The sequence below is a fragment of the Carassius carassius genome, chromosome 24 (assembly GCF_963082965.1).
Source record: "Carassius carassius chromosome 24, fCarCar2.1, whole genome shotgun sequence".
Taxonomy (NCBI): Eukaryota; Metazoa; Chordata; class Actinopteri; order Cypriniformes; family Cyprinidae; genus Carassius; species Carassius carassius.
Genome location: NC_081778.1, coordinates 18,864,055 through 19,008,233, shown reverse-complemented (window position 1 = coordinate 19,008,233; position 144,179 = coordinate 18,864,055). Strand labels below are relative to the sequence as shown.

At 37.2% G+C, this 144,179-nt stretch overlaps 5 protein-coding genes, 1 non-coding gene and 1 pseudogene across 13 annotated transcripts; 3 read left to right on the top strand and 4 right to left on the bottom strand.

The window, feature by feature from the left end:
- Positions 1–6,480: 6,480 nt before the first annotated feature.
- Positions 6,481–18,372, bottom strand: LOC132103094 (uncharacterized). Its single transcript, XM_059507915.1, has 12 exons — positions 18,278–18,372; positions 17,939–17,987; positions 15,872–15,902; positions 14,976–15,056; positions 13,835–13,974; positions 13,598–13,723; positions 13,459–13,504; positions 10,966–11,040; positions 10,465–10,859; positions 10,263–10,367; positions 8,582–8,672; positions 6,481–6,821 (listed from the first exon to the last, which is right to left on the bottom strand). The coding sequence occupies exons 2-12, from the start codon at positions 17,984–17,986 to the stop codon at positions 6,799–6,801; spliced, it is 1,161 nt and encodes a 386-aa protein (XP_059363898.1). The 5' UTR covers position 17,987; positions 18,278–18,372; the 3' UTR covers positions 6,481–6,798.
- Positions 18,373–23,877: 5,505 nt separating this feature from the next.
- LOC132103504 (testis-expressed protein 10 homolog) lies at positions 23,878–37,259 on the top strand (annotated as a pseudogene).
- A 5-nt stretch (positions 37,260–37,264) lies between these two features.
- Positions 37,265–65,534, bottom strand: invs (inversin). Of its 3 annotated transcripts, XR_009423336.1 has the most exons (19): positions 65,336–65,534; positions 64,223–64,334; positions 56,255–56,339; positions 53,898–54,064; positions 51,686–51,859; positions 48,477–48,644; positions 48,209–48,389; positions 47,982–48,091; positions 47,190–47,361; positions 46,752–46,907; positions 45,883–46,112; positions 45,654–45,760; positions 44,885–45,094; positions 43,717–43,946; positions 42,193–42,898; positions 39,869–40,071; positions 38,425–38,529; positions 38,125–38,345; positions 37,265–37,992 (listed from the first exon to the last, which is right to left on the bottom strand). XR_009423336.1 is itself a non-coding variant. In XM_059507913.1 (18 exons), the coding sequence occupies exons 2-18, from the start codon at positions 64,223–64,225 to the stop codon at positions 38,227–38,229; spliced, it is 3,126 nt and encodes a 1,041-aa protein (XP_059363896.1). In that variant the 5' UTR covers positions 64,226–64,334; positions 65,336–65,534; the 3' UTR covers positions 37,265–38,226. The 3 variants fall into 3 exon arrangements, 2 of the variants coding, with proteins under 2 accessions (XP_059363896.1, XP_059363897.1); XM_059507913.1 differs by having other exon boundaries at positions 37,265–38,345; XM_059507914.1 differs by lacking the exons at positions 53,898–54,064; positions 56,255–56,339; positions 64,223–64,334; positions 65,336–65,534 and adding an exon at positions 51,264–51,426 and having other exon boundaries at positions 37,265–38,345; positions 51,686–51,824.
- On the top strand, positions 59,175–59,247 carry trnat-ugu (transfer RNA threonine (anticodon UGU)). The gene has a single exon. It is a non-coding gene; the product is annotated as a tRNA-Thr (tRNA).
- Positions 65,535–65,688: 154 nt separating the features above from the next.
- Positions 65,689–86,954, top strand: LOC132103091 (endoplasmic reticulum resident protein 44-like). Of its 2 annotated transcripts, none has more exons than XM_059507911.1 (11): positions 65,689–65,838; positions 75,255–75,327; positions 75,496–75,535; positions 76,276–76,391; positions 78,264–78,448; positions 78,522–78,637; positions 79,456–79,630; positions 80,133–80,244; positions 83,362–83,503; positions 84,111–84,213; positions 86,116–86,954. In XM_059507911.1, the coding sequence occupies exons 1-11, from the start codon at positions 65,782–65,784 to the stop codon at positions 86,221–86,223; spliced, it is 1,227 nt and encodes a 408-aa protein (XP_059363894.1). In that variant the 5' UTR covers positions 65,689–65,781; the 3' UTR covers positions 86,224–86,954. The 2 variants fall into 2 exon arrangements, with proteins under 2 accessions (XP_059363894.1, XP_059363895.1); XM_059507912.1 differs by having other exon boundaries at positions 65,690–65,838; positions 86,119–86,954.
- Positions 86,955–90,980: 4,026 nt separating this feature from the next.
- Positions 90,981–102,353, bottom strand: LOC132103090 (syntaxin-17-like). 2 transcript variants are annotated; one of them, XM_059507909.1, is made up of 8 exons: positions 102,241–102,353; positions 101,428–101,621; positions 101,017–101,082; positions 97,867–98,089; positions 97,663–97,772; positions 97,523–97,573; positions 93,531–93,617; positions 90,981–91,615 (listed from the first exon to the last, which is right to left on the bottom strand). In XM_059507909.1, the coding sequence occupies exons 2-8, from the start codon at positions 101,548–101,550 to the stop codon at positions 91,379–91,381; spliced, it is 897 nt and encodes a 298-aa protein (XP_059363892.1). In that variant the 5' UTR covers positions 101,551–101,621; positions 102,241–102,353; the 3' UTR covers positions 90,981–91,378. The 2 variants fall into 2 exon arrangements, with proteins under 2 accessions (XP_059363892.1, XP_059363893.1); XM_059507910.1 differs by having other exon boundaries at positions 97,867–98,086.
- A 12,348-nt stretch (positions 102,354–114,701) lies between these two features.
- On the bottom strand, positions 114,702–139,035 carry LOC132103089 (probable nuclear hormone receptor HR38). 4 transcript variants are annotated; one of them, XM_059507904.1, is made up of 9 exons: positions 138,631–139,035; positions 135,668–135,820; positions 134,753–134,834; positions 131,054–131,892; positions 125,785–125,914; positions 124,806–124,969; positions 124,263–124,459; positions 118,190–118,368; positions 114,702–115,315 (listed from the first exon to the last, which is right to left on the bottom strand). In XM_059507904.1, exons 3-9 carry the CDS (start codon positions 134,814–134,816, stop codon positions 115,044–115,046), a joined length of 1,845 nt encoding a protein of 614 aa, XP_059363887.1. In that variant the 5' UTR covers positions 134,817–134,834; positions 135,668–135,820; positions 138,631–139,035; the 3' UTR covers positions 114,702–115,043. The 4 variants fall into 4 exon arrangements, with proteins under 4 accessions (XP_059363887.1, XP_059363888.1, XP_059363891.1 ...); XM_059507905.1 differs by having other exon boundaries at positions 131,054–131,889; positions 138,631–139,034; XM_059507908.1 differs by lacking the exon at positions 134,753–134,834 and having other exon boundaries at positions 138,631–139,034.
- Between the last annotated feature and the right edge of the window lie 5,144 nt (positions 139,036–144,179).

The following is a 144,179-nucleotide window of genomic DNA, read 5'->3' as shown; positions in this document are numbered from 1 at the left end:
TTTTGTATTCTGCATACAAATCCGAAACTCCGAGGTTCAATGGAATAGGCGGCGATAACTGAGCTTGTGCGACATGTATCGGCGGTGCTCGTGCTACGGCCTCTTCGCCCTCCATGCCTGCTCTGTCAGTCCTTCAGATCTAGATGTCTTTTCCAGCAACAATTGAACGGCAATCCTGATCGTTCTTTATGTATTTATCCTCGTCGCCATTTTATGTTCTGTCGTTTGTCTCAATAACCAGTCTCTTTGGCTGTTATCTACTTTTTTATTAACACATACTCAACTACATGACCATTCTCTCGAGTCACTCAACTCTCGCGATCACACCCCCTCTCTGTTCTCGCGATATCACTACACTACAACTCCCATTATGTATGGGAAAACTTATTTTTTCCTTTCTGCAGAAGCCTGATTTGTTCACGTTTGTGTAGCTGCACTAACCAATGGCGCTTTAGTCCACCAAAACCTGCTATATAAGTCGGCCCGTAGTGCCGTTCATCAGATTATTCTCCTTCAGCAACGAGGATCATCTCTTCACTGACACTTCTGCAAGAAGAAGCAGTAGAAGAAGCTTCAGCTCTGCTTACCTCCGTGGAAGAAACCGAAGCAGCGAACACAAGCTTCACTGCAGGTATCCGGCATCTGAGCAAAGAGCAATTTCTAAAAAGCAAGTTTCCAGCGCACATTGTTCTAAATGTCGCGCCCCTTGGTTTGTGCAAGGGGCTCTTGCACGATGGAGATGGGCACAACGAGTACGCCACCTGCCTCGGCCGTGCCTGGGCTGAGGACTCATTCTGCGTGTCCGAGGAGGACATCATCGTCGATGATGTCACCGCAGATGACTCTCTGTCCTCTCTGCGGCATCAGAAACAGAGGAATAGGGTGATTCCGGCGAGGAGCCTGAAGTAGCCCCGCCCCCTCAGGTGCCGAGGCCGAAGCCAGACGCCAAGCTAATCCACTTCCTCGCAAAGGCCCTGAAGGATCTGGGCCTAGAGTGGTCGGCTCCGGATGAACCCGCCCATGGTTTACTGGACAAATGTTTCCTGCCAGAGACCCGCCAGATCCTCCCACCAGCACCCAGCCCCGTTCTTGCCAGCCGTCCATGACGAGCTTACCACGACGTGACGAGCCCCCTACTCAGCACAGGTAAACCCCTCTACAGCAGCAGCTCTCACCACCGTTGACGGTGCTGACGAAAAGGGATACACCTAACTTCATCCCCTAAGAAAACGATCACCGCACATCTGTGCCTGCCCTCTGCCATTGGCTTAAAGGGCCATGAAGCGCATCCATCTAAGCCCTGCAGGACCACATCAGCTATCGCCAAAAGGGCTTACGCAGCAGCCAGACAGGCCGGCTCAGGGTTGCACACAATGGCAATCCTTCAAGTGCTTCACAGGAGTTATTTACAGAAATGGCCTCAGGTCAAAAAATAAATTTCTGTAAATAACTCCTGTAATTGTGTTAATATTGTAAATGTTGTGTTATCGTTTTGCTGACTTGATATGATATATGTAACACACTTTTGTGGTACCCCTTATGCATCTACATTCTTGCTCATCTATCACGACTGCCTACAGTGGTAGAGACATTTTTAAAAAACTTTCTAGGCTATGCTTTAAGCACTGCAGGCATTCTCTTAGCCACTTAATATATTTTTGTATTACAAATGTCGGTATATATATATATGTTTTTTATCTGTTTTCCTGATTTAATTGCAATTTAACTTGATTGGTCATGTGATTAATCATGGATGTATGTGATCATGCATGGCTGTATATATGGAGGTGTGTCTCTCTCCCCACTTGTTTTCATGTCTGATGAAGGGCTTGGGCCCGAAACGTTACACGTGGTGAGCAATCATTAAAATTGCTAAGGAGCATTTTCTGGTGTGCGGACTCATTGTTTACCTTTGCAACTACTTGTCTGCCCAGCACCCAGTTTTATTGTTTTGGATGTGCGTGCTGTACCTTTGAATTCTACTGCTTACTGACACACACACACACAAACACACACACATATCGGAAATCGCGCAGCTCACACATCCAGGAGAAAATAAACTTGTCAACGCTGCCCCACGACTTTTATTAAATACAGTTTGAATACTGAATCGCTACATTATATTTTCCAGCGACGAGAGGATACAATCGCTGTTTTTTAGTAAACTCACAATAAAAGATAAACGAACGGATGCGAATACACGCAACTTCCATCTCTCTCTCTCTCTCTCTCTCTCTCTCGAATAGGCAATATTTGAGAAAATGGTGTAGCGATTTCTAATTATTGGGGGGATTAGCCCCCATCAATGTTTATGGCGGTTATCACCCTGATCAGACATATGCTGTGGCACTATCATGCAGTCTGTAATGATATGATGTTAGCAAATATTAGCGATTTTTTGCAAACATTTCTTTGAGTAACATGACCATTAATATGAACTCACAATTGACTGTAACATAAAACAAATGATTACTTTTCGTTAAAATCTTTATTTATGCCAAAAAAGCTTACATTTATGTGTCTTTTTGTTCGCTGTAGCAGCCATGTTGCTGAGATAATTCATACCCCTTCATTTGAAGTGTGGTCCCGAAAAATCTTCGTTTGAAGGGCTATCTGGCCCTTCCCCTTACCCCTTACCCCTTCCCCTCCAACCAAAAGAGAATCGAGACCAAAGATTATAGAAGCCCAAGAGGCGAAACTCTGTTGTGTTATGGGTAACAGTCTGTAGATGGCGCTGCGGAGGCGCGGCTGCCATTATGGACTGAAAGCTGCTGAAATCGTTAGCGCCAGTTTGAGTGTAGATGTTTTGCTGTTCATTTTTAGAAATCTATAAAAAACTTGAACTGGCTAGTAGCTGGCTAACAAGTAGCTGGCTAGTAGTACACTAGTTTCCGAAAGATGGTCAGAGTTCTTTTTTGTTCATGTGTGCATTTGCTAGATTATACAGTCGTGGCCAAAAGTTTTGAGAATTACATAAATATTAGTTTTCAAAAAGTTTGCTGCTAAACTGCTTTTAGATCTTTGTTTCAGTTGTTTCTGTGATGTACTGAAATAGAATTACAAGCACTTCATACGTTTCAAAGGCTTTTATCGACAAAACATGACATTTATGCAAAGAGTCAGTATTTGCAGTGTTGGCCCTTCTTTTTCAGGACCTCTACAATTCGACTGGGCATGCTCTCAATCAACTTCTGGGCCAAATCCTGACTGATAGCAACCCATTCTTTCATAATCACTTCTTGGAGTTTGTCAGAATTAGTGGGTTTTTGTTTGTCCACCCGCCTCTTGAGGATCGACCACAAGTTCTCAACGGGATTAAGATCTGGGGAGTTTCCAGGCCATGGACCCAAAATTTCAACATTCTGGTCCCCGAGCCACTTAGTTATCACTTTTGCCTTATGGCACGGTGCTCCATCTTGCTGGAAAATGCATTGTTCTTCACCAAACTGTTGTTGGATTGTTGGAAGAAGTTGCTGTTGGAGGGTGTTTTGGTACCATTCTTTATTCATCGCTGTGTTTTTGGGCAGAATTGTGAGTGAGCCCACTCCCTTGGATGAGAAGCAACCCCACACATGAATGGTGTCAGGATGCTTTACTGTTGGCATGACACAGGACTGATGGTAGCGCTCACCTTTTCTTCTCTGGACAAGCCTTTTTCCAGATGCCCCAAACAATTGGAAAGGGGCTTCATCGGAGAATATGACTTTGCCCCAGTCCTCTGCAGTCCATTCACTATACTTTCTGCAGAAGATCAATCTGTCCCTGATGTTTTTTTTTGGAGAGAAGTGGCTTCTTTGTTGCCCTTCTTGACACCAGGCCATCTTCCAAAAGTCTTCTCCTCACTGTGCGTGCAGATGCGCTCACACCTGCCTGCTGCCATTCCTGAGCAAGCTCTGCACTGGTGGCACTCCGATCCCGCAGCTGAATCCTCTTTAGGAGACGATCCTGGTGCTTGCTGGACTTTCTTGGATGCCCTAAAGCCTTCTTTACAAGAATTGAACCTCTTTCCCTTGAAGTTCTTGATGATCCTATACATTGTTGATTTAGGTGCAATCTTAGTAGCCACAATATTCTTGCCTGTGAAGCCATTTTTATGCAACGCAATGATGGCTGCATGCGTTTCTGCAGGTCACCATGGTTAACAATGGAAGAACAATGATTTCAAGCATCACCCTCCTTTTAACATGTCAAGTCTGCCATTCTAACCCAATCAGCCTGATCTCCAGCCTTGTGCTCGTCAACATTCTCACCTGAGTTAACAAGACGATTACTGAAATGATCTCAGCAGGTCCTTTAATGACAGCAATGAAATGCAGTGGAAAGGTTTTTTTGGGATTAAGTTAATTTTCATGGCAAAGAAGGACTATGCAATTCATCTGATCACTCTTCATAACATTCTGGAGTATATGCAAATTGCTATTATAAAAACTTAAGCAGCAACTTTTCCAATTTCCAATATTTATGTAATTCTCAAAACTTTTGGCCACGACTGTACACCTTTTTGACTAATGCTTCCATTCTATGTCAATGCCTCTTCTCTCACACAGAAAAAAAATACAAACAAACTTCTCATACACAAATGCACACAAAATAGATGGTGGTGTCCGATTAATTACCGAGATCTTATGGCACCACTTCCATTTTAGTACTGTTTATAGTTCATGTGTGCACTTGCTAGATTGCACATCTTTGTTTTGTACCTTTCCGCCTGTAATAGGACATTCACAGATTGTTTTTGTTCTTGCCATTGAAACGTTCACTGTGTGCACTTTCACTGAAGATGTTGAAAAACAAGTTGTTCATATTTTTGTGATATTCTTGTTAAAGGTGAACTGTCTTTAGAAATGCTCATTTATAATTTTATTTATTTTTCCAAATCATATATATGGTGATGGTGATGTTCACTAATGTCAAAATCAACATTTGAATAAATCTCATTACTGTGTGTCTGCCTCTATATATTATTTCATGAATTTATGTTATTCATATAACAAGGAAAATGCATAATAGAACATAAATATTGATAGATTAAAGGTTTGCAATAATTTTATAATTGTATCTTTGCTAACCGTAAGTGGTAGGCTAATGAAGCCGATTCGGTGGGGGACATACCCTTACAAAAAAGTGCTATAGGAATCTTATATAGGAATCAAAATATTATAGTAATCTAATAGGAATACTAGGCCTAGTAATCTGGGACATACTACAGAAGTACGATAAGACTACTATAGAAATACTATAGCAGCTTTAAAATATTATAGAGGTATTACAGAACATCACAGAAGTATTTTATGTTCTGTAATACCTCTATAATATCCTAGAGCCACTATAGTATTTCTATAGTAGTCTTATAGTACTTCCATAGTAATATTTTGTCCCAAAATACTATTTTCCTAAGGGTAATTAGGCCATGCATAACCAACACATAGACATATATTTTGTCATTTAACATCGGTCATCCTCATTAATGTATTTTAAATTGTTTTCATATTTAGATATGACGGCCAGAAAAAAATTAAGTTCTGTTAAGTATTTGTTATGTTAAGTTTTTCAGTGCCATTGACTCCCATTATTTCTCGGCGTTTTCCTTCAGTTTTCAGTCCATAATGGCGGCCGTGACGTCACGTCATGGGGGCAACTGTTGCTATGGAGCATTCTATTGAGTTTCGCCTCTTGGGCTTCTATACTCTTTGTCGAGACAGGGGAAGGGCTAAGCGGTAGAATTGGGATTGGGCCTTAAGGTGTACCTAAGGTATACTTGCAATAATTCCACTTATACTTTATATTTTTATTTGCACAAGTGCATTAAGTACAAAATTGAAAATTGTTCCAATTTAGCAGACTTTAAGTATACCAGATTAGTGCAGGGTATTTTTATTAAGTACATAAATATGTAAATGTATTTCTAGTATACTTAGCATGAAATGAAATGAAATAAATATTTTCCCCACTGTATAGAGCCGCCGTGGATCCAGGGTTCCACTTCTTCAAAAGAACTGCTTATGAAATCCATATGATCAACAGCAGCATACCATTGTTTTTCTTAAATAAATTTCTTAATGAATAAAGCTATAATGAGAGCAGTCAAGGCCGAGGCAGAATAACACTGAATTACTATCATTTGTGCAGATGGTACTGCACTAATTCATGGGCAGTTTGTTGGGAGAATGAAAAGTGCCCTACATGAGTATTCAAGTAGAACCCCAATTAAATTAAAATATTGAGCATGCTTCTTTTGATCAATATTGTTAGATCAGCGTCACTGTGCAAATCTCCCAGTGTGAGTAAGCTATGAATATCAGGAGTTCATTGAAGAGCAAATGAATAGCCTAAATTCTACTGGAGAACAGTGAGCTTTGTAAGACAATGCAGATGCTAAAAGATAAGGAGATGTTTTGTACAAACTTTCAATCTGGTTAAAGTATGGACATGTTCAAGGATATAGAAACTGTACCCACAAATCATACATGAGAAAAAAACTTCTGTAAGGAACGATGAATTTATTTTTAACATTATGTCATAATACCTTTAGAAACAAGCAGTCACATTGCGGATTTCACTGACTTCGCTTAAAGACTGTTTAATCACTCACTAAAATAGTGCTGCTTCAAATCTGTTTCTTCAGTCAAAAGAGAAAGGGAAAAAACAAAACATTTAAAATAAGTCTACCTATGTATATACTGTAAAAAAACAACAACAAAAAAAAGCAGCCAAAAAAACTAAATGAAGTCAAAGCCATATGAAAAACAGGCAAAGCAGTTTGCTTCCAAGTCTTGACTGAATCCATCAGATGAATGATCAGTTGTAGAATCTTGACGGACCTGTCAAGGTAGTGCAGTCTAATTAAAAATGAACTTTAAGCATTCACAATTCACAATATGACAAATTGTTTAAATGGGAACATAAATGTTGCTTATTTCTGCTAATTTGTTACCAGCCTCTATGCTCATCTCTATTTCTAGAAGAGAAGGGTTGAAACGATCACCAGCATTAGAACAAATAAATGTTCCCCAATAAAAGCATATTTTTGTCTTACTGCGGCCATCTTTTGCATGGCAGTGTCCACCAAAGCATTTTTAAGCCCTGTTTCTACTTTTGCCTGGCTCTGCATCAGGAGCCACCACTGACTGCACGCACACCTCCCAATTGGACGAGGCACTTATACTTGTAGCATTTGCAGCTTTATTCTTTCACTTAGACATTAAAAAACCTAAATGTTCTGAGTAAAACACTGAAACTAAAACACTTTTTTTCCACCCCTTCTTGGACAACCAGCCATTCATAGTCTTCAAGATTGAAGTTTTTGTATTTTCCTTGCTTAGAGTTGCTCTCAGATTGGTCCTGAAGACTCCTACGTAGAAATTAAGCTAAATTAGGAGCTTTCTGAGAGGATTCTTAGAAGTTTTAAGAATACAGGCCCTGGTCTTCATTCATCATACCCGGTCCTTGGGTTTTAACTGTAAATTTTCCTACACCAGGATTTAGTCAGCCGAAAATGCAAGGCGCTTTGCTGAAAATTCTGTGAGCGCTTGATGTGACTGTTGAATTTGTCCTGTTCATCCTCCACTGTGATTGGATGGCTGACTACTAAAGTTGAACATTCTTCAGCTCTCGGATCAAAACGCTTTGGTGGACTCAAGGCCTAAGAGGCAGATTTAGAATCAATGGCCTCGGTTCTGTTTTCACACTGCTTAAAGTCAAAATTCTCCAAATCTAAACTTATTTTGCCCTTATATTTTGGGCAGAGTAAGCATTAAAAAAAAACACGGCAACATCTGTCTTGTAATAGAGGCGATACCAAATGTTCCAGATGATAGTTGGATATGAAAAGATTCAGAAGCAGGTGTGGGCAGCTTAACTAAGCACAATGAGTAATTTAATATTACATTAATAGTCATGATACTGGAAATTCCACACAAATATTATATAACATGTAATAATGCATATTTCTGGTGTTCCAGCAAAGCAAATGCTTTACAAGTAAGTAGGGATGGGACGATAACCGGTTTTATTGATAACCATGATAAAATGTGCTGAAGGTTAGTAATATCGTTTAAAAATGAATTATCATTAAAACCGTGTTTGATTATCGCGGTTTTAATAACTCACTATTAAATCATGTCCAGTCAGCAACAGTCTGACGCAAGCGCAGCGCACAATGTTTTTTTTGTTTTTTTTTCGAGAAGGAATGGCGAAAGTCAGTGACTTTTCTATGCTTTTCTATGCTTCTACACTTTTCATTGTAAGGAAGGAAATGCCACAGAATTTAATCTTTCTTTAAATTAAGTGCATAGAGTTGCTTGTTTTATTAGTTGTTTGTTGATTATTAAATATAAAACTTGCTAAAATGTTTTCAGTGTGAGCATCAACTATTTTTGAAGACTTTCATCTCGTTTCAACAAAACCGTGATAATATTGATAATCGTGATAATTTTAGTCACTATAATCGTGATATTAAATTTTCATACCGTCCCATCCCTACAAATAAGAGGTACTTATTTAATTTGGTCCATTTATCACACCATTTACTAGCAATAGTAGAGTCAAACTAACAAAAAAAATCATCTCAAGTGTGCAATACCTGGCATGCTGCTTGAGAATCTGTCCTTAGAGTTGGGTTGAAGACATGAGGATGAGTAGTTCATGGGGGGCAGGGGCTTCACACTGGGCACCTAAAAACAATTCAAATTCAAAACTAAATCAAGCCTGTAAAAAATAATTCGGAGACACTGCTAGTCATGTGACACATAGCTTTTATACTTTTGCCACTAGAAATTATTTATACAACCTTATTTTTAGAAGTAACCTAGTGAAACATGTTTGAGATTGCTGAAGCCTTCAATAAAAACCTCACCATAGGAAGTAAATAAAGCATATAATCCACTTCCTGTGTTAGAAATGTTTGCAGAAAACAAATCTGCAATCAGTTTCCTTGACTCCTTATTGTTTATACTAGTCATGGGCCAGTATTCAGGTTGATTCATTCACGCTAATTAACATGCACTATATTGTTATCGTGGGCACGTCAAAATACAGTGAATAATTATTTATTACAAATGATGCCGATTTTTTGGATGCATTTTAAGAATACTTTTCCAATCAGCTGGTTTAAATGCACAACACCACTGTATGCTGCGTAAAAGAGGGCCATGCACTGATGTAAACAAACCCAACACAGATAAGAAGTGCATGGAGGAATGTGTGAAGGAGACTCACTGAATGAAAATGCACATTAACTCTGACAGCAGAGCATGGTAAGAAGAGCAGAAATGCAGCCATAACCCCGTAAAAAAAACAGCAGTGCTACTTTGTTTCTGAACAGTATTTAATTCAATTAAAACAGTCATTCAGATTTTTGTATTCACTATGGTGTCACTATTTGATTCTTTATTGTTTGGTCACACTTTACATTAAGGCTCCATTAGTTAGTTAAACTGCCAATGAAAGATTATTCTAGCATTTATTAATCTTAGTTAATTTAAACATTTAATAGCACGTAATTAAAATCTAAAGCTGTAACTTTATTATTTAATGGATCAGAGCTAACATGAACTAACAGTTTTTTTAAACAAAGAATAATAACTTCTGCAACAAATGTATCTATTGCTCACTGTTAATATTAATTTATTAACTAAGGTTAATAACCTAAACTTAATGAGACCTTATTGTAAAGTGTTGCCTATTGATCTTTATAATTACTTTGCACTTGAATCTGTTTAAAACGTTTGTTTACATGATACAAACGATACAAACTAAAAGTACAAAATTTAAATTGTGTTTTGGCTCTAATAATAGGGATGTTCATATTTACAGTTTAACCGTTAACCAAAAGAAAAAAAAATTACATTAATACTATCAGTTTTTAGTTTTTTTTAATACACAAACATTCATCCATTCAGTTCTTATTTAATAATAATATATTGTTCTAATCTTATCAGTTAAGGGTTAATGTTCGGATAACAAGTAATGGTTGTCGGTTGGGAAAATTAACAGAAAATGTCCATCCCTATCTTGTGAATCTAATACAGAAATACAGGCTAATCGTATGTTTCTATTACATGGCACTCTGGAACAACTGATATTCTACAATCACATATTTTCATATATTGAACAGGATTGTGTGGCATTAATAATTAGTTGCATTTAAAATTCCAATTAAATTCTTGAGTTTGATCTGAGCTAGTAAATATGATTTAATATATAGCAATAATAATAAAAATTAAATATAACAATAAATGTAGAGTATAAATGAGAGCCTTTACCGCTGAAATACTTCTGAGGCGATACTCCATCAGAACATCTGTGAGCTTCTGTGTGACCTTCAAGACAATCTGAGCATCGTCCTCGTTTTCAATACGAAAAGAGTCCTAATAATGAAACAGAAACACACAAATTCCAAATGGCTGATAATATAAACACATGAAGTGCTTCAACAAGCACTGTTATTCAAAAAGAGAGTAGTACCAGATATTTGAGCAGGGTTGCAGGGAGGCTATTGTTCTCCGGGCCTTTAGGGCCATGTCCTAACAATTGGTCACTACTGCTGTTCATGGACATGTCATTAGGGAAAGGTCTGCCCCTGCCCTCATTACGCTGGCGAGGCCCAAAGCCATCTGGGCCCATGCGCATGGGTCCATCGTCAGAGAAATGTTGCATGTTGTCTGTTTCCATCATTCCCCTGTCTGGTCCAGACATGTTGTTGCCATAGCGACCTGGGCTTCTGAACTCTCCCATATCAGAGTAACCTCTCCTCATGGGGGGTTCATCCATACCACCACGCATGCCAGGGGAAAAATCAGGCATCATGCCACCCCGGGGTGTGAAATCCCCCATGTACATGGGACCTCCATATGGACCACCTGAGGATGTGTGAAAAAAGTCAAGCAACTATACATTTCAAATCAGTTACTTTTCTAGATAGTTCACTTCAATTAACACAAACAAATACACTTGTTAGACACTAACCTTGTTTTAACCCTCTGGGAGGTGGCCCAGGAAAACTAGCAGCTCCTGCAAATGCTGGATTGGGTTGTGCGGACTCTAAGAAAAAAAAAAAAAAACATTAGGTAAGTAACTGGCTGGGTAGGGCTGGGCGATTTTTTTAAGAACGTTTGACTTATTCAAGATTTTGAAGTTGTTTTACATTTAACTATTTAACTTAATATAAATACATGTCTGGCTTCCAGTGTCACCCGCTTCTAGCTATTTTTAGCTGTACAAAACAGCTCGTTTTGCTGCTTCATATTGCAAACTGCTGTTTCTTTTAAAGGTGACATTATGCCTATTTTTACATTATGTAATACGTCTCTGTTGTCCCCAGAATGTGTCTTTAAAGTTTCAGCTCAAAATACCCCACAAATAATTTATTATATAATTTTGAAAATACCCATCTTGAAAAAAAAAAACACGTTGTCTCTTTAAATGCAAATGAGCTGCTGCTCTCCACCTTGCTTTTCCAGAATAGAGCAGAGTCATTACAGCTCAGACCTGCTAAAACATCTCTTTTGATTCAGATTATCATGTTTATCACAGTGAAATCATGCGTTTTAAACCATATTAGTTTAAACTTCTGATATGGGGTTTTCTGAGAGCACACATCAGAAGCACATGGAAAAAGCGGCTAACACAGCATGCAAGTACTAAACTAAGTTCTCATTCACACAAGTTTGTTACAAACACATGAGTTACAAAAACATTTGGTTACGTCTGTGAATGTTTTAGATCTATGTGGTAGCAGCAATATACAGTAAATAAATCAATAAATTCAATGCTCTCTTGTCTCCTCTGAGGCTGGGAATCTAAACAGTGTTCTGTGCTCATCTGTGCAGCCAAAAACAGTTAGTATGTTTTGACTGATGGCAGATCAGTCTATTTTGAGATCAGGACTATTTTGACGATGTCTTTCATACCATTCTGGACCTTGACAGTGTAATTTACTTGGTTTAAGTGATTAATGACAAAATGTTTATTTTGGGGTGGAGTATCCCTTTAAAACTAAAGATCAGCTTTTAATTCTAGAAATTTTGTTCATGTTTATGCTAAAGTCATGGAGAACAGATATTAGCCAAATTTCTTATATATTTAGGAGGTCTGAGTCCAGCTTGAAAGTTTGAGTTGGTTCCAGGAACTGGAAGGTCACGGATATTAAACAGCTCTGGGATGCAGATGGAGAGGAATGGGAAGAAATACCAGCTGGAGCTGGTTTGCTTTTGGTTTAGTAGTCTACACTGGGTAAATATGCACTAATATTTTTTTACAATAATTATAAAAACACGTATCTACTTAGTACAGGGGTGTTATTGTAACCAAGATAAGGCCTGAACATAAAGATGTCTTGCTAATGCATTATTTTGACAATTGCATGTGTGTGAGAAAGGTAAGGGTCAGTTGATAACACTGTTATACCAGAGCCGGGCTTTTAGGGTTTTTAGCAACCAGCTTTACTTCCATTAGAAAATGTCTTTCCAAGTGAACCAGGATATTCAATGAGAAAAACTACAAGGTGGGAATTTATTCATGGGGAGTACGGTGGATATCGAAATTAGAGAACAACCTACAATTTCCTAAATTTCAAGGTCAATGCTTAGTCAGTACTATTAGAAATTATCCTAAAAGGAGTAGAAGGGCAGTTTTTTAATCATATTCCATACATTTATTTGTATAAAAACGGCATAAAAAAAAACTAAATAAGATTTTGAAAGATAACACTGATCAAAATTAGAGAAGACTTACAGATACCTCCAAGTTACTGGTGTTAAATAGGCACCTTGAGCTAATTTCATTAATTATATGACAAACCCTGTTTAACTGGCAACACCCCTCTATTTAAGCCCGAGTGCGTAAAGAAGCCAGTGAAAGGTAAAGGAGTAAGTATCTTGGTTTGGTGTTTTGGTGCAGCAGGAGTTGGGCCTCTTAAAGCCTGGGTATACTTTGGCCTTTATACAGCTACATGGCAGGGTCAATGTAAATGTTTATCAGAACCTCCTTCGACATACGGTTCCTTCCCTGCAAGCATCTCCCAATCAGCATGCAATTTTCATGCAAGACAATGCTCCCTCTGCAAAATGGGTAAACCACTTAATTGAAGCTAATAACATTAAAAGGAAATAATGAAATGGACGGCCCAGAGTCCTGATCTAAACTAGGGCTGTCAATTTTCTATCATTTTCATGCTCAATCGTTGTTTAAATTAACAATCAATTAATCATTAACCTTTATACTGCAAAAAGCGTCTACTGCTATTGTAGTCAACATTTGAAGTGGATCAAAAAAAGTTAATCAAAGTTGTCCTAAAACAAAAACACATTTTGGATTTAGGACAACTTTAATGAAAGGTCAAATTTTGAGTGATGAAGATTAACAATATGTCAGAAAAAAAATCAAGTATTTACATATTGGTCTCTAATTTTGATCTCTACTGTAGACTGGATGATTTATGACAGAAGACAACTGACTTACTCATGTCCTGAAATGCCATAACCTCAAATGGCTCCTTTAGGACAGTCTGAAAGTAAAAGAAAAAGACAAGAACATGTTATTAAAAAGTACTAGCGTGAGGCTTAAAATATTTAGAGCACATCAGCATTTAGTCTTTCACCTTGATTTGACCTCTTCCCTCAGCTTTTTCCACTTCAGCAGCAGCAGCTTTAATGGCTTTCCTGATGGATGGATCTTTAAGTGCATCCTCTTCCTCATGGGGAACCTTGTCTTTGTGGTTCTGCTTCTGTATTCCAAAAACAAACCAACACAATATGGTGGCTTTTTTATATCAAAAGCATAGACAGAGATAATCTGTGATATCTATCAGGAATAATTGTGATTTTGAAAATCATACCAAGTATCTGAAGCTGTGCTTCCAGCCAGTGATGTGAGCAGCCATTTCATTCTGCAGCCGTTGAACTTTACACAGTTTACACTGGTAATGGGGTGGAACCGACTTCGATGGGCTTCTATACTCCCATATGTACTGCAGGCCTATGAACACAAAGCACATGTATATTTAAACATAAATCATCTTAAAGCATATAGAAGCTATTTGAGGGAGCAAAATAATTATAAAATTATACAATTTAAAACATCACAAAAACAGAAACAGGGATGAGAGTTTAAACAATTGATGTATTTTCATTAGACAATTTTCAAATAAAATAAAAAGCAGTGATCATCAGCATTTATCGAAACATTGATTTTGGACGTTTGTGAACACTGTTGATTAAAGTGCCCCTATTATAGCATTTTCATGCAGTGTGCACTTTAGCTGTTAATGAATATAAACAATCTGCAAAGTTGTAAAGCCGAAAGTCTCCCAAAAGAAAGAATTTACTCCGAAGTAAATTTGAAGAATTTACAGCCAAATTATTTTATTTATTTATTTCTGTTGAACCACAGCAGTACAACCCCATTCTTTTTTGTGTTCCAGTCATTTTACTGATTCCTGCTTCTTTAATCTCGGCAGTTCAACACGGGATTCACAAAACGCTTTCTTTTGAAAGATGGCTCAGTACACAGTTTCTTTGGACTAGCTGTTTCCACTGAACACAACATGTAATTATGATTAATAATTGATGTTTATATTTTCTATTGAGCATTCAAAATATGGAGCTATTGCAATGGGCATATTGTTTCTGTCGCATGCTGTACGCAGTGGACCAATCACTACGGACTGGGCCATCTGACCAATCAGAGCTGAATGCACTCATGGAAAGGATGGGTTTAGAGAGACTGAACCCTTTAGAACTACTTTGAACAAATCATTGAAAAATTATGTAATATTAAATGCATATTTGAGCTTTTTGACCTTGCATGCATGTAAAGCTATTGTAGAAGACTCCCAAAAAACATTAAGGAACTTAAGGAATTTTAAGCGACTCATATTTTATGTCATTAGAGTAAGGGATCAATAAAAATGTGATGCTTTATTTTAAACCTGTAGCCTACATTTATATAGTGGTAATAAAATATAGATCATTACTCACCAATAACAGCATCAGTGACTGATTTGAGCTTTTTGTTCAGACAGGGTATAGTCTGGATGGATCCATTCTTGGAGGTGAAGACTGATGAAACACACATAAATCAGTAAAATCAAGAAGGACATGGACAAGCATTGTGAACCTGGACTTAAAGCACAGATGACAGCGTTCCCACTCTACTGAAACAGTACCAAGTTGTTACTGGATCCCAAAAACAAAACTAGCAGAGTGCTTCAAGCACCCAGTCATTAGTTACCCCCAGGCCTACATATGGGCAACAGTCACACTTGATGGAAATTTGTGGTCAGACAAGTGAGCCACAACTCTCTGCACTTAAATGCTGAACAACATATACAAACTCAACAGATTTAAATGAATGCAGTGACACCTGCTGTTTTTCTGTCCACAAATCCAGTACGCAGACAAAAGCACACTGGTTGAGATGTCAGCCGATCACACTGCAGCAGTGTAAGTGTTCTAATTGAGTTTGAGCCTAAAGGCACCTTAAATATAACGCATTTCCCGTTTACTTTTCTTTGGCAGCTTGATGCATGCCCTGCACAAGTGGAACAATTAATATGGTTAGATGACCCTAAGCGGAAATACAGGGATAAAAGGTGGGATACCCAACCTCCTAATATACATGGATCTTACCCTGAAGCACATGGCGAGAACAGGTCTCGATTTTTCTAATGTTGCTCGAAGGAGCTCAGCGTTGATGTTTCTAATGTTGTTCAGCACACCACAGTTCAAATAGTGCAAAGCACTGGTCTGAAAAAGGTGCTAGTTTGAGAGCTGTGCTTGTGTGTTGTGTTCAGGGTTAAAGCTCTGAAACACCCAGAAGTGGCACATGGCAATAACATTACCAAGGCCAGGCACAGCTGAAGGGCAGAACTTACCTATGTCACCACTGAAGAGCTGCTGCTTTTTCTATCACAGACGACAAATAAAATCGTTGGTGGGGGAGAGAAACAGAGAGGAATTAGAGAGATATAACAGCACCGGAGCTGAAGAGCAGAGTCCGCTTTCCTCCTCCACTTAAATTCTCCTCTCCACTTCAAAAGTAGAGGGTGAAAGTCCTTGGACACGAAGACACATAGTGTCTCTTCACCAGACACTCTCATGCTAGAAGAACAACTGTTCTTTATTAATCTCCCCAAGAATTAAGTTCTATTAAGCTGAAAAGAGAATATATGGGACGATAGAGTAACATGTTTTGCAAGTTACATTCTGTTTTCAAACAATGTTGTTTTTTTACCTTTAATGTCTTTTACAGGTCAAATGTAGCACTGTGTCAAGTCAGTGACAGACTATGGACATGAAAAAAAGTGTACCTTTCGAAAGTTTGGGGTCGTTTTTTTTTTTTTTTAACCAAAACACAGCATAAACAGTAATATTGTGAAATAAAATCAAAAATAACTTTTCTGTTTTTATATATTTTAAAATGTAATTTATTCTTGTGATGGCAAAGTAAAAATTTTAACAGCTATTACTTCAGTCTTCATTGTCACATGATCCATCAAATTCATTCTAATATGTTGATTGGGTCAAGAAACATTTCTTTTCAATGTTTTGTGCGTGTATAAACAGTGATATTTTCCAGGATTCTCTGATAATTAAATGGTTTAAAAGAACAGCATTTATTCAATGACAAAATCTTTCGTAACATTATAAATGTCTTTAAGGCTATTTCTTTCAAAAAATAAATAAGTGAATAAAAAAGTTTGACCCCTAACTTTTGAAAGTCACTGTACATTTAAGCCATTTTAGGAAAATACACAGGCCTGCTATGAAAACGTGTTGACTTATCTATTTCCCTTAATTAATACTCTAATAGTCATGTAATTATTTTGGTTTCAGATACCACATGATCCTGCAAATACTCTTAACCTTCACAGACATCAGTGGCAGAGATTAATACCATTTTGGTATTAAACTTTTAGAGACTTACTATTTGAGGCATGAGAAATGTGTCAATTCTCCAACACTATGCCAACTACAGTTGGTCACAGAGTGATCACCGATTTATCGGCTCATTTTGCTGGAAGATCTGTATACTAACAGATGATTGATGAAGCTGACTACAATAGGCAAAAAAGGGGGGATCCCTTTACATAAAACTGCAGCCCATCAAACAGACAGTTTGCCGCAGTCAAACTCAGCTTCATGGCATGACAGAGTTATGGGTAAAACAGGTGGGTGAAATCATTCAACCACTAAGTATATCAAAACAATTATAATCAGTTTTAGGTAGAGTACAAATGACCAAAATTCATTATACCCTATATCTACTTTTAATGACCTAAATGAGCTGAAAGTGCATTAGCTAGTTGGCCCAAACAGTTACATATGCTGCCGTAAATATATCAACTGTGTTAATGAACTGAGACAACAAAGTGATTAGAAATAAAGTCGCAATGAAACAGAATTAGCAACAGATATTTTCTTACATTTTGTGTGACGCATATCCAAGTGTTACAGATCATCAAAAAAGAAATAAAGGTGAGGACTTGGTTCTATGCATTAGGTGTTGATTGGATTTTGAAATGTGGGCACTCAATGCAGGTGAATGTAATTTTTTCAGGAACAGAGTTTAAGCGGACTAATTGGAAAAGCCCTGCATATGTGACCAGAGAAAGGTCTGTCATTCGTTTTGCCAACAAATTGAGTTATATTTTGTGGGGTTTTTTTTCTTGATAAACTTAAAATAAAAATTACCAAGTTGAAAAACATTTATTAATCATGGATTAATCGTTTGCAACGAGACCGAATAATGTGCATTTACAATTTCGATAAGGTGGATTTTTATTTCACCCAGAATTTAAATTGACATTTTCATGGACCAGCAGCGGACTGAGTGACCACTGTTTCAGAACTATTGCAAGTCTGTGGTCTACATCCACGTGGAGGCTAGGGACAAAGCTAATGGAGTGGCCCTGATTTGATGTGGTGCTATCTGGGCTCACCTTCCCACCGGCCCTGCCCTTCTTATTAGGATTCAGTTGAGCGTCCATACTGCAAAATACACACAAATATTACATTATTTTGATTATTGCTTGAATAAAATAAAAATAATTCAAAATTAGGGTATGAGTTATTCTTTTGTTACTAATATGCACAGTTTCGACTATGAGAATAAATGATGGCGACTCATTACAAAGATCACTCGCTTTAACGCTTGCATCATGCGCAGTTACATTTAAACTCGCTCGCCTCTACACAAAGCGCGGTCTCTCTATTCACTAAAACGCAACTATTTAAAGTCACGTTACATTATTTACATCTTCACTGTTGTTTTTACTAACCTTGTGTTGAGCAAAGGCTTGTTTTGTTTTGAAAATAGAAACACTACAGTCAAGACCCTAGTCCGTCCGTTTCCCGCTTAATTTCCAAAATAAAGGTCCTATGTATAATTATGAACGTATGCGAATTCATTTTTTTAATAGTTTACTCATACAGTAAATTATATTCAATCATTACTGTCGTTAATATTGTCTAATATTACACAAGTATGAAATTTCTGAAGTTTTTTCAAACTGTAGGGACACATAAGTGAAGAGATCTGGAGTGAAACCACAATGAATCAAAACCTTTATTGTGAAGCGAGCTTTATTCGACTTTCGACAAAGACTGCCGTACAATCTTGATATGTGACCGTAATATGCAGTATCTATATAAATATTTGAATTAAAGTGATATAAGTGTGATACGATATGAGTATTTATTTCGAAAATATTGAATTAATAGAGTTGCTTTGTTAATTTAATCAGGCACGTGTTTAGCCGTACTATTTTCTCAACAGAGGTTGATGGACCCCTAATGGCTCAACAGTTGCTAGAGTGATTACAGAGACAATTTATGGTGATTATGTGTGGTGAGTGAAATAAACTTATCAAAGTATTAGTTCGTATTTGTATTTAAACTGAGTAAATGATTTTGTGCAATGGAGTTAATCGCTGATAATTATGGCTGCGTATAGTCACGATTATGCATATACTGATAATCAAACGTGTTTACAGCCGAGCTTGTATATACATAAGTTAAATAAAACCGATCTGGTGTTGTAAATCATTAAAGGAACTAATTTTTAAAATGATAACGTTACTGATTTGAATGGTCGTGCTTGTGAAGTCTTAGTTAAACGTATAATTGATGATGGAGAAAACTGTCAGGATCAAACATTGCATATTTGTTTGGTGAAATTTGTTTTGCCTCTTTTTTATATCGATTTTATTTTGTGAATAACTTGTGAAAATAAATGAAGATTATGTTTTATTATATATTCTAAAGTGTACATTTGAATTTAATAATATGATATGTGAAATCCATATGACTGACTGTTCTGTTGTTTTTGTTCCAGGTCTTTATTTTCCAAATCTTTTTTTTTGACAATTGAAGAATGACAGCAAAAAAGACAAGATGATTTCCAGAAAATTCAGCTCAAAATTGGCAAAAAGAAGCCAAAAGCAGGCAATGCAACAATCGTCAGCTTCAGATCATAAGCTATCCATTTACCAGAATAGCTTAAGCATGCGGATTCAGGGCCAAACAACACACAGACAGCTTGACATTAAGGTACATAAAACACACGATGTCACAATTTCAACTGACCCTCATCCTTCTATGGTTCATTGTAGGGGTGTAAATATACTGGTACATAAATATTGAGCAATGCATCAATCAAATGACTAACACTGTGCTATATTAATGCAACATAATATTGTTAACATGCATCTTTATGTTGACACATTTATGTTAGCCACATCTGCATTGTTAGTTCCACAACTGGAGTAGCTGGTTACAAAATTATCAATTTTCAGAGAGTTGGATTAAGTATTAATGTTACATTTGTGAATTAAAAATGTAATGTTGTATAAAAAAGGCACATATAGTAAATTTTGTATTTTTTTTTTTTAAATCACCCCTCCATTCTCTCACTCTCTTAGGATCTGTAGTCCAAGCTACACCACTTCAACAGTAACATAAAGCAGGCAGCTCTGGTGGGTTTGCGGGAGTTGCTGTCAGCTCAACCTTCTATGATTGAGCTGCATGCATCAGCGGTACTTTCTGAGGTGGCGGCACTCTTCACTGACAAAGACGGTTTTGTGCGAGCAGCTGCAGTGCGTCTGCTGCGTTTCATCACTCAGTGTATCCCCGCAGAACGGGTGGCTCCCTTCTTCCCCCTGCTCAGCACTCACCTCGCTTGTGCCATGGCCCACATCTCAGAAGCCATTAGGGCTGCACGATATTGGGAAAAAATGACATTGCGATATTTTATTTTTCTGCGATATATATTTCGATATGAAATCTAATCTAATTTTTTCTTACAAACAAAAATGGGGTGAGCAGATTTACATTCTCATTTTAAATGATTTAAACATCGACCCCATCGTGTCAATTGATTAATATGCGCGAGGGAGAGAGAGCAAGACAGCGCTCGTGTTGTTTGAAGCGCTCTCTCTCCCTCTTGTGCTCTCTCCCTCTCGTGCACGCTCTCTCTCTCTCGTGCTCTCTCTCCCTCTCGCGCGCTCTCTCTCTCGCTCTCTCTCGCGCTCTCTCCCTCTCTAAAAGATCAAAAAGATCCGGTTACATCGAATGATTCGTTCACGAACCGGATATCACAAACTGCTTTGTTTTGAACTCTCTCACAACAGACACGGAAGAGAAGACAATGCTGAATAAAGTCGTAGTTTCTGCTATTTTTGGACCAAAATGTATTTTCAATGGTTCAAAAAATTCTAACTGACCCTCTGGTGTCACATGGACTACTTTGATGATGTTTTTCTTACCTTTCTGGACATGGACAGTAGACCGTACACACAGCTTCAATGGAGGGACTTAGAGCTCTCGGACTAAATCTAAAATATCTTAAACTGTGTTCCGAAGATAAACGGAGGTCTTACGGGTTTTGAACAACATGAGGGTGAGTTATTAATGGCATAATTTTACTATTTGGGTGAACTATCCATTTAAAGTTATTTGTTTATATCAGTAGTGCCAAAGCTAGGGCCCGATGACATTTGATTTGGCTTGCTGTGCAGTAAAAATTAATTTCTAATGTATCAATTTCTAATTAATATTTCTGTTTTAGCATTTAATCATTTTATTTTTGCATTGTAAATGTAAAGAATACGTAAAATTTCAATGCTCTTTGAGATGCTACTCTTCACTCTTAATGAACAGAAAATAACGGCAAGGTTTAGGCTGTGGTACACCAACAAGCATAGTGTACAGTCGTGGCCAAAAGTTTTGAGAATTACATAAATATTAGTTTTCAAAAAGTTTGCTGCTAAACTGCTTTTAGATCGTTGTTTTAGTTGTTTCTGTGATGTACTGAAATATAATTACAAGCACTTCATACGTTTCAAAGGCTTTTATCGACAAAACATGACATTTATGCAAAGAGTCAGTATTTGCAGTGTTGGCCCTTCTTTTTCAGGACCTCTGCAATTCGACTGGGCATGCTCTCAATCAACTTCTGGGCCAAATCCTGACTGATAGCAACCCATTCTTTCATAATCACTTCTTGGAGTTTGTCAGAATTAGTGGGTTTTTGTTTGTCCACCCACCTCTTGAGGATTGACCACAAGTTCTCAATGGGATTAAGATCTGGGGAGTTTCCAGGCCATGGACCCAAAATTTCAACATTCTGGTCCCTGAGCCACTTAGTTATCACTTTTGCCTTACGGCACGGTGCGCCATCACCAAACTGTTGTTGGATTGTTGGAAGACGTTGCTGTTGGAGGGTGTTTTGGTACCATTCTTTATTCATGGCTGTGTTTTCGGGCAGAATTGTGAGTGAGCCCACTCCCTTGGATGAGAAGCAACCCCACACATGAATGGTGTCAGGATGCTTTACTGTTGGCATGACACTGGACTGATGGTAGCGCTCACCTTTTCTTCTCCGGACAAGCCTTTTTCCAGAAGCCCCAAACAATCGGAAAGGGGCTTCATCGGAGAATATGACTTTGCCCCAATCCTCAGCAGTCCATTCACTATACTTTCTGCAGAAGATCAACCTGTCCCTGATGTTTTTTTTTGGAGAGAAGTGGCTTCTTTGCTGCCCTTCTTGACACCAGGCCATCTTCCAAAAGTCTTCTCCTCACTGTGCGTGCAGATGCGCTCACACCTGCCTGCTGCCATTCCTGAGCAAGCTCTGCACTGGTGGCACTCCGATCCCGCAGCTGAATCCTCTTTAGGAGACGATCCTGGCGCTTGCTGGACTTTCTTGGACGCCCTGAAGCCTTCTGTACAAGAATTGAACCTCTTTCCTTGAAGTTCTTGATGATCCTATAAATTGTTGAATTAGGTGCAATCTTAGTAGCCACAATATCCTTGCCTGTGAAGCCATTTTTATGCAACGCAATGATGGCTGCATGCGTTTCTTTGCAGGTCACCATGGTTAACAATGGAAGAACAATGATTTCAAGCATCACCCTCCTTTTAACATGTCAAGTCTGCCATTCTAACCCAATCAGCCTGACATAATGATCTCCAGCCTTGTGCTCGTCAACATTCTCACCTGAGTTAACAAGACGATTACTGAAATGATCTCAGCAGGTCCTTTAATGACAGCAATGAAATGCAGTGGAAAGGTTTTTTTGGGATTAAGTTAATTTTCATGGCAAAGAAGGAATATGCAATTCATCTGATCACTCTTCATAACAATCTGGAGTATATGCAAATTGCTATTATAAAAACTTAAGCAGCAACTTTTCCAATTTCCAATATTTATGTAATTCTCAAAACTTTTGGCCACGACTGTATACTGCAAAGTAAGTTTTTAATATTATATTTAAATAATAAATGAAATGAACCAGGGTTAACCATTTTCTCCTAACCCCTTATAGTTAAAGGTTTGATGTCATGAAACGATTTTTGGCCAATGGCCCTCAGTCCAGATTGATTTTGACTTTTCGTAGTGAAAAGTTTGGGTACCTCTGGTTTATATAGTTAAGTAAGAACCTCTATAGCTAGCTGTATGTGTGTGTGTTTTTTTTTTTTTTTTTTTTTATAGAAAAGGGCTGGTTCAATACCAAAGGTTTGTCTTCAGTACAATACCAGCATCTGATAACATTAAACTGATAATTTGGCAACAATTAAACAGTCTTATGTGAAAAGTGAAATTAAACTAGAGCAGACAGTAGATTCTCATTAAACTAATTTATAATTAATCTCATAATATTTTTGTATTTAATGGGTTAATATTGGTGATGAATGGTTCCCAATTTATTTAAAATCAGACACAACAGAAAAATGACTTGTGATTCAAACAGAGAATGTATTGTGGCCTCAGGTTGATAGACATTAAACTGCATGCTAACTGATGAAACCACATTTGCTCACAAAAATATTGTTCAAAGTTCAAATATATATATATATAAAATTAATTAATTAATTAATTAATAATATTATAATTTATTTATTTATTTATTAATTTAATCACATCTGCAATAATTTAGCAAATAACATTGACATTTATCCATTTAGTAAATACTTTTATCCAAAGTGGCGTATATTGCATTCAGGATATGCCAATGTTTTTGTTTGTGCTTTGCTCTGTTGTTTGAAACTAATGTAACAGCTACACTTTGCTTACATTTGCAACACAGGATTTTGTTCATCATCCATCATCATCATCATCAAAGTTTTCTATTTCAAATATGATTTTGAAATGTTTTGAATATGAAAATGCTATGTAACATTTTAACAGCTAATTGTCTCTGCATATTAAGCTGGGTAAAAAGTATTTTAAAAAGTGTATATATAGTCTTTTTTATTTATTAGTCTTTTTTTTTTTTCTTAGTTTTAGCAGTTTTGTCTGAGTTTGTGTGTGAAATCGATTAAAGACTTCCCCAGACTCTTTCTATTATTTGAATCTAGAAATGCACATTGTGTCTAGGAAATGTCTGAAGCCTCCCTCTCTTTCAGGAGCAGGGTTCTGGCCCACTGGCTGGCGTCACTGCCAGTGAAGTTGGTTCAGCTTGGCAGCAGGAATCTTTAGCTCTCAGCACAACTGCTAGAGACGATCCATCCAGCTGCCGCGAGGGGCAATCAAGACCTTCTGCAGTCTTCAGAAAAATGCCTGCAGTATTTATGGTAATAATATATACTCATATACACCAACATCTGTTTAGCATACTCTCTCAATACTATAATGTGTGTGTGCTTGGGAGAGGCTTGTGTAAGGGATCGGGCGGAAGTGAGGGTGAACATTAGAGTGGTGACATCTCCGGTTCTGAGTGTCATATAAGCTCTCTGTCTGTAGTTTTGTGTTTCGGGAACACAGTGCTCCCTTTGTGTGTGTTAGCGCTCATGACATCAGCAACATGCGTCAGCAGCTAATAATGTCTGTCTGTCTGTGATCATTGACAGGACAAACCTATTACTCCTGTTCTCACAGACATTCATTCATTTCTACACTGTTGAGCTTTAGCAGCTACATAAATCTGTCACTAGGGGGAGCTCTTTCCTCTCTCTAGTTTCACATTCAGCTCTATTACCGGTATATTAACATTTCTCTGTTTATTTTTCATCTATGTGACACTTTTTTCCTGTTTAATACTGTAAAGCTGCTCTGACACAGTCTGTATTGTATAAAGCATTATATAAATAAGTGACTTTATATATATTTTATGCATTTCTCACGTTGCAGATGCACTGGAGGGCTATGTGGTGGTGTTGCCTGCGGAGTCCCAGAAGAGGCTGGTGCAGATTCTCTATTTCCTGCAACACTGGGAGAGATGTCGGCTAGCCTGGCCACCCTGCTAATACGCACCATACACCTGAGGTATGAGGGTTATGACACCTCATCGTGCACTAATGCAATCCTGAAGTCTGCTGCCAGTGTTCCACTCTGGGGCATCAGAGATCTAGTTTCTCAGGGGTAAAAAGCCAGGGGGAAAAGAACAGTGTGTGGTATTGTTATGAAACATGAACTTGTAAGCTGTTTCATTGTCTACAAGGGCAGCAATCTTCAAAGGCAACATCCTAACAAAATGGGAAACTAGTAAATTACAGTTTCTCAAACTTATTTTGTATCGCTGAATACATAATATTTTTAATTAAAGTAGCACCTATATACCATCCTCCACACACACTCCCATTTTTATGTAGTTCTCATGAGTCAAGCGCTACTAAACATAATACTTGCTAAAATAGAAAAATATGTGCATCAGTGTATGTTTGACTGAGCCTGGTAATGCGTGTGCAGCTCGGCCCCGGGAGAGGAGGATCTGTCTGCATCTGACTGATATGTTTAAATGTGACTCTACGACTGCCGAGAGGAGACAGCAGTCTCAGAGTTTTCACTGCTAATAGAATCAAACAATTGAACCAATCAGAGACAGCCAAGCGCTGTGCGGCATGATCAGAGGATGTCCAATTCTCCCACTTAACTCTGATTGGCCGTGACCGCTAGTCATTAATCGTGATTGGCCATAATGAGGTGGAACAGAGCCACGAGTCACTGCGCAGTGATGCAGAGGTCATTCTGCAGTAAGTTCAGTATATTCAGACTTATCTCTGATTTTAGTATGCTCAACACTTCTTTTTGTTAGGTTTTTGTTTAGTTTGCACAGTTTTTTGTCAAGAAGGTTTTCAAAGATGTTGTTTATAGTGAGAGTGCTTTTAGGAAAGGATAAGGGATGGGCATTTTGAGTAGTGTTGTTGTTGTTGAATACTATTAACTAAGTAATTGATTTAATTGAAAAAGTTAGAAAGGCAATGAATGTGCAAAATGTAAAACATAAAACAAATGAATAACAAATCTATAGTGTTTTCTTCAGAAACGTTGCATCAAGTTTCAGCTTTATATATTCTTTTATGTAATTAATAATATGCTTTAAAAAAACACTTACAAAAAGTAAAGTTATTGTTAATGATTAAAATTCAGTAATTGAAATAAAGCTGGAATAAAATATTAGATTTAAAAAAAAAAAAAAAGTAAAAAAAAAAATAGAAATGTTGCCTTGGCCACTAACTGAAATAAAATGAAAGAACTAACAATGCTAATGCACAAATTGGAATAAAAATAGATAAAAAAAATTAATTTTAATGACAACAGTACATAACAAAATGTCAAACTTAAAATTAAAATAGTCAAAATAAAGCGGCTAATACAAAATATTAATAAATAATACTATAATAGAATATAGATTGAATTTAAATTAAATTTATGCATTTAGCAGACGCTTTTATCCAAAGCGACTTACATTGCATTCAGGCTATCAATTATTACTTATTGTGTTCCTGGGGATTCGAACCCCCAACCTTGCGCTTGGAAGTGCAGTGCTCTACCAATTGAGCTAAAAAAACAAATGGTAAAAATTTTTGAAAATGTTTTTTGTTCCTTGTTTGTTGGAGGATGAGTAATATACAGTCTGGTACTTGTTCATGGATGACTGACAGAATATTATTTTGTGAATTCCTCTGCATGCTGAGGGCCTTAGGGTGTGTGTCTGCGTGTGTGTCTTTGTGACATGCTGTGTCCCCATTGCTTTTCTTATAGTCACTAGCCTAAAGCCACTCTTTTATTTGTGATTTCTCCTCAAATCCTAATGGGAGCAATGTTTGAGAACACACTGAGTGTGTGACTTTGAGTCCCCACGTGATGTGTGTGAGTGTATTTCAGATGCACTACCTTTCCTCTGTTTGCTCACAAGAGCAAGACCTTATTAAATGTGCTTGAACACCTACAGAGGGCAGTATTACTCTTTTGATGAGACATTGAACAATCATCAAGTACAGAATCACACCAAATTTCCAAAACAAATGCTACGGCAAGTGAATTCACACAGACTGCACTTTTGAAAAATCTGGGCCTGCGACAGGATTCCTTTGTGATAAGTGAAGCATCAACTAAGGCTGCTTTTGTTCATGGTTGAACTGCGTGACATGCTGTTAACAGAGCTAATCCTTAGAACAACATGAACTGAACATTCTGTCGTTCACAAGAATTAAGCTTTGATATTCACATCAGCGAAACGACTAACTGAATGGTGGCTTCAGAAAGTGTTGCTAAACTTAGACAAGAATGGCTAATAATATGGTGTGTGTGTGTGTGGTTGGCACACAATGAACAGTAGCATTTTTTTCCCTTTGTGCATCTTTCTGTATGTGTGTGTGTGTGTCTGTCTGTCTGGCTTCTTTTTACTAATGGGCTGATGGGAAATGAGCCAATCAGTATGTATTAAGGAAGTCCAGCACATGCTCATTCCACAATCACAAGATAAATTAAATCAAAACAAGTAAAAGATCAGATATTCATTCACTTTATTGGCCTCGAGACTGATCCACATCTATAAGAGAGAATCATAAGACTGCGTGGATTGTCCTTGAATAGTTTTAACACAGGCACACACTGGTTCTTTCTGATTTCCTTCTCAGAAAAGTGTGAGTATAAAATGGTCACTTCTGACAGTATCTTGCCATCAAGTTCCCACTGAAGCCTTTAACACGCATAAAGAAGCAATCAAGAAACATTTCTTCTTATTAATGATAATAGGTGCACTACTTATTTCTGATAGCTGTGCTTAAAAAAGTGATGTATTTTTGTTAACAATTAGAAAGAACACAATTTATTTAAAATAAAAATATATTTAACAATGTCAACATCTTTACTAACGCTTTTAGTCAATTTAATGCATCTTTGCAGAATAAAATTATTTTGAATAAAAATTGCTGAATATTAATGTCAATGTTTTTCTGGATGCTAAGCATGCACCAGTATTAATATTTTAGCTAGTTCATAACTGATAAATAGTGGATATTTAAAAGCTGTTATTTTGTCAAAAAAAAGTGGAGTTTGATTCAATAGGTGGAGTTTTAAGATGTTAAAGGTGGAGTTATCTTAAAGGTGGAATGTCTTAAAATCTTCTTAAGGAACAGTAAGTGTTGTCTGTCATATTGTGAGGATGACCCCAGTGTTTCTTTAATACTGTGAGTGTTCTCATTCGCTGAAGGTGAGTGTGTTTGCAGTGGGTGTTTGATTTCAAAGGAAATGAAGGAGCTCAGATGGCCAGTATTTTTAGACTGACATTTTCACCACACACACACACACACACACACACACACACACACACACACACTCAGGTACAGTGTGAGATGTGTAACAAGAGAGCGGATCAGTGCCGGACCACTGCACAGTAATGCGAGTGTGCTTCCTCGCAGGTCTCCTCTGAGTGGCTGGTCGAGTAGTTCACAGGATGTGCTGGTGAAGGATGTAGATAACCTCAGTTTCTTTTTCACCACACTAACAGGTCCGCACACACACATAAAATTCAATGATATGATTACCGACAGCATACTTGATATTGATGAAGTGGTGTTCCCATGATCCCATGCTTCAGGTTTCTCCTTTGAGATGCTGCAGGCCCTTCAGGACACAGATGAAGACGGCCTGATGCTCTCCTCCTCACTCTCGCCCCTCAGTGTATTTGCTACACCACTGGGATATAGTGGAGGTATTTCTCTCTCTCTCTTTTATCTGCCAGTCCTTTTCTCCACCTCAGTCGCTCCAACAATTGTGTTATGTCAGTTGTTCTGCTGTCAATCGCTGGCTTATGTTTCTAATCCTGTTGTCATCTGCTCTGTCCCCTTTGAGCGTCTCTCTTATCTGCCCTGTCAGTTAGTCTGGCTTGTGTCAATCATTTGGTTGCTTTAGTGTCAGACCGTTTGTCTGTTTTCTGTTAGTTAGATGCATTTTCATTGCACATTGTTTTCACCAGGCACAAAACTACATTTTATAGCATGAAAAAAAAATTCTGTTACAGTTACACATATGAATGTTTTCTGAGAAAAGAGCCCAAATTAGAACATGAAGAAATATAATTCAAAGACATCACATTATTTTAGAAGATAAAATCATTGAAATATTGTTTTATTTAGTTTTTTTTTTAGTTTTTTTTTTGTAAGAGGCTGTCAGTGTTATTTAATTTCCTAAATGAATTGAACTTGAATGTTTCCCAAAACCATTGCATTTGTTCCATTCTCTTGCAAAAACGTGTAACTTAAAGCTTAGAGCCAAGAATTTGTGTAATTTGCATACCAGGCAGATGGCATGGTAAAATGCATTGATATTTGTGTTTTATTTATATTTAATCACACTAAATTAATGTGTTAAAATTACAAAGTACAACTCTAATAGCACAAATGCTTTAAAGTGACATTTTCAGGAGGAAAAACTGACTTTTGGAAAAAAAAAAATGTTAAAATTTTTTATACACATGTGAAAGCTAGATGAACATTAACAGGAAACAGCAATGCAGTGTTTTTCTGCTGAATTTTTTTGTTCGCACAATTTTTTTCCCCCACATATAGAGAAATTTCTTGCAAATGCATCAAAATTTTCTTGCGTGCACATGAAATTTCTTTTTTTTTTGCAAGTATAGAATAAAAACCAAGCAATGTTGTTGCATGTTGTGAAAGAGATATGAATCAGTCATGCTGTTCACCTGAATCACACCCATGGTGTTTTATGCCAACCATGTGCATTTTTGAACTTCTACCAAGAAGCAGGTGTTCGCTTGATTCGCTGCAGGACCACTTGGGTTGTTATTCAAAATACAAGTATGTTTTAGTTTCCCCCCTGGAGACCGCCAGTTCATTGAGCAAGGGGAGGTTTATCGCATCGTACCGGTGCATGTGTCTCCATATTTCAATAAGGGCTGGTTATCAGAGTGCTCCTGGCTAAAGCAAATGCTAATGCCAGCCAGCGGACACCATCACCGCCTGACATTTTACACAGAAATTAAAACCCAACAAAACCACACCCTCAGGCCAGGGGCTGACTCTCCCTGCCCCCCTCGCTTTACTACACACACCTAGCTAATTCCTCTGTGCAATTTTCTCTGGACTTTAATTTTTTGTGTCCAAGTCAATCAGACAGTAGAGGTGTAGAGGGATGGCTGGCATCACTGTTGATCCGGTAATGAGGAGCGACGGGGGAGATGATGCCAGCAGGTGAGGTTGATGGAGAATAATGGGCCTTAATGAGAAAAAAGAGCCTGTTTCCCTCCCTCCTCACGCACTTAATTTAGAAATTATATGTAACGCTGCACAAAAACTCATTCAGCACTTTGGCTAAATAAAAGTTTTGTTACAAGTTAATTGTACTTTCAACCTTGTGGGAAAAAATTGAGATTCAGTATTTTTGAAAATAATACTTCTTATGTATATAGAAAAGAATCACCCCCTTTACAATAATCACATTTTGTTGCTTTGTAGCCTGGACACAGTTTTTGTTGTATCCAGCTGTGTTTACTCAAAAGATCTATTTGAGAAAGTTGTGGACAGGCACAAGTCAGGAGATGGATACAAAAAAAATGTAAAGGATTTATCAATGCCTAGAAGCACTGTGAATTCTGTTATTAAGAAGTGAATGGTATTTGGTACAACACAGACCCTCCCTGGATCAGGACGTCGATCTAAACTGGATGAAAGAGTCAGGAGGAAACTGGTCAGAGAGGCGACCAAGAGTCCTACAGCAACTCTGAAGCAGTTGCAGGAATGTATGACAAAGAGTGGTCAATGTGTGCATGTGACAACAGTATCACAAATTCCCCACAAATGTGGTTTGTATGGGAGGGTTGCAAGAAAAAAGCTACTCCTCAAGAATATGCATTCACGACTGAGCTTTGCCAAAATGCAGCTTGAAAATTCTGAGGCAGATAAGACTAAAATTGAATTATTTGGCTTCAACACCAAATGATATGTCTGGCAGAAATGCAGCACAGCTCACCATCCAAATAACAGCATTCCTACAGTAACGTATGGAGGTGGTGATCTCCTGTTATGGGGTGCTTCTCTGCAGCAGGGACTGGATGGGGCAAAATACAGCTGCAAAATCTGCTGCACTCAGCCAGAAAGTTGTCAATGGGAATAATGTTTACTTTCCAACATGACAATGACCAAAAGCACACAGCAAAACTGATCACACATGGTTGAAGGAGAACAAGGTGAATGTCCTTGCACGGCCTGATCAGAGCCCAGACTTAAACCCCACTGAAAATCTGTGGAATGACTAGAAGACTGCAGTCCACAAACACTCACCATCACATTTAACTGAACTTGAGCAGTTCTGCAGAGAAGAGGCAAATATTAGTAGAGATACATCCCAACAGACTAAAGACTTTAATTAAAGCAAAAGGTGTTTGAACAAAATACTGACACGAGGGGGTGATCCTTTTTCCAACTTCTTTAAAAAAAAATGTATTACATTTTCTTTTTATATTATTTTAAATATAAATATTTTATATTATACATTAACATCGCTGAAATATGAAACACCACGTAAAGACATTTATTTATTTATTGGTAACTAATTTTTTGCACTTTTTTTTCTTTACAGCTTTTGCTGAAATCTATTGGGATTTCACATCACACTCTTAAAGAAAATTCTCACTTACTGTTTCACGGATATATAGCTTGGCAATTAGCATCAGATGAAGTTTAAGTGGTGTGTGTGTGTTTGTGTGTATGAGAGCGAGAGCGTATGGCTGCTGGGGGTCCATTCCTTTATTGCGAATCAGGTGTCTCTAATCTAAAGCATGTGTAATGTGTTCTTAACACTGTTAGCCTGATTAATGTCTGATAATAACCTGCTCTGAATGACATTCCGCTCGGCCTTCATCTGTTTAATCTAATCTGCTCTAATGCTATTAGTACTATTAGATTTCTCACACACATACACTCACACACTTATTTATTGTTAGTGCTCATAAAATATCAGTTCGGAGAGTGGCAGGGCATCGCAAATTTGTCCGTTGTCAACTTCCATTACGAGAGACCGGCCATAGTGGCGAGGTACAAACCTTTGAGCCTGTCACTGTATATGTGTGTGTGGTGATATAGGATTCTTTGTTCTCTGCAGACTTCGGGGACCAGGGATTTATTTTTTGTCTTCCTTAAACCATGTGTGTATGTGTGTGTCAGATGTTAAGATGATGTGGTGTACAGTACTGTGCAAAAGTCTTAAGCCACAAGTATTTTCACCAACAAAAAATGGTTTTAAGTCAGTTATTTCTGTTTTGCTGTGGTGTGTCAGTACTAAATATCAGTTTACATTTCCACACATTATTTTTTGCCATTAATTGTAATAATCCATTGAGATTTTTGTTTGCACAAGGAGTCCGACAACAGCCAGTGCTCCACACAGAGATCTGATCTCATCATCATCAGTCTGTCTGGAATAACATGAAGAAACTCAATCCAGAAGAACTGTGGCAATGTCTCCAAAACACTTCAAAACGCTTATAAACCATACAGAATGAGTTTTTTTGAGAAAGTCAAAATGCACAAAGTTTCCTGTTGGGGTTAGGTGTAGGGTTGGTGTAGGCCCATAGAATATACAGTTTGTACAGTATAAAAACCATTACGCCTATGGGATGTCCCCACTTTTCACAAAAACAAACGTGTGTGTGTGTGTGTGTGTGTATGTATGTATATATATATATATATACAGGTGCTGGTCATATAATTAGAATATCCTCAAAAAGTTTAGCTAATTCCATTCAAAAAGTGAAACACAGACTGATATATTTCAAATGTGTATTTCTTTTAATTTAGATGATTATAACTGACAACTAAGGAAAATCCCAAATTCATTATCTCAGAAAATTAGAAAATTACTTAAGACTAATACAAAGAAAGGATTTTTAGAAATCTTGGCCAACTGAAAAGTATGAACATGAAAAGTTTGAGCATGTACAGCACTCAATACTTAGTTGGGGCTCCTTTTGCCTGAATTACTGCAGCAATGCGGCGTGGCATGGAGTCGATCAGTCTGTGGCACTGCTCAGGTGTTATGAGAGCCCAGGTTGCTCTGATAGTGGCCTTCAGCTCTTCTGCATTGTTGGGTCTGGCATATCGCAGCTTCCTCTTCACAATACTCCGTAGATTTTCTATGGGGTTAAGGTCAGGCGAGTTTGCTGGCCAATTAAGAACAGGGATACCATGGTCCTTAAACCAGGTACTGGAAGCTTTGGCACTTTGTGCAGGTGCCAAGTCCTGTTGAAAAATGAAATGTGCATCTCCATAAAGTTGGTCAGCAGCAGGAAGCATGAAGTGCTCTTAAACTTCCTGGTATATGGCTGTGTTGACCTTGGACCTCAGAAAACACAGTGGACCAACACCAGCAGATGACATGGCACCACAAACCATCACTGACTGTGGAAACTTTACACTAGACCTCAGGCAACGTGGATTGTGTGCCTCTCCTCTCTTCCTCCAGACTCTGGGACCCTGATTTCCAAAGGAAATGCAAAATTTACTTTCATCAGAGAACATAACTTTGGACCACTCAGCAGCAGTCCAGTCCTTTTTGAAGTGAGACGCTTCTGACGCTGTCTGTTCAAGAGTGGCTTGACACAAGGAATGCGACAGCTGAAACCCATTTCTTGCATATGTCCGTGCATAGTGGTTCTTGAAGCACTGACTCCAGCTGCAGTCCACTCTTTGTGAATCTCCCCCACATTTTTTAATGGGTTTTGTTTCACAATCCTCTCCAGGGTGTGGTTATTCCTATTGCTTTTACACTCTTTTCTACCACTTCTTTTCCTTCCCTTCGCCTCTCTATTAATGTGCTTGGACACAGAGCTCTGTGAACAGCCAGTCTCTTTTGCAATGACCTTTTGTGTCTTGCCCTCCTTGTGCAAGGCAATGGTTGTCTTCCCCATGATTATGTAGCCTACAGAACTAGACTGAGAGACCATTTAAAGGCCTTTGCAGGTGTTTTGAGTTAATTAGCTGATTTTAGTTTGGCACCAGGTGTCTTCAATATTGAACCTTTTCACAATATAAACATTTTCTAAGATTTTCCTTAGTTGTCAGATATAATCATCAAGATTTAAAGCTGCAGTTGGTAACTTTTGACGCTCTAGAGGTTAATAAACAGAACTGCTTGCATCTTTTGGAAGAACATTGTAGCCGGAGCTACTTCTCTCTGTTTATGTCTGTGAAGAATCACAAAGGTACTGGGTTACTCCGCCGCGGTACCCCCGAAGCATTCTAAAATAGTCAGAATATAAACACTTATCAACCCAGTGATTCAGGACAGGCTAAAAACACGGTTTGGAAAATGGATTCATGGTGTACTCGCTTATTATATCCATTTAGTTAATTCTGAACACAAAAAAAGTTATGGACCGCAGCTCTGATTGGTTGTTTCTTACTGGGAGCGGTGTATTTCTGCAAATGGCAATAGGACCACTGAGGTGAGACATAGGAGCTTGATTTTTTTCACAGATTATCTGTCTCATATTCTACTGTCAGGACATAATTGCAGGTTTAACAAATATGTAAAAAATAAATTTTTACAAAAGTTACCTACTGCAGCTTTAAAGAAATAAACATTTGAAATATATCAGTCTGTGTGTAATGAATGAATATAATATACAAATTTCACTTTTTGAATGGAATTAGTGAAATCTGCTTTTTGATGATATTGATATGGATATTATATGACCAGCACCTGTGTGTGTGTGTGTGTATGTATATATATATATATATATATATATATATATATATATATATATATATATAAAATAGGTAATACATGTAATTATAAAACTATAAGTATATATTTATAATATAATTTCAAAATAAATGTAGTTTCTTTTTGTAATCAAAATATTTTTTTTATTTTAATAAAATATATACTTTATTTCACATTTATATTTACAATGATGTATATATTTTCTAACTTATTTCTTAATAGTGATATGATTTCAAATGTATTTTTAAACTTAGAATTGTAATAAAATATACACTAATTATAAATAAAAAATAATAAATTGTAAAATATATACTTTAGCAAGGATAAAGTTACCATGAAATCAGAATTTACTGGTTTGAAATGTTGCAGTGATTATCATAAATGATTTATCCATGCACATCATTATTTCAAACGAAAGTGCACCTGATTAGCTTGCAACACTCTCTTTCTATGACCCAATCAATTCCTTATGAACAAAATAAAGTCCTGTCCATTTTTTGATCAATGAGCTACTTCACTTGGATGATTACATCACAATAATCAAGAGAAGCAGATCAATTTCTGTTTTGTGTGACATTAAGGCTCCACTGATGCTGCATTTCATATACACAAAACCAAAGCAGCATCAGAGCTGCCTCTGGGTTGTACCACATTTATAAAAACTGCACATTTATGCAGAATTTGGAAGCGCTTGGAGCTGCATTTACTCTGCAGTGTGGAGACTTAATTTATCTGCACAGCTCATTAACATCTCTGCACTGTGGTTGTAGGAGGTGTGCCACTGCCTGGACACTTTAGGATCTCGTGCACAGTGTTTTGATGTGATACAGAACGCCATCATTAAGTATCTGGTGAGTGTGAACGTGTGTTTTTCTGCTGAATGTTTTGCATACGAGTGGGCAGTGGAGCAAGGGACTGTTTGTGGTGACACTCTCTTCATGTCTGCAGTGTGGACTCGTGGTGGTGCCAGACTGTGTGTGTGCAGCAATTTTAAGGTGTGTTCCCCGGTTACTGGATGTCAACTTCCTGCCCAGCGACACACTCCTCCACTTCCTGTCTGACTGTTGCCTGAGCATGCTCAATCTGCTGCTACAACTTGAGCAGAGCGCCCGCAAGAGGTGTGCTCATAAACACGCACACCCACACACTCACAAATATTTGCATAGAGTAACATTTATACACCACAAAATGTACACGAAGAAAGACTGTTTGATAATACAGCATACAAGAGAAGTAAGAAACAAGACTGGGGAAAGTCCAAAAAGGGTATTCTAATGAAGAAAGCAAAACAAAAACATTTCAAAATAAAGTTTGATGCTCCTAAAAACTATTTATTCAGTAGGACACATTTCTCAATATTTAAGTTACTTTTTCAAAACTCTTCTCACAGTTTTCTTTAATGGAGTTCAGCTTGGCACATTTGTAAATTTCACATCCAGAATGCACAAAAACCACCAAAACACTTCATACGTGATTCGAATTAAGTAATTCTTCCATAACATTAACAATGGTTGTCAAGCAACCAACAAACACACTTTCACCCAGACAACACTGGTATAAAAATAATAACATGCAATGTTGTCTACTCTAAAATGTCTTTACAAAACTAATGTTTAGAATTAACTGCAGTGTATGTTACATGGTCCATATTTACATTACAGAACAAAATTATTACTACGTTTCCTTTCAGGTGTAAATCGTAATGAAATTGAAAGAATAACGTGTGTTCAGCTACCTCTAGTAGTTCATTTTTTTTAGTTTTAAAATACATATTCCAGTATTGTATTGCTGTAGAAATGTCACAAATTTCAGTCTTAGACCATTTTATATAAGGTTTTGAACTTAAGTTTAACAGCTTTGAAAAAGAATATGTAAATATATGCATATTTGCCAGTAGGTACAAAGAATTTTGTCTGGGTTGTGTCCGAGTATGAAAAGAATTCATGTAATTTGGAAAATGATCCACGGTTGTGCTCAGTTTGTGAAGTTTTGAAAAAGTGAAGTTACGAGAAGTGTTAATTACAGTTAATAAATAATATGTTTATGTAATTAACAATGTAATATGTCGAAAAGTTCTATTAATTACATTTTAACACCTTATATCACATAGTATAGCACATAGTTACAAAGAAATATGATCTAGAGTTGTCCAAACAAAAAATGTAGTTGTCAAAATGTATGTTTGTCTGTCTCACCGTCAGGGATACCGTGTGGGAGGCGTGTCTTGCCGCCTTGAGCGCGGTACCGAGGCTGCTGCAACTGCTCTTGCAGTCTTTTTGCGTGTGTGACCTTTGTGAGGAAGAGCTCCCCGTGTTGGCACAGATCCTGTCATTACTTCTTCAGCATACTCAATTACGCAACCACATGATGTCCAATGGCAGTCTTCTGCGACATATCATACGAGACTTAACGGTACACACACATATATGGCTCCTCAAGAACCTTAAGGCCCGACAGAATATGCTTATGACTGCATATATCCATTATGCATTATGTTTACCCTAACTTAAAACAGATTTTATAATACTATGTGCCTTGAAATTGAGCTGCCGATACCGTCCTGACTGTCGTGCTTCTGTTTTCACAGCATTTCTGTGGTGGAGAGACTCGAGAGCAGTGGCTGACTGACTTGCTGTACTGCTACAATGTGACACTGTCTGGTCACCAGGCCAACATGGGCATGAGGGACATCTATTAATCACTGACTCTTATAGTGTTCATTTTTGTTCTTTCTTCGAGTTTTAGACATTTTGTACAAAATAAATAAAATACATCTTGTGATAATGAGTTGATAATGCTCTTTCATTGTTCAAAAACATTTATTAACACAGAAATGGAGAGGGATTTTTTCCATAACATTGTTTTTGTCTGGTAATCAACAGAAATGTAAGTGGTGTGAAATAATTTGGCATTTACTCAAAGCAGCTGGAACACAGACATCTGCTGTTTTAAAGTTTCTAACGGAATCTTGAATTTAAAAATGGGAACAAATCGGTTACAGGGATGTTGATTTTTTTTCACAACTGTTTAAAAGTTTGGCAATGGTACGATTCTTTTTATAGAAATGAATACTTTTAATACTTGACAATAAAGAGATCTGTATTTATAAAAGATTGATATTTCAAATACATTTTGTTAAGGATCCTGAAAAAAACATATTGCACCCCAAACTTTTGAATGTTAGCATATGTTTTACTATTTTAAAAAAAGTATTATAGACAAAGTCTGTGCGGCAACAGGACCTGCAAATATGGAAAGATCGGCAGCAAAATCTTTCACTTTTTAACATATAAATTACTAAATAATATATTAATAATAAAAAGAGTACAATGATTTATAGTGATAGATAAAACATTAATAATCCAACCCGCTCAATAAATAGGGGTGTGGCGATAGAGTATAAGAACACAATGTCTAGATGTGCCTTGTGACATCTCGACTGAAGAGTATTAACACGGTGGTCTCCCATGCAGGTGGTCTTGTTATGCAAGTCCTATGTCACCATTATGACAGGTATATGACCTGTTGCTGACGGAATGAAAGGTTATCTAATATAGTTCTTGTGTTTGTGGTTTTAACCTCTAACCTTATGCAATAAAAATCACTGGCAGATTTCATATGTAAAAGCTTAATAATACGGACCACGTGAGTTTACTGTACCTTATGCAATAGATTCTATAAACATCAAATAAGTTTAAGAGCATCATCCCTGTATTGCTTAAGCAAAGATTTGATTCCTAGAAATCCAAGAATGGTTGTGTTTCAGTTCTTAGTTCTGTTCTGACCGCTTTGACTGCCAGCACTGGATGGCCTTAGATGGTAAGAGTATTGCTTCGCCTGACTTAAAGTATCCACCAAGCTCACACACTCGACGGCGCTCACTGGGAAAAACACACACAAAAAAGATGTAACATACAACATAAAAGAACTCGAGCAGTGATTATGAACCCAAGTACTCACACTTTTTGTTTGTTTTAAGTGACAGATCCAGCAGCGCTTGACTTTGGCTCTGTGGTTTAAGCACTGCAGCCTGCAAAGAGGGCCCTCTTTTGGACGGGGTGCTCCCTAGATTGAATAAAACAGCAGTTTATTGGTTTGGACATGGTCACATGCACATTTATTTAATTTTTTTTACTTGAATGAATCAATATCACCACGTTAAAGTCACGACTGATACTAGACTAGAGCTGTTAAAATAACAAGATTTAGACAGTTTGGTATCAAGCGTGCAGGTGTGTGTGAGCGTGTGTCCATCTGGCAGGGGCGGACAGGGCGAGGGGAGGGAGGTCTGCGTGTGTGAGCGAGAGGAGACCGCTCGACATTCCATCTGACAGCAATGAACTTTTCAAAGCGTTGTGACTGTCAGGGAGAAGCGGGGAGGGGAACAAGTGTCTGTGTGTATATGTGTGTGTGTGTGTGTGTGTGTGTGTGTGTGTTTGAGAACGAGAGTGTCTCTGGCCTGCTCAGCCATCATCACCTGTTCATGTCTGCTGAAGGTCAGTTGCGTTAACTGGGCCGAAACTCCACCTTATTAACTTATATGAAAGACGGAGGGGTGTCTGTGTCGGAACGTCACGTAAAAACATAACACCCCTCTAATAATCTTATAAGTGATGCTTGCCCTACTTTTAAATTGAACTCTGGCTGCTTATGCTACTGACATGAATCAAACACTTAGATCATGTGGCTAATTAAGGAAAGGTATCCTATAACTTGTACAAGCGAACAGACCTTTGATTTAGTAATACATTTTTTATCATATTTGGAAGAATATATAAAATATACAATACGGTTCAAAAGTTTAGGATTGGTAATATTTGGTAATTCATGTTTTTAAAAGAAGTCTCATGCTCACCAAGGCTGCATTTATTTGATATGCCATAAAAACAGTAATAGTGTGAAAAACTACAATTTCAAATAAGCTTTTTCAATTTTAATATTTTTACAATTGAAACATGACCCTTCGGAAATCGTTCTAGTATGCTGATGTAGTACTCAAACATTTTTTAACATGATCAATGTTGAAAACAGGTGTGCTGCTGCATATTTTTGTGGAAACAAGTAATTTTTTTCAGGATTCATTAAAATAGAAGTCCTTTGTAAATGTATAAATTGGCTTTCTTGTCGTTTTTGAACAAATGTATGCATCCTTGTTAAATAAAGGTATTATTGAAACAATTTTACTGACCCCAAACTTTAAATATATATATATATATATATATATATATATATATATATATATATATATATATATATATATATATATACACACACACACACACACACATTTACATACATATACATATAAAATTATGTTTAAGAATATATTCCTGGTATATCATACAGTATATTCTTAGTATAATACATATATATTCCTAGACAGTTCTAGAAATACATCACTCACCATATATATTTTGCAGCACAGAGCTCTTTTTCCCTACATTCCTGGTGGAAGGAGCTTGAACGTCAGAAGTTTTGTGATGGGTGTGGTCATAAGAGATAGGCCACCCCCATAGTAGCTGAATCAACAGGGATGTGACTTCAGCAGACTCCGCCCTTTTCCCTGTCTTGCACAGTAACTTATGAAGACGACCCCGAATACAAGACCTGAATGGCAAAACAAAATGTTAAGCTTTCCTGCGACAACATATTAAAGATGTACAATCAACAAACAAACCACATTACTGTTCACAAAAAAATGACTTCAAGAATATGCATATACCTTGTTTTGTACTCTGAATCCCATTATTTTAGTAACGCCATTAAAAGAAAGTGCCTGAAAGTGCTTTCTTTTAACGCCATTAAAAGAAACACCTCTCCTTGGAGGTGTTAATGTGCTGGTGGGCACAAAGCCGTGGCACAACTCAAAGATGGAACCTGCTGACATTTCTTGCATTTTCTCCACTGATTTTGAGGAAAAACGGATTCAATAGTAAGTGTGTTTATGTAAGTGATGGGAAACCAGTTATCATTTATTGTCTATTTATTTATACATAAATACATTTGAATTGTTATAACATAAAATGAATGATGCCTCATTCTGATCTGAGAGACAGGAGAGACAGTAGCTACATTTATATGCACTCAAGTAATTGTATTGATAGCTCAATCGGACTGAAAAAGACATTTCTTCCTGGATGGTGGACCATCACCTTCAACTCAACCTGGCCAAGACAGAACTGCTTGTGATTCCAGCAAACCCATCATTTCATCACAATTTCAGTATCAAGTTAGGCACATCAACCATAACTCCTTCAAAAACAGCTAGAAGCCTTGGAGTTATGATTGATGATCAGCTGACTTTCTCAGACCACGTTGCTAAAACTGTCCGATCCTGCAGATTTGCTTTATTCAACATCAAGAAGATTCAGCCCTTTCTTTCGGAATATGCTGCACAACTCCTTGTTCAAGCTCTTGTTCTGTCCAGGCTGGACTATTGCAATGCCCTCTTGACAGGTCTTCCAGCCAATTCTATCAAACCTTTACAATTAATTCAGAATGCGGCAGCAAGATTAATTTTTAATGAGCCAAAAAGAATACACGTCACACCTCTGTTTATCAATTTGCACTGGCTTCCAATAGCTGCTCGCATAAAATTCAAGGCATTGATGTTTGCCTACAAAACTACCACTGGCTCTGCACCCATTTACCTAAATTTGTTACTTCAGACTTATGTGCCCTCTAGAAGCTTGCGTTCTGCAAGTGAACGTCGCTTGATTGTGCCATCCCAAAGAAGCACAAAGTCACTTTTACGGACTTTTAAATTAAATGTTCCCTCCTGGTGGAATGACCTCCCCAACTCAATCCGGACAGCTGAGTCCTTAGCCATCTTCAAGAATCAGCTTAAATCACATCTCTTCCATCTTTATTTGACCCTCTAACTTTAACACTCACTATTCTAATTCTATTCTATTAGTGTGTGTGTCTGTGTGTGTATGTGTAAAGACCTCTAACACTAGCTTGCTCTATTCTTTTTTTTATTCTATCTGTTTTCTTTTTATTTATTATATTATTTAAAATCCCATGCTAGGTGTACTGTGTTAACCTAACTGAGACTTGTTATAGCACTTATATATCATTGCTCTTTTTGTTGTTTTTGATTGCTTCCACTGTCCTCATCTGTAAGTCGCTTTGGATAAAAGCGTCTGCTAAATGAATAAATGTAAATGTAAATGTAATGAAAAGCCTTCATTTAAACACCTCAAGTGATCGGGCTAGGCTTGATCTTAATGGAGTTTTGATCAGATTCAAACAAGTGGATTGAACCAGATTGGCATCATTCTGGTGTAGAAGACTAATTTCTAAGACCAAATGGTCAAACACCAAGTTTAACCATCATTAAACAAAACATTTGATTGCAGAATGCTGTGATTGGCCAATCAGAAATAAATATCTCTTGTAGTAGAGAAATCCAACAGCCGGGTTCCCTAAGTATAAAAAAAAAATCACTAATTGTCTCCATAGGGAAACAGATTTTTAACAACAAGTTTTAAAAACAGCCCTGAAGTGAGCTCTATGGTTGTTAATCAATGGTTTATGCTTTTGGTGATGTCATCTGTTTGCATTACCCATGAAAATTCCACCAATCAGAGAGTCGCAGGGAGTAAATCACGCCATCAAGTTGGTCTACTTACACTCTCAAACAAAAATCTAATATTTGTGCTTTTTAAATACTTAAAACCAATGAATTCAGTAATGAATTCTAGAATGGAAGTAAAAAAAAAATACCTCCTCCATGCTCTCTGTATCACAATGGCAGCCTGGTTTTTACTATGGATGCTGTCTCTCTTCTTTTCTTTCTCTTTGTCAACTTGTTTTTTTCTTGTTCTGCCCATCCACCTCTCTTTGTCTTTTTCCTTCCCTGTAAATTTATGTTTCTCTCTGCCAGCCTGTTTATCCCCCTCAGTCTTTGATCTTGAATCCTTATCTCTGTGCATCTCTCTTTCTGCTCGTCTCTCTTTTTGTCGTGTGACAGAGGTGGAGTTGGAGATGTTAGATTGCTGGGTTCCTGTAGATTTGTGCTCTGATGCTGGCTTGTTCTCCATGGACGATGATCTACAAATGCTGTCTGTCGGTGGCTCTGTGGATCGTGGTGTAGCCAAGGCTGCTTGTTTTAAATGGGCCCCTGTAGTCCTGGGTCTGTTATGTACTGCTGATTTGGGCGTTGTGGTGGTTTCTATGTGGCCTGATGCAACACGGGCCCCTGAGCTGACCGGTTTGGCACTGCCTGGTCGACTTGACCCAGCGGGGGATCGGCGCTCATATGTGGACCCACATCCCACGGATATGCATGTGTCTAGGCTGTGAGTTTCCATCACACACTCCTCCTCTACAGTGCCTGAACACTTCCTGGTGCTCAGTGGGGTCACCGTGAGACCAGAGGTTGCCAGAGAGAGAGAAGCCTCTGGTGTTTCAGCATCTCTCGTTCTGCGCTCTGACGGAGAAACAAAAGAACTGGGGTAAAAAGTGTTTTTTTTTGTTTGTTTTTTTTACACATTATAGTATTTATAAAATATAAAAATAAGATTAAACAAAATAATACAATTACACAAAAAGATAAAAATGAATTAATAAATCTGATTACAATAAATTAATAATAAAAACTGATTTAAATAAATAAAATGTGCAACCTACTAAATAGGTTTCAATTAATATATTACACATATTTGTAATACAATTTAAATATTTAAAATACATGGTAAAAAATTGGGTCTTTATTCATGAAAATATTTAGTTGCTTTTAAAATTTTAAGATGGAGATCTCTTACAAGAAGATGATTATATTTGGGCTCACAAAAATGTAATCTTAAACTTAATTAATAATCTTTCTAAAAATGCAATAACACTTAATCTTTAGAAAATTTGAAAATGTATATCTATTATTCATACTGTACATTATAAGTTTGCCTGAATTCACTTTGTGATTCATTTGGTTTGATTTTAGTATTTATTTAGTAAAAATTTAATTATTCATAGCAATATTAAAGTTTTTATTTTTGGATATTTAAATTAAAAAAAAAAAAATTATGCATTTAGCAGACACTTTTATCCAAAGCGACTTACAGTGCATTCAGGCTATCAACTTTTACCTATAATGGATATTTATAGGACATAAGATGAAAATAATTATTAGCTAATTGGTAATACAATTTTATATTAATTTATTGACAAATTAATGCACACTGCAGGTCTAACGGCACTGAAGTGTAACGCTGTGTCAATTATTCCTTGCCTTCTTTTTCATAAACTCACCTGTTCTATGTTTTTTTTCTCTCCTGCTCTGTGATTGGATATTATGAGCACTGGGGGATTTTCTGTGTTTGTGTCCCTTCACCGCCACTGGATCTTTAACACTCTGCTCCGTTTCATCCAGTGACAGTTTTTCCACTCTGACTTCAGCCAATGAGACGAGCTTCTTCTGATCGGCCTCAGCCAATGAGAGCTGCTGCTCAGCCTCACGTCTGCGCTCCTCCTCCCTCTTCCTTCAGAAACAGAAAACACACACAACACTTACTTTCACGATTCATTTACTTCACACATACTTTCATCCTGGTAATGATGACTGGATCATTTATTTAATGTTTGTGCCTCTTGCTGCATGTTAAGATTGTTATGTTTTCTATTTCAAATGCTGAACTTTATTCATCACAGGATCCTGAAAAAAAAAATGTATCATGGTTTCCACAAAAATATGAAGCAGCACAACTATGTTCAACGTTCATAATAATAAAAAATGTTTCATAATCAATCTTTTTGTTCTGACTATTGGTGGGTACAGTAATATCTCGTTCAGGTCAATATCTTGAGTTTAAAAGGGCAGCATTTGTGAAAGACATTAGATGTTTTAAACACCTTTACCTAGGAGGAAACAAAAAAGAAAGAGTAGATGATGAGTGTAAAACTGATAAAAGACAGGATTAGAGTGACAGACTATGCTAACGAGTTTAAAAACAATGAAATGAATGTATGTTAATGTGTGCAAGTAGACCCTGGAAAGAGAAAACATATTCTAAGCCGTGTATGTGCGTATTCATTCATCCTCAGAGCTGACAGACTCTAAATGTCAAGCTGTTGAGCAGCTGAACTTTGCTCAATTAAAAGAGGGAGGATGAGTGAATCACTCTCTCTCTCTCTCTCTCTCTCTCTCTCTCTCTCTCGTCTCATCTATTTCCATTATTGACAGCAAGAAATTGATGCTCATATTCCTCGGCAGGCAGGTAGATAGATGAGCTGCTTCTGAGCAAACACACATAATTAAACAACAGCCATTATATTCATGCAAACATTCCGTGTCAGCTCTGCAGATCAGCCTAACCACATCAGTCAGCAGTGGATTGTGGGTGAGAGAATATTTGCACCCCACCATTTGTCTTATTTCTTTCTCTTCAAGGCAGAATGTGTGGGTTTATGAGAGTCTTACTTTGCAGCATCCTTGCGCAGTTGTTCGTGTCTCATGAGGAGCTTCTTGCGCTCTCTGAATGCCCGTCGGACCTTGTAGCCCTTGTAGAGAGCCTGGATGGACGAGGCGGCGATGTCCTGGATGGCGGCGATAGATAGAGCTCCATGCTCCAATAGAAATTGGGTCAGTTCTTGATGCTCTCCCAACAGGGCATAGTCTAGAGGAGTGTACCTAGACAAAGTGATTACAGTCAATAGTCATTTAACACAGGGGTTTTTAAATGTTTTGATGCCAAGGACCCCAAATTTTATATTTAAATGTATATTAAAAAAATATTACAATTATGTATTTAAAAAATGGGGTCTGTAAGATTTTGCATTTGCTTGGAGTAAATAGTGCTATGAAACATTTACTGTTATTACCAATGTTGAAAACAGCTGTGCTGCTTAACATTTTTTGTGAAAACGCTAATAAAACCTTTCCATGACTCTTTGATGAATCAGAAATCTTTTGTAACATTTTAGTAAATGTCTTTACTGTTTACTTATGATTAATACAATACGTCCTTGCTGAATAAAAAGATTAATTTCTTTCAAACAATTACTTTTGAACCGTATATATACAGTACGTACATGTTTTAATAATATATATGATAAATAAAAGGTGTTTACATGATTAAAATTATGAATGCAATTGTTTTAACCATTTTTAGATTCAAACCTGCATCCAGATCCTTAACCACCACTAGGCCACATCTCAAGAACCATGTACATGCATGAATGTTCATTACCTCTCCTCGGTGTGCTCCATATGGTTGGGAAAGGCTCCACACCCCAGGAGTAGTTTCACAGCATCCAGATAACCGTTATTACAGGACCAGTGGAGTGCGGTTCTCCCCTTAACAAATAAACATACACAAAAGTCAGACCTCATGCTATCATCTTCATTCTTTCTCTTTTTCATATATCCAGCAGGTCAGTACATGTTCTTGGTGTTAGTTTTGGGCTTTACAATCATACCTCCTTGTCCTGGATATTGGGGTCTGCGTCATGCTGAATGAGCAAGGCCATGCAGTTGATGTAGCCAGCATATGCCGCACACTGGAGGGGAGTTCGTCCTGCGTGGTCCTGCAGGTTAGGACTGATCCCGTTCTCCATCAACACCTCGCACACCTCCGCATTACCACCCAGAGCTGCCCAGTGAAGAGCAGAGTGACCGTCTATGTCTACCAGATCAACACGAGCCCCTCCTAAACATATCAAAGATGCAGATTTACCATGAGCACTCTGTAACATGTTGTACTTTAAACAGAGTAATCTACTGGCATTTTGCCACCAACATTATGCCACAACAATCTTGCAAATTATTGAATTTATTGCTTTGAATTTTATGTTTAAATAACTTATGACCACTGCAAAAGCAGTACATCATGGCATAAAGACACAAAATCATAATATGAATGTGAAAAATGACACCCATTTTTATTTGTAAAAAAATAATAATAATTATATATATGTTTGTGTGTGTGCGCACGTGTGTAGACATTAATAATAACTATTTTTGACAAACTTATAAGCAAAATTATATAACGTCTAAATAATTGTATTTCGGTATATTACACATTTCATATGATAAAATAACGGTTTCAAAAACAAGGCAAAAAAATAAATAAATATAGTAAAAACTATATATTTTTGAAAAAAGTCTAGTATATTTGTATTTTATATGTATTTAAATACATTATGAACTATATTAATTTATTTGTTTATTTTTAGACTGACTATTTTTAAAATCTGTATAAAATTAAATTATTTTCATAATTTTTTTACTATTTCTCTGGCCAGCACCAATGGGGAGGATAAAGTGTCATATGTGTGTGCTTACAAACCTTTGATGAGCGTTAGAATGACATCTCGATGGCCCATCTCACATGCACGGAACAGAGGTGTGTGTTTCATTACGTCCAGCGGGTCCACCATGGCTCCCTGCTCGAGCAACAACCGCACAGTGGACACATGCCCTGAGAGTGCAGCCGCATGAAGCGCTACACACATACACACACACAAAGCACACAAACACACTGTCAACTCTTGTTACGGCTGTACGGGGGTACATTCATAGAATATGGCTTGTTAATTGCTTGATTGAACAGAAAATGCAATTATCACTGATCTGAGCTGAAACCAACCAGTTTAGGCCAGGAATGGATAATAGTGTTCAATATGACTATCTGTGTGTGTGTGTGTGTGTGTGTGTGTGTGTGTGTGTGTGTGTGTGTGTGTGTGTGTGTGTGTGTGTGTGTGTGTGTGCTAACTCTCTCACACACCTGTCCCTCCATATTTGTCAGTCATGTTTATGTCCAGGTCCTTTTTCAGATCCAGCATAGCTTTGATGACATCATCGCTGCCCTTCCCTGCAGCCCACATGAAAGCTGTTCGTCCCTCCAGATCAGGCTCATCTCGCACAGAGGGGTGTTTTAAAAAAACTGCCACTGTGTCCTTAACAGACAAAACCACCAGAAACAATTCAATAAAGCAATAAGACATATAGTAATTTATATATATATATATATATATATATATGTGCATATATATTATAAAGAACTCTACATTGTCTAAATTGCTAAAAATAAATAAAACTATATGTTTATTTATTGTCATTTATATAAATATATACATATATACATAATGATTAGACAAATAACTTAAACAAATAAATTACTGCTAATAATAATCCCAGTAAAAAATTATCCAAAAAGTTGAATGAATGAACAAACGACCAAAAATATATGTTTGTTTGTGTATAACTAAAATAGTCCCAATCATCTGGTAAGTTTATTCATATTTGTATGTGTATAAATAAATGAACAGATAAATGAATGAATTAATATTAATTAATGAATGAATGAATGAATTAATTAACACATCTATAGTTGTTTGGTTATATAAATGAATGAATAAATGAATGAATCAACGAACCAACCAACGATTCAACTGACGTGTTGTCACTTAAGCTTTTTCTTAAACTTTGATGGAGCCAAAATAAAAGAAATAAATAATATACAAGATGTTATTTGAAATATGCAAGATGTTATTTGACACACTCAGAAATGTCTTACAGCATAGTTGCTCTGAGCTCCATAGTGCAGAGGTGTTGCTCCCTGACTGTCTGATGGGATCATCCCAGACTTGTTTCTCTCCAACAGAAGGTGTACAATCTTAGCATGACCTACACAGACACATACAAACCAGTGTTAACATCTACACTTTCGGCAAATGATTTCAGTTCAAAATAATTTATTTAAACAGTCAAACTATACAACTGAATGAGTATAAACATCTGTACCCAGCAGTGCCGCCCAGTGCAGTGGTGTCCTGAACAGGTTATCATAGGCTGTCACACTGCAGCCCTCGTATGATGTCAGCACTTCCACCACCGCCTCATTCCCATCAGCCACTGCAAAGTGCAGAGGGGTGCGTCCCTCATAGTCCTGCCAGTTCAGCAGGGACTCGGTGGGAGCAGCTTCCTACAAAATACACAAATACTGACAATACTGTAATTGTAACAGTTGTATGTGTGAGGAATAATAGTGAGGTAACAAGTGTGGACTTACCAGAATACAGCGTACCGTACGTGTGGCATTGGGGTGTTTGTTATGTGCCGCCCAGTGTAGAGGGATCTTCCCCTCGCTGTCTGGGATCCCGATGTTTGAATCGTGCTTGATCAGCAGCTTAACATGCTCGGGGTGATTGTAGAAGGCACTCCAGTGCAGAGCTGTCTGCTGTAGAACGAACAACATTCAATTTCAAAGATTACATTTTACAGTTTTTTTTTATTCACTCATGTTACACTGCAGCTACAAAGCTGTTTCAAAACCTTCAAGCTAATTTGGTCTTAATATGATCACAGCAAGCAGGCTGTCAATGAACAGCAATCAAGAAAATAACATTATGGAGCTTTTCCAAGAGCACATATAAAGAAGTGATTCTTATCATAATCTTGACCTTCGCTCTTTATCATATCACATTATATCAAACTAGTCAGCCAGCTCCCTCAGGTTTGGAGGGACAAAATCTGCAAAATAAAAAATGCACAATACCACCAGGCCTAGTAATAGAATATTTTTCACATTTTCTGTGCTAAATTTTTGGTAAAATGTGTTTAGCTGACACTCTTATTAGTTGCTGAAAACATAATAAATTAGCCAAAATATTCAATAATAGACCACACAAGGAACAAGGTAAATATGTAACTGAATATGTAGAATGGTAGGGAGTTCAGCAAGTGCATATTTCCAGAATGTCTTCCAGAACGTCATAATTGCTACATAAAATCTTTTTTTAATTTACATGTAATTTAAACTTTAACCAAATAAACTTTCAATCTTTATAAACTTTATAACTTTAAATTAAAATATAAAATAAAACCAATTTAAATTACTACTTAAGTTGAACAAAGTTCAAAACCACAATGGAATGAATTTAAACTTAAATGTATACATCTTTAAATGAAACTTAAAAATTAAAAAATATATATTTTGAGTAAAAATGAAACGTAAAATGAAAATTTTACATTTAAAATAATTAAAGCTTTATGCATTATCAAAAAAAATGTAAGATTTAAAACATTTTAAACAATATATACAACTTTAAGTTAAAACTGATAATGTAAATTAATTTCAAATTAAATGCTTACGTTACATTTTTTTTTATTAAACTTAAAATTAGGTTACATACTTTCTCATATAATATATCTCTACATACAACTTTCTCATAATTCCAGTTTTATATTTTGCAAGCCTAAGAAAACTAGAATTGATGTAGGTTTGCAATCTCAGCCGAACACATAAAATCAGTGTTTGTCTATCTATATCAGCTGTAGATTTCCAATGGCTTTTTTTTCTGTGTGTCAGACGACTTTGGCTCTCTCAGCTCAAGACTCCTGGCCAAAATCCATCCTTGCCAGTAATGCTAATATTTTTGGCTTCTGTCTGAGAAATTGCTTGAGCTTTTGCTCATTTCTGAGTCACTTTAGATGAAGAGTCTGCTTAATTATTCCATGTAAATATATTCTGGTCTCCAGCTTTTAACAAGGTTCACCAGCTAAACATCTTGCTCAGCCAGCTTCACCACAAAAACCAACAGGATACCAAAACCCTTTTCTCTTCATCCATCACTCAAGTTCCCCCAGCCATAAAACGCACAATCAACCAATGTGGAAAGTGAAGACAGAAGACTCACTACATGATCTATTTCTGCATCTGGCCACAAAACAAGCCTCATCATGAGAAATCACGATTCTGCTTATCAAATCATTGCAAAACCAACAGACGGATAAAGGCCTGCAAACAAAACTCCCTTATGTGACTCAATGGAAGCACTGATACAACCACAGTGTGCACGCACACACACACACACACACACACTCATGTTAGCGTAATCACAACCATACACACACAAAGAATAATGATTTAAAACAGAAGCCTTAATAACCCTGGTAGCAGTTTGTCTGTGGAATGAGATTTTAAATGACAGCGTATCTAAAGAGTCGCTGTATGTGCATAGATCACCGGAAAGTAAACTGGGGTGAATGTTTACAGTAATTGGAGCCAAAGTGAATAAAGCTGCATGTGGTCTGGTAATCTGGAGCAGTTGATAGCAGTGTTTCCCAAGAAAGCACGGGGCCCACATACACATCTCTCCAGCCTCTCCTTTTGCTTTCAACTTATCTACTCTAAAGCTTCTGTGTTTACTAATACTAACTATAGCACTATAGCTGTTATTATTACTTGTATTATAGCTCATAATGTAATATTTCAACTATTACAGTAAAGTACAACAGCCGTGCCCACCATTATAAATCTCTTTCAAAGACATTTAGAATATTATAAAAACTTTGTATTTAAAATAAATCCTGTCCTATCTTGGTTTTCACAAAAATACTAAGCAACTGTTTCAACATTGTTAATAAGGTTAAATGTTTCTTGACCAAATCTGCCAATTAGAGACACTGAAGACTGGAATAATGGCTGCTGAGAGATTCAGCTTTTCTATCACAGGAATAAATTATATTTTACAACATATTAACAGGAAATACTGTAATAACATTTCACTATATCACTATTTTTACTGTATTTTTGATCAAATAAATGCAGTTATACATGTGGCAAATGTGCCACTTTATTTCTTGTAAGTGGAACTTAATATCTCACAATTGCAAACTTTATCAAAAATGTAACTTTTTCCATGATTGCAACTTTATTTTAAACAATTGTGACTTTGTTTCTCATAATTGTGACTACTCCTTTTAAATGCGACTTTGTTTCTGCAATTGTATTTACATTATTGTTACTTTTTGTTTTTCATTCTGAGGTTGAAAAAAGCTTATTGTCCATGCATACTGTCTTTGTTGTGAAATTGGGTTGGTCTGTCTTCTCTCTGCGATTTGTGGAAGACATCTTTGGCATGCAGCGAGTGTGTGATTGTCACTTCACACACACATAAGGTTAACACTGCCACGAGACCCTGAGCCTTGTAGGTGCCTGGCAAGCTCTTGCAGCAGCTCTGAAAAAAATATCTTTTATTAGACAATTTAAACAGAGCTAATATCCACCAGAGCAACATCAGAGGGTGCAGAGTCCCCCTGCAGCTTTACAACATATATGCACCCCCCCCCACACACACACACACACACACACACACACACACACACACATACACATAGCACCTAACCTCACATTCACCCCTGATCCCCACCCAAGCCATATACAGAAAAGCCGACGGATATGTGAGAATGTGTAGTGTGTGTATCCACGTTTGGTACCTTATTCCTGTCCTGTGTGTCCACCTCACCAGGTGCCATGTGCTTGAGGAGCAGAGACAGAGGTTTGGAACTCGAGTGTCGCGTTGCCAGGTGTAATGGAGTCATTTCTTCCAGGTCCTTTAACCGCCAATCGGCGTGGCGTGACAGTAAGAGTTTCATGAAGCGCACGTTGCCCTGAAAAGCATGCATAGGGTACATGCAAAAAAAAATAATAATAAAAATAAAACAACAAATTGTAACTATTTTTGTCTGTTTGTAAGGACCGGAGGATCACAAACAAGTAGATTATAAATTTTTAATTTGTAAACTGTAATTATACTTAACAATAATATTGTTTTTGATCAAAAATACAACAAGAACATGATTTCAATTCACTCCCCATTGTTATATTTCTTGCAGAAAATGGGAAAATAAATGGTTGTGAAGGTTTTTTTTTTTTTTTTTTTAAAGAAAACATACTCCTATTTGGGATTCCATAACTTAATTTCTAATGTATTGGCTCATCCTCTGAGTAGTTTGTAAAACAACAACAACAACAAAAACACTGTGGGGTATTAAAACATTGCCAAAATATCTCAACCAGCTCAACACAGCAACACTGACATGATTTTAGGTGACACTATCAGTTTTCCCAACCAATGGTAGACAGAGGGAGTATTGAAAAAAAAAACATTAATGACATGACAATTTGCTCTATCTAGTATCCATTCCCTAAATACATATTATTGATCTTATTGTGAATAATTTATTCATGCATAAGTTTCATTTTAGAAATATTTTAGACCTCACAATTTTTTATTAAAAAGTAAGTCTTCCAGTAAAACAGACTTCTCTCTGGTGATGTATACTGGACTTCTCTAATTATTTGTGACCCTGGATCACAATACCAGTCTTAAGCCACTGGGGTTTATTTGTAGCAATATCCATAAATACATTGTATAGGTCAAAATTATATATTTTTCTTCTATGCCAAAAATCATTAGGATATTCAGTAAAGATCATGCTCCATGAAGATATTTTGTAAATTTCCTACTGTAAATATATCAAAATTAACTTTTGATTAGTAATATGCATTGCTAAGGACTTATCTGGATAACTTCAAAGGTGATTTTCTCTATATTTAGATTTTTTTCGGAACCTCCGATTCCAGATTTTCAAATAATTGTATCTCGACCAAATATTGTCCTATTCTAACAAACCATACATCAATGGAAAGCTTATTTATTCAGCTTTCATATGAATGATTTATATACATATGTATACATCTCAATTTAGAAAATTTGTAACTTAAGACGACTAGTTTTGTGGTCCAGGGTCACATTTTGTCCACTTAAACCCTGCCCCTATCTTAAATTCAAATTCAAGCTTGCATTCAGATCTGCCTCCATCCAACCAAAAATCTGTTTAACCTGGATGTACTGTACATCACCACACAGAAAAAACATCTGTCACTACTTTCCAATAAACTGACCAATTATCTATACTTCATCTGCATTTGACTTAAATTACAAAGTATCCAAAGACAGCAAAACAATGAAATAAAGTGATGAAGAAAGTGCTTTGTGTCACCCAGGGACGTTATTTTAGGGGCCATGATTTTGGAGTAGAGACGGCTGTTTATCCATCTAAAGGGTCTGAAATGTGTCTGAGTGTGAGCAGCCCTCCCCTCTCATCAAGTATCCTCCCAGGCCTCCTTAGCTCCCGTGTAAAACATTCTGGGAGAGCCCTCATGTGTGTGTGTGTGTGTGTCAGGGTTCTCAGTCTCTATTCCCAGCCCAATTAGAGTGTTAATCCCTGAGCTACAGCTCTTATTGATCTAGATGTCAGAGTGTTGCCCATCAATTCCGTTCCTCCCTGTCTTCCTCTTCTCACACTCTTCTCCTTTCCTCTCCACTGTGCTCTGCTTTCCAATCCTCTTCTCTTGTCTCGTTCAAACTGTCCGGTTTATTAAGTCAAAATAACGTAACACACATACAAGCACTCTCATATTCAAATCTTTGGGAGAAATGTGTCAACATAACAAACACTAGAGGGCAGTAAACCCTAACAACACCAACCTTTAGTGAGTGACTGATCAGAATAAGGGTCAGCTCAGAGACAGACAGCTGTGTGTGTGTGTGTGTGTGTGTGTGTGTGTGTGTGTGTGTGTGTGTGTGTGTGTGTGTGTGTGTGTGTGTGTGTGTGTGTGTGTGTGTGTGTGTGTGTGTGCCACCTTCTGTGCTGCGAGGTGCAGTGCGGTCCTCTGACTGTGGTCAGTGTTGTTGACGGCTGCTCCAGCCTTAAGCAGCACCTCTGCACAGTCCAAGCGGTCGGCCAGTACACAATACATCAGAGGAGTCCGGCCGAACTGATCCTCACTGTCCCGCAGACGAGACTCTGCTGCAGACACAAAGCACACACACATACATAACCCTAGTCAACCTTAACCTATTACTGAAATCTCACTTTAATATAAAAGGAAATATGAGTGAGTGATATATTGAATATTAACAGTATATTCATGACGATTTATGCGACCCAGGTTATGTACTGCATCTTTAAGTAATGTGAAGTGTGAACCAACCTACACTTTGCTATCCCATAAGGCCATGGAGTTAAAATCGAAAATATGAGAATTGTGAGATAAGCAGGCTCTTTTACAGATTTTTTTTCCCCCGATAAATTGCTAAATGGCACTTGTTGGTACCCAAATAAATTGATTACATGGTTGTAGTTAGTACATCGTACATGAAAAGCAATGAAAATAAATAAAAAACCTTAATGGTCTGAGGACTATACAACATGGCAGATGTAATATGTCAGAGAATATATTTATATTCAAGAATGTACTTCAGTGGTCCAGAAATATGGTCTTGCTATTCAGTAAGAATTCTTCAAAAGTATTATGTATATAAATGAAAATCAATAAATAGTATTCCTAATTTAATTTAGATTTTTTTTTAAATAGGTTTTCAATACATTTTACTTCCCATATAAAAAATTTTGAATGTACTTCGTACAATGACTTTTTGGTTTAATAATATACAGTTCTTAAAGGGTTAGTTCACCCAAAAATGAAAATTAGCCTATTAATTACTCACCTTGAAGTCATCCTAGATGTATATGACTTTCTTCTTTCATACTAATCAGGTCGGAGTTATTTAAAAATTTGTCTTTGATCTTTCAAGCTGTTTGATGCCACTCATTTCAGGAGGCCTTTGTTCACCCCCGGAGCCACGTGAGACACTTTTTATTTAACTTCTCATGAACCGATACATGCAACACCCGCTGAGTTGCATCAAACAGTTTGAAAGATCAAAGACAGTTTTGAAAAATAACTCCAACTGGATTTGTCTGAAAGAAAAAAAGTCATATACACCTAGGATGACTTCAGGGTGAATAATTTATGGCTTAATTTTCATTTTTGGGTAAACTAACCCTTTAAGCTATTTCAAAGGGAAAGTACATACTGAATATCATCATGAGGATGAAAAATATGCACTACCATTAAAAAATCTGTAATCTTTATGATCAGTAAGGTTTTTTTTATTATTATTAATACTTTTATTCAGCAAGGATGCATTAATCAAAAGTACCATTAAATTCATAATATATGCATTTTTTTAAAAACTTTTATTCATCAAAGAATCCTGAAAAAAATATCATGATTTCAGCAAAAACGTTAAGCAGAACAACTGTTTGCAACATTAATAAGACCTTTTTTTTAAAGCGGTTATATTAGTTTAAGTATTTGCTATTAACCGTTCAAATGTGGAGTTTTACATGTCGCGTGTGTGTGTGTGTGTGTGACAGAGAGAGAGAGAGAGAGAGAGAGAGGGTCACACAGTTGAGTCAGCTATCTTAACCGTCTGTGGCTTGTGTACTATAAACACATATGAGCTTCATCACTGTGTCTGTAATGGGGCTCTGTTCCCCTTTCAGGCTTGAACTGATGGTAAAACTAAGGACATTATTAACTGTCTTTACATTTATTTTGAAAGAAGAAGCTCGCGATTATGGAAAGGGGCATTGTATTTCCAACGAGTGCTTGCGGTGTTCGGCCAATCACAATGCACTGGGTCAGTTGGCCAATCAGAGCAGACTGTGCTTGTCGGAAGGAGGGACTTTGTAGAAAACGACGCATTTGAAAAAGGCAGGACATAGAGGACTTACAATAATGTACAGTATTTTAAAAATAATTTGTTCTTTGAACATTAAACCATGTCAACATATTCTATTACACCAAATACACAAAATAATGATCTTTAAAAAAGCATCATATGACTTCTTTAACAACAAATCAGCTTATTAGAATGATTTCTGAAGAATCATGTGACAATGAATCACTAAAAAAAGGCAACTTTGCCATCATAGGATACATAAATACATAAAACATTAAACATATTACTTGTATTCATATTACTGTTTTTACTGTATTTTTGATCAGATATATGCAGCTTTGGTGAGCATAAGAAACTTCTTTCAAAAAAACTACTAATCACAAACATTTATACAGTGTCTTATATAATGAACAGCCTTAAAATGAATTAATAGTGAAGAGCATTATGAGCACTGGGATATAAGTGATACCTGAGATCAGTCTCTGTAAGGTGTTCTTGTCTCCATTCACAGCAGCTGCATGCACCTGAGATGGATTCTGGGGGAGCAGCATCGCCTGGTGCACACACACACACACACACACACACACACATCAGCAGTCACGCAATGTGCTCACACAGAGGCTAAACATCACGATTATAGGGCTTGAATCTAAACTCACTATTTCTGAAATGAGCTTTGAATGGTGACCAAACCAACCATTACATCCACTCGCAGTGGTTCAGCCGGAATGCTGGGTAATCCTCATACAGGAAGAAGCAGGGAGGGGGCAAATCCCCCTCTGGGACATACCCTGCCCAACTCATCTCTTATTCATGCTCATCAATATTGCAAGAGATTAAAAAAAAAATCAATTACATACACAAATCCACACTAAATGTGTGTGAAGCGTGTTTATGACCGCAGAAATGACTTTTTCAATGAGCACTATAACCCATTCATGCAATTCCCCCTTTTTTTTGCTATTCTTTCCCGTCACACACACTCAACTAATTAGCCTCTCTGTTCTCACGCACATCATGAGAGGGTAATTGGGGTTAGTTAATGCAGACTCATAAAACTACTAAGAGTTACAACTACTGCAGTAGCATGTGTGTTTGTGTGTGTATGTTCTGATTAAAGCCTTTAAATGCTCTCCGATACACTGTAATTCCACTTTATATGACTCCACGTAGTTTAACGAAGGAAATCAGACATCACAAAAAAAAAACCGCACACACACACACACACACACACACACACACACACACACACACACACACACACACACAGTCTGCTTTTGGAATCACAATGTGGAAAAAAACAGCAGGGGGATGCCTTTGAGAAAAGTATGTGAGGGAAGAGCTCTATCTGTATGTGTATTTTCGAGCGTGTTTGTGTCCGACTGCACGGTAGTGTGATCGCGTGGGAAGTGATTTTCCGTGAGAGAAGGTTTTTATGGAGGCTTCGCTCATATCAATCACAAGCTTTCTTCAATTTCCTCCAGACTAGGATGCACACATAAACACACACACTGGGGCTTAACAACAAAAATGCCTGGCATACAAATCAAAAGATTTTCTCTCAAACGTAAAATAAAAGGGATTCAGACTTTTTTCTTTTTTCAGGTATTTTTCTGCTAATTTTCAACATTACTATGTTTTTAAATCCATTTTAAAAAACGGAGAGATGAAATCAATTATAAATTATAGTGGCATTCTATTGAGGATCATTTGAGCGGTGCATACTCTTTTGACTAATTTAATTTGCAATCTTTGCTAATGTAGAATATTACAGCTTCAAATTCAAGAGCAAATTATCTTAACTAGCTAACAATTCAATTTAATAACATTAAAACGAATTAAAAAATACAGTATCTGTCATATTTGTTTATTAAGTGAAAATAACTTTTATAATTAAAATAAAGTTTCAGACAAAGTGAACGAATGTGTTTTATAGAGAAACAAAATAGATTTCCATTTTTCCATTGAAACTCTGGAACACATTAAGGATTCATGCAATGTGCACACAAAGGAGAGCACTTCATCTTAAATGTGTGTGTGTGTGTGTGTGTGTGTGTGTGTGTGTGTGTGTAGGCAAGCATCCCGCTTGTCTAGCCCAGCCAAATGACTCCCCGCCAGCATCTTATTGAACAACCAGCTGAGTCAGGATTTAGGGAGAAAGAGAGACATAGAAGAAGAAAAAATTAAGAATAATGAAGAACAAACCACAACAGGGTCAGAAGTTGAGCTGTGTGCACATTTGTCAGTAATGCGGTATCTGGCATTGCAATAGCAAATCTGTATGATTCACATCATCCTATCGCTTTCCAAAAACACAGCTTTTTTTTCTCAAATCCCTTCTAAGTATCTTGCTGAGAGACATCGGTCCTTTCATCTAATGCCCAGAGGGCAAATCCTCCATAGTTTCTCTAAGGAGAAAGGGCTCCAAGCTGTGAATGCATGCAAGCATCCCAGCGGATGCCATCCGCAGTGTGTCTTGAGTGACATGATCACCTTGTGTCTCATTAGTGTTGTTTCCCATTATGCCAAGCGACAAATGAGCCCCTCTGGTGAAGGAGGTGTGGCTTCCAATGGGCAATGTAATGCAATTATGCAGTTCCAAAGATGTCAGTCCCAACAAAAACTTATGCGCTATTAAATAATACGCACTGTCTAACATGTGTATGTGTATCTAAGATGTATAGCACATTGCACATAAATGCATGAAAATAAGTGGTGAAAAGGTGCATTTAAGAGTTCTGTTTACACACACACACACACACAATTCAATATTGGTATTAAAGGGGTCATATGATGCAATCTAAAATGTAAAAAAAAAAAAAAAAAGTGTTCCTGTTCCAGCTCAATTGGTAGAGCATTGCGCTATTAAGCTCAAGGTTGGGGATTTGATTCCCTGGGAACACATGATAGGTAAAAATTTATAGCCTGAATGCACTGTAAGTCGCTTTGGATAAAAGCGTCTGCTAAATGCATACATTTAATTTAATTTTAATTTAAAATTTGTCCTTTCTCTTTGGAGTGTTTCAAGCTCTTGGTGCATAAAGAAGATCTGTAAAGTTGCAAAGACTAAAAGTCTCAAATCTAAATAGATATATTACTAAATAGATATTCTTTATAAAAGTTAAGATTCAAAAACGCCCTCCTAAAATGCCTCATTCTAACACGCCCCTACATGTCTACGTCACAACCTTGTAATCATAAATCAAAATGTCATAACTTGCTCCTCTTGCGATATGACTGACTTGATGTCTGTGATGTAAGAAGGACTGTACTGGATAGTTGATCACGTGACTTGTGCTCACTTCTGGTATGCCAGGCACACCCTTACAGATGCACAAAGATTGACAGCACCTTTCATATTGTAATAAGGACAAGACAAGAACAGGTGAGGCTCCATAGCTCAGTGGTTAGAGCACTGGTCTTGTAAACCAGGGGTCGCGAGTTCAATTCTCGCTGGGGCCTGATTAGAAACCTTTTGAAAAGTGACCTGTTCTGAAAATGACTGGATTAGAGCTGATGAGGACTAAACACCACATGACATAATGTGCTCAGATGGATGAACATGAACCTTCACAGAAGGAAGAAAACTGGGACAGGCATGTCTTTAGACCAGGTCCTGTTCCTCCACACAGGCTCTTGTTGGCATGAGAAATACAGTCATTCTTGAAGAGACCAAATAACAGGCAGACCAACATCATACAATGAAATCTGACAATTTATTTATCGGCAACGCTGTGAGATGCTCCAAGCAGGGGCTTTCAAGAGAAATTAAATTAAAGAAATTATTAATTTCGGCTGTGAGTCCTATTTCTATTTGATATATACTGTCCTATATACCATATTTTCCGGACTATAAGTCACACTTTTTTTTCATAGTTTGGCTGATCCTGCGACTTATAGTCAGGTGCGACCTATTTATCAAAATTAATTTGACATGAACCAAGAGAAATGAACCAAGAGAAAACATTACCATCTACAGCCGCGAGACAACGCGATTGACAATGTTGTGATAAGTAGACTATACCAACTTTGTAACTCGTTACCCCCCGAACACTGGACATAGCAGACGTATGCAGCGAATACAGGAAGGTATCAATCAAGAAGGTATCAGGATTATGAGTTATTTTTCATTTTTATTTTTTTATTAATCACTTGGATTAATTGTTTATTTTTACAGCACTATTTTTTATTGTAAATAGACAACCATACAAGAGTTATTTTACTAAGCCTGCCCTGGGTACACCAATGTTCTTGTCCATTGCCCTCGCAGATTCCGGCAGCTAAGCTTGGATGTACATTTACATTTCATTAAAGGTTATTGATGACATGCCTCTGACTTTTTGCACCACAATACTTATAGACAACTAGTCATCATATCTCTAGTTCTTTAATGTATTTGCATTGTACTAAAGTGTGTTCATTTTCAATGGGCATATATGTGGCTGAAACAGGTAGCCTAGTGCATCCCAAATTTTTCAACATGAACATTTTAATATAACATTATAGTCATTATGGCCTATGGCCTTTAGAAAAATGTTTTTTGAGGAGGTGGGGTAGTGCACAACAGGCCCCTGTGGCGCGGCCTTAGCTTTTGTTCTTAGTGGAATTTTTTTTCCTTACATTACTTTAACTTTTATACTTTAAGTAGTTTTGAAACCAGTATTTGTACACTTGAGTTTATACTTCAACTTCTACAAACGTCTTTATAAACCCTAGTATCTATACTTCTACTTGAGTAATGAATGTGAATACTTTTGACACCAGTGTTCAATTCAAATGTTACTGAAAGTAGTAATGTCATAACCAAGCAGGTTAAGTGGACAAAGATGGCCTGAGTGAGTCCAACTGCTATGCATTTCATACCCATCATCTCACTGTCAGCATAATCAGCCAATCACAGTGATGTGGAGGCACTCCCTTTCATTCACACCATGCTTTAGGACTTCTATGAGACCACAATGAGCTGATGAGAAACAAATGTTATGCTGCCAATTTGATATGATAATTTAAACTGAACTTTTAGTACAAAAAAATCAGTGCCATCTCAAAAAAAAAAAAAAACACCTGCCCTTGGTTTGTTTTCATGAAGGTATGGCAGTAGACACTGACAAACTAAGGCTGGTGGTGGCTCTCTAATGTAGCACAGCAGTTATTTGAACTGATCCTAAGACTGAGAGACGACACGGTCGGAGTCCCCAAAGCACACTTGGGCTGTGTTGCTCTGATAGGTCTCTTGGGGGCCAGACTCATAGTGAGGGGGGAAGTATTATGGCAAACCCTTTCTGACATCTCTAATGAGGCTGCCTACAGAGAGATATCTCTTTTCCACCCTCCCATTCTTTCTCTTGCGCTCCCCCTTCTCTGTCTCTCTGTTTCTCGCTTTCTCTCTTCACCATCTACCCACATAAACATGTACACAGACACACACAGACCCTCCGGCTATCTCCTCTCCTCCCCACAGCGACTAATTGGGCCAAATCTGTGATCTAATTAAATGTCCAATTAGTAGGAGAGGGGCCATTTAGCCGCTGGCTACACCGCTGTGTGCGGGAAATAATGTGATTGAAAAACAAACAGAAAATCAATGAGAGAGAGCAAGAGAGGGGGGAAATGAGAAGAAGAGAGAAAGACAGTGGAAAAGAAAAAGATGAAACAAGATTTGAATCAGTTGGGTGTTTATAAGGTTAGAACGCAATGACCGACACATAGTGTGGCCCCTCAACATTACAGATCATGTGTGCTGTCTCTCTCAGCGATGACCTCTTGAACAAATGCTAATTACATTATTCGCAAAACACATGCGTTAACTGTATTATTCTATCTGTGCAGTCAGTAAGTACATTATTCTATTAACTCGCTCAAAGAACCATAAATATCACCACATCATGAATTATTAACAGCTCATTTAACCCTGGGGAGAGCCAAACCTCCCTCAGAAACATTCACTTATCCTTCACTTCATTAAATATTAATATAAGGGTCACATTCAACATAGAGGCCACTGAATAGGTTGTTTGCTTTCATACTGTACACGCTGAGGTTAATGGCCCATAAGGGTCAGACTAAAGTGGCACACACACGTTTATATATTTAGAGAGAGAGAGAGAAAGAAAGAGAGAGAGATTTCATATTAAGTAAAATAAACATACAGGTGCTTCTCGATAAATTTATAAATTAAAGTTCATTTCAGTAATTCAACTCAAATTGTGAAACTAATGTATTAAATAAATTCAATGAAATAAATTCAAGTCTTTGGTTTTGTTAACTGTGATGATTTGGCTCACATTCAACAAAAAAATCACCAATTCACGATCTCAACAAATTAGAATATGATGACATGTCAATCAACTAATCAACTCAAAACACCTGCAAAGATTTCCTGAGCTTTCAAAATGGTCTCTGACAATCATGGACACCCTTCAAAAGGAGTGTAAGCCACAAAAATGAATTGCCAATAAGCTGGCTGTTCACAGAGGGCTGTATCCAAGCATGTTATCAGAAAGTTGAGTGGAACGAAAAAGTGTGGAAGAAAAAGATGCACAACCAACTGAGAGAACCGCAGCCTTATGGGGATTGTCAAAGAAACTGGATTCAAGAATTTTAGAGAAGTTCACAATGTACCGAGTACTGAATGTACTGAGGCTGGGGTCAAGGCATCAAGAGCCACCACACACAGAAGTGTTGGCTACAGTTGTCATATTACTCTTGTTAAGTCACTTCTGTACCACAGACAACGTCAGAAGCATCTTACCTGGGCTAAGGAATAGAAGAAATGGCCGGTTGCCATTGGTCTAAAGTCCTTTTTTTTTTTTGATGAGAGCAAGTTTTGTATTTCATTTGGAAACCAAGGTCCTAGAGTCTGGAGGAAGGGTGGAGAAACTCATAGACCAAGTTACTTGAAGTCCAATGTTAAGTTTCCACAGTCTGTGATGATTTGGAGTGCAATGTCATCTGCTGCTGTTGGTCCATTGTGTTTTTGGAAAACCAAAGACACTGCATCGATTTACTAAGAAATCTTGGAGCACTTCATTCTTCCTTCTGCTGATCAGCTTTTTGAAGATGCTGATTTCATTTTCCAGTAGGATTTGGCACCTGCCCACACTGCCAAAAGCACCAAAAGTTGAGTAAATGATCACAGTGTTGGTGTGATTGACTGGCCAGCAAACTCACCAGACCTGAACCCCATAGAGAATCTATGGGTATTGTCAAGAGGAAGATGAGAAACAAGAGACCAAACAATGCAGATGAGCCGAAGCCCATTGTCAAAGAAACCTGGGCTTCCATACCACCTCAGTAGTGCCACAAACTGATCACCTCCATGCCACACCGAATTGAGGCAATAATTAAAGCAAAAGGAGCCCCTACCAAGTATTGAGTATATATACAGTAAATTAACATACTTTCCAGAAGGCCAACTAAATGTTTTATTTATAATATATTCTATATTTATTCTAGTTTGTTGAAATCTTGAACTGGTGGGTTTTGTAAGCCAAATCATCACAATTAAAAGAACCAAAGGCTTAAACTACTTCAGTCTGTGTGCATTGAATTTATTTAATACATGAGTTTCACAATCTGAGTTGAATTACTGAAATAAATTAACTTTTCCTCAACATTCTAATTTATTGAGAAGCACCTGTATATAATGAAGTAATTTATGTCAGAAAAATATGTATCTGATTTAGAATGAGAATACCCAAATTACCGTATTTTTTGGACTATAAGTCGCACCTGAGTATAAGTCGCATCAGTCCAAAAATACGTCATGATGAGGAAAAAAACATATATAGGTCGCACTGGACTATGAGTCGCATTTATTTAAAACCAAGAACAAAGAGAAAACATTACCATCTACAGCCGCGAGAGGGCGCTCTGTGCTGCTCAGTGGTAGGCTACAGGAGCACTGAGCAGCATAGAGCGCCCTCTGGCGGCTGTAGACGGTAATGTTTTCTCTCGGTTCATTACTCTTGGTTCATGTCAAATTAATTTTGATAAATAAGTCGGACCCTGACTATAATTCGCAGGACCAGCCAAACTATGAAAAAAATTGCGACTTATAGTCCGGAAAATACGGTACAAATTATATCTGAAAAGTTACATTTGCCAAAGGCTGAAATCTTCAGGTTCTGCTATAACTTTTAATTAACCGCATTTAACATTCACATCTGCTATATTACTGTGTGAAATGCGTGTTGTTAATGTGACAAAATATTTTACAAAAAAAAAGAATAATTTTTAGCAAATCTCTAAAGGCATTAATGTGTCAGTTATATGCAAGATACTTCTCTCAGCAAAGTTTCTTTTTAATAAAATTAGAAAACTATTGTTATGTCAATATTAATTATATTACAAAAAAAAATCAAGTATACATATAAAACTCGTAATACATAATACAATACTAATACTGATACAATACTTATTCTGACTTGTCTCTTACCATGGTGAAGTCCAGGAGACAGGGGAGGCCTCAGCAGATGTTACCCAGCTAAGTGAAGCCTTGCTGGGCTTGGCGTAGCCACAGATCCCCCTAGCAGCTCTGATCTAGCCTTCTGCAGGAGAGAGAGCGGATCACTCACACACAGAGCACAAACCACCTGCTCTGACCTACTGTGCCAGACATTACGTGTGAATTATGCCAAGGCCGACTTACAGGAGTGCACTGACATAAAACGGTAAAACAACACTGGAGTCTTGCAAGAAACTAGAGCCCACATTGACTTTTTGACACATTGAAAAGGTTTTATTTTTATTTTTTACTAATTACAGCTGACAGCTATGTAATATCATATGATAAGATTAATATAAATTTAATCTGCCATATTTATTTTTGACACATCCTGGTAGTCTGTTGATCCACATTCCGCTAAATATATGCAATAAATAGTTGACAAACTTGGCTGAAAAACGAGATTGAAATGTAACGGAAGTTCTCTGTTGTGTATAATTTAAATATTAAAACATTCAAAAGAAATCACACCGGGCACCAATTATTTGTGATGATGCTTAATCTGGATAACAAAGCTCTTATATTTACATTTTGGGAGAAATTAGTGACATTTGTTTTACTTCTACATGATATCTCGAACACTGGTAGTTTAGCAAATCTGAGCTCAGTTTGAGACCCTGTATATGCGTATGCATATATAAAACAAATAGGATCAAAAACTGTACAACAATAAGAAACAATTCTATCAGCTCACACTTTAAAAAAAAAAAAAAAACTTAAGGCACACCGTGCCTAAATAACTATGTTTACAGTTTGTTTTTTTAGATTGTATGTGGTGGGTTTGGATTGGTAGATATATCACTAAGTAAAGTATATGAATCACATCTTCATGAACACTTTGTGCCCAAGCTGCAAATAATTAAACAATTTTAAACAAATGCAAACAGTTACATAACTGCTATAATACGTCTACAACAACAAACTACTGTTTCAGTGGTTCATACAATGAATACATGTATAACTTTGAATGTGTTTGCATTTTAGCTTGATTGCTAAATACTATAAATCCCCGTTATACAGTTGGGAAACGATGATGCAACTTACCACATTCAAAGTGAAACAATTAATCTGATACTTCCATCTCTGACTTCAAACATCACAAAATGTTTCAACGCACCGCAATGTTTTCGCAGTTTTCATGCTTTTCGGGACTTCATTCCAGCTCTTTGTCAATGATAGTCCAAAACATCTTGAGACCGCAAACACATCTGGGCACGTAGGTAAATAAAACTACAAAAACCATAGGTCACATTCACACCACAAGGTCTTTAAAGGGATTTGTAGTTTTTTAATCAACAAAATCTAGTTGACTGAACGACACCCATCCCAATGTGAAACTACATTTCCCACAATTCTCTAAAACCCGGAATGCCATTCCCGTAGTCCTGGCCGTATGTACTGCCTGTTTCCTGCAGCAGAGGAGAAGGAGGTGGTGTCGAGAAACTTGCAAGATCCAACAACGTCGCAACCTCAACAATCACCACTGTACAATGAAACTATCATCAATAATACCCGCTCCCGAGCTGCGCTACTTCACCCTCCTGCTGGTATGTGGCTGAATAATCGCACGCTCTTTCAGTAACACACTTCTCGCAGGTTTACTTCGGATAGCTAGCTCATATATCGCTAGCCACTGGAATGGGCTTTTGGACTTGTGATGCTCTTGATTTACATCGGTAATTAACGGCTGATGATTATGAGGTCTTCAGATTTAGAACAACGGTTGGCTTTTACTGTGTCATTTCTAAATATGTCAATAGGTCTAATGGCCTATGATGAATGTAGGTTAGCAACAGAAAGTGCTAAACAGCTGCCTAGTGTGGCTAACCAGCTATTAATTACCGGACTTGTAATGTTACTCATGGATGCAGCTACAAGTATGGGACGTTTTAAGAGTTTATACTCTGTTGGCCATCTATTCCCATTTAATGCACAATCACACTAGCACATAAACACGACACCTTACATGTTCATGTAGAGTGTTTGCAAGCAAACTAAGGGTCATTCAATCACATAGCAATTATTTTATCAGTTTCAAATACAGTATTGAAAGGGCCAAGAGAGTTTTGCTCCCTAGTGTAGTTAATAACGAAATATAGGAGTTTTGGATGAATATGACACCACATCAATCACAACGCAAGTTTGGGAAAGTCCTTTAACAATTGAGTTATGCACTTGAAATAGGGTTTTAAAAATGAGAGCCATACCGTTTTCATGTGTCAACAGTGATATTTATAGTCCTAAAGTAAAGAGGGATATTTTGGGATATATTTCATCCGACTTTACAGTGAAGAAACCGGCTTGTGAACTTCTGTTGTGGCCGAATCCTATTGGCTGTCAACCCGGAAGTGACCCGCGCTGCTCTGCTCAGCACAGCGTGATGTGAAAACCACAGCAGCGGGCTCTTTGCTGCCAGTGTGGTACATTTTAACAAGCTTTTAAATTTGTTTTTTGATTGATTTTTAGCAGGGCCAGCATACTGGTTCATGATCATATATAATGACTGATCATATATAATGACATTTGGTATTTTTTCCTTTGTGAAAGTATGCTATCACCCCAGAGTTGAGGTAGTTAGCTTGAGATTGACCTCTAAGCATCTTTCAGTGTTTTATTAATCATTTAAATAACGTGAGTGAAAATGCTTGTAATCGCGTCACAGTGCTTACTTGTGTGATAAATGTTGTTCTTCACTCTGATATTGTTTCAAAGCAACTTCATGATAGCAATGGATATATACATCCACTTTTGCCTGATAAGGGGGAAATACAGTGTGAAGCATTACAGATTTGTTTATGATTTGAGCCTATTTTAACCAATGTTTCCAGGGTTTCACAAGTCATTCTCACAGACGTCAGCTAGCTACATGACACTACTTTGATGACATATTGAAGGTTAAAAAAAAAAAACTAAAATTATTTCTTCCATATTGTGACACATTGCCAAAAAGAAAAATATCTATAACATGCATTTAGAAAGTAAACAGGGTGGATTTTCATTTCATGCCACCTTTAATTAAAAGTAATTTTTCCATAACAGTAATCAAAATGTTTACGTTGGTGAAGCATAACCCATTCCTTCGAAGGACGAAAACTATATATAGATTTTATTTTGTGAGAATCGTGAGGTCCACACCACAGCTGGAACAATACAGATGGAATCATTGTCAGAGCAATTTTTATTACTTCAGCTGATAAATGATAAAAGACTGCAGCATACAATAGAAAAGGAAAGTTTTTTTTGATGAATCTCATTAAGAAATGGTTATGCATGTGACCAAATTTGTTTAGTGAAAACATGCCATATGTTGGGTCTAGCTGTGATTTTGTGCTTTGTGTTCGGAGCGGTTGAGATCATCCCATGTGGAGCCGTGTGTTTGTTTTGTTTCTGCGGCTGTGTTGTGACAGTTGGAGGCTTGAGTTCTCTGAGAGATTAGCCATTGAATTTAGGCAGTGTTGTTTAGCAGATGCCAGTTTAGTTGAGGAGGATCACATATGCCTCAGTGTGTGTGCTTGATATTATTTTATAATATCAATAATAATTTGTTTTAAAGTAGCCTCATTATTTGATCATGTACTTTACAACACTAGTGTGAGGAGGTCTGCATCTTATAATTTGCCATCAGTCTTGCCGTTCAGTGTTTTTCACTTGTCAAGTAAGTTTGTTTCTCAGTGTTTATTTAAGGAGGGGTGAAGTTGTCCATCATATAGCATTATATCTGTCAAACAGGATGTAGTGAAATGTAGCAACAGCAGACTCATCCATTCACCCAGTTAACACATGGCATTATCAAAAACACGGTTCATGGTCTCTTTTGGATTTATCGCATAGGTTAGATATTAGCCACGTTACTTGACTTCAGTGAACTTTGGTAGTGATGTCATCATTTCAGAGTAATAACAAAGCATTTATTTGCTAAATTATTCATACCACCTAGAATCAGCCAGACTAATATCAGACTAATTATGCATCTTGCTGCAATTAATTATTATGATTGGTAAATTAATTATAATTAAATGTCAATTACAGTGGTAGACACCCATTTTCACAGACTTCTAAATCAGAAATACTAAATCCATGCAAAAGCACTAAGTCAAGTGTATGGCCATCCTTATGAGTGGGACCATTAACCCCAATAGAAAAGTCAAAGGCGTTCAGCAAATGGGTAAACCCCTTAGCTAAATGATCATTCATGCAGCAAATATGAACATTAAAATCACCGAGTGTAAGAAGCTTGTCGTATTTTGGAGTCACATCACCCAGGAACTCAGCAAACTCCGTTAGAAAGTTCGTATTAGATTTTGGTGGTCGATAGATTACCGCTATGATAAGCGGATCACCAAGTTCTAAAAAAAACAGTTGAAGTTCAAAGCTGCTGTAGTTACTCGCCACTGAGTAGACAGTAATGTTATAACTTTAACTTCAATGGTAAACAGGAAGAGTGCAGTCAATCGCTTCTGTGTCATTGTCGTCCTTAGCTCATTCTTCACTCGTTTAAAAAAAACTTTCGATCCCTGGAACATGTAATCTTTATTTATTTATATTTTATTATTATTATTATTGTTAAGTTAGTGTTCATAAAATAGTTATGTATGGTCTTTCAAGAATTTCAAGTTAATAATAAAACAATTTACGAAAAATATTTGTAAAGCTCGTGTCATGTGGTGCCCCCCTAGTTGTTGTGAATGGTTGGTGCCCCTGTGCATTGGCCCAAGTGCCCTTATGGATAATCCGGCTCTGATCGTGTCAATTGATTCATATGCGCGCCCTCTCCCTCTCTCTCTCTCTCTCTCTCTCTCTCTCTCTCTCTCGTGCGCTCTCTCTCTTTCGCTCTCTCTAGCTCTCTTTCACATTCGTAAAGGGCCGGGGAGCAGCTGGCCCGTATGGTTAATGAATAACAGATCAACTATGACAGCCTACATCGCACATCCTGCGATGTGACTATCGTGGATTCGTACATCGCGATATCGATGCTTAAACGACACATCGTGCAGCCCTAGTTTGGTAACACACATTAGGCCCTTTCACACTGCACGTCCAACCCGGCATATTGCCGGAACATTGCTGGGTCACCTTCTGTGTGAAAGCAACCACGTCCCGGGATTGATTCCGGCATTGAACCCGGGTCGGGGACCTAGTAACATTGCCGGGTTCAACCCGGGACGAGCGCTGTGTGAACAAAAGCCAGATCTAATGGCGTGTCAAAGTGATGACGCGCGTTATCGCGTTCGCGACGAAAAAATATGTGCAAACTCTAATGAAGCAGAGATCAGTTAGTTCCTCATTTTCCGCGCTGATGCTGAGATCGTTCGCTTGCTTCAGTGAAAGTATAACGTGCCTAACGTTTTCGACTCATACATTACACGTCACGCCCTGATGTCACGTGTCGTTACGGGATCTTTATGGGTTGTGTGTGAAAGCACGCACATATCCCGGGTAATCACTGGCAGTGTGAAATTGCAAAATCTAGCGACCCGGGAATAATTGCCAGAACACTTTACCCGTGTATTTGCCGGAATGGTAGTGTGAAAGGGGCTATTGCTAATCAGCCAATCACATGGCAGCAACTCAATGCATTTAGGCATCAAGATGTGGTGAAGATGACTTGCTGAAGTACCAGCAAAGCATCGAAATGGGGTAGAAAGGGGATTTAAGTGACTTTGAACATGTAATGGTTGTTGGTGCCAGACAGGCTGTTCTGAGTATTTCAAAAACTGCTGATCTACTGGGATTTTCACGCACAACCATCTCTAGGGTTTACAGAGAATAGACCGAAAAAGAGAAAATATCCAGTGAGCGGCAGTTGTGTGGACGATGTTGATGTCAGAGGTCAGAGGAGAATGAGCAGACTGGTTAGAGATGATAGAAAGGTAGAAGCAGAACCCTGATAGAAGCGGATAGAACCCTGAAGCAGATGGGCTACAGCAGCAGAAGACCACACCGGGTGCTGCTCCTGTCAGCTAAGAACAGGAAACAGATGCTACAATTCACACAGGCTCACCTAAATTGAACAATAGAAGATTGGTAAAACTTGGCCTGGTCTGATGAGACTTGATTTCTGCTGCAACATTCAAATGGTAGGGTCAGAATTTGGCATTAAGAACATGAAAGCATGGATCCGTCCTGCCTTGTTTCAGTGGTTCATGCTGCTGGTGGTGGTGTAATGGTGTGGGGGATGTTTTCTTTTCACCCTTAGTACCAATTGAGCATTGTTTAAATGCCACAACCTACCTGATTATTGTTGCTGACCATGTCCATCCCTTTATGACTACAGTGTACCCATCTTCTGATGGCTACTTCCAGCAGAATAATGAACCGTCACAGCTCAAATCATCTCAGACTGGTTTCTGGAACATGACAATGAGATCACTTTACTCACATGGTCTCCACAGTCACCAGATCTCAATCCAATAGAGCAGCTTTGGGATGTGCAGAAACAGGAGATTTGCATCATGGATGTGCAGCCGACAAATCTGCTGTGTGATGCTATCATGTCAATATGGACCAAATGAGGAATTTTTCCAATACCTTGTTGAATCTATGCCAAAAAGAATTAAGGCAGTTCTGAAGGCAACTAGGTCCAACCTGGTACTAGTAAGGTGTACCTAATAAAGTGGCCAGTGAGTGTATATTAGAGCTGTCAATATTAGCGTGTTAATAACACATTAAAGGAGCATTTCACCCGTGGGAACATTGATCTTCATTGAAAGTGGGTCATATATGTAGTCGAAATCTATTAAAACTTTCGAATTTGGTGCCTTTTTGACCGAGTTATTACAGAAAGTAACTTTAGGGCTCATTTGTATGTAAAACCACAACTCCCACAATGCAACACATTTGCACAGCTCCATAAGCCACTCCCACTAATCCAGAACACCGCTGTTAGGCGATATTGTCTACAAGACATTGAGGACACAGTTAGCGATGTATGGTATTTACGTGCCAAGTAGTAAACAATGCCACAGTATGCTTTTTGTGCATTAAAAAAGGTACTGCACAAACAGTTTACAGTTGACGTTACGTAACTTATTAACCGGGAATCATTTCGTGATAATAATGCTTGAAGGAAATTGTGTACATTTCACGAAATGAATAATAAATAAAATTGAAACACTTATTTTACAGTTAGACGTCCATTTGTCCCTGCAGGCTTCGGCTGGCGTTTCCAGTTTACCTTCGGAATTCTGAAGTATGTCTCCAGGACGCCTCTGTCCATATGCGGGGCGAAACTAGGATGGTTCACAACGCAAACATCCGTGTCCTTGTCTGCCTCAGACATTTCTTCGAGGAGAAATTGGCATCTTTCAAGTTCTTGCAGCAGAAGGACTCGAGCTCTGTGTCCGTAGGCGCACAACGAGAGCACAGCCACCACCAGTCCGCACCAGCTCGAGCACGCCCGGGCTCCTCGGACGCGACAGGCAGGTCTCCGGCCTCGGCTGCAGCCGCCGCCTCCTGTTCCTCCATCAGCCTCAGCTGCTCTGCGCTATATTGTGGCTCGTATAGATAGCCACGAACATCTGTTTCGAGCAACAGACTTTGAAAATCCTCTTCTTCCGTATCATGAGTTGTTCCTCCAGCCATTCTCGTAAATCTGACTCCATAAGCGCTTGTTAGCTTAGCTACATAGCTTCCAAACAAGATGGCGGATTTTCATTTTCGTTTCTGTAAGTTTAGTCCCACCCACTGATCTGTAATAGGCCTGTAGGGTGAGTGGGTCCCATCCCCTGGAATAATAATAAGCTAGTGTCTGTAGTCTCTACACTTTTCAATGAATTTTGACTTCCTGCTTATTATGACGCAAAATGACGATTTTTACGTCATAATAAGCAGGAAGTAAAACACTTAAATCCTTATTCATCCCATCTCAGGGAAAAACAAAGGAAAAATCCATGATCATTATAATATATGACTGGGTTTCTAACAATACAAAGCTAAATGCAAATGGGTGAAGTGATCCTTTAATGCATATTCATTTTAAAGCCATTAAATGCAATTCATTCAGCGCATTTTCTGTTGCAGTGTTTCAGCGGGTTGTTAAAAGCCGTAGTTAAGCCAGTAAAATATGGATATAAAAAAATCAGTAAAATAAAATCTATAAAAAAATAAATAAATCTATAAAAATCTATAAAATATAATAATTAATTGGTAATAATTGTTTATATTAATATATAAACTTTTATATATTAATAAAATTAATAAAGAAATCTTAAAAAAAAATCTTAAAAATGGTTTTAAAAACGTTTTGTTTTTGTGAAAACCTGTATCTGAATTCTTTATGCTCTATGTTGAGTATGGTTTCACTAATAATAAACATACATTTGTATAAAGCATCCATATTTGTCCAGGTATATGTTGATTAGAGTATTACAAATTGGAAAAGTATTAATTTAAGGTACATTTAGAACAGATGTGCAATTAAGTTGTGATTAATCACGAGTTAACTCCTGACTATCATGCGGTTAATCGCAATTAAATATTATAATCGATTGACAGCCCTAATATATATATATATATATATATATATATATATATATATATATATATATATATATAAGGGCTGGACGATTAATCGTAAAGTAATCGAAACCGAAATTCAGAGCCTCTAACCAATGTAATTTTCCCATGTCGGTTATTTCGGTTTTTTAATCCTGTTAATACTTCCCCCTTAAAAGCGTACTACCGCGTGTGTAGCCACATGACTCTGCCCCGTCCAGTCAGTGGCATAAAAGCAGAACACGGAGGTGATTGCCAGTTCAACACATAGTGATGGCCTTGCATCTTCACTAAATTTTGTCAGTTGTATTTGTTTTATGGTTTGGACATTCAAGCGATTAGACGATCGGATGTGTATTATTATATCGAGCTACCATGTTCGCGCAGCTGCATTGTGGCACAAACACTCATATAAACAGTAGCTGTGAAGATCGCTCGCACAGAGGAATGCGCGGTCCTGTGATTTATCACTAAATAGCTTAGAATCTCAAAACTTATTATAGCATATTTTTCTGCTTTTGAAGGAACTAGGCTATTTACAACCCTCAACTCCACAATTAATATAGAGACGGTATGACTAATTCACACACGCAATCACTCGTACTTGTACTGTGCTAATTTATCTTCATCTGATCTTTATTTATCTCTTACACCGAGCAATAATCTGTAGGAAATGTTAAGAACATAGATAAAATAACTGCTGATAGTGAGCTATGATGTCAGATCGCTCTTTCAATAGGAAAAAATATCCCACGTTAATAGTCAATCATATTTACAGTACAAACCTTGTCCGTGAACTATGAGGGCAAAAAAACAAAACAGAAACAAAATAATCGTTCATTAATCGTAATTGAGGTAAAATGTTCAATTGAGGTTTTGATTTTAGGCCATAATTGAACAGCCCTTATATATATATATATATATATATATATATATATATATATATATATATATATATATATATATATATATATATATATACACAAAATGCTTAGTATATTATTAAATATAAATTAAATGTTATTTATTAGTATTATTATACCAATATATGGTAATATTAATTTAGTATAAATTTAGTAGTATATTGCATGTGTAGAATCAACCAGACCAATTATATGACATGGCTTTACTTTTTTTTTCTTCTGAAATTTATCAAAATTATTTTATTTGAGTGGTAGTATGTGATTGGAATTTACACAATGATCACAGTTATTTTAAATGATCACAGTTAGATTAGATAATGGACATTTATTTTAATCAGTTTTCACTGTTACTAACAGTGAGGCCTAAATGTACTTTCCTAATAAAGGGGGCTTTTGGGGAAAAAAGAAGTTAAAGACTGATTTGTAAAAAGGTTTTCTTGGTGAAAAATCTATTGTTGATAACAGAATTAAGACTCATTCTTATAGCTACTAGATGCTGGACTTTAATCTTAAATCTAAGAATCCAGTGGTAAAATCATAAAAAGAATTGATATAATACATCATTAAGTATAATATATGATAATTAAGATGGAGTGCAATTCAGTAGAGTTGTAGCGATGGAGTAGCACTCTTCAGATGAGCTTTACAAACAAAAACAGTTCAGCAAAGATTTACTTTCCATTTGTCAATTAATATCCCATCTCTCTCAGAAATTTTTAGCTATGTATGCCATGTTAGATCTTAAATGATTTTGCTTGGACTCTGATAGCATCAGTTTTCCTGTTTGTCATTCAAATAAACAACATCCTATTCTGACTTTTCCCATTTGTAACTGTTCTGTTTAATGTTAGTAAATTGGTAAAGTTATTAGAATAAATAGGTAATCATCAGTTTCCTCAGTCTGTTCTGTATACACATACATGAACCTTATTGGTAATTTGCTCAGCTATGTTTGTATTAACACAAAAATATTCAACAACCGAGACATAAACTGAGCAGGTTTCACAGATATTTGGTGGACAGAAATGGAATAATGAGTCCCTGTACAAAACGGGGGTCGATATCAAAACCTTTTGACCTTAATTGTTTACTGCTTGTAAACTGTTAGTCTCTAAGGACTGTTCCACAGATGCATGTGCAATAATTGTTAATTTGTTTACTTTTGTTTTATATATAAAAAAAGTGTTTATTTTTTTCTTAGCATGAAAGAAGTAACCTTGCAAGAGTGAAAATGATTTTGTTCCCCATATTTCTGTCTTGTTGGGTTAATACAAGGAATATTTCACAGGCCACATAGAGTTCTGCAAAAGAATTCTAAATCTGGGTATTCTAAACAAAGTTTTGGTGGTAAATTAAGTCGAGGTTGTTAAAAGTTTGTAATCATTCTTATAATTCAACTTAACCTATAATATTTTTCTTGTTAACTGAGAGCTGTAAGAGAGATTATAGATTATCAATATGACTGTCCAAAGATAATGATTTATCACTGTTACTACTGACATGCACACATAAACAGTTTACCAATGAACCACCTCTGTTGTTGGCAGGTAACGGGTCTGTATACTCCAGGAAGAGGAGAGATCACCAGTCTAGATGCTGGAAACATCGATGATATCCTTAGTGAGTTCTCACCCTGTTTATTTGTGTGTTTGAAGGAGACTGTTTCATCAGTAGTTTCAATCAGACAGTTTACTGCACCTGTATCATGCACGTGGGTGTTATTTATCTAATGGCGCTTTGTCATTGTAGTAGATCAAATGAAATTAAACCACACGCTTCTCTCCACAGACAGTGCAGGGGTGGCTCTAGTCAACTTCTATGCAGACTGGTGAGTGTTCCAGATGTGTGTTTGTTAGAAATGGAAATGAGAGTTCCCCATATGGGTAGATGACATGAATACTTAACTAAGTTGAGAGTGATGAAATACCAAAAAGCATTAGGCTTGTAACCATACACGATTCAGTTCAATACACAGTACTGAGATCACAATACGATACTCTCACAATGCTTTAAACAAAACCATTAGAGTTAGAATGGTAATGTTCCTTGATAATTACTTCTATGATGTATTATAAACCGTTAACAAACAGTACTATTCATTAACCAGAATAGAAATATTTCTGATTCTGCTTAGCTAAAAACACTGAATTATGTTAGATGTTTTTAAAATGTATTAATAAAGCATTTAATAAACATGGAATGTTTAAACTTTCATTTCTGGGTGAACTACACACAATACGTAATGTCGCTATCCATGATACGTATTATTGCATTTTCGCATTGTGATATATTTTCAGACAATATCGTTACACCCCTAGATTATATTATTATTATTATTCAAATACCTTTATTAATCAATCATCATTGATTACTAATTACAAAACTACAAGGGGATATTGGTAACATACTGTTTTTCTAATTAAAAATGTATATATACAGCTTATTACATGGAATGATCAGACCTGAAATATCCCACACACACACACAAAAAAACTTGCACTAGTGTCTCATAATGTAAAGTTATCTGTATCATATATTGAACTAATTCTTTGTGTGTATTTTCCACAGGTGCCGTTTCAGTCAAATGCTCCACCCCATCTTTGAGGAGGCATCGAATATAGTGCGGGAGGAATATCCCGACACTACACAGGTGGTGTTTGCCCGGGTCGACTGTGACCAGCACTGTGAGTTTATATATATTTACACACACACAAACACATTGGTTTAGCCTTTGAGATAAAGGAAATTAAACAGAATTATTGATGTCTTGTAAAGTGTTTGATGGTTTAATGACAAAACTGCATCTTCTGTGAAGTCAAGGCGGCTCAAAGATACCCCACAGTGTGGGGGTGTGTGAGCGAGAGAGACCACACATGACTGATTCCAGCCGATCGGCTTTGGAGTATTTACCCCCAACATCGGTTGACTTTCATGTCTCGGCCCTTCCCCTTTCTTTCTTGCCTTCTCTCTTTATCTTTTCTCTACTTTCTTTCCCTTTTTATCTTCAGCTTTTTTTTGGCTCTGTACTTTGACTTGAGTCCATCTTTCTCTTTAAAATAAAATAAAGAACAAAACATCTCCAAGGTTGAAGTGTTCTTTTACATTTGGGTCCTAAAACTTGCTGCCTCTGTTGGTTTTCATTGATTTAGCAACACTTTCAGAAATTCAAATGACATCTATAAACACTTCCATTCAAAAGCGTGGGGACAGTAAGATTTTTTTAAAGTTGGTAGTACTTTTAGTCATTGATGATGAAATAGATTGATCAAAAACGACATACACGAGTGGAAGTGCTTTACTAAACATTTTTATTTCACATAAATGTTCTTCTTTTTATTCATCAGATAATCCTGAAAAAAAACATCAAAGTTTCTACAAAAACATTAAAGGGTTAGTTCACCCAAAAATTTGAATTAGTCCATAAATGACTCACCATCAAGTCATCCTAGGTGTATATGACTTTATTCTTTCAGACGAATCCAGTCGGAGCTGTTTGATGCCTCTCAGCTGGTGTTGCAGTGCATCAGTCGATAAGAAGTTAAATAAAAAGTGCCCATCCATAAAAAAGTGTCCGGTGGGAGAACAAAGGCCTCCTGCAGCGAATTGATGCAGTTTTGTAAGAAAAATATCCCTATTCAGAATGTAGTAATCACTTTAGTGTAGCTTGCGGCAACTGTTGTACACGGAAGCAGCTCCGTACAGATGACATATGAGGCTGGAGTTGCGTATGCGCCGGTGAGTCTCGTGAAAACCAACGTTTGTTAACAGGAACAAAGAAAGCAAAGTTTTCTTACTTTAACAACGGAAAACCAGTCTCCTATTGGCTTATATCGATATCGACATAATCATTTACAAATCCTTGTTTTGTACTTCAAATTTGTGATCGTTGTTTTGTTTTGATCTCTGCTGTGCTTCCACGTGCGTCACTTCTGAGAGGCACATGTGCAGCGCCGACCTCATACATCATTCCCCCGGAACTGCTATATTTTATTTTATGGATGGGCGCTTTTTATTTAACTTCTTTTGAACCGATGCATGCAACAGCCGCTGAGTGGCATGAAACAGCTTGAAAGATCAAAGACAATTTTTAATATAACTCAGACTGGATTCGTCTGAAAGAAGAAAGTCATATACACCAAGGATGACTTGAAGGTTAGTAATTCATGTGCTAATTTTCATTTTTGGGTGAACTAACCCTTTAAGCAGCCCAACTGTTTTTAACAATGATAATAAAAAATGCTTCTTGAACAGCAAATCAGCATATTCAAATGATTTCTGAAGGATCATGTGACACTGAAGACCGGAGTAATGATTCTGAAAATACAGCTTTGTCATCAAAGGAATCATTTGTATTTTAAAATATAATAGCAAGTGTTGAATAATATTTCACTATAATACTGTTTTTACTGTATCTCTGATCAAATAAATGCTGAATGATGAGCATAAGAATTTCCTTTAATAAACATAAACAAAATCTTACCGATCTCAAAAGTTTGAACTGCGGTGGAGCCGATAGAAAAGAGTTATAGACATATTTTTGTTGTTTCCCCTGATAGCTGATATAGCCCAGCGCTACAGGATAAGCAAATACCCCACACTGAAGCTGTTCAGGAATGGGATGATGATGAAGCGAGAGTACAGAGGTCAAAGGTCAGTGACCGCCATCGCTGATTTCATCCGCCAGCAGAAAGTGGATCCAATCAAAGAGATAGAAAATCTGGAGGAAATCAGCACTGCAGATGTGAGTGTTTAACAATCATAATACTATACAGTTTTATTTCTGTGTCATCTTAATGTCCTTCCTTCTCTTTCAGAGGAGTAGGCGCACCATCATTGGTTATTTTGAAAAAAGGGACTCTGACAATTACCGTACTTATGAGAAAGTGGCCAACATCCTGAGAGACGACTGTGTTTTCCTGGCAGCTTTTGGGTAAGAGAAGCACTTAAGATACTTAAAGTCAGCCTGACATGATAATTCACAGAATCTGTTTTCTAAAAGCATGTTATAGATCTTATTATGAACGATTCACCAATGCATATGTTTCCTGTTTTATTTTTATTTTTTTTTATTAATTTGTCATCCCAGTCCCTTGGGCTTTTAAAAGGGATAAAAGATACAAATTCTGTCATCATTTACTCATCTTCATGTTAAGTCAAACCTGTGTGCAAAATAATGTATAGGTTTAAAATCTGAACCTGAAAATCTGAAATATGGTTCGAGAATAAATAATGACAGAATTTTCAGTTTGGGTGAACTAATTCCTTAAGGGATGACACTTCATCCAGGACTGATACATTTTGAGATTATGGGCTATTTGGCTTCCATAAATATATTCTTTCAGGCTAGTGGAAAGAAAACATTCAAAATATATATTTAAGTGTTTATTTTTAGAACACTTTATCTTTTTATGTCTGTAGATTTAAATTTCAATTGATATCTTTAAAGGCTTTTTTTTTTTTGTATGAATTTTTCCATTGCAATGTGATTCAGTTTTTTGATGAGATTTATGCAAATGATTGCAAATGAATATTTTATTAGATAATGCATTGTTTGCATATTTACACATAACATTAGAGAAAACATGTAATATAAAAGTTGTCTTAAGGTACTGTGACTAATCAACTGAGGAAGCAATGGTGATATTAACTAGTTAAATCACCTGTAGTGTCTTACCTTAATTCAAGCCAGTCTGACTTTGTTACCATAATTGTACCTCATTTTTTCTAGCCTTTTCTCATTTTTTACAGGGATGTTTCTAAGCCTGAGCGGTTCAGTGGTGATAACCTTATTTATAAGCCAATGGGAGAGAATGCTCCTGACATGGTCTACATGGGTTCACTCACAAATTTTGACCTCAGCTACGCGTGGACACAGGACAAGTGTGTGCCACTAGTCCGAGAAATCACATTTGAAAATGGAGAAGTATGCTTTCCTTTCTCAAATTATCTTTTTGTTTGTGTATAAGAGTTAGTGTGTGTACTTTTTGTCTACATTTGCTATTTGTGTACATCTAACAGTCGAACAACGAATTCATCATTTGCATAAGAAAAGTCCCCTCCCCCTCAGAGTACTTTTCCCACACTCGAGCACATTTGACTGTGTACGTTTCAAGTGTGTTTGTGTTTTAAAGTCGTCCGCATTTCCATGTCCTTTAGAGGGTGTGGGTTTTTTCTTTGATTTACTTGACCGCATGTTTTGAATAACTTCGGTCTGTGTTGCTTGGTGATAGGGCAGATTCTCCACAATCTGCTCCACTGACCCACCTCTGCCCAACTACACTTCATCCAAACATCCTACACATTCTCAAACTCGTTAGACCGCATTTAGTTGTGGAGCGAAGTTCCTTGAATGCTAATATTGTATCACTCTGCTTGTCTGTGTTCGACAGTGATTCAAATTTTTTTTTGTGTGTTTGTTTGTAAAGGAACTGACAGAGGAGGGCATCCCATTCCTGATCCTCTTCCATCAGCAGGACGACACAGATAGTCTGGAGAAATTTCAGCAAGCAGTGGCTCGCCAGCTTATCAGTGAAAAGGGTAAGCAAAAGGGATTAGGAAGGGTCAGGGGTGGGTCATTTTTCATAATTCATGGGTTAGCAGCCGCTCATGTGCAGGGATGTAAACTATGAGAATTAATAAATCCCACTCAGAGAACAGGCATCTTCAAAGGTGTCTACTTTGGCCACCGAGGCTACGTTCACACTGCAAGGCTTAATGCTCAATTCCGATTTTTTGAAAAAATTTGATTTTTTTGCAAGGCCGTTCACATTTCCAATTAAATGCGACCTTTTGTGATCTCCTGTGTGAACGTGAAATGACCCAGAAGTGACCCGCATGCGCAGAAGAGTACTCAACGCTCAACAACGTCACTCGTTGTTTACGGAAGTAGCTAAAGTTAAACATGGATGTCAACAACAGTGTAGTCAACAGCGGAGCTCTTTTTGCAATATTAAAGTTATTTTCCCAACGGAGCCAGCACAATTACAATCTTCTCGTTTTAAGAAGAAAATTAAAAAGGAGGAGGAGAGCAAGGTTTTTGGCCATGGCGTTTTGTGGAGCAGTGTTAGCAACGTCGGTACAGAGAAACGTGTGGGTGCGGAGTCGCAGCCAGGAGTGGTGGGATACTGATGTGAGTGGCTTCACTAATACAGAATTCATCAGTTTATCTTCTCGTTCCCGCCTACTTCAACGCAGACGTATGACATTTGTAGCGTATCAATGACGTACAGTTCGGATACATGTGGCCTGGCCGTTCAGACGGAGGTCGCATTTAAAAAAAAACGGATACGTATTGGATTCAGGACCACATACCCAAGTGGCCTGGGTCACATTTGAAAAGATCAGATCTGTGTCGTTCAGACTGTCATGAAAAGATCAGATACAGGTCGCATAGGGGCAAAAAAATCGGATTTGGGTCGTTTCAGCCTGCAGTGTGAACGTAGCCTGAGTCATGTATCACAGGTTTTCTCTTACCGGCTCATACCATCAACATTGCTTTTCAAGACGTAGTACTGAGTTCAGCACTGCATTTCCCAAAAGCGTTGTAAGCCAAAGCAGATCATAGAGACCACTGGCACCCGTAGTTTGTATGTTGTGTGATCTAACATTTTAATTTCAGTGTACTTCTGCTGTTGTAAAAGTGCCACCTATGCTAAAGAATGTTGATAAAATTTACCTTTTTTTTTTTTACACTTTGAATGTAAGATGTCCAATGTGAGCACTTAATCTAATCAGAGCCTTCTTGAATGAGATACGCCATCAAAAAAAAGAAAGTTCTCTCATCATGTACTTTCATCCCATTCCAGATGTATATGATTTCTTCAGATTAATTAATATTTAAAAAAAAGAATATTTTTTTCCACCTCTATGACCCCATATAATGCAAGTGTATTGGACCACCTTAAACAATAAGCAATAGGCTCCGGCTGCAGACATGCACTTGCACTCTGACACCTGCGCTTCTGCAAGTGACATCACTTGCAATCTTTTTATTTAATTTTATTTATTTAACCTTTCAACATTTTACAAAAGTAGCCAGGCGGTGAAGACAAGAAAAAAGAAACAATTACACCTTTAGGAGAAAAAGACCAGCAAATCTGTGGCCACAGAACAGCAGAATATGAACAGAATGCGCAGTCTCTCATTAAGAGTTTTCCTCCACTGGAAATACCAAGTTGTTTTAAAAGATCAAATTCGATATACAGTTTATTAATATAATGTACTACAAGGCCAGCAGATGGCCAGTATATGTAGAGGTGTACCTATGTGAAGTAGGAGCCCCAGGCAAAGTTAATCTGTTAGCCCCTTCTAAAAGATTATTTGTATTTTTTTTGTAATGTATCTTTGTTACCTACTGATATAATTATACCACATATGAAATGTGGACAAAACGCATTTAACAGTATATAATGCACAAAACGGGATGCGCACTCTCTCTTACTGAGATGTGCATGCTCAAACCTGTGCACTCACATCTATATAATTGTCTTCTCTTCTGGAATTAATTTTGCCAGAAGCCCATCAACCACAGACTTTCATGACTGACTGGTGAAATAACAGAGTACCTTTCAATTGTAAAAAAAAATAAATAAAAAATATACGGATCCATCTTTGTTAGCATTGTCAAGCTGATGTTGGTCAGTGAATTCTCATTTTTTTATTATTTAACCTAATAGTAATTTGAATTAAGTGCCTATTCGGAATAGGTATTTAGTTAATTATTTTATGTGTGTTATTTCAGCAAGTGAACGAGTTGCAGCGAAGCTCATGAAAATAATGTTTTGTTTAGTTGTGTATTTGTAGTCTGCATTTCTCTTTTCGAGACACGAATAATATCTTTTGTGTAGCCTAAAGAATTCAAGCACTATATCGAACTGAGAAAAATTTATTTCTCATTTTTAATTAATTAGGCTGTAAAAAATGGGAATGTTAAAATATTCAAGGCACAGTTGTTGTATGACAACCTCATTTGCTCATGGAAACAATGATGAATAAAATGTTTTATATTTGGTTTGGAGTGGAATAGGGTGTGGGCAGAAACATAAATAGGTGCCTATGCTTACCGTTGTTCTGTTTCCACTTTTCCTCTCTTTTTTTTTCTAAGTTGCGATAGCTCAACTTCCATATGAAATGGATTAAAAATGCTCGGGTTCCGCATTCTGCTCCACTCCATATCATGCATTTTCTAATCTACAGCTCCGCGAGGATGCTCTGCACCTGTTTGAAAAAGGCGGCAGAGGCAGCAAAAGCATAACCAGTGTATCAGGGGAGGGGGTCCCATAGGTGGGATGTAGAGATGTTGCTCCGTGTTATAGCTATTAATATTAACATTCCTGTTGGTTTAAATGGTCAGCCATTGGGGTCCCCAGGCATTTGCCTGCCCCATTGCTGTGCCTCTGAGTATATGAACACAATGCACAAACTTTTACTGTTCCTTTTGTGATTGGCCAAATACCTCAAGCATGTGATGGAAATGTTACCATACTGTGATGCCATGTCCCGGTGCAATGAGACAAAACCAATAAAACCCATTAAAAACAAGGCATTTGTAGCATCCAGTGGGGACTTACTGATAATAATGACTTATACTGTCTTTTGATGATGTTTAGACACAGTCAGTAACTATAACACATCTAAATTGACCTTTTCTCACAGGTTCTATAAATTTTCTTCATGCCGATTGCGATAAGTTCCGGCACCCTCTGCTGCACATTCAGAAGACCCCTGCAGACTGCCCTGTAATTGCCATTGATAGCTTCCGCCACATGTATGTCTTCCCAGAATTCAGCGACCTCGCGTAAGTATTGCACTTGTCCGTGTGTGTTTATTGCAGAGATTCTTTCAGCCTCCTCTCTGCAGGTTATCTCTTGTTGCAGACACCTATTAAATAAACGATTGTAGACTTTAGCCCCACAGCAACACAAACTGACTGAGTGATAGAGAATGGGCTTAAAGCTTTATCCCTCAGCCAGTTCGGCCAATTAATTTAGCAACACCTGCATGATAGTTGTAATGTGTATGAGCATAGCTTAGCTTTCATAGGTTTATAACTATGTTATTAATACTTTATTACAGCATCATAATTATTTATGACACTAGAGGCCATATATGATAGAAAGCATCATAATTCAGTGCATGCCTTGTTTTATTAAGCACTCTGTATATCCTATTATTCAATAAGGGCCTTATCAGCCTTCTTCTCGTCAGTCTTTGATACAGCTGATTGTCCAGGGGGTCAGTGGCGTCTGGGGCAGTACAGATGATGTCGTTATCTTGTTAAAATGCTGTGGTTTTGGAGACTGTCGGCCCTCTCTGGGTCTTATCTGTTCACTCATTAAATCAATGATGCTGCTCATGTTGTTTGTTTTTTGGACTGTTTCATGATGTCTTATGTGTATGAACAGGGTTCCAGGAAAGCTGAGGCAGTTTGTATTGGACCTGCATTCAGGAAAGTTGCACAGAGAGTTCCATCATGGACCAGACCCCACAGACAGCACTCCGGGACAGGTCAGAGTTCACCACAGCTTTTGAATAGAATTGCTTTTAATTTACAAGAGTGATTTATCGATACTTGTAATTTCATTTTCCATTATTAATAGGGCTGTCAATCAATTAAAACTTTTAATGTAATTAATCATACCCTTTTTCTGTGATTAATCGTGATTAATTGCGCACTTCATGAAATTAAGCATAGACCATTGTCTTGTTTCAAATGTTTATTTTGTCATCATTTGCTATATCCAGCAAAGTAAACCAAAAGATTGAATAGGGATTCTCAAAAATCTGTATTCTCTGCCAGCTTTTTTCAAGATAAATTTAGATGTCTTTCCAAAAAAGGACTCTTAGAAACTCTGAAAGGTCACCAAAGAACCAAATGATATAAGGAGCCCATATAAGCACATATTAAAGGAAAATAATTATAATTTTATAGTATTTGTACAGTGCAATAGCAAAGAGCTTTTTTTTACTTTTTAAAGTAGACATGTTGCAATACTGAACAGGACCACATTTAGATTAAAAAAAAGCCCTAAACCAACTGCCTGCTGACTGCACATATCTACTACAGTACATGGATCCATTCAGAATACCTAAACACAGCAACATAAACAAGACCAATCAAAACAATATCATGAATGTGTGTGGAAACATGAGATGAAACATTATTTGTGCATTATTACAATGTCCAATCAGTGCATCAAGAGCACTCATACACGTATTATTATAACGGACTCACACATGCTTACTGTACAACTCCTGAACGCCACCGCAATCGTCTTTACTTTGATTGCGGTTTTCATCCATCAAAACTATACTAGCAGGACTGGTTATCCAGTTGAGAAAACGGTTTGCGTCTCATCTGGCCATACAGCGGTGAGATGTTTTGACAGTCCATTTAGTCTGTACTTCAGACAGCGCGGGTGATGTGTGAGGGCTCGCGCTCTTAAGAGACAGAATATGACTTGTTTTTTAAACCAAAACAAACTGGAATTAATAATTCACTGAAAACGCAATGCGAGTCTCTGTTCTCTCTGCAGTCTCTGATGTAATCAGCCTGGTTTCCTTTATAAAAGCGCTGTTTTGACCGATCGTTTGAATGCATTCACTTACTGGATCATTGAACTGAAAACTTTCCCGGAGTTAAGCGGCTTAAAATTATTTGTTCGCAAGCAGAAAAGCAAAATGTATTTAAATGTTTAGAATAGATATTGTGCATTGTAATTTTGGTAACACTTTAGAATAGGTAACACCTATTAGTTGCTTATTAGCATGCATATTACTAGATTATTATCCATGTATTAGTGCTAATTAAGAACATATTAATGCCTTATTCTACATCCCTAATCTTACCCAATACCTAAGCCTAACAACTACCTTACTAACTATTAATAAGCAGCAAATTAAGAATTTATTGAGAGAAATTTCGTAGTTAATAGTTAACAAGTGTTACCGTAATTTTGCATTGACGGCACTAATTATTAACAAATTACAGATTAGACGTAACAGCACATCATTATTCAATGTTAGTTAATAATCAGCTTCTGTTTGGCCTGTACTTATCAAGACATTTTGCTCAAAATCAGCGTTGTCCACTTTTTCGGCTGATTAAAGTACCCCATTATGACGGGACCTTTACTCAGGTTGTGAGTTCAGCACACTTCCTGGTCCAAATCTCTGAAAAGAATGTGTTCATCTAAACTAATGAATGCAGGCATACATTAATTAAGAATATGACTGAATGAAATGCGTGTGCAGTGGAATGAACCCAGTGGCCTCAGCACAGAGTGATCTCCTGACAGGAATGCATCTGTCTATCCGTGGTCTCAGTATTATGACCGCTATAAACAGTCACTTTACAGATCTAGGTGATTTGTGGTTAATTATTTGCCTGTTTGTGTGTGTGTGTTCCAGCAGGAGGAGAATAGAGAGGTGGCCAGTAATCCCCCAGAGAGTTCCTTCCAGAAATTGGCCCCCAGTGAGACGCGCTACACCATCCTCAGGCACCGGGACGAGCTGTGATGTCACAACCGCATCAAGACCCAACCCAGAACCTAGCAGTCAGCTGGTGCCTACCGGGCACTGCCGCTACCTGCGCAATGTCTATTTTCATAATTTTTATTTTAGATAAAAAAAGTGAGAAGGTAAACCCCTCAGCATTTTTTGGGGTGGGGAAGGAAGAGGAGCGTTTTTACCTTTGTTTTAGGAGCTTGTAAATATGTTTGTGCTCTGTTGTTCTTGTCTAAATTAAAAACATGACTTTTTTTTTTTTCTTTTTTTCTTTTATTTTGCCCTACATTTTTGTCTACCCAAGTCCCTTTTGTAGAAAACATGGGTACATTGGTGGTCCCCTTTGTTGGAAATGCAAATTGAGTTTGTTATGGATCTTAAGTGCAGGCAAGTGGAATCATGGGGAAAAAAGAACAAACCTGCAGTCAGCCCGTGGTGTTTCACTCCAGTCCTCAACAGAGCGTGCCCAGTGTGTGTGTGTGTATGTATGAGTATGTGCACATGTACATTACATGTGCTTATTAGTCTGTATTCGTATAATGTACTGTTCCAGACTTGTTTAAATTCACGCTCACTAAGATCCAGTCTCGCTAGTCTCATATCATCCCATTCCACCAAGGGAGTGGTCAGGGTGTAGGGTCATGTGGAGGTCGGGTTTAAAGGGGTGGGGATTATTTGTAAATCTGTCATCTGGGAAAAGGAAAGCAAAAAAAGAAAAGTAAATTAAAAAATATTTTACAAGATTCTATGTTGTCTGTTTCATTTAGTGGGTTTCACTTTTGGAATTCATATTTTTATCGACTTTTGCACTTACTAGGTCACATTACATCCATACATTAAAGCATTGATAGTTCACAAAAAAATTTAAATACGGTCATCAATTACTCCCCCTCAGGTTGTTCCAAACCCGTAAGACCTTTGTTCATATTTTGAAGAATGTTGATAGCCAAACAGTTTGAGTTCCTACTGACTTCCATTGTACTAGAAGTAAACTGACCCAAAAATATATAATTACCAACATTCTTCAAATGTCTTTTTTTTTCCTGCATACAGGTTTGGAATGACACAAGGGTGAGTAATGGTTTACTACCATAATTTTTATTGTTCAGACTAACCTCGACCTAAAAGATTGTGCATTTTAATCCAAATGTTCTGTCTTTGTGATTAAAGTTGGGAAGCTATGACACAAAGAAAAAAATATTGCCTTGTGAGCACTTAATACTCCATCTGCCCCACTAACAGTGGGCTACCCCTTCAACTGTGGTAGACCCAGATGACTAAACTAACTTCTTTTTAGGGTTATGATAACATGAATAAAGTGAGCCTAAGGTTGCACAAAGGATGTAATTGCTCAAAAAGGCCTGATTTAATCTGTCATGTTTTCTTAATGTCAATAATCATTTGATCTTAGTGTAACAAAAATACGTATGTCCCAAAGTCAACAGGTTACATAAACAGACAGTATGTACTCAATGTACTCCAGAAACCATACATTAATCAGGGGTACAACAGCTTGTCACTAGGGCAGTATTCTCACAGATACATCTTTGTAACCTATCAAAATATTCATATTAGTACATTACTGTAAGAGAGGATGAAGGAACAATTCAGCATTTTTCTCTTTCTCTTTCTGAGAGTATGGGGGCAGCAGCATCATCTAAATGTCACTGACAGAGCTCACAGACAGACCCTACCTAAAGAGTGCATGCAGCAACATCTGCTACTTTAATCATAACTAGATTCAGGCTGCAGTTTCAAAAACTATTTGAAGAATTATTGCCTCTCATAAGTGGCTTCTTTGAAAAATGAACTGATACACTTCTTTAATTAAATATTTGAAAATGACCTACTGTCCATCATTGTTGTTATTGTTAACTAAAACTATTAAATTCACTTTTGGTAATTGAAATAAAGCTGAAATTAAATACAATTTAAATATTAGATGAAGAAAAAAAAGGAAAATCTAAATTAGAAGTGTGTGTGTGTGTGTGTGTGTGTGTGTGTGTGTGTGTGTGTGTGTGTGTGTGTGTGTGTGTGAGAGAGAGAGAGACCATGGACCACAACCAGTCTTAAGTGTAAATATTTCAAAATTGAGATTTATACATAATCTGGATAAATAAGCTTTCCATTGATGTATGGTTTGTTATAATGGGACAATATACAACTATTTGAATATCTGTAATATGAGGGTGCAAAAAAAATTCTAAATATTGAGAAAATTGCCAATAAAGTTGTCCAAATAAAGCCCTTAGCGATTCATATTACTTATCAAAACTGAAGTTTTGATACGTTTACGGTAGGAAATTTACAAAATATCTTTATGGAACATGATCTTTACTCAATATCCTAATGATTTTTGGCATAAAAGAAAATTCAATAATTTTGACCCATACAATGTATTTTTGGCTACTGCTACAATTAGATAGAAAGATAGATAGACAGATAGATAGAAAAGAAAACATGACAAAAGCACAAAACTAAATTACTAAAAATTTAAATGAAAACAAAAAATATAAAACAACTAAAATTATTAAAGGTTATAATAGTATATAAATGGTACTAAAATTGCCATCCACTTAAAATGCAGGTAAATTCAGTTTTCAGTAACATGCATAAAGTTACTTACTAATTTTAGTTTTAGTTCATCCAAAAATCCATTTACTCAGACATAAAATTCTGTTAAAAACCTGACTTACTATCTTCTGTGAAACAAAAGACAAAAAAGGACAAAAACAGATGAAGTATTATTTTGTGTTTTCACACGAAAAAAAAAAAAAAGCCAGGTACAGGTTTGGAACGACAAGATGGTGAGTACATGACGACAGAATTTTTTGCCTTTTGGGTGAACTATCCCTTTAAAATATGATTTAACCTAATAAGCTGCTCAGTAACAGAAATTTGCCTCTAAAAGCTATATATTAAGTTGAATGTTTCAAGAATATATATATATATAGGCCACAATTTGGTATTTAAAAGTGTGGAGAAAACAGCTTTGTATATGAAGAATATTCAAATGACAAAGTACAAACTCTTAAAGCTGTCTTTTTCTACAATATTTGCAACTACTTCTAACTATAAACGTCTAGGGAAGCTGACCTAATGTAACTACAGTTTCCCTTCCACCATCCTTATCTTCAGACATTAAAGAAGACTTTTATCTTTTGCTACGTCTTCATAGTAACATGGAAATGATCTGAAGTGGGTGTTTAAAGGAGACACAAGAAAAAGGATCTCCGGTGTCATGAAACATCTTCCCGCCCACAGCAGGAACCCATGACATCACAACACCTATGGAGATTACATCACAGAGCACCACAGATGGCCTGCCATATTTTCCATTTGAGTGTGCGAGTGTGTTTCGCACAGAATATGGAAAGTGCAACGTGTCTGACACTCGGCTGTGTGCAGGTCAGTCGTCTGGGACTTTCCCTCCCCGAGCAGCACAGCCGAACACATGCAGAGCTCAGCACTCGGGCTATCTCGCTCGTGCATCATGCACAGGGTGGCTTGCATGTGCTTTTGGAGACGTTCATTCGCCCCTTCGTAGGGGAAGTCCAGTGTGTTGTGTTATGAGGAAGGCGTGGGGGCCAGTGTGTTTGTGAGGGGATCCCCCTGCTCACCCCAAAAAACAACGCGTGAGACTGGGGGCAGCAGCCGCGCATCTCAGTCAGGACAAAAGCAGAAAACAGATTTAAAATTATTTTTAAAAAAATGAGAAATTGGTTTTTAGACTGCTTTTCAATGGCACTGAATCTTTTGATAAAGCGTACCTTGTGGTTCCTAAAAACCATTTAGTGTGAATCAGTACTACTATCAAATGCAAAAGAACCGAGAGAGTGATAATTTTTTTGATTTTTCTCTATTTTTGACAAGTGAAACTAAAATAAGGGTCGATAAACCATATAAAGGCTATTGTTCTTTTCTGCCGGTCTTTCAGGAGCGTAATCAAATAACATTCAAATGTTGTTTGTGCTGAAGGAGGTCTCGCAGTGCATTGATTTCAGTATTAGATTTGATTCTCAGAGGCTTTTGTTATCAAAGCCTTGCAGGGAAACCTCACCCAAATCTATCAGCCACCCCAGCAGCACATAGAAAGATACATGAAACACATGAGCAGCCTGGGTAAACCCAGCTTAGCAGGATGTTTGATCTAAACCTGAGAGTTGTTGATCAGAATCATCTCGATCAGATGTGTTAACTGCTAGAAAAGATCATAAAGAAATCATACATGAAGCATCGGTATTTCCACAATTACAGCATACAAGCAATTTCCCAAGAGGCAGATTCTCTTCTTCAATGTGCAATTGTAATTTATTAATCTCGCCATCTTTATCTATAGTTATAAGCCTTAAGCTGTATGTATTAAAGATCATAAAGATCTATTCTGTTATATTCATAATATTTAAACAAACCATTAAATTTGTATATTAATTATCGATTACAGTGGCTTATTATGTGTTATTCAAATTTCATTTATTTTTAGCAGCTGAGACATTATTAGATATCTGAAATAACAGGCAATAATTTTAAGGCAAAACAAGTATTAATTGTCTGGACAGAATGAGCTCCTCAGGACTGGAAACTGTATCATAATTTTAACTTCATAATTTGTTATTGATAATGATGAGTATTAAATGTTCATTCATAGTGTACTGAATTGCTCACTACTGTGCAACGTTTCATTTAAAAAGAAATCCATCAGAGTTACAATACCACACAGGGGCATTTTAAGTGTTTATCATCGAATTCTGCATTAACCTTTTTAGCACCTACTGCACATCCTCAGTATGCATAACAAATCATGATGTTATATACTGTAGTTCACACTCTTATACAACAATCATCTATGATCTCTAACCACCTCTAACACCTACAGTCACATTACCGCTACAAAGGTTGATCAGCTGATCGACAGGATCTCAGATGATGGAATAAGGCCTTGTTCGCTTTGGCATAGAAATGAATGATGAATTAAGGCAAAAGGAAAATTAGCAAGTCCACTCATTGTAGCATGTCGCATATGCATGTTTGCACTGCGTGTAGGAGTTATTCTGCAGTTGTGGTTGTTTTATTTGCATTGAGCGTCTGGTGTTTATTTCAAAATACGCGTGGGTAGCCAACTCCGCCGTCTCGCGGCCTCCTCTACAAAAACAAATGTGCTCGAGTGTCACTGAGTGTCGTTCTTACTGTTGTTGTTGCTCTTAAGCTGTTGTAGCTGCAGGGCGATACTTTCTTTCTTCTTCCGTTGGATCAGGTTGCCTCCGGCAAAACCAAGCAGTCCACCCCCCACAGCAGCAGCGACCCCCGCCACTTTAAATCCCGCTAAGAGTCCCAGCGGCCCTCCTAGCACTCCCCCCACCACTGCACCCGCCACGGGCAAAACCGCCATCTTCAAACGAGCCGCCTGTGAAGAAAAAGCACATATGCATATATATATATATATATATATATATATATATATATATATATATATATATATATATATATATATATATATATATATATATATATATATATATATATATATATATATATATATATATATGATTATTATTATTATTATACCTATCTGTGATCATTGTTTTATATGTAATATATTTAATTTAATAATTAACTATTTAATAATAATAACAACAATAATTTTAACAAAACCAACAATTATTATTATTATCCTGGGTATGATAATTGTTTCATTACTAAACAAAAACAACAATACAAATGATTTAAAATTATTATAATTCAATTATTATTTTACTATTTTTAATAATATTATTAGAAATCCTTTCTACGATATCATTGTTTTTTTTTTGTACACATTTCTGCATGTTTGTTGTACCCCGTGAATTTTTCAAACATTAAACAATACAATAATTTAAAAAAAAAAATTTTCAATATGCTTTTTTTCTTCATTATATCATGACAATTATCCTCATGACATTTTTGACGATGTCTAAAAAAATAATTTAAATTCTAAAATAAAATACATGCTCACTATAAAAGAGGGGTGTTCAACTTATTGTGTGTATAAATCACATTCTGTATGTATTTTTGAGCAAATTAATACAAATGAGCCTCATTTCACTGACCCACATGCAATGCATGAAAGCATCAAACAGGTGAGAAATTAATCATTTAGGTGGTTTTTAATCATTTTTTTTTAATCATTCAATCAATTGGTGTTTGAACTAACGCATTTTTTCATGTGCTATTTTTCTGATAATCAAACAGTTATAAAGTCTTTCATGTTCAGTTTACAGCCAAACAGAAACATATGCAGTCATACGTAAACATACGCACAATATTAATCAGAGATCTGGAGAGAGAAAAAAAAAAGCCTCGATGAAATTGGATGTGTACAGATCAAACCAGACCTGGTAAATTAATTGATATCACCTTTAGCCAGATTATTCTTTAATTAAGTACAACGAATCAAGCCCCCTAGCGTGCACACACACACACACAAACACAATTTAATTTCCGTGAAGATACGTAAACTATAAAGGCAGGGTTGGCCATCAAATGCCACTTTCTCATCTCTCCTTCAACCTCTCTCATGCTCTGGTTCTCGGTCATCTAATCATCTTCACAAGGCAGGGCTAACCAAGCAGTTAATTATGTCTGGAGAGAGAGATTGAGGAAGTAACTCATGTTATTTGGATACTCCTGAGCCAGCACTTTAAGGACTGACTCTGTGTGTGTTTGTCAGAATATCTATGTCTTTAGCGGTGTGTGTGTGTGTGTGTGTGTGTGTGTGTGTGTGTATGTGTGTGTTGACCACCCCTTGTCCTTTTCAGCAGTCACAGAGGTGGGTCCACTTTCTACACGGGCATCAAACAAAATGCTCAATAGAACTGCATTAACTCCAAAAAAAGAGAAACATTTCAATTGAGACTCAATCAATAAAACACATACAAACGCACGATCGCACGCAAACACACACGGCCCATGCCTCCATGTTTCACCCTTCCCTTGCTTTTTCTGTCAAAAGTTGGCACTCTGCAGCGTATGTATGTGTGTGTATGTATCGAACCCCCAGCAGGAACTTGAATGCTGTTTATAAACTCTCTTTAACACTCTTTAGACTTCCATGCGCTCACACACACATCGACTCCCTGTGAGGGGCCAGCCAACACACATTGATCCTTCTCCACTCCATGCCTTCCGCCACCATTGCCACTGCTCTCTCCCCCCTCTCTCTCTTAATTGTGGTTTCCTTGCGCTCTGAGGAGGATCAATGGGCTGATAGCGGGGTAGGCCGGATGAAGCAGGGCGGTAGAGTGGAATCGATTCCGTAGCAGGAGTGTCCCCTCTCCCCTTACCTTTCCTAGGCTCTGAGTCCCCTCCTCCACATTAGCAGCTGCTATGCTAACATTGGCCTCAATGCTGTCAATCTTCTCCTGCTGAGTCTAAGACAGAAAGACGCAAGTTACAGACTGTCCATACACACATACAAACTCCAATATATGTATATAATTTGTATAGTATATCTAACATTTTATACACACACACACAGATATATATATATATATATATATACATAAAACATATGACATTATAGTAATTCAACTGTAAATGTACTAATGCATTACTAGAATCAAAGATTTTACCTGTTAATATTATTTAATGGACCTAAACTAACATGAACAATGAACAGTTGTATTTTTATTAACTAGCATTAACAAAAATGAATAAACACAGCAACAAATGTCTTGCTCAGTAATAGGTAATGCATTCAATAATGTTATTGTAAAATGTTATTTACGTTTAACAGAAAATCGTAATGTGAGTGGGAAATATGCTGTAGGAGTTGCAAGTGGTCACAATTTCCTGTTTTCACCAGTTCTGCTGCTGCAGTTACAACATATTCAGTTATATAAGAATAAATATTACTTAGAACAAATATTAATTAATAAAATTTAAACTTTACATTTTGTATTGTTTTAGACAAGATAAATACAACATATAAAATCGATATTTTATACAAGTGTTGATATAAAATAAATTCTTAACTTACACATAAATAAAAGCGCCATATATATTAATTAAGAATGTACAATATTTAGAAATATGCAGTTTACAATAGTTTTATATGGTGTGTCAAACTGCAGAAAAGGGCTGACATGTCATATCAACTGCCCATACAGTATGTGTTTACAATCATTTAATAACCAATAATAAATACATAAATAATTAAATTAAAATAAATTAATCAATCAATAATCTTTGAATCCCATAAAATATACAAACACCTCATAAATAGTAAAAAGCAGACAAAGACATGCTCAGTTATCTTGGTAGTGGGTAGCTGGGGGTTTAAGTGCTGGGGCAGAAGGGTGAATGGGAGGGGGCTGGTTGTCGGGGGTAACTGGGTGGTCTGTCGGAAGCTTATGAAATATTCAAAGAAAGGCAGCTGTCTCTCCGTCTAAATCAGTGTGAGCTCTAAGTAATCACTACACACAAGTGCATACGTAAACAAACACACAATAGAGAGGGCTGGAAAATCTTCTTTTACTCTCTAGCACAGACTTACATGAGCCTGGCACCTGCCCCTGTGTAGCATGTGTTTGTGTGAAAAGAAATCTGTATTTGCATTGCTCTCTGCAGCTCATGGCGACTGTAAAGTTAGTGTTCTTCCCCCGCTTCATTTTGAAATAATTTGTGTGTATGTAAATGTGTCCTGAGTGTGCTTTCTCAGGGCTCAACAATAAGGACGCCCTTAGAGCGTTTCAGATCAGTTGATGGACTGTCTCTATCTAACCAGTGCTCCACTGCCACTAAATCTTACATGTGTTGACCCTGTATGTGTTTTTATGCCTTGCAGACTTAAACATTTGGTTTTCTGACATGTACTGGACATTGCTGCTTTTTGACATTTTATTCTTTAAATGTCACCAAATGTTATGTAACATAGATTAGGTTTTGCTGATATTTCAAGATTTACAATCTTGAAAGCATCAGGAAGAATGGTGTGAAAATGGTACAAGTATAATAATCAGTAATGTTTCAAATTGCAAACCATTATTCCAGATCATATACTGTATATAACGGACAGACTATGGATGGATGGATGGATGGATGGATGGATGGATAGATAGATAAACCACTGAAATTGTTTTAGTGAAATATAATTTCACTATTACAATTGACCTATCGGTAAGCCCCTCCCCTCGGACGCAGATGAACCAAACCCAAACAAAACAGAGCAAAATGTACCAAAGCATTCACCCCCAATCCCAATGAAGACAAAACATTCATTTTCTGGATGTCATTCTCTCATTAAGTTACAGTTTTCATCAGCTCAAGCAGAACGTTAATGTCATATTGTGCTTCAGCAAGGTACTTCAGGCTAAAACTTTAACTAACGTTAAAGTTAGTGAGTAGGCCTACATGCTAATGTACAAACCTAAATAGTGAACTGTTCTCGCATCTTGAACAGTGTAGGGCAAAAACGAAAATCGAAGGTATCTTCATATTAAACTGGTTAAATGTAATCGTACCCTGTGATACATGAACAGTGTTGATCCGGGACATTGTTATCTGCGACTGCGAACGTAATGAACGTAACATGATGCTTCTCCTGATTGCATTGTGATCCGTAAACCTTGCTTCCAAATTAATACCACAATATTTATTTTAAAAATCTTTTATATATCCCTCCATGGCATATTTAAGTCCCAATTGAATGGTGGTCCAAAATTTTTCAGAAAGATATGGGCACAAGGTTTTCACACTGACTGCTGTCACCTTAAGACAGTTAGCAACTGTCTGTCCGAGTTCACAACAGTAATTAAGGGGGGTGGGACTTATCGATAGGTCAATTAAGCCCTATTTCTGTTTGTTAAATAATGGCACAATTCATCATCATCAGTGGAGGACAAGCCAAAACACTCATCACTAATCAAAATCCTATAAGCATTTATTTATTAGTCATCCGCACACACCTTACCTCCTAACCCTGTAAACAGACTATTTTAAGACCCTCACTAATGACTGGGTACGAAAGCTATTGATGGCTTTCTTTATCTCTCCTCCCTCCCCTCAGGAGTAGAAGATAATCAGCACCGTCTGCTAACAAGCTGCATGGATACTCAAGAGAACACACAGACCTCCTGGGTTCATCTTTGGCTCAGTGTGAACGGAATAAACTATACTGTGGGTGTCCTCCAAAGAGAGGCAAGCGCTAATAAGGCTGGCTATCATGTTATACTTACCACCATCCAGATCCCATCATCGTTCCCCAAGAGTGTCAAGTGATTACTGACAGTCACGATCAACTGTTACCGATATTATGCTTTTGTTTTGTAGCCATGAATAAGCTTAAAGGAGCTTGCTGAATGACAGGAATACATACTCAAAACACTAATATTAAAAGGAGCACTTTTCATTTTTCCATTAAGTTCACCATTAGTCAAGGGCTGGTTTTGCAACAAAAATATCTCATTGTAATGGGAAACATTAATTTTAAAGCGGCACATTATTACATTACCTATGCAGAACCTATGTAGTACAATTTAGTTGCCTGTGAAATGTTCCTTTAAATAACAGTGATAGTGAACCAAAAAATTAACCAAAACTAACCCTTAACCAAAAAATTTTAATTCTGTCATCATTTACTCACCTTCATATCATTCCAAACTTGTATAATTTTCTTTCTTTGGTGCTACATAAAAGAAGATATTTGGAAGAACACTGATAATCAAACAGTTTCGAATCCCATTGACTTCCATTGTATGAACAAAAAATTTGATGGAAATCAATGGGAAATCTATTTGGTTACAAACATTCTACTTCAAAATATCTTATTTTGCTTTCTGCTGAAAAAAAAAAAGTCATTCAGGTTTCTAATAACATGAGGGCGAGTAAATGATGACAGAATTTTAATTTTTGGGTGAACAATCACTTTGAGAATGAGAGAGAGAGAGAGACAGACAGTTTTCCAACTGCACATTGTTCTAACAATGGCTGCTATATCGCATGGCTTCTCATTAATCCTCGCTGGTTAGCACATGGCGGACAGACTGTCACCAATCTCTTTATGTCTTCTCAATCACACACACACACACACACACACACACACACACACACACACACACACACACACACAGTTCTGGGATCAATACCAACTTGCTGGCTCTCAGGAGACAATGCCATTTGTCTGACAGCTCTGCCAAACCTAAGGATTTTGGTCATCACCTTTTATCTTTTTTTCTTTCTTTCTTTCTTTCTTTCTTTCTTTCTTTCTTTCTTTCTTTCTTTCTTTCTTTCTAAATAAGCAAAGAATGAATCATTTCCATAGATGTGTGATACTTACATGAACAAGAGTAGCAAACTCATTTACTAAACCATTCAGCTCCAGTAGGTCCTAAACAAACAAACCCCAAAAGTCACACACACTTAAAAGTCTTTGTATTCAAATATATTTTAGTGTTTGTAAGTGTTTGTTTGTATTACCTCAGCTAAAGAATCCCAGGACTCAGCGGCGTTCTGTTCTGGAGGGATTTCAGGCAGGAGCAGCTGTGTTTGGGTGACAGGAGAACCAGGTACACCTGTATCACAGTCTCCTAACCCATAACATAAAAGTGAAAATGCTTGCAGAAAAATAATAATCAAAACACATCTGGAATAACTTCATAAAACACTCTCAGAAACACATACTGTGCAACGTATCCGAGGCAGTGCTGGTATTTTTGTGAGAGTCTGCACCAATAGTTGGAGCATCCGGCCTACTGATTGCATTCGAGTGAATCCGGAGGAACTCCTGAATGGCAGTGTAGGCTCGATCTTTGATTGGCTGAACAAGTTTCTCCAGAGCTTCAGCATCAGCACTGCGGACCCGCCCACACAACTTCTCCATCTCCCGAAGGTTTAATCGCAACTGCTGCAAAGATGAAAAGTCTTCGTGATAACCGGATCCATGGTTTCGTTCAAAACCTCAATATAGTATTTTCTACTACACAAATTTGGCCTGTTCAATTGAACAAAAAATATGTATAAAACAAAATGGAATATATAAAACTGTGAATGATAGTTTAACATCTTAGCTGAAATCCAAAACTGTTCACATTTTTTTCTCTCCATGCAAGTACAACAACATATTTCATCCACTGCCAACATCTCAGTGTTTGTGTGAGTTTGCAGAAAGAGTTGGTGAAATAAAAAAAAACAGTGATTAACCATTGGTTTTCTGTGACCTTTACAGTTGTTCATGATTACTGGAGAAGTTTTTTTTTTTTTTGTAAGAAATATTTCTACAGAAAATGCTGGGAAAGGATTGTATTTGATGTGTCAAACTTATTTTAATTATTATTTAATTATTTATTTTGTAATGAAAACTCCAAACTACTGTCCTCTCCTCATGGTCTTCATAATATTGTACAAATAAAATATTATTCCCAGAAAATCTAGGGGAAAATATATATTCATTACAGAAATGCTCATGATTTTTCCCAATACTTTTTAAGGTTTGATTATTTTTCATTATACAGGCCTAGAAATCACAATTTCAGAATTCTCAAAATGTTCTAGGTATTCCATGTGCAGAAGCACCCTGTGATTATTTAGTTTCTCATTAATTACAAACCAGATGTTGATGAAAACCTGAAGCTATACATAAAAAGTACCGGTGCTTCTCATCATCTTATATCCAGAAGCAAACATCTAGCAGGGATTACAGATCAATTCATTCGTACTGAATCCAGAGGGCCAAGCTACCAGCCGGCCAATCAAAGCTTTCAGCTCAACTGCTCTCATTTCACACCCTGAATAACCATACTCAGAATCATCCCTCTTAAATGATTTACATACACACAGAAAACTAAAAGCATTGCTAATAAACGCAGCTTGCTTTGTAATATAGGATGGGGACACAAAAAGACAGATTAAATAAATCTTAATCTGGGTCAGTCCACCCCACCCCCCAAAGCCCCTTCTATAGGAGTGTGATGAGAGCAATCTTAGGGGTTTTTTCTCTCTTACTCTCTCTTTTTCTGTCCCTAAGGAGCTACTTTAACAATGTCTGTCTTGTTTCCGTCTATTGTCAGTCGTCCACATCTCACTGACACAGAAACACTTGCAGGCTCTCACACTCTCTGCAGTGGTGGACACAGGAAAGCTCTCTGGCATCTCTTGGGGAGGACCAGACCTGGGTGCTAAGGTCACACTCACACACACACACACACAGACACACACGGCACGTAACACACTCCAAGGACTGCCCCATGAGAGACCTGGACAGACTCTCAGAAACATTAACACACAGGTTACATGTTTGTCTGGCCATTAGGTATAGAAAAGACATCACACATACACCATCACGTACACCAGAGACCTGAGTCAAACATTACTTAGTATATATATAGACATGTCTCACAGCTGTATCAGCATAGGATGAAGGCATGTTATAAGATCTTTTTATCATGTTCAGAGAAATTTGTGAATTTATAGATTACTTTCTTTTCATTTTTGATTAACCTGCATTGAATCTAATCAACATGATGACGTTTCCCTTTGGCTTAAAGGAATAGTTCACCCAAACCTGAAAACTTTGCTGAAAATGTATCAACCCTCATTCAATTTTTAAGATGTAGATTAGTTTGTTTCTTCATTGGAACAGATTTTGAGAAATGTAACAATAAATCACTTGCTCAGCAATGGATATTCTGCAGTGAATGGGTGCCGTCAGAATGAGAGCCTAAACAGCTGATAAAAACACAATGCCATTTATGTTATGTTTTTACGTTTATGTTTTTATCAGCTGTTTCGACTCTCATTCTGACGGCACCCATTCACTTCAGAGGATCCCGAGGTGAGCAAGTGAAGTAATGAATGCTACATTCCTCCAACTCTGTTCCGATAAGAAGCTCATCTACATCTTAGATGGCCTGAGCATAAAAACATTTTCAACAAATTGTCCTTTTTAGGTGTGAACACCTCCTTAATAATGTAATGTTGTGTTTATTTTATTTTATTCTTTTTATTAATTAAATATTTAAAAACTAGTTATATATAGTAGAATGTACAAGCTGCTCTTTATCATACAATGAAAGTGAATGGTGACCATGGCTGTCAAACTAGTTTTTAAGTTAATTATTTTTAGCGATTTAAATGTTAAACTACTGTGATTGTATGGAAGGCAGCAGAGGTGAAGATAACAAAACTTCCATTTTTGGCTAAATAATCCCTTTTAAATGTGCCGAAATGATGTTAAGATTTATTAGGCAATTTAACCATGGCAACAGCCTGTTACATAAGAATGATTTGTCTGAGCAACATTCCACAGTGCCTTGTGCCACATGGGAATATTCTCAAACCAGTTCACTACCCTGAGAAAACCAACAAAACCAACAAAAAAATGGAGATATTTTTTGTGAACTGAAACAACACATATGAATCCAAATCCCACTAGTTGTTAATGGTAATTGTCCCACACTTTGCAACCCTGATTCTTCCAGTCATCTGCATGTGGATAAGGATTTGTACAATTTATGGAAATTGAACTCTCAAGAATAATTTTTAGACAAAGAAAAACTACGGAAGAGCATATCATGTTGAAAACAGTTGTGCTTCTTAATATTTTTGTGGAAATCACGATGCAGGATTCTTTGATCAATAGAAAGTAAAATATTTATTTTGCACCATTACAGAAGATGTCTTTACCGTCACTTTTGATCAGTTGAACACATCCTTGCTAAATAAATATTTCAACTTCTTAAAAAAAACAGTGCTATAATTATCATTGTCGCTCATCGAAATTTCACATTTAAATGTGAATGTAAAAAAAATAGCATTATTGCAATTTTGTTGTACCTGGACAGTGCGGCTGGAGTTGATGTGCTCTTGGTGGAGTTTATCCCACTGACTGTTTCTCTGAAACTGTGAAAAGGAAGCTTAGTTAATTAGACAGCTTTATCTGTTTATGTACATTTAATAAAATCTCCTCATGATCACAACCCGGTAATTCACAATCATCTAGGTTTGCATGGTTCTGCAAGATCCCCCAAACCCTGTTATTCTATTCTATGTTCCTCAAGCAGGCTGACCGGGAGAGATTCAAGACACACCATCAGCTATTCAGCACCCGACTCCCTATGGTGAGCACACACACAGACACAAGGCTCTCTCTGTTGACCATATGGTGAATTTTGGGTGTGATGTGCTTGGCTTTGCTGTCAATGTTCATGTGTGTGTGTGTGTGTGTGTGTGTGTGTGTGTCTGTACCTTTTCTATGTTGTGTTTGTGCTGGTGCAGTCTCTCCAGGTCAGTGGGAATGGCCACTTTAATGAATTTCTGAATGGGGGGCTCCAGGCGCAGAAGCGGAAGCTTTCCAACCTCCTCCACCATCTTGACCGTCTCTTTTGACCTCTCTTATAAGGTCACAGGCTTATACGAATCCATTCACACTTTGTCTTCCACTAAAAGACAGAAAGAGAGAATATGACAGTTATACCATATATGAAATTAAATGCTTTTTTTATATAAAAAGAATTATAGTAAAAAATGATTAAAGATAATACAGTATTAAGTTGTGGGAGGGGAGTTCAGGGTAGTTTTTCTCTATCAGAAAGTAAAATTAATTAATTAACAGTACTGAATAGCATCATGGTACAATGATAGCAACATGTGGTAATATTACGGCACTTTTGTTAAAGGATATTCCATGGTACTGAATGTATAATTTTGTAACATATTATTTACATTGTTCTCTGAGATACTTCACAGAGTATTGTCCAGTGCCATTACCATGTTATATGTATAGAAAATTATTTAACGTCAAAAACATTATGTCAGATGTCTTATGATAAGACTGTTACGATATCAGTGTTAGTTGGCAAAACAGGACTGTGTGTTCACATTCTCATGCTCAACATAATACTTTTAATAACCCATAATAATACAATCCCTAGGGCTAAAATATGAGTTTAAGTTCAGCTAGCTTGCTAAACTCCCTCAACAGTGACTTTATTCAGCTCTGTGATTGTAAACCACATACTGAAACTGACTTTTTTCAGTTTCATATAAGTCTTTGCTTACCTGTCGAGAAAACAGCGAAGCCCTGCTGTAGGTGATTTTAGTCACCGTCACTAACTTTGTGTTTGTAAACAGTTTCGCTTTGTGCTGTGTGCAACTACAAAATGTGTCCGGCTATGGCTCTTTGCGGAACTAAAACTGTTTTAAAAGATGGAACGTGCTGGCCAACTTTGTCATCCAGGAGATAACACACTACAAATAATGTTAAGTTACGAAAAATTCTAATTTTTGAATATGAAAAAGCAAAGCTAAATACTTACGTTTTTTTTCTGGAAGAAGTAAACTATATAATATTTAATGTCCATATTTGGACTTGAAAAGTTATTTACAATACTTATGAAATGTTTATTTTCATATTTTACCATTATAATCAGTGGAGAGAGAGAGAGAGAGAGAGAGAGAGAGATTTGAAAAACGTGGAATTTCTCTTTTTTCACATTTCAGAACAATAATCTATAATGTCAACTGTACAAATATATTTTAGATCATAAAAATCTATAGGCCTACTTCTTACCTGATGTCAGAGATGTGGAGTGTCTTTTTCACTCACTGCCCTTTCTAATTCTAAGGGTTCCAAAAATATCTTCCTACATATCTTTACGTTCAGTGAGTTATGTATATGGAAAAACGTACAGTAACCCTTGCTATATCTAAAAAAAAAGATTATCAGAAAGTGATAAGATAATGTTAACAGAATTGTATCACATACTTTGCAAATCCTATTCCAGTTTATAGCATAGTATGTATATTAAATGTGCAACAAAGTAATATTAGTTACATTATTTTATGTGTATGTAAATATATTAGGACTTTGAGTGTGTTGGGTATAATTAAGGTTTGGACACACTGCCCACACCTGCTCTTCCCTCCGCGCCCCAATGATCAGTGTTTCCAGCTTTAGGGAACACCAATGGATTAACCACATGTGAGCACTGAGATCCAACCAAAGCCCAGTGTGTGCTCCCTCCCTCCCTTTCTCTCTCTCTCTCTCCCGTTCTCTCTCTGGGAATCTTTATTTCTGTATCTCCCAAAGGCTTTTTGTAGGTTTATTTTCCAGCTACACACATGCACAAACAGAAAGACACAGAGAGAGATGTAACCACCATCTCATTTCATAAAGAACCTACAAAGAAATCACCCACACAACCAGCCAACCAGAGTGAAAAGCCACACTGCAGATGACAAGTTTCTTACGTTTATTTTTCAGGTTCAAACCACCATATCTACATGACTGATAATCACTCCTCCGCTCCTCCACCGCTCTCCAGTTGACTGATTACTATCACAACAATAAAAATAAATAAATGAATCTATAAATCTACAAAGAAAAAGTATGTGTATTATTATTTGTTGCTTTATGTATTTTATATACATATTTATAATAAAGCATATATATATATATATATATATATATATATATATATGAAAGCAAAGGGCAATATATATATATGTGTGTGTGTGTGTCAGGGTTTTGCACTGTGACTTAGTTTTATGTTTGTTTACCTATGTGTAGTGTCAGCACATGGCCTTGTTAGTTATTTTCTGGGCCATGTGCTCTTTGTTTTAGTAATTTGTTTGTTCTTGCCCTTTGCTTTCATTTGTAATTTTAGTTTTCTAGTCTTGATTCTTGGTTTTGTTTGATCATTCTCTTATGTTGGTTGAATTGGTAATTTCTTATTTTGTTACTTTACTTTTATTAGTTCATTGGTTTATTCTTCGTCTTGGATTTAACTTGTGTTTTTGTGGAGCTTTGTCCTGTCTAGTCTTGTGTTCGAGTTCCTGACCTGTCCCCATGTGTCCTGCCCTGGTTCTACCAGCCTGGCATCTGGTCTGTCTCCAGAGTCCGTGGTCAACAAGTTTCTGAGCTCTGTCCTATGGTGCCTTGTGTGGCCTTCTCAATCAGCCTGGTCTTGCTGTCCCCTCTGTTGCCCAAGTATTCTGCCAGTTGTTTCCGTAAGCCTTCCCAGTGGCCTTCCCTAGCTGTTCTGTTTGTGTACCTGTTGTGCACTTCACTACCTCTTGTATCAGTCTGTCTTGTCAATAAAACCTTATCTCACTGCAATTGGGTCCTCCTTCCCAGATCCCATATATATATGGAGTGCTGAAAGCATTCTTTAGAAATGTTGCCCATATTGACAGGAGATTGTCTTGACCAGGACCACACCCCTAAATGCATTGAAGCAACTGCCATGTGATTGGCTGATTAGATAATTGCATTAATGAGAAATTGAAAAGGTGTTCCTAATAGTCCTTTAGGTGAGTGTATGTACTGTATATGTGTGTATATATATATATACACACGTATATATATGTATATAAATGTATATGTGTATGATATGTTGGATGAATTAGATGTGTTGCTCTCAACCTTTTCTGAGGATGGTACTCCCCTAGTTATGCTTGGAGATTTCAACATCCATCTAGAAACACCTCTGTATGCTGATTTCCACACTCTGCTTGCCTCTTTTGATCTCAACCGAGTGTCAACTACTGCTACTCACAAATCAGGCAACCAACTGGACCTTATTTATACACGACACTGCTCTCGACACGACACTCTACTGATCATGTTCTGGCTACTCCACTGCACACGTGGGATCACTTCCTCCTCACTCTTAACCTCAACATGGTCCCTGACACTTCACTTACCCCTACACCCCTTACACCCTACAACTTGCCCGCTTGATCCTATTTCATCTCATCTCCTTCAAGCCATTTCTCCTGCAGTTGTTCCTGCACTCACTCACATCATCAACACATCCCTCCACACTGGTGTTTTTCCCTCATCATTTAGACAGGCACGTATAACTCCACTACTTAAAAAACCCAACCTCAATCCATCTCTTTTAGAGAACTACAGACCAGATCCCTTCTTCCTTTCATTGCAAAAACACTTGAACGAGCTGTGTTCAACCAAGTCTCTACATTTCTCACACACAACAACCTCCTTGACACCAACCAATCTGGCTTCAGAAGTGGACATTCAACTGAGACTGCCTTGCTCTCAGTTGTTGAAGCTCTAAGACTGGCAAGAACGGAATCCAAATCTTCAGTACTTATCCTGCTTGATCTGTCCGCTGCTTTTGACACGGTTAACCACCAGATCCTCCTATCAATCTTACTGGCAAAAGGCATCTCCGGAACCACACTTCAATGGTTTGAGTCTTACCTATCAGATAGGTCCTTCAAAGTATCTTGGAGAGATGAGGTGTCCAAGTCACAACATCTAACTACTGGGGTGCCTCAGGGCTCAGTTCTTGGACCACTTCTCTTCTCTGTCTACATGACATCATTAGGTTCTGTCATTCAGAAACATGGCTTTTCATACCACTGCTATGCTGATGACACTCAACTCTACCTCTCATTCCATCCTGATGATCCGACGGTAGCTATTCGCATCTCAGCTTGTCTAACAGACATTTCTTCCTGGATGATGGACCATCACCTTCAACTCAACCTTGCCAAGACAGAACTGCTTGTGATTCCAGCAAACCCATCGTTTCATAACAATTTCAGTATCAAGTTAGGCACATCAACCATAACTCCTTCAAAAACAGCTAGAAGCCTTGGAGTTATGATTGATGATCAGCTGACTTTCTCAGACCACATTGCTAAAACTGTCCGATCCTGCAGATTTGCTTTATTCAACATCAAGAAGATTCAGCCCTTTCTTTCGGAATATGCTGCACAACTCCTTGTTCAAGCTCTTGTTCTGTCCAGGCTGGACTATTGCAATGCCCTCTTGGCAGGTCTTCCAGCCAATTCTATCAAACCTTTACAATTAATTCAGAATGCGGCAGCAAGATTAATTTTTAATGAGCCAAAAAGAATACGTCACACCTCTGTTTATCAATTTGCACTTATGTGCCCTCTAGAAGCTTGCGTTCTGCAAGTGAATGTTGCTTGATTGTGCCATCCCAAAGAAGCACAAAGTCACTTTTACGGACTTTTAAATTAAATGTTCCCTCCTGGTGGAATGACCTCCCCAACTCAATCCGGACAGCTGAGTCCTTAGCCATCTTCAAGAATCGGCTTAAAACACATCTCTTCCATTTTTATTTGACCCTCTAACTTTAGCACTCACTATTCTAATTCTATTCTTTAAAAAAATCTGACTACCTTTCTAATATTTTTATATTTAATTTTCTTTTCATTATTTATGCAATTGTGTGTGTGTGTGTGTGTGTGTGTGTGTGTCTGTGTGTGTGTGTGTGTGTGTGTGTGTGTGTGTGTGTGTATGTGTAAAGACCTCTAACACTAGCTTGCTCTATTCTTTTTTTATTCTATCTGTTTTCTTTATATTATATTATTTAAAATCCCATGCTACATGTACTGTGTTAACCTAACTGAGACTTGTTATAGCACTTATATATCATTGCTCTTTTTGTTGTTTTTGATTGCTTCCACTGTCTTCATCTGTAAGTCGCTTTGGATAAAAGCATCTGCTAAATGAATAAATGTAAATGTAATGTAAATGTGTATATATGTATATATTTATGTGTGTATATATGTGTATATGTGTATATATATATGTATATATATATATATATATATATATATACACATATATACACTCACCTAAAGGACTATTAGGAACACCTGTTCCTAATAGTAGTTCCTATATATACAGTATATATATATACAGTACAGACCAAAAGTTTGGACACACCTTCTCATTCAAAGAGTTTTCTTTGTTTTCATGACTATGAAAATTGTAGATTCACACTGAAGGCATCAAAACTATGAATTAACACATGTGGATTGTGGAATTATATATGGAATTATATACATAACAAAAGAGTGAAACAACTGAAAATATGTCATATTCTAGGTTCTTCAAAGTAGCCACCTTTTGCTTTGATTACTGCTTTGCACACTCTTGGCATTCTCTTGATGAGCTTCAAGAGGTAGTCACCTGAAATAGTCTTCCAACAGTCTTGAAGGAGTTCCCCGAGAGATGCTTAGCACTTGTTGGCCCTTTTGCCTTCTGTCTGCGGTCCAGCTCACCCCTAAACCATTTGATTGGGTTAAGGTCCGGTGACTGTGGAGGCCAGGTCATCTGGCACAGCACCCCATCACTCTCCTTCTTGGTCAAATAGCCCTTGATGCCTTCACTGTGACTCTACAATTTGAAATACAATGAAAATAAAGGAAACTCTGTGAATGAGAAGGTGTGTCTGAACTTTTGGTCTGTACTGCATATGTATGTATACATGTATGTATTTATATATATATATATATATATATATATATATGTATGTATATATATATATATGTGTGTGTGTGTGTGTGTGTGTGTGTGTGTGTGTGTGTGTGTGTGTGTGTGTGTGTGTGTGTCTGTGTATATGTATGTGTATATGTATGTGTATATATGTATGTGTATATGTATGTGTTTGTGTACGTGTATATATATGTGTTTGTGTATGTGTATATGTATATATGTGTTTTCTGTATTTGTGTATATGTATGTATATGTGTATATGTATATATATGTGTTAGTGTATATGTATATATGTATATATGTGTATGTGTATATGTATATATGTGTATATATATATGTGTATATGTGTATATGTGTATGTGTGTATATGTGTGTGTATATAAATGTATGTGTGTATATATGTATGTGTGTGTATATATATGTATGCGTGTATATATATATGTATGTGTGTATATATATGTGTATATATATATATATATATATATACACACACACACACACACACATATGGGCCTACATAATATCATAAATTCATTTTCTTAAATATATTACTGTATAAAAATTTATTTTTATTCAGCATCAAATTGACCCAGTAAATTATTATGTTATGAAGTTAAGAAAATAGCTGTTTTTATTAACTTTCTATTCAGCAAAGAAAACTTTCCACAAAAATACAGTTTTCAACATTGATAATAATAATAAGAAATGATTCTTAAGCACCAAGTCAGCATATTAGAATGATTTCTGAAGTATAACGTGACACTGTAAGCATACCACAGTAAGCTTTCAGTGTTTCAAACACAGAAAGTACATTTTAAAATATATTAAAATAGAAAACAGATCTTTTGAATTGTAATCATATTTCATAATATTGTTAATGTTTTTACCGTATTTTTGATCAAATAAATGCAGCCTTAAAAGACTTTTTAATCTCAAAAACATCCCAACCAAAATCTAACAGACACAAATTCTATGATCTTAAAAATCAACAAGACACTGATTGAGAAAGACATATAAAAAAAGAGAGAGCGTGAGATACATAAAGACAGAAAGAAGGAGTGGGAGGATGGAAAAACTGAAAGTGTTTGTGGTAGAATCTAAAAGGGCTTTTGAGGTGAGAATCTGAACCCAACAACCTGGCAGGCTGAAGTACGTTCATTGAATCGGTCTCAACTATCATCATGAAGCAGAGCTTCTCTCCAGACTTCCATACCGCCCTCATCCCTCCTGACTGAGGGGGAGTCCCACTCTAGTGGGGTAATACCACATGTCTGTGAAGGGACAAGTCTTCATAATATCACCATCATCTTTATTTCAACCTCATCACCCAAAGGTAAAACCCAAAAGGCCAGACCACATTATTTCAGAGGAGATTAGAATCTGGAATGCCCCCTTCATAGATCAAACAGGCCAGTGCAGCCTACACCCGCGCTTCATACCAAAACAATATATAAGACTAAAACTAAACTAAGACAGAGAAAAAAAATAACAGTTAAAAAACATTCAATTTTCGAGAAAATGCGATTGGTGTTTGGTTGTGACAAAAAGTGCTAAGGTGTTTGTCAGGTGTTACTGTGCATTCTGAGTGTTTATTAGCATGTTGCTATGATTGTTTTGATGTTCTCGGTGGTTGCTACCTGCTAGCTTTCTGTGATATTCTGCAACTTAAATATGGCTCAGGTTATTCTTTCATCGTTAATCTATTCAATCTTTCACCGATTTTAACTACATATTAATAATGGTATCTTTTCAACAAGCCGTGCAAGCTGAGGTATAATTCAAGTTTGAGCTCAGTCAGTGCAGGATGTGTTATACGTTTATACACATGATTAGGGCTTTGCTTTATTTCAAAACCAAAACTATTGTCCGGGAGTAACTAGTTACATGTAACGGACCTACATCATTAATTGTAATCCGTTAAATGAGTAAAAGAAAAAATGAGTAATTAAATTACAGTTACTTATCAAAATGTTTACAATTTCAAAGGAACAGATTACATCTGATTTTTTTTTTTCACACTCACACCAAGATACAGATTTAATAGATTATTAGCATAAATTGCAGTGACTGCTCTAAAATATGAGACACCAAGTTTAGTACAGAGAACAGGACAATTTTATAACTGTTTTATTTCTTATTTGGGTTTATGTATATCCTTTTTTTCCCTAAGGCATTGTTAGATTCCAATGTTTCCTGTCATCGCTGTGCAAAGATTTTATTTCAAAAAATGTATCATAGCTGTTTAACAGTTTGATGTTATGATTTTAAATCTGTATTTAACCAATGATCTCAAAGTAAGTCTGATTTTGTGGTGGCTGTGCTTTAAAATTAAATTATAATAATCTTAATTCAAGTTATGAAGGATTTTGAACATCTGACAGTAATTACAGCCCCAATTTCTAGAAAAGTTGGGATGTTTTGTGAAATTCCATTAAATCAATAATATGTTAGGCCTATTTGTTCATTCACTTTAAACTTTATTTAATTTGACTAATGTACAAAAGGCAAAAAATTCAATGTTTTCATAGGCATACTTAATTTTATTTTGTAAATATATACAAACTTAGATTTTTGATGGCTGCAGCACACTCCGAAAAAGTTGGGACAGAGGCATATTTACCACCGTCACATCAACTTTCCTTTTAATTACAATGTTTAATTGTTTGGGAAGTTTTGCAAGCAAATTTTTAATCCAATCTCACTTGATATAAGACTTCAGAAGTTCAACAGTCTGTGATTGTCATTGTCTGATTCTCCTTTTCATGACTTGTCACACATTTTCAGTTGAAGACAGATACTGCAGACAGGTCGAGCCCACTCACTCTGTGTCTACAAAACCATGCTGTTGTAGCACATGCAGAATGAGACCTGGCATTGTCTTGATCTAATAACCATGTGTAACGGAGGCCAGGCAGGTACTGTGCAGGTAAACCTCACTCCCCTGATCTCAAGATGCACACTGGTGACTGACATTAGAGGCTGTGGTCTTTGGCCTCCTTGTTATTGTCTCCTATTACAGTGACCCGGGGTTTTGGTTCCTGCTTAGTGCATTTTTCAATTGATCTTTGGGACTGAGAAGTCAACATCCATTTTACCCAGAAACCAGCTGAAATGTGTACTTATCTGACCACAGCACACATAGAAAACTGCATAGAATTGATGTATAGCTTTCTCAGAGAATCAGAGATTCAGGTTGTATTTACTGATGCAGAGGCCGACTGTGTTAAGTGACAGCGGTTTTCCGAAGTACTCCTGAGCCCATGAGGCTATATTTACCACCATAGCATGATGGCTCACTCACGTTTTATTGAGATTTTTACGGTTACTGATTTTTTATTTGTTTGACACTTCTCTCTTGAAATTTGGCACAAAGTGATGAGCCATAATCCATCTTTGCTTGCAAAGACTGAGATGCTACTTTTATATCCAAACATGACACACTCACCTATTACTTACAGTGAACTGTTTCAAAACACTTCACTTTTATCTTGCCTCTTTCCCAACTATTTTGGAGTGTGTCGTAGCCATCAAAAAAAATTTTTTTTAAATAATAATAATAATAATATATGAAGAGAATTAACAAATCGTAGATTTTTGATCTTGATTTTATTGCATTTTACAAAACTTTTGTGGAATTGGGGTTGTGGGGTAAGCACTACTATAAGGTTAACCCTGCCTAATTTTAATGTTTGAAAATGACTAACAAAAGAAAAAATTTGAAAATTTAGAAAAGTAATAAAAAAAATTATCAAATGTACTCAGTTACATTACTAAAGTAACAAAATAGTTACGCGATTTATTACCTTTTAAATAAGGTAATTTGTACTCTGTAACCTGTTGCATTTCCAAAGTAACCATCCCAACACTGCCATCACTAAATAATTATGGGGGCATATTATAAGTAATGAGGGTAAGTGATATGATGTATTAAAGTTGTGAAAAGCATTTAGATTTGAAATTAAATGTGAATTGCCTTTATATTTGAGTTGTTGGAACTTTTTTTTATATGTATATAGTTTTTATATAGTTTGTCAGATGTTTAAGCTATCAAATACCTGGTTTTAAGGGGGTGTAAGTTTAGGCTGGGTTAAAGGTCAATATTTAGATTTAGGAATCAGGTAAGAGCTTTTGTCAAGTGTTTGATGTTGTTGTTGTTCAATTAATAAACACTAAGTATTCATTTTATGTATTGTATTTGTTTATAAATAAAAGTTTATTCAATATGATATTTGACAGGTAAATTTAATTTAATTTAATTAATTAAATTTTAATTTCGGAATAGCTCTAGATCACAGCTAATGCAAATGTGCACTTTGGCATTGGACATGATTTGCATGTGTGTGAGCACCAGTCTCGCTCTTCCGTTAAAGCTTTGTTTCCAGTCCACACAGTGTGAGTCCAGCCCTGCTGATCCCCTTAACACACTTGCTAACATCTAATCAATATATCATGAGCCACACAAACACACCACACCATACTTATAGGGAAACGAAGTGTGTGCTGTATGTGTGTGTGTGTGTGTGTGTGTATGCCCCTCCCCTGCAGATCTAATACAGGGTTTTAATGAAGACTCCAGGGGGGTTGGATACCTGTCACTCTGAATCGATCTGGCCTCCCCCAAACTGACAGCTTCACCAACCTACCACCCACCTGTCTAAGTGAGTGTGTTTATAACATTCTCTGAAAGCTTAATATAATAAAAAGACACAAAAATACATAAAATAAATATAACAGAACTATCTTTCTATGAGACAATGTGTGTATATATATATATATATATATATATATATATATATATATATATGTGTGTGTGTGTGTGTGTGTGTGTGTGTGTGTGTGTGTGTGTGTGTGTGTGTGTGCTATTTTACTATCGCTGAGAAACCATTAGTTTTTATTTATATTTTAAATCAGTTTTTATTTTCATAATTTCCATTTTAATTTTAAAGTTGTAATAACTTTGTTGTGTGTTTTTGTCATTTTTAGTAGTTTTTTTGTTTATATAGTCTTATATCAGTTTTAGTTATTTTAGTATAAAGTTAAATGAAATTAAAATTAGAAATGCTGTTTATTTTTATTTTGAGTAATGAAAATACTTTTCTAATGGTTTTAGTTTCAGTTTTAGTTAACCAAAATAACCCTGATATACACCCACCCACACACACACACTCACACCATACGTGCACACGCATACATATACAATTATTATTATCATATATTTCAGATATAAGCCATTACAAACGCAGTTATTGTCCAAAAAATAAACATTAAGCATTTTAAAGTATTTGTGTCTGTGCTTAAATATGTAGTTTATGAAGACACAAATGTATATAATTAATGCGTGGTATTACAATAAAAGCATGGTTTTAAAAACATGCATTACATGGAAAAAAATAATCCTGTGTCCTCATAAACCAAATGGCTTAAAAAAAACATACTAATATATGTTTTTTTTAAGAACTTTTCTGTGAATAGGGTTATGGTATAGAAAATGTAGTTTACCTCAACCATTACACCTATGGAGAGTCACCGTAAACCACATAAACAAGTATGTGTGTGTACAGATACATTCATATATGCCCATGCATGGTTAGCTTTGCTCTCGACAATTCCAGGCAAATTAGGAGAGTGATGGAGGAAGACAGAGAAAGAGCAGCCATGTCAGTGTGCATGTGTGTGAGTGTGCATCTGAACTGAAATGTCACAGCGTGGATCGATGGGGCTTAACGAGGACCGCAGGCCTGATGTGGTCAGAATCCCCCAAAATGATCTGAATCTGTCGCCCAGCTCAATCCCATACCTGAAGCTCAATGCATTTGGGACCCTGACCAGAATCCCCCCCTCCCCATACACACATATTAGGGTGCTTAATGGTATTAGGCTGTAAAGACACCTGGCATGTTGATGCTTTTTGAACTTGTCAAAGGGGGAGTCCCTCGGTCTCATCCTGAGTCGTGACAACAAACACAAGCTTCAAGAGAAAAACACTTCTGATGCTTTTACACAGAGGTGAACAGAAAAATGACACACTTCCACTCAAATAATCAGAAGGGTTTTTTATGATTTCAAAGTGCTGAACAGAGCCTCCAGTGAACCAAAGAAAAAAACAAAAGAGACATTAAAAACATGTTTTTTTTTTTCTTTCGTTTTTTTTTTCTTCTCCAAAAAACAAAACAAAACAATGCACAACTTGTACCACAAGATTTGAAAAAGCTATCAGATAAAAACACTTCAAAATATTAGTTTTGTATTGTATATATATATATATATTTATATATTTATAGAATTTGTACTTCCTCATCTGTTCAAACTGCTGCCGTATGATAAGTAAGCGAGAACGCCCAGTCAGTAAGTGTGTTCAAGCCCTTCTGGAGCCGGCAGTCTTTGCAAAATAAATACAAGCAGAGGCGAGAAGGAGAAAACCATGCATATAATCCATTTTTACTTTTTTTACATATAAAAGACATTTTTGCAACAATGTCCTTCATATTAATAAATGGTGTAGACAGTATAAACATACAAAAATGAGCATGAACGCGGAATGTTTCATTCCTTCCATCCTCTCTCTGCACCTACGTCTCACCTGCCTTATTCTCCTCATCCTCTTCCTGTTTTTTTTTAAGTGCTCAAAGCCCAATTCTTCTCTTTTTAGCCTGTTATCCTACCACTATCCCTTGTTTCTTTTCATAATAATGATAATAATAATAATAAAAACTACAGTAATTTCAAGTCTCTGGAACTTCGTCGTTAAAAAGTTAGTGCGCAGACCGGGCTAAATCATTTCAATTGAAACCGTTACCTTACAAGGCAAGTCTTAGTATTAAAATAATTTAGAGTTTGAAATAGGACTGGAACAAACACACACACTCTCGTTCTCTCCTCTCTCTCGTTTCGTTTAAAATAGCACTTAGTAAATTGCACTTGTTTGCAGGTTTCTGGGGTGTGATCAACTGTGATTCTGGACATTATTAATGCACTCTGTCGTTCTGTCTGTGTGCCGAAAGCCTCCCTCAGAGACACTCCTACATGTTTTCACACACACATCCACTTAGTTTCTGCCAACGAGAGTTGATATGTCATAATGTGGCATCTGAAGCTGGCAATTTGGATCTGTGCATATGTGTGAAAGGACAGTATGCGTGCACTTGTGTGTTTGCACTTGTTTGTGTGAATTGTGGTGGAACTTTTGGACTGCCTGCAAAGGAGCCATTAGGTGTGCGTTCTCACACACACACACACACACACACACACACACACACACACATTCTTGCACTGTAATACTTTTCCTGACGTGGCACGCTGAGCTATAGGCATCACGCTTGTTTCCAGTGTGCGTTACGTCAGATGTGCTCAAACCCGCCTCGTATTTACACTATCAGGCGCAGAGCAGAGACTAAAAGCGTTTATATGATTGGTTTCTCCTCAGACACATTTGTTTCCTGTGAGGATTTGGGGGCTCATGGGAAATCGAGTTCAGTGTCACTGTTAGCTACTGGCTCTGTTTATCCCAGGGTGAGTTTATAGCCGCTGTGGGCGTGTCTGAGTAAACTTGTGAGCGTGTCAGTGGTGTGCAAAAAGGGCGTGGTCATCAATAGGGCAAGGTGTCCAGAAACCTATCGATGAGTGGTGGGGGAGGGACCAGGTCCTCAAGCTTCAGGTAGAAGATCCTCTGTAAGCCTTGCGTACGCTGAGTTCGAAGCTCCGTCCTCAAATTCAGCACAGCTCCCACTGGGGGTGGGGCCTCGCCAGTTGAAGCCAAGCCTCCAGCGCTGACCGAGCTCAGATGATCTCGCAGGCAACAGATTAGTTTGGATTGCAGTTCCTCCACTTTTTTAGGCTCCTTCAGACCGGGACATTGTTCTAAAATGAAAGGAAAGAGGCTGAGTGGTTTTCTTTAAGCTAAATATTTGGATAAAATGCCACTATAACTGTTCACTCGCATCACTGAAACACACACCCAATACACACATCACTAACTCTACCAGTAACAATATCTGCAATTGGTTTGGGAATAAGGAACCATTTTTTATTCACAACCGGTGCCATTTTTGAAAAAGTAATGAAACCAAATAATTTTTGTGACATTTGAATCACCGATGCTGATAGATCACTAAGATCACTAGAGTACCTACTGCTGTTTTAAAGTAAATATATAAATAAGTATTTTGATCCCACTTTATATTAAGTGGCATTAACTAATATGTACTTACAAAAAAACAACAACAGTGCACGTATTGTGTTTATATTGTATTGCAAAACACTTGTGGTGCTATTGAGGTAGGATACATGAAAGGTTAGGGACAGGTTTGGTTTAGGTAGGTTTAGGTGTAAGGGATGGGTCAATATTATAATTATAAATGTAATTACAGAAATGAATTACATATGTAATTACATGCAGTTATGATATGATGTGATTTCATATGATGCGATTTCGAGATTTCCTTTCTCTTAGGAGTGTTACAAGCTGTTCATGAATAGGTAAAATCTATTAAAAATAGGTTGCAAAGACTAAATTCTCAAACCCAAAGAGATTTTCTATTTAAAATTTAAGACTCAACCACGCCTTCCTAAAAGGCCTTGTTTAAACACGCCCCCATGTCTACATCACTGTGTGGGAAGATTTGCATAACGCCGCCCAGATGTTCACCCAAAGAAAGAAGGCGTAACTTTTATTCTTGCTGTAGTATTGTTGCCACCGACACCACCATGTCGTTAAGACGCTGTGTGTTTTGTTGTGAAAATGAACCTACTTTGTTTGGCCTTCCAAAAGAGGACACAATTAGAAATCAGTGGTTAAGTTGTACACTGTTCCAGAACAGTTCAAAGTTGCAATGCATTTTACAGAGGACTGTTTCCTGAATCAGAAAGAGTAGCCTACAATGCCATCTGTTCTGACTCAGGGTCTGTAAGTATGTTTTCATATTTAAAGGATTTTTTTTTTTACCTTAAACCGTTTCATTACACCAAATAATGTTCTTTTTTTAGCAACGTCATATGACCCCTTTAAATATAAGTACAATGTAAAACATGTATGTACACAAATAAGTGCATTTTACCAAATTATTAATTTAAATTTAAGTACATAGTAGTTAAGAACACTTAATATAAAGTGGGACCAAAAATGATATATTTAATTAACATTTAATTAAATATGAATATATAATACATTATATAATTATATAAAAATTGTAATAATAATATTCCATATTATACAATAATATTTTTTTCTAATGATTCACACCCCCAATCAGTCTAGTGTGTGTTTCTTTCCCACTTCACACAACTCCATGTTGCCCACAGTATGGTAGAAGAGCCAAAAAGAGAGGAAGTGCAAAGGGATGCTGGCTTGCTTTAGACATATCTGTCTGTGTGTGGGTGTGTGTGTGTGTTCCAAATCTGTGCCTAGACCAGCTCCGTTGTCCCTGCATTCAGCCTATGTTCTCTCTCTTAATGTTTTTTTCCCTCTTGCTCTCTCTGTGTCTCTCCCTCTCTCCTGGGGGATGATCGATGGCACTCTTTCACCGCAGACACTTTTAGAGGGTCGATAGACTGAGTGGAGGAGTGGAGAGAGGGAGAGAGAGAGCTAGAGAGGAGAGGTAGGGACCCGACCTCTGCTGAGTAGCGCTCAATTTCTCTACAGAGTTAAGTGCTGCTCCATGGGGGCTACCACACACACACACACACACACAAACATTTACACACAACATTGTAGATTGTGGCAGAAAAAAGGGAGGTGAAGATTGGGCACTGGATGGGCAACTGAGTAAATTGATTGACAGATATATCTCTCTCTGTTTCTTTTTCCACACTTAGGTTTTCTTGCCGTCTTTAAAATTAATATAAGATCAAAATTGTTCTTATCGTGATCTTTTTTTATATGTTTTAACCAACATTCACATGTTTCTATTCAAAAATAAAGTTTACTATAATGGAAAAATGAGAATATCACAAAAACTTTTTTTAATAAAGCAGTTAATACAGAAGCATGTGGTTTTTCTTCTCTGATCAAATGATCCAGTAACAACTTTAATTTATACGAAAATCTGAATATTGCAACATTTTTGTAAATAAAGCAGTTTTTATCGAACTTAATATTTTTTCTGTAAGTGTAAACCCCCCCCCCCCCCCCCCCCTGGTATCCACCTTAAGTTAGCATAAAAAATGTTATGCACATTTTTGAAAATTGATGTGCAACTTTATGTTTCCATCCAGCATTTTTTAGGCAATATTCCAAAACACATGGATAGAAACCAAGCTGCCTTTATTCTCTTAATGCTTGCCAGAATGTGCCTTGTGCCTAGCCTTGTGTGTGGCAGAAAGTGTGTTTGTCTGTATATAGGTCGACCTGCTGTTTAGCCTCTGTGTTAATAATGCATGGTAAGACGCAAGCACCTGCTGACCCAAGCACACACACACTGTCCTACATTGTTAACCAATAATCAACTATCTCCACCTGCACTCAAAGAGGAGATGCACACGAACCTCACACCATCTCTGTGTCTCTGCTCTGTGTGTGTGTGTGTGTGTGATTAATGGGGATTATTTCAGCTGTCCAGGTAAACCTAATCTCTGTCAGCACCTGCCCCACACCTGTGATCACTGTGACGACCGCTAGCAGCAGGACAAAAGATGTGCAAATACACAACTATAAGAACGACAAAAGGAAAAAACAACGGGGAGGAAGTGACAAGTGTGTGAAATTCATAGAAAGGGATTCCAGAGATTGTGAGTTACCTGTGAGCAGCACGAGGGCGCACAAGCAAGAGAACGCAGGCATGTCAAGGTTGAGACTCTGCAGGTGAGTGCTGAAGTCTCGGATGGAGTCCAGCCACTCGCCGAATCCGCGCAGGCACTGCAGCCGGTGAAGGACCAGGCCTGTGCAAAACACGAACTTCTCATCCGCCAGCAAAGACCTGAGCAAAAGAGAGGGAGAGCGGGTTTAGATGAAGAACTATTGTTACTTAAACTGCTTCAAGGTGCCATTTGAAGCCGAGAGTTCAGTCGCAGCCTTTCATCTTTTAATTAATCGCCGTTCTTCTCATTCCCTTCAGAACAGGTACCTGTTTCAATTTAGCAAGCCTCTAATTCTGTACATAGCCACACATGCTATCAGAGAGCACACAGTCGCTGCTGTGACACACACACACACACACACACTGATTATCACCTCTCTCTGATTCATGTGATGACGATCTGCCCTTCGATTGGCTGCTGAATCTTGTTTAAGGGATACTGCACGGAAACAATTACCATAGCGACAAATGAAAGCCAGTACAGGGAAGAGCACATCAAAGATAGGAATGGGCCTAATTATGCCAAGCTTTCCCAATTAAAGCTTTTAAAACATTCCTGAGATTATACTCTTTATTTCTCACCCTCTCTCTTGGCTCTGTCCTTCTGTGTTGGAGGGTTTTGGGTCAAAGCAGTAAAGTTTTATCTTCATGGTCTCAGTGTATTCTCACGAAAAATCGTTTGTGTGAAATTGCAGCGAAACACCCAAACACTCACTCTCCACTCGTTCATCTTCTTGTCAATCCACTTATGCTCTCTCTCTTTTGGTCTGTCTTCAGCCCTTCACTCTCAACCCTGCAATTTAGGAAGAAAAACTTCCTCTGGTTTTTCCCATAGAGTGCTGGCTTCTGCTGCGTGAACTGTTCTTCATTAGTCTGCACGAAAACACACACTCGTATAGATGAGGAGAGGAGGAGTAATGGAAAGGGGATGAAGGGAAATATGGTGAGGAGGAATATTCAAGAGTCATCTTCTGAGCCCAGAGGGCTAAATAATCAAAATGTGTGCTTCATTAATGCAGTCTAATGGTTTTACACCACTACACATGAATGCATATATACAGAAGCCACAGACATGGCACTGGTGATGCTATATTGGAAAGTGAGCAGCATTTTGCCCTATTCACTCCAGGAGAGCACTTGAAGTGAGTACTATGAAGGGCACAGGGCTCTTGAATATGGGTGTCTGGAACACCCTACATGAAAACATACAGTACATCAATGTTCCTTTATTTTGATGTGGAACTTTACCTTGATAACACCAGCAATATGTATGCTAAAACATTACATTTATTGTTTGTTTTCTTATGTATATTTATTGTCAGAATATTCTTTTTTGACAGTATGGATTTTATTTTTGGGTGAACTATCCCTTTAAGAAGGTTGAAGCAAATAAAAAAAAAATATTGACTCTTTGTGTCTTAATATAAAATGCATTTTAAGCTGGCCATCTTCCTGTGTCAGATTTGATTAAAAATAAGTAAAAATATGCAAGGAATATTTTCAGTTAACATATACAACCCGAATTCCGTAAAAGTTGGGACGTTTTTTAAATTTTAATAAAATGAAAACTAAAAGACTTTCAAATCACATGAGCCAATATTTTATTCACAATAGAACATAGATAACATAGCAAATGTTTAAACTGAGAAAGTTTACAATTTTATGCACAAAATGAGCTCATTTCAATTTTGATTTCTGCTACAGGTCTCAAAATAGTTGGGACGGGGCATGTTTACCATGGTGTAGCATCTCCTTTTCTTTTCAAAACAGTGTGAAGACGTCTGGGCATTGAGGCTATGAGTTGCTGGAGTTTTGCTTTTGGAATTTGGTCCCATTCTTGCCTTATATAGATTTCCAGCTGCTGAAGAGTTTGTGGTCGTCTTTGACGTATTTTTCGTTTAATGATGCGCCAAATGTTCTCTATAGGTGAAAGATCTGGACTGCAGGCAGGCCAGGTTAGCACCCGGACTCTTCTACGACGAAGCCATGCTGTTGTTATAGATGCAGTATGTGGTTTTGCATTGCCCTGCTGAAATAAACAAGGCCTTCCCTGAAATAGACGTTGTTTGGAGGGAAGCATATGTTGCTCTAAAACCTTTATATACCTTTCAGCATTCACAGAGCCTTCCAAAACATGCAAGCTGCCCATACCGTATGCACTTATGCACCCCCATACCATCAGAGATGCTGGCTTTTGAACTGAACGCTGATAACATGCTGGAAGGTCTCCCTCCTCTTTAGCCCGGAGGACACGGCGTCCGTGATTTCCAACAAGAATGTCAAATTTGGACTCGTCTGACCATAAAACACTATTCCACTTTGAATTAGTCCATTTTAAATGAGCCTTGGCCCACAGGACACGACGGCGCTTCTGGACCATGTTCACATATGGCTTCCTTTTTGCATGATAGAGCTTTAGTTGGCATCTGCTGATGGCACGGCGGATTGTGTTTACCGACAGTGGTTTCTGAAAGTATTCCTGGGCCCATTTAGTAATGTCATTGACACAATCATGCCGATGAGTGATGCAGTGTCGTCTGAGAGCCCGAAGACCACGGACATCCAATAAAGGTCTCCGGCCTTGTCCCTTGCGCACAGAGATTTCTCCAGTTTCTCTGAATCTTTTGATGATGTTATGCACTGTAGATGATGAGATTTGCAAAGCCTTTGCAATTTGACGTTGAGGAACATTTTTTTTTAAGTTTTCCACAATTTTTTTACGCAGTCTTTCACAGATTGGAGAGCCTCTGCCCATCTTTACTTCTGCTTCTCTAAGACAAAGCTTTTATAGCTAATCATGTTACAGACCTGATATCAATTAACTTAATTAATCACTAGATGTTCTCCCAGCTGAATCTTTTCAAAACTGCTTGCTTTTTTAGCCATTTGTTGCCCCCGTGCCAACTTTTTTGAGACCTGTAGCAGGCATTAAATTTTAAATGAGCTAATTAAGTGGATAAAAGTGTAAAATTTCTCAGTTTAAACATTTGCTACATTATCTATGTTCTATTGTGAATAAAATATTGGCTCATGTGATTTGAAATTCCTTTAGTTTTCATTTTATTAAAATTTAAAAAACGTCCCAACTTTTCCGGAATTCGGGTTGTACTACTCTTCAAAGTTTTTTTTTTTTTTCAAGACATTAATACTTTCAACAAGGACGCATTACATTGTTACACCATTATGTCCTTTTCAAATAAATGGTGTTCATTTGAACTTTCTATAAATCAAAGAATCCTATGCTGCATGGTTTCTACAAAATATGAAGCAGCACAACTGTTTTCAACATGGATAATAATAATAAATATTAGTGTCTATTAGTGATTGCTGAAGGATGATCTGACACTAAAGACTGGGTACTGGCTGCTGACAATTCAGCTTTGCATCACAGGAATAAAATATATTTTTAAACTTATTAAAATGGAAAATAGTTATTTTAAGTATTAATTATATTTCACAACATTACTGTTTTACTATATTTTCATAAAAAATGCAGTCATAAAAGACTCCTTTCAAAACTTTTAAATGGTTGTGTAGTAGGCAATAACAGAGAAAGTGGGGGTTTTTGCTATAGGTTCTAAAAAGAATCATGAGGATGCACCAACCAAGTTCACATTATCATAAACAGCGAAATTACTACCTTGCATGTACCCTTCAATGACAGCCATGTGAAAGGGCCCTTCATAAAGGGTTTGCAATCAGTCCATTATCTACCGCTGCCATAGAGAAGGGAAAACAGGAAGTGAGCACCAAACGAGTGAATGCTCCTCATTATTACAGAACAAAATTAACAACAGCACCCTTGAGGAGGGAAACACAGACATTCCTTTTAAATGTGCATCAAAGCTTAGTCATCTCATGTGTCCATTCATTCGTTAGGCTCAGTGCGGCCGCATGGCCTAAGAATATGTGCATGTGTGAGCCACATCAGATACCATTCTCTGGTGTGAGTTTTGGTGGTGTATAGTCTATTTTCAAAACATGTGAGAACTGTGAACTTTTGTGAGCGGAAAATGTTCAAAATTTGCCCTTGTTGTGAAGTCTCCACACATTTACGCATGTCTTCTGAGTTTTCGAGTGTCCGTGACGTAAGCCCGGATGAATCCCCCCACTTAAATGAGTCAGAACCCAAGTCTGTAGCTCCCTACTGAGGCTGTGACGCCTCCACCCACTGCCCTCCCTCCCCACACCTGCTCCTACACCATCAGAGAGGGAGAGAGAAACACAGAAAGAGCACCAGAGCTAGCTAAACAGGGAGCAGCTGAGCTGAGACAAAAATCCACTTCCTGTTAAAGCAACATCAGAATGTCACTGAGTCACTGAAACACATCCACACGAGCACACTTCTACTTAAAGTCTAGAAACAACAGGTTACTTCTAGTCTGGATGCAAACTGTCTCAGTCTTGCTAGAAAAACAGAAATGCAACATAATATGGTGAATGTAATATAAGTGATCATCAAAACAGAGCTGTTTCTGCCACACATGTCTAAGGAGGGAGAGGTGGTTAGGCCGGGCTGTTCACCAATAAACTTAAATAAGTGAATTCCACCAGATCTTCCACACAGTGTCCATAGTAACCTTACAGTGCTGAATAGAAGGCAAGAACTCATGCTCACACACAGACACACACACATACACTCACTGTTGAATGGGAAGTCACAATGTAACTAACAGTGACTGCAGCATATTACACAATATAAATCATGACACGGCCTGTGAATGACTTCTTTCAGTCATAATGATACTTTACACCTCGTGCTCATTTGTAAACCAGAATGAAAATCTTAAGAGACTTATGAGACATCACTAATAGCAAGTCATATAAAAATCTGACAGTTGCTATTAGATATTATGATTGAGAAGTCAGAGTGTAATCACTATAACTACCATTTCCTCCCACAGCTCCATTCTGACGAGAGCTGAAAATGTCTAATTAGGATATTATTACAATCTCTATTCTCTGTACTGTGTCACATACAAAGTATTTGCTTATGGGGTTGGGTGATATAGTGAATATTAACGACATATTGCTTGTAATATTATATTAAACAACATTGTAATGATTTTGATGCACTGTTCTCTGATTAAATTTAAGTAGCAAAAAAGAGATAAGAGTTGAGATTGATTTATTCCTATGAATCATTTCAAACTGTTAATTTCAATAAATTGATTCATAACACTGATTCTGTGATTCACTTGTGTCATCAGAAATGCATAAGAAATCTCCATGTGGCAGTTTTATATTTTAAAATGTTTAAATATTAAATGTCTAACCAAATTTACAATCAAATTAGAATGACATTGAATATCATTCTTCCTGGTGTTCCTTTAGCAAAGAATAGTGAAGATATTTCGGTCATGTATAATTTTAAAGACCAATCCTTGCTATAAACAAACCATTAACTATGACTTTTGCCTCAATAAACTCCTAATTTGCTGCTTATTAATAGTTAATAAAGTAGTTGTTAGGTTTAGGTATTGAGTAAGATTAGGGATGTAAAATATGGTCATGCAGAATATGTGCTTTATAAGTACTAATAAACAGTCAATATGTTTATGATAGGCATGCTAATAAGCAACTAGTTAATAGGGAGAACTGGTCCCTATACTAAAGTGTTAAGAAAATATTTTGGCTATATTTTAAAATTATGTTTTCGGATTGAAAAATTAGATATTTTGAGAAATTAAATGTAGAAATAAATAAAATAAATATTGTGAATGATTATATTATTGTTCTACATCTTGCATTTTACATTGTGAATATATTTGGCTAAAGTCACTTTTAATAGCCTTTAAAGCAATATTAGGTAGATAAATATTGATATATATAGATACATTACATAATCAAAGGGTTATGAATTTAAGGCTGTTTTTTTTCCCTATATTGCCCAGCTCTATTATTATGGATGCTTTAATGTATGCTGAAGATTGTGTCCTTGTCAACTTTTTCAGAGCCCTAAATTCTACTTGGGAAGAATGTGCAATCTGAGATCTCTGTGTATCTGCATGTACCTGTTGGCGAGGCGAAGCACAAAAAGCTCAAGGAAGGCAGAGTCAATGAGCAGGTTCTGGTCATCGTGGTGAAGCTCAGAGAATCCAGGCAACCGTTCGGCCCAACAGCGCGTCACCTCCATGGAGCCTGTTAGCACTCTGTAGAACATCTGGATCTGCTGAGACTCGGATAGACCCACTGGCTCCACAGCACTGAACTACAGGAAGAGAGAGAGATGCCACACAAATCACAATCAATCATTTTTATGTGATACCAAAGGACGGTGAACCCTCTGATGCATGGCATCCACTATAGTGGAATAATCTTTGCATTTTATTACCATTCAATGAAAAGATGCTGGATCTAAAACATCATTACTGATCACATTTGACACTTTCTCATTGTTCTAAATGACTATCCTCTTTAAGTGTGATTGTGTTGCTCTTTATGAATTTATTCATTCAAAATGACTGAAAATAAAATAAAATAAATGGTTATAGTTGTTTTAAAGCACCAAATGGTTAAATAAAGATTTAATAAAGGATTTCTCCACACTACGGTACCTGGCTGTAGTCTAGTTCTCGTGGTGTAGATTGGGAATAGGCCCGCACAAGTGCGTTCAGCAGGCTGAGGGGCGGTGATGGGGGCGAGGGCTCTGGCTGCAGGGGACTCTTTGGTTTAGACGGCAAGCGACCTCTCCTCCCCTTCAGGTTGTCTGTGCGCACCACTGTGTCAAACACACAAACAAACAAACCGTATTTTAGACAATAACGTAGTTAAAACATCCAAATATTACTATAGATTAATATTATTCAAACCTATAGTGTATAAATAGTCATTATATCAATCACTAGGAAATTAAGAGTATTGTGTAATTCTGCTTTAGTAGTTTTAAATAAAAGTTTATTTCCTTCTTGTCCTATGCCTCTCAACAATGCTGGACTGGCCAGTAGGGGGCAGCTGAAATCTGCACGATTGCAGGTTTCGGAGGGAACGGGTGAGAGAAGGTGAGATGTAATAAGAACAATGGATGTCTGTCCTAATCTCCGGCCGATATGGAGAAGATGATCAAAGGTGTGATCTTTTTAAATCACATGGTATTCATGCTTAAATTCTGCAAGAATTAAATGTCCCCGTGAACGCATGTGCCTGTGACTGTCCTGTGTGTTGTGTTATTACCGGTTCTGTAGATGATGATAGGCTGTGATTACAGAGGCGAAGTACTGCCGGTAAACACCTCCATTATAGTTTAATTCATGCATTCATACTAACCAACCAAACCAGCTACACGTCAAATCTGCATTAATACATGACACTTCTTGAGTGTAGTGTGTGCATCAGCGGGTTTTAACTCATTAAGATAAAGAGTGTCTATATCCTATGCATCAGTCTCTAACCAGAGGTCCAGCCGAGGTCATATGCACCAGGGCCTATTGTCTGATAATTGGTTTGAGAGGCTTGGCCAGACATATTATAGGTGTGTGTGTGTGTGTGTGTGTGTGTGTGTGTGTGTGTGTGTGTGTGTGTGTTTGTGTTTGATACCTTCTTTCACCATGCCTACACTGAGACACTTCTGGAAGCGGCAGTATTGGCAGCGGTTTCTTCTCCTTTTGTCCACAGGGCAGTTTTTACTGGCCAAACACACGTACTTTGCATTCTTCTGCACCGTCCTCTGCAGCGACCGACAATAAAAAGAGTAAAAGGAGAGAGAAGAAAAACAATAAGCTAACAGGTCTAAACATTTTTTTATTTAATTTGATCCTGTTTTTGGCTAAGAATTAAAAAGGAAGTTTGCAGGTCAGATTTTAATTACAATGTGAAAAAAGCTCCTGCTCCATCAGGATAATTAGATAAAATTAATTTCCCAACATGCCTTGCCTGCAGGAGGAACAATTTTATTAGCGCAAGCTACTGACAATGAAGATCAGTGCAAAGCGTGCTGAGGCTGCTCCCGCGAGACATCTCGCGCTGCGTGATAAAATTGTTTGTGAAACTCGTGGGTCAGCTCACGGCACCTCAGGGTTTTGGCAGATCGTGCATCTGCAATAACCCCCCTGGAGTTGTTTTCTCCTCGGCTGGATATGTGCGATTATTGCTGACCTTATTAAAATGAAATACAAACGATCTGCAAGAACTCGCGCCTTTAAAAAACTTAGCAAAGAGGAAAAAGACTTTGTGCATGACAATGTGAAGGTTCAGACATCAAGTGCACGTGCTAATGGTAAGCCAAAAGATTAAGCACTTGCGTGAGACTGGTAAGTTCTGTGGTGATTAAGATAATATCCGAACAAAACAAAAACAATGTTTTAACAAGCTACAACTGTGGTCAATTTAATAGCACTCATACATAACATTACATCAACAATGTTGGTTTCATTGTGCAGTTATTAGCAAGGCTGCTAGTAGTTAAAATGAATAATAATAATAATTTAAAAAGCAGGAAACATACTCTTCGTGATAGTAACTAGGTATGACTTTCATTATCTTATATATATCTGATATATATATATATATATATATATATATATATATATATATATATATATATATATATATATGTATATTAGTTTAATACCAACTTTGCTTGGTTAGCAGCTAATGGCTAATGGTGCCCTCGGTTTATGCTTTTTTGCCTTTATTTTTTAAAGATAAGTTAATCTAACTTTAATTATTGGTTTATATTAAAACATTATCAATAAAAACTATAAAGACAAAATCATAATACACATGCAGCTGTTTCCAACAGGTGTAAATCAATTTAAGCACCTGCGTTTCCCAGGAAGCTGGAATTTTACTGTCAGGTATAGTTAAAACACTTACCCACACACATTATTCATGTGATTTACACGGTTTCTCATATTTCACTTAAATTGAACATAAAACTACCACAGCGGCCACGGTAGAGTGGACTAATCTCCCATTGGGCACGCAAATGCACTTGTTAGCTAGGGGAGTCTACTCAGTTACAACTACATTCACACTGATTCAGTATGACTTAATTAAAATACAACCTGTGGAGCACATCATCTCAAAAAAACTCACCCACCACACCATTTCCCCCGCACCACATGCACAGGTTTTCTGAGTGCAACTCCATTCTATACTTTATAGCCTGTTCAGACTGTGACAGATTCTGTCTGTCTGTCGGTCACAGTCATTGTACTGTCCACAAAACAGAGGTTTTATTGCTGCTGGAGCTCACTAGATGAATAGACATCTCATGATGTTCATAAAAAGAGATAAACTGCTGTACATATGATGGCCATTAAGTGACTGAAACAGTTCCTGTGTGTGTACGTGCATGTGTATTTGTGTTTATTTATGCTCTAAACGATGTCACAGCACAAAACTGTCACAGTTAAATCTGTTTTCTGACTTTTTTAAATGGAAAAAGGACATCTTAGGTTATATTGTAACTTTTATGAATATGTCCATCAATTTCTGCCCACAAACAAATGGCAAAAAGCTTGAAAATCAAACACTACACTCTTAAAAATAAAGTTTCCAAATGGAGTTTTAAATAAAAAGGCCATGGAAGAACCATTTTGGGAGAACAAATTTTAAAGAACCATTTTTACTTGATGTGAAGAGCATTTTAATAATCAGAACATTTTTTCACTATAAAGAACCTTTTGTGCATTTAAATGTTCCATGGATGTTAAAGGATCTTCACTGAAGTATTGATGCCAATATAGAACCTTAATTTTTAAGAGTGTATGACTAAAACCTACTATTATTGTTAAACTAACATAATTCTCTCATGCAAGCACACACAGATACAAACACACACACACACACACAGTTGCGGTCCAGTGCACAGCAGGGTCCGTAGGGTTGGTAAAGACAAGCAGTTGTGGATTCATGACATGTAACATGTGCTAATGGCCCTGTCGCACATTAAAACCCCTTAGGGAACCTTTATCCCCCTCTCCTCTTCCTCTCCTCCCCTAATCAGAGATGATCAGACTATCTTCTCCCGTCTTCTCCTCTGGGTGTGTAATTAGACATGTATGCATGGCTGTTCAATAGGAGAGGTGGAACTGGGTCACCATTAATTGGTTAAGTGTGTGTGTCTGTGTGGATTGCACACTTAAGACTGTATTATAAGATGACTATGTCTGTGAATGAAGCACATGTTAGTGTGTTTATTACTCAGCATTCTGTAAATTCCATAATGCTGACACAAATGGAAATGTATCTTTGTTGCAACTGATTTAATCAACATAAGCTAACAGATAAGTACTGGAGATGACTTCGAATTCAGTTACAACTAAGTGCTGTTAAACTTTTAGTCCAGTGGAGTGGGTTGAAAGTTGAGGTTTTGTGAACAAGCGAGCCTGTCTTGACCCTCTATTAGGTAAATATTCATAATAAATATTCTCACTCGAAGCACATTATGAGTCACAGAACAAATTACAAATCAAATAAATGATGTGAAAGTAAGTGGTGTGAGCGAATGAGCAAGACAGAGAGAAAAGATTTTGTGTGCTAAAATTGGCCAGTTATTGACAATTTTTCATTGTGAAACAGCAGAACGGTTTGTATTCAGATGTAAAATAGAACCATAAGTGAAATGATTTAGTGCCTGATAATGAACCTAAAAAAATGCATGCACACTCCATTAAAAGTTTATTTCAAAAACTAATGTACTAGGAATCAATGTGCATAACTATCACAATGAACTCTATTGTATAAAACACATTTATGAGAAATTTTAAAAAGAGCGTTAGCAGTCTGACAAAGGATATACACTGCCGCACAGCATTAAAATTCACCTGCTAATATTTAGATTGTGAGTTAATGAGTTGCCTGAGATAATTAAATGTTGACTGTGTTTTGTGAGTTGGGGTGAGTACGAATGTGTATGCATAAAAATAAGTATTCTGATCCTCTAAGACTTGCCAGTGTGCATGTGTCATTGTTTGTGGATGTCATTTGTGTGTGTGCATGTGTGCCAGCGTTGTAGTGATGGCTACAAAGCCTCCGGCTTACCAACCCCTGCTTTTATTAATTACTAAATAAAAACTAATTGTGAAACTAATTGAAAAGAGGCATAATTTATTCCTGGACCAGACCACAGGCCATTTCCAATTATTTCAACTCTGCCACTCTTGCTCCTTCACTTTCATTGTCAGTCTTTCAGCATAGTCTCTGAATATTTTAAGTCTTCTCGCTGTTTCTATAATATTAACCGCAAATTAAAAAATTACTTTTAACCAAAACTGCTCAATAAATGTCAAATATAAGTTGAATTCATTGTAAATGTTAAATTAAATCTTTATACGCTAGACTCTCCTCAGTCTGTGTTGTTGCGCTGCTGTCACACCTCTCACCGGTCACCGAGGGAAACGACCCTCACAGACACCGTGGCAACCGCCGCTCAGACGATTTGTGAGAGCACTCAAAGACACACACACACACACACACTCACACTCAGTACAAACAAGCCAATACTTCCGTGAAAAGGCAGAGCAAACCTATGCCACAGTTGCACCTCTGAAACTGAAATTAAACATTCTTTCAGTTTTGGTGCACAAATTATTTTCTGTACAGCCTCAAATGGTCATATAGACCTTATACCAAACCCCTCTTCAAATGAACCAACAAAAACACACAGCTCACTGAAGAATTGCTATTCACACGGTGGGCTTTAACCTTGGTTCAAACGCCTGCGGAGTGCGTTACAATGGTTGGTTAACCCTGAGAGAAAAAGGTGCGATCGGTGTAGAGCAGTGTGAGGCTCTTCAACCAAGAGCTCCTTTCAAACCAAGAACAAAACTAATGACAACTAATGAATACACAATTAACAAACACTACCCTGGCCACACTGCTAGATAAAAGATGAAAAAAATTCACTGACCAACACACACTGTACAATAAAGCACAAGTACAATCCTCTTACACTCCATTTAATGACAGACACACTCAGATAAACAATGAGACATGCTATTCAAATAAGCACACACTGAGGAACACGTATCAATCAACATAAACTGCAAACTCCCACGTCAGCTTCTGCAATACTAAAAATCATATGCAATCGTATGTAATTGCATTATAATGTAAAGCATTAAGGGAAATCCAAATACCTCTGGCAAGTACTTCCAGTCAGTTTCAGTTGACCACAGCTTGTTTAGTTCTTTTAAAAAGTTCAGTTAATTGTGCTGTGTTTTAAAGAGATAGTTCATCGAAAAAAGGAAATATTGAAAAAGAAATGTCAGTTGTTGTTTTTTTTCATACAGTGACAGTCAGTGGGGTCTTAAAAAGAGGCAGAGGCCAACTGGGTAATTCAGCAAATTCCCAAGGGTATCGCAGAATGACTTAAAAGTATTTAAATTAGTTATTGGTCTATTCAAATAATATAAAATGTTACAAATCTAATAAATGTAAACTATACAGTTCTTGAAAATATGAATCTTTTTGGTTAATTAAATTAATTTAGCAAATTTCAGAATCTGTTAATAAAAAAAGTTTAAAAACAAGCAGCTTTGAGTGAATTATGTAAGAAAAAATTTGGGGTGAACTATCCCTTTAAAGGCCCAAGTACACATGCGTCAGTGTGCAGTGGAATCTTTTAGTTTAAGATATTAACTAAAAGCTCCTTGCATATGATCCTCCTATTTACATTACACAGAACTTCTTGTATGATTCTTTCAGTGAAACTGAGTGTCAATAAGGATTATTATGCATTTGCAATGGCATACTCATGTAAATAGTAGTGACAGTGATGGAACTTGGGTGCGTATGTATTAGATCTGATCGGGAGTTATTATTAGAAAACGAAAGTACTGCTGGGATGCTTAATTCTTACCTTGAAGAAGCCTTTGCAGCCCTCACAGGTGCGCACACCGTAGTGCTGACAGGCCGCATTGTCACCACACACAGCACAGGTACCCTCTCCAGAGCTGGTGCGTCCGGGCGGCGATGGCAAACTCTCTCCCAGAAGCTGCGGGCAAGGGCCCATGCCTAGAGAGCGGAACGCCAGGTTTCCCAACTTATTCATGTTCAGGGGGTACATGTGTGAGTGCGTATGGGAGTGCACATGTGAGTGTGTGTGCGTGTCGAGGCTGGGTGGCACATGTGAAGATGAAGAGGATGAGGAAGGAGAGCGTTCAGGGCGCAGTGAAAGGCCGATGCCGGTGTTGTAGCCGCTGGTGGAGGGTGGTGCTGTCTGATCGTAGAAATGAGGGAAGCGAGGACTCTTCAGTGGGCCTTCAATCAGGCAGGGCTGGGTCACAGGGGGAAGACTGTGTTCATCCCACAAGAAAGAGCTGCTGGGTGGGCCTGAGTGAAGTGGCGTGGGGGGCGTTGAAGGGGGTGACTGCTTAAAGTACATGGAACTCCCAGCTATTGTTTCGTCGGATGGAGCCATGGTTGGGTAAGACTCCTCCTCCTTCTTGATGGGGCGTTGAGGGAGCTGATACAGACAGGAGGGTTTTGGCTCAAAGCCACCTTCCACAAACACATTAAAACTGGGTAGGGAAGTGGTGGCAGCCGCCTCGGAGATCTCCCCACCACCAAGCTCACACTTAGTGTAGTCTGTCGCCATGAGGTCAGCACTGTAGTCACCATGGTAACCGAAGGACTGGGCGGAGTAGCTGGACCCATGAGGTGCAGGGCCGTACTGGGCCTGAACGCAGGGCATGTCTACTGAGACAGGAAGAGAGGGAGAAAAACGAGAGACTTAGCATATTGCCTTTTGGCTCAATTTTGTCTTCAGGTGTACAGAGGATGTGATGTCAAACATATTTCAGTACTATTTTGTTAGTGCCAAGTTAGTAGATAACCCATTCACCTGGAAACATGGATTAGGCTGTGAGCTGGTGGGCACACATGCAAAAAATAAATAAATAAAAAATGAACATTTCAGTCCTGGTTTCGATTCTCTAATAATAAAACATCTGAATTAAAGGAAGTTCTGTCACCTTTTACTCACCTTTAAGTTATTTTTACTAAGTCGTGAAAGTGACATCTCCACTGAAGGAAGAAATTCCTTCTGGTTTAGAACACGAGAGTGAGTAAATAATGACAGAATGATCATTTCTGGGTGAGCTATCACATTAATAATGATCTAATTTATTAAAAATGTTTCCTTAATGTCATCAGTTGAAGTTTTCTTTCTTGATTTGAATTTCATGCAACTCTTGTAAGTAAACACTGTCCAACCCATCTAGCACTCATATACCTACACTTGACTCACAAATAATTATTTTATTATCCATCATCAGTCCTTATATTTCATAACTATAAATATTCATACATGAAAAAATGCACAAAACAATGTGCACAACTTAAGACAGAAAAAGAGTTTAGAGTTTAGTCACTTCAAAACATGACGCTTAAAAGTTGTAACCAAAACGCTTTTAGATTAATATTCATGGTGGTTTAACTCTATTAATTTAATGTGCAACAAGCACCTGTTGAAATAAAATGATCTTATTAAAAGCCACGAGAACTCCCCTGTTAATAGTAGTAGTCTGTATCTCGAGTCTGCTCTGCGCTCCAGGAAAAGCATATTGCCAGCGGGGGCTCTCAGAGTTATATAACCTGCAACTGTGCGTCTTGACACAGCTGTTTATAAGCGCATCTGTGCAGAGCTACCAGAGTCCGCGAGAAGAAGTGTGTGCGTGTCCTTTGTTTGCTTATTTTCCCTTGGTGTGGAAGTGTACACAGACCCGACGTCGGATTGACGCTGTCGTGTAGAGACTTCGTAATCCTTATGCCTCCAACACGTCATATGTGTTTAGTAAAATCAAGAGGCTTATCAATTATGAACGCCTCTTTACCTGTGATGACTCGGACCGGTGCGCGCGCGTTCCGTTTCCTACGCACGTCGCTGCTATGCATACAAACCTGTTTTTATACAGTCTATGATACAAACGCATATTGTGGCATACATCATCACGGATAACAGTGAATTTTATGTCAGCAGACATTTCTGTCACACCAGTGGATTCATATCCACGCGAACAGATGGTTACCTTAAATACCCCCCCCCCCAATTCAACTTTATTCCTATTGATTGTTAACTGTAAAATTCCTTGTTGTCCAGCTTACTTTATTTATTGTAGCCTAGTAATAAAAGATAATGTTGCTATATTATTTTTCTCCATATTTATAGACTAGGTGACTGAATGTTAAATTAGCATGAACTTGTTCATTATTATCCAAATTGGATGTCAAGAGAAAGTAGGCAATATTTTGCAAATAAAAAAGTAATAATATATATATATTTCAGTGTGCATATTTTAGAAGACCTTTAGGGTGTAAAGTAAAAATAGCTAAGTTATATTTGAGAAATCTAGAAATATAAAATAATCCAGATAAATATTGCCAGTAGTTAGTTTTGTACATGTACCGTTCACTACAGACAGTAACCGAGCAGCTGTTGCCATGGTTACCTCCTCACGCACGTGCAGATCTTTACATTTGGTGCACTCTGAGTAACTTAATTATCTAACTTGTACATAGAAAAGCCTATTTGGTGAAACTTATAGTAGGCCTAAAGGTAACAACCTTCTATAAAAAATAAAATAAAATAAAATAAAACCTTTAGGTTAGTTTCAACTTTATTAGCGATTGAATTTTACTTGGATAATTTATAATATTTCAAATTCCCCCTCAGGTCTATATATAGGAGGCGAGTTTTGCGTCAAAGTGAGTAGGTGGGTGGGATAAGATGCGACCCCTTCATCGTCATGGATAGTACTAACGGATGAATTAATTAATGGTTTGAGGTCAATCTGTCTCACGCTGGATGGAGCAAGTGAGTCAAACTTTCTTACAGCCTAACATTGACATCTTACACCAGTCACCACACTTTAGATATCATGACACCTTTTTTCTTTATTTTTAATTTTTTTTTATTATTATTATTTTTATTTTTATTTTGTAACCTATAACCTGTTTCATTTTCATTTTAAATCTGCAGTCTTTCTAAACGATACCAATGCATTTCTTTTTTCATAAAAAAAAAAACAGTAAAAATCTGTCAGTCAGCGATTTAGACATATGCTGATAAACGTCCTTTTTAACAGTTTTGGAATTTGAAGACTGCAAATAGCTACGGCATTTATCCTGTCAAGGTAAGGGTGTCTTTTTGACACATTTGGGCCAGCTCAACTTATGTAAGACTAAACAAATCCTTACACAAAAAGCAGGGCTTGACTTTCTGTCTGATTCTGTATAGCTCGTGTGTATCCGTTTATGATTTGTTTGTGCACGTGCAAACCCCAGAGCACATCGATTTTCTACATCAGCTCCACATTTCACATTGACACGGATAATATAAATGAAAACGCAGCCAACATAACGTAAAAAGTCGAATTATTAAAAACGTCTAGACCACATAAAGTCATACTGAAACGATGCTTTACAGCTGTGTGTGTGTTTGTGTGTGTGTGTGTGTGTGTGTGTGTGTGCGTGCGTGCGTGCACCAGACAGAGAGCCCCACACAAATACACACGCAGGCTTATAGAAAGCGCTTTAGAGGGATGAAACAGTTGCTAACCTCGAGGTGTGCATTTTAGATGGACAAAATGCAGCTGTTCCAATAACTGTGATCGCTTGTTCATTGTCAGAGTGCCATAGATCTAACAAACAAAAACATCAACGACATATAAATAAATAAATAAATAAATAAATAAACATGACACGCTAACCAGTATGAATTTGCTCTTGAAACCAACAACCATCAGTGATACAAAGGCGGCACAAATACAAACTTTCACTTTCCATACACTTAAGACAACAAAGACAATGTATGCTAACAGCAGCACACGAGGTTGCTATGATCATGAGGAACAAAGTGTGATATTATGCAATTGGTTGGGTGCAAATATATAAAGTAAGAGGTATAAGATAGATTGCTCTCGATCTATGAATTGGAACACAAATGCTTGTTCTGCCATATAAACGACCATCTGCGAAAATTAAATCAAATTTGCTGAGGAATGTTGTACAGAGAAAAGACAATGCCTTTAAAATTAGTTATTAGTCCGGTTATTTGCATTTATTTTCGGGACAAACAAAGCTCTCAAGGGGGAAAAAACAGTTTCAACTTTCAAAAATTATAGCCATATGAATAAATTGTTGCTTTAATTATACAGACCAAAAACATTGTTTTATTATCATTTTAACAGATACAAAATGTATAAAACATTTCACAGAGATCTGATAAAATTTCCAAGTTTCCAAAGACAAACCAAACCAAATGAAATTACAGCAAACGTTCAACGGCAACAAAAACTTTGTTATCTGACTACCAGTCGGTTTACACTGAGTAAAGGTGGGCTTGTTAAACTACAAAATTATTATAGGCTAGCTTAATATAAAATGTTTGAATGCCAGATCGTAGCCTACACATAAAGTGCGTGTGGGAAAGTTCTCCAGAGTCAACAGAGAATTTTACAGAGACTTGTGGTACCTGCTTGGCCTTTAGCTCGCTGAATCGTGGTCGGTTTCTCGGGTGGAGGCTGCACGCGTCTGGGGTTCAGGGATGTTTTTGCACACGCGGCGGGTGAGGTATCCGGTAGCCTGGACTCAGACCTGGGCTGCAGGCGCTCTTCCGAACCGGTGTCTGGAATCGGGAGCAGAATTATTTAGTTCACAACTACATAAGTCACACACACACACACACACACACACACACACACACACACACACACACACACACACACACACACGCACACACGCACACACACACACAAACAGGGAACTGGCAAAATGATGGAAACATTAGGTTGAACTTAATAATTTTTATTATTATTTGCAAGTGTGCAAACTATTAAACAATGGTTAAAAGTCACAAGAGCCTTAGGCTCCACTAATAAACCCGAAATATAAGCAAATATAAACAAGTTTTTTATATATAAAAATATAACCCCTTAAATATTTTCATGAAAAAAAATGAGTTGCAATAAGGTCATACAAATTTGTTCACAGGTATTTTGTATTTCCTTGAAAATCACACTAAATAGAAGGAAATGTTCAGAGTACGTTACCTGTAAAATGCTATTCACAAATATTGAAATATCACATGGCCAAAAAATTTATGGATTATTTTTTATGTTGAAATAATAAGATTTTTTTTTTGACAACGATACAAATTGCAGCCTTTGGAAACAAACCAATATTAATCAAAAAAGGAAATCCCAAGCAGAAACAACATAGTAACTTTTGACACGATTGTCTTGATGGAAAAGCAAATAACAAGTGAAAATTGCATTACAGTGAATAGGTAATATACATTCTTAAGGGCAAAAAATAAAATAAAATTAAATTAAAACTCCGGAATCTCACACGTTTCCAAATACATTTATAATGGAAAAATTAATTTTCCCTTCTGTTCTTGCATTCAACCATGCAGGAGTAAAGTTCTGGGCAGATGATAAAAGGTATTGTTTTGCAGGTCTTTTTCCCCATTAGCTCCGAATAATGACAGTCTCAGTGACGGTCGGACAATATTCACCTGGGCACTCAGCGAAGTCCGACTATCCCCTTCCTCGTTAAATAAACCCAAGCGCGCCACCGAGAAGTTTTTAAAAGCGACTAGCGCCCCCTCCCTGACAGAGGCGCGCTCACACAAAGCCAGCCTTCGACAACACATTGAGCACTTTCCAGATCCTCACACTACTAGAAACGAATCCCAGAAACTTTCATGGTCTGCATATATATATATATATATATATATATATATATATATATATATATATATATATATATATATATATATATATATATATATATATATATATATATATATATATATATATAATACTATTTTTTGTTGTTGTTGTTTTATTTCATTGAGAGTTGTAATATGGACAAGGAAACACAGGCGAGAAAAATTAGAACTTTGAGTGGCCTTATAATTAAGCTTTTTTTACTTCACACACATGCTACTACGAAGTAGTAGACTTTTAAATCTTTATTATGTATACTTTATTTTTTTAGTTTAGCCATTTGTCTTTCTGAGGTAATTTATGATTTTGACAGAGCGCGTTTCAGTGTGTACACATGGAGCCGCCGGTCCGCTTGTGCCCCGGTAACCTAGAGAACCGCGAGAGAGCCCTGAAGCACGCGCTCTGTAGAGGCGCTCCGTTCTGTGTTCAATAAGCGCGCGAGCTAGAGGCTCTCCAGCAAACACACAAAGAAAGGGGGAGAGTGGAGATAAAGTGATGGGAAAAATACAAGTACAGTAAATTAGCTTGGAGAACGGGATTTGACACCCGAGGGGGACAGGGACCTGAGGGGAAGAGACAGGCTCTGTACTCACTGACCCGATCTCGCGTGCACTGCAATAAAACTTTAGTAGGCTATAACAACTCACTTGGATGGTTGCGCTGATCAATAGCCTATATTGTCGTATCATACTCTTATTAGAGACGGTTCTGTCTTGACATGTAGCCTATGGAATAATCAAACTGCTTATATAATCTTTACTTTGTCATTGATTTTTGATTCTTGCTGACCTGAAATTCACACCTTAAACTACAATGAAAGAAAATACCTTTTAAAGCACGTTGCTTATGGGTGTATCGGTGTCATTTCATAACATTACCAAGAATGAAAACAACATACAGTTACTCCCAGTATACACATTGATTGAGCTGTTATTGTTGTCTGTTCAGAAATTAGTCTTCTAATAGCAGGGAAATTAACACTTGCTCCTGATGCTATAAATGTGATTATATTTATCTCCTCATTAGAAAGCTGGCGAGAACAAGAATGAGATTCGTAAATATTAAATAAAACTTGAGTTAACTGAGGTTGTGTACATTTATATTTGATTACTGTGCAAATGTGTATTCCAATGTGTAGGCTATGTTCGACTGTCCTTCGAGACAGAATGAATGAAGCTCGTGTTGTCATCTAACTTAAACGTTGAAAAAACAATAGTGATGTTGAAATAACTGAACGTATTCTTAACGCAGATACTGCTTCAAACGAGTAAACAAACATTCGCGCACTGTTAAGTCACGCTTTTGAGAAATGCGGAGCACTAGACGCATCTCTCTAGATTCTCTACCGGAGCCGCGCGAGCTCACGGCGGATTCACCGGGGTGAGGAAGAGGCATCCCATTTCCATGACAACCTGAGACAATATTATACGTTTCGCAAATGAAATTCGGATTCAGTCCACCCATCTGCAAATACGTCGCACACCACACAGCTTGTTTGTCTTTACGCGGCGGGGAATGAACATTCAACAGGTCCAGACCAGAAAGTTAATAACATAATGCATGCAGAAATATATGAATGGAGACCGCATTACAAAAGAAAAAAATAAACCAAAGCATTTTATCAGTATTTTTTACATTTCAATAAGTAGCATACACGTGTGCTTTTTCTTTAAAGCGTATTAAATATTAGCGTATTTCCACTTACTTGATTTCTGTTGAGGTTCCGTCTTTACATGTGTTTGTAAAGCCCTAATAATTCCGTGTGCATATCCAACAGAAATGAGTAAAAAAATGGAAAATAGTGGTTGAGTGGAAGTTGGTTTCAAAGTCGCAAAAGTTGATGATTTTCATTAAAAAAACTATTATGTGACTGATTTTCCATTTAGCTAAGAAGATAAAAGTACTCCGTGGTTCTGTCAGCTCCACTATAAGAGTGTCGGCGTTAGTAACGGAGAGGATGCACTGAGCGTAAGTTGCAATGTGCCTTTGTTTATGTGGCGCGCTGAGAGAGAGAAAGTCTAATAGCACATTTATCCGTCCCCGCTTCTACATAGCAAGCTTGGAATGCGTGACGTCAATGTGACGCCATGGGAGAGGTGACGTCGAGCACTGTAGCTCCCCGGCCTCGCTGGTACAGTATACACATAAGCCGTGCAGTCCATGCCAGGAGAGAGTGTGAGAGAGAGAGAGGGGGTGGGAGGAGTGTTGATCTTCTGACTCTTTGCTAGTAGTTGTTTGAAGTCGCGCAGTAGGCCATGTGTTATGTCGTCGACTACTTGCTAGAGGAAAATTAGTCAATAAATGTATTTCGTGTTAGAATAATTCCACAGCTAATTAAACTATTTTAAATGTTTTTATTTTACAATACACATACGTGTTTATTAAAATGTGTAAGGTAGACACATTATGAATGAGCGCGTGCGCTTGTGAATGTTTTCCTAAAATTAAGACTGGCATGCAAGTTTACAATGAAGAGGAGAAAAAAACATTTCGTTACTGTCCAAATGACAGTCGCCTCAACTCAAACAAAATAACATAAAATTATTAAATATAAATGATAAGGATGCGAGTTGGTTGGATTTTAATCATCAGGGTGCTTCTGCCTCCGCGCGTGCACACTAAACAGATTATTAAATCTAGTTCGCTTTCCCCATTGAACAAAAAAAAGATCAACAATAGCCAATCACAACACGCGTAATTTCTTAGCCACGTTCTAATTCTAGCCAATGATCAGCTCCCGGGGGCGGGGTGAGGGCTTGACGCACTGAGACTCGTGATTGACGCAAGCGATGTTGCTAAATTTAGCAGCTGGTTGCACCATGGTTTGAGATAGCAGATCCTTCATTCATTGCGCCGGGGCGGGTTCGTTTATTTTAGACATTTGATTGTGTTCCAGCCAATCCAAATATAGTCGTAGACAGGTATTTTTAGCGGAAGCGTGTCCCCGTTACCTCTAAACCAAGGAACAACATTATATCCCCATACTGTAACCGTTGGCTCAGAATGAAGATTTTTTTCTTCAGGTTTTTCCATTTTAACCGTGTTGTTTAATTCGCCTGGCTCTCTGGAAAAGCAGGATAGAGTTAAGTTTGGACGTCCCGAGGACACTAAACTGTTTTCGGTTGTAGTTTTTTTTTTTATATTCGCTGTACGTTAGATCAAGTGTTGCTTAAAAGCAACCGTTAAAAGAGACCGTACAGTCTCTCGCCAAAATATCGCCAAGAGTCTCGATACAACAAGTGTACTATTTTGGCGCGAGCTTGTGAGTATATTTGTTTATAAAAACCGTACGTTTTTATGTTTGTTTATTTCCCAACTTAAAGAGGTCCAGTAAGTATATGAGGTGGTCTGTAGTTGTGGGGAACATGTTCCACAGCGCGAGGCGTGGAAACGGTGTGCGCGCGGAGGGAAACTGCTGCTGCTTTGCCGTCACGGGGAATCCCCTCTCCGTGACCTTCTCCTGCCTCTTTAGACGCTTAGGAGGGAGAGGGTAAACAGGGTCAAGTGATCTTAGCCTCGTTTGTGTCAGGACAGGTTCAGCTTGGAGTGATTTGAGACAACTACTTATATCAATTGGCACATCTTTTAAAGAACCAGGAATCTTTGACTCTGCATTGATGGGTCTAAAATATATCGAAGGTTAAAAATGAGTTAAAGAGACATTGGGGAAAACAACGAATCAGAAACACGTGTTAGTGTCATCCAAGTGTATGATCTAGGGAAACACCTTTTCAAATAATTGTAAATATCAGGGCATTTTAAAATTGAGATTTCCAGCCCCCCAAAAAGTAATGGAAATTAATTAAAATAAAACGATATAATACAAAAAAAAAAAAAAAATCCTATCCTTTAACTATGAATGACTGCAAAGGTCATGGAAATGTCATGAAAATTCATTGTTCCAAAAGAGTGGGGATGTTCTGTCTTGTGAAGGCACAACTCAGACATTTACATTTTTTTTAATTCCCATTGATCTGTAGAAAACACACAAATGGCTCCCTACTGGAACTAGTAAACACACCATAACATGATGACTTTATACTTTTTATTATAATTATTTTTTATGTATTTTTTGTTGGGAGGGGGCCCTACACTAACCACAACATCTGTATGTTATGTTTACCACAACAGAAATTCATATGTTTTTTTTTCTGAAATCAAGGTAATCACACCTTCTTGTCACTCCTATCCATAAAGGATGGCTGTTTTATTTTTTCACTCAATATGGTTGGAATAGTGGACTGAAACCATAAAATCAAGAAATGTTTAAAATTAGAATTAGGAGAAGTACTTTTTATGAATAATATATTTATTATTTCACAAAAATGAATATATATATATATATATATACACACACACACACACACACACAATTGTAACTGTTTGAAGAGCACATTTATGAAGGTCTTGAACTTTGCTCTTTACATTGGAAAGACGTGAATTTCTACTTGGACTCCCACGTTTTCCGGCTGTGACTTTATAATGGATACATCTTTGAGTGACAGATATCCAGATGGCTTTTACAGCACTGACTCATCAAAAGGGATGACAAGAATGATTCCCAAGGTCGAGGTGAACGCAGTCATAGTCACATGATAACTACAGTCATTTAAGAAAATCGTATATTAGCACAGTCCATTAGTGATGGCTCAATTATGTCTTACCTTAAGCCACACTGAAAATGAGCAAGAATGGGAATTTTATATTCACATATCCATGTTTAAACAGGTATTTGCAGTCAGAGCAGCTAAATGTGTTATTTTGTTGTTAAACCAAGCATGTCACAGGCTGACAAGCTGAAAGGTCATGTGTAGTATAAACTATTTGTTAGTTTTCTGTGTGTTTGTGAGTGGGTGTTTGTATATATATATATATAGTATGAAGCATGTTTTGCAAATTCAGAAGGCTTAATTCTGATTTGTTTCTCTCTCTCACTCACTCTCTCGCTCTCTCTCTTTGGTAAATGTGAGTCACTCTTTAAAATTATTTAAACTATAGTAGCAGAAAAGGGCAGTTTCAAGGAGTGGATATACAATTGTCATTTTACTTTTCTTCTATGAACCCATGTTCATTCATGTTTTGGTTGAAGAATAAAATAAGAGGAAAAAAAATGTAATAACAAATGCATTCTTTCCAAAATTGTTGGATGATACTAATGTGAATGAGCAGGGAGGAAAGAGGGCCCACTTTCATACCAGTTTCATGCAGTTGGCTTTTAAGAATTTGTTTTAATCTCTATATGTAAATTTGAGTTTACAGCATTTATTAATCCTTGTTGCTGATAAAAAAATAAATAAATTTGTACATAAGTTATAATAGTTGCAATGTTTTATTTAGATTTCTCAGAATGGTGCGCAAATGTAGTTTTATTGAATGCATCGATGGGAAATGTTGCTCTCAAGCAAGCACCCCAATGTAGTCATGAATGTGCAACAGAAGAGCAATGGGCGAGGTAAGGATTTTTGATAAATGCTACAATACATTTTGTTTTGTTTCTCGGCATAACCTATTGAATATTCAGAACAAGTTGAATATATTATTTAATGACACTTTGTATCCTTTTTTTTTTAAATATTGAAGGAGGTCACCATTCCCTGTCAATAAATGGTGAGTAAAAATGAATAACTTAGAATAAATTATTACTATTATTATTTTTTTTTCCAGTTATCCTTTTATCGGTGTTAATTCGAGTGCTTTAAAGTTTAAACTATAGATGGCTCAATTATTAAAGGTAGTATTTGTGGTATTTTATTACAGTGGGGTTGTATTTGGAAAATACAAGCAGATATAGAACATTTTAATGCTGAATTAAGCTGTTTTTGGTAGGTCACAATTGGTATGTTACCGATTAATTTTTACCTTTTTCTGTTCAAATAGCACATGCGCTTGTAAATTTAATAAATAAGTAAGATATTACCTGTCATGGGCATTAGCACCGTCATTGCTAGAGTCAAAGAAGCATCAGCAGAACTCATCAAAATAATGTTTTCAACTTAAAATTTTTACTCAGATCAATAAAATAATTCCAACCATGCATTATTTAAATTGTCAGTAAAATATAAAGGATCCAGAAAGCTATCTCGTAATGTCATCGTATTTGTTTTGTTTACAGTGAATATCTAGCAGCCACACCTGTTCGTTTTTAACCATGAATTGAAGGATTTTCACAGTGCATGAAGCATGTGGGTGTATGCATGCATCTCTTCCTCTTATCACTCCTCGGTATTTGAGTTGCCCCCACTGTGTGGGGTGTCAGAACAATTGGACAGGAATTCAGACTGAGAGTTTAGCAGGTGTTCAGAGGTGAAATATGCAGACTGCTTTTGTTTTGAGCATGCCATTGTGACAGTACAATAAACAAATGGAGAACTGAAACTCATGAATCATGAATGTCAGCACTTATTATTGATCAGTATTTATCAGATGTATTTTGTAGTCCAGTGTCCCCGTGTTGAGATTCATCATAGTCTTGAATATTTGATAGAAAACAAATAGGATCTTCGAACTGCACAGACATATTCATATTATTATATATTATAAAAATTTGTCCTGTCAGTTTTTAAAATATATATTTTTATTTGCACCCTTGCCCTAACTGGAGTGCTTCAAAAACATAAAAAATTGCACTAAGCTTATGAATGAGGCTTTCCCAGTGAGTAAGCAATGGAGAGTTGATTTGCTGTTCTTTGCAGTCTTTGCAGTATATTGTACTTTGCATGTGAGCATATTAAGGGATACCCATGCGTAAACCTCTTGGAATGCGTGCATAGTAGTTTTTTTGTGTGCATGTTTCTATTGAACTTTTCAGAGGACTAGACCGTGACTTGCGTCTGTTGGTCAGGTAAACGAGTTCCTGAAAGACAAGGCAGGCAAACCTTAGTTCAAGGAATGAGAGCGAGTGTGCATAGAAAAAAAAGACATACTTTCTCTTAAGATAATAGCTGGAGAATGTTATCATCACTTTGTAGGGCACCTAACACAGATAAACAGATTGTACATGCTGCAAGGTTTAGTTTAAAATGTCACTGTGTTGGTGTTCTTCACCTTAAATATTCCTTGTTTTCACAGCTCAAAATTTCAAATCAGTTGTTAACTTGTATATAATTTAGGGCTTCTTTTCCCAATTTTCTTTTTCAACAACAGTTGCTTAATATAATGATTTGAACACTTTGAAAGTTTTTGTTGGTTTCAGAGCAACCATTACTTCAAATCAGGCTTTCGTTACTTAAATTTGAATTATTTTGGGCCCTGAGA

Coding starts and splice junctions, on each gene's coding strand:
- LOC132103094 (XM_059507915.1), bottom strand. CDS start 17,986: ATGGACGCTCAACTGAATCCTAATAAGAAGGGCAGGGCCGGTGGGAAG. Junction 10,368..10,464: donor CAACCCTGCTCAAATATCTG/GTACTACTCTCT, acceptor TTTCATTATTAG/GACTCTTTTCGTATTGAAAA. Junction 8,673..10,262: donor GCCTCAGAAGTATTTCAGCG/GTAAAGGCTCTC, acceptor AATTGTTTTTAG/GTGCCCAGTGTGAAGCCCCT.
- invs (XM_059507913.1), bottom strand. Junction 51,860..53,897: donor TGCACCTCGCAGCACAGAAG/GTGGCACACACA, acceptor CATGCTTTTCAG/GGCAACGTGCGCTTCATGAA. Junction 46,113..46,751: donor CATTCTAACGCTCATCAAAG/GTTTGTAAGCAC, acceptor TGATATGTTTAG/GAGGGGCTCGTGTTGATCTG.
- LOC132103091 (XM_059507911.1), top strand. CDS start 65,782: ATGAAACTATCATCAATAATACCCGCTCCCGAGCTGCGCTACTTCACC. Junction 76,392..78,263: donor GGTCGACTGTGACCAGCACT/GTGAGTTTATAT, acceptor TTCCCCTGATAG/CTGATATAGCCCAGCGCTAC. Junction 78,449..78,521: donor AGGAAATCAGCACTGCAGAT/GTGAGTGTTTAA, acceptor CTTCTCTTTCAG/AGGAGTAGGCGCACCATCAT.
- LOC132103090 (XM_059507909.1), bottom strand. CDS start 101,550: ATGGTGGAGGAGGTTGGAAAGCTTCCGCTTCTGCGCCTGGAGCCCCCC. Junction 101,083..101,427: donor ACAAACACAACATAGAAAAG/GTACAGACACAC, acceptor TCCTTTTCACAG/TTTCAGAGAAACAGTCAGTG. Junction 93,618..97,522: donor AGTTTGCTACTCTTGTTCAT/GTAAGTATCACA, acceptor TTTCTGTCTTAG/ACTCAGCAGGAGAAGATTGA.
- LOC132103089 (XM_059507904.1), bottom strand. CDS start 134,816: ATGAACAAGCGATCACAGTTATTGGAACAGCTGCATTTTGTCCATCTA. Junction 131,893..134,752: donor TCTAAAATGCACACCTCGAG/GTTAGCAACTGT, acceptor TTCCTGTCTCAG/TAGACATGCCCTGCGTTCAG. Junction 124,460..124,805: donor GAGAACTAGACTACAGCCAG/GTACCGTAGTGT, acceptor CTCTTCCTGTAG/TTCAGTGCTGTGGAGCCAGT.